A 139190-nucleotide genomic window follows, 5' to 3' on the forward strand; every position below is an offset into this window, starting at 1 on the left:
AGGAAATTGGCCATGGAGTGATGCCAATGATTTGGCATGTGAATTGAGACCGCTAAAACCAGATAGACCAGCTAATTACGTATACAAGCGCATGTTAGATTCTAGTTCATATAGGGTTGAATTAAAGGCAAGAGCACTTGGCTATTTAAGGTGCGCTTTAACGCCAAGGTAAGAATACAATGTCAAAATACAAAGATGGATGTAGTTAATTTGCCAGAAGAAGGAGTTTTATCATTAAGGTCGGATTGCACAGCCCGCACTGACGATAAAATATTAGTAGCGCAATATAATACAAAGTCCGAGAGGCAAGAGACATTATCATTAGCTTATATAGGTGACATTACGGACGTTCCGAATATCGTTTGGAGTTCATTTGAAAATCACACTAGAAACCATAGTGCCGAAATTGATAGACTGACAAAGGAATTAGCACATTTAAAAGGAATTCATATAGAATTAAAGGGGTTAAATGTACATCATATATCTGGTCATACCTCTTTGATTTTAAGTATCGTAATCATTATAATTATAATAATAGTTGCCATTCAAAAATGTAACTTAAGCAGGAAACGGCAAGCTATAACGTTTGGAGGCCGTTTGCAAGATGGTTAAAATATTAAACGTTAATACATATAAAAAATATATAAAAAATGTTAGCATATTATCAAATTGTATAGATTATAAGTCAAATTTAAAAACGTCACACCGAATCTTGCTGGCCCTTGGCAGAATGTTCAAACATTAACACGTTTTATAGATATATATGTAAGCCGTATTTTACAATGAGGTCATAAACTGTAACCCAAGAAGGGTCGAATATCTTAGGCACCTAAGCGATAACATATGTGCGCTATAAAAACCCAAAGATAAGCAGGTATGTCTCCGTAAGAGTAAAATACGATTCTCATGTTAGCTACGTAAGAAATAGTAACTCAACAAATGAAGACGTGCTCACTTCGGGTCGCTCTATTTAACGGGGTTAACAACATTGAAACCTACACAGATCATCAACCCCTTTCATTTTTAATTTCTCAAAAGAACCCTAATATCGAAAAGAAATGATGGTATTCTTTCATTAAAATTTATTCTCCAAAAATTATTTATAAGCCAGGAGCAACAAATGTTGCAGATGCTTTATCTAGGATATAAATTAATAACTTAACAGAAAGTATCGAGTCGGTCTCAGATCAAAACACTCAGCATTCAGCAGAAAGTAGTTTTGAGAATGTTATAAAAGAAACCTGAAAACCCTTATACCAGTTTAAGCAAAAATTGCTAATAGCAACGGGGAGGTATACAATACATGAGTCTATTAATGTGTTCGGAAATACTAGACATATAATAGAGTATTACAGTACGGAAAATTTTATAACTATCTTAAAGGAATATATTTCACCTAAAATAACAATCGGAATTCATTGTAGCTTAGAATACCTTTAAATAAATCAAAAGCCACTAAAAGATAATTTTATATATAAATTTTTATTTATCAGAATATTTGTCCAAGACGTAGAAAACGCTGAAGACAGATCGCTTATAATAACGAAACGCAGAAACGCATTGTAAACCACACAGAGGGCTTGATGAAAATCATAAACAAATTAACCGGCTATGTTATTGGCCTAAATTATATATATATAAAGTTATATAAAGTTTGCATATTGACATTTTTTACGCCCAAAATCTTATATTCATCACTTGTATAGATTCATATTCTAAATTTTTAGTCGTAAAAGAAATCCAAAATAAATTAAATATAGAAAACAAAGTTTCAGAGATTCGGCAACATTCAACGACCGTATGATATATTTATATCCCTGCAGAGGGTATATTGATTTCTGTCAGAAGTTTGCAACATTGTGAAGGAGACATTTCCGACCCCATAAAGTAGCCATGTCCGTCTGTCCGTCCGTCTGTCCGTCCGTTTCTACGCAAACTAGTCTCTCAGTTTCAAAGCTTTCGAGCTGAAACATTCCCAATAGTCTTCTTTCTATTGCAGGTGATATATAAGTCGGAACCAGCCGGATCGGACAACTATATCTTATAGCTCCCATAGGGACTATCGGGGAAAAAATTAAAAAATATATATATCTTCGGAGTTTTTTAACATATAACCTTCTAAGCTTGGAAATAACATTTTTTAATTAGTTCTGAATTTCGAATTAAATTTTATAAAATCGGACGACTATATCATATAGCTCCCATTGGAACTATCGGAAAATTAGTGGTAAAATAATATTGAAAAGTTATATCTTCGGTGTTTTTTTTACATATAACCTCCTACGCTTGGAAATAACATTTTTTATTTGGTTTTGAATTTTCAATTAAATTTTATTAAAATCGGAAGACTATATCATATAGCTCCCATAGGAACGATTGGAAAATTAATAGGAAAACATGAAATAAAAATTATATCCTTGGTGTTTTTTAACATATAACTTTATAAGCTTGAAAATAACATTTTTAAATAGTTATGAATTTCGAATTAAATTTTATTAAAATCGGATGACTATATCATATAGCTGTCATAGGAACGATCGGATAATGGGTGGGAAATATATGAAACGAATTATAGCTTTGGGGCTTTTTGACATATTATCCTTTAATATTGGGAATATACATTTTTTTATTTTTAAGAATTTCGAATTCAATTTAATAACATTATTGATTATTTTTTATAACTGCAAGGATATACAAACTTCGGTTTGCCGAAGTTAACTTCCTTTCTTGTTTTTAATAAAATCAAACACGATAAAATTTTTCAATTGTTAAAGCAAGCACAGATTAAAATGTTACATCTTCATAATAAAGACAGAAAAGAAAAGGACTATTCAGATGAATTAATTTACGAAAAGAAACACGGGGAAAGAAATAAGTTTAACTCTAGATATAAAAAACAGGTAGTTAAGGAAAATCGTCCTAATAAAGTTATTATTAATAACAGAAACATCACGATTCATAAACAAATTTACCTTCCTTGAATTCCAGATAATGAATTCAATGAACTCATTATTGCTGGTAGCTTCAACCAAATCCGAATTTATGGATTACACAAACCATGACTTCTTTCTTTACAAAGATACCAAAGAAGTCCTCATTTATGAATCATACGCGGATTTATTTCATATAACTAATTTAAGTTTTTATAAAGATATTATTACTCTTGAAACAGAATTTTTAAACAGTCATAACGTTCAGTATTCAAAATGGGAAATAACCAACGATTTAAAAATTGTAAAAATGCTTATTTCTCAAATTTTACCCACTAGGTCAAAAAGATGCATTAATAAATAACGCACAATCTGGAAATGGATAGCAAGAACGTTATTAGTTCCAAAACATTTAAAGAAATAAAAACTCTATCTGACAACTTTGAAATCGCCTTTAAAGATCAAGAAATTCTACTCAAAAATATCGCCTTCGTTTGCTGACTTACGATCTTATCAATTGAATGGACACAATTACATTAGCGAAAATAGATGTTTTCAACACAAAAATTCTAAACAATGATGACATACAGAAAATTTTTTAACATGAACAAAAACCTGTTTTATTACTGATTTATAAGATATATTTTAATTTAAAGTCGGTTTGCACCAAGATCTTATTATTATAAATATTAACTACCCAATAAGTATTGATCGTTGTAAAGTTTACAACTCAAGATTCATTTCGCACAGTGCTAGAAAATTGTTAATCAATAATCATGTCGCAAAATGTAAAAGTAAGTTTTATGTAATGTCTAATTTTAAGACGGAATTATTTAACAACTACCAAATTACTAAATGCAGAAAAATGTAGATGTAATCAAAGATGGAGCCATTTTTATAAACGAAGATAATACAGTTAATGACACTCATTTAGATGTGTCATATTTAATAGCCTTTAATGCCATCACTAAAATTAATAATAAATACTACACAATATACTGACTTCTTAATTTCCGAATATATTATATCAAATGATTCGGAACTCTCATTCGATAATATTAACATATTGAATCCTTTTATTAAAATTAAACAAACTCAAATGCCAATTACATTATTATTGATCATAATCGCATTGTTATATTAAATTACCAAGCTTTTAATTAAATACAAAAAATTTTTAATATTCAAACCACGGCAAATTCACATTGAAATACACCAGAAACTAGTATCCCCGCCAATGAAAATACTGTATAGGAAATATCATTGTCGAATTGACTAATCAGCTACATTCACTATACCCATCAGTTCCAATGAATCAGGACGATCCAATTTAGAATGCGGGAGTTATAAGACACATTACTTAGGAGCCCTTGCCCAATCTATGAACAACTTTGAGCCAAGAGCTTTTTTCCATTCTTTAAACAAAGCCTCCAATCGATTCCCACCCAGATCAGTTTCACACTTTCCGCTTCAAATGGATTCTGTAAACTTCCAAGACGATGTTGTAAACACCAGAGCTCCAAAAAGGGAGCCCCAAGTCCGCTAACGTAAACATCGATTTCCGCAGAATTTTAAATCTTCAAAATTTCAAATTTAATTGACAAATTTCATAATTCTATTTTTCGAATCTCTTGGATGATTCTCTTAATCAGATTTTTGAGATAAATCTCTTAAGCCGAGGTTTGATTATAAATTACTGAACAAAACTGTCGACAACTTGAATATCGCGAGCAGTGAAAATTATGTTCGGTACTTATAACAATTGTGTAAACTAATAAAAAAGAATTAAAAATAAAAAATATATTATTTTATAAAAATTCACTAAGCAATACTTTAAATTGCATGTGTTGTGCACATATTGCGGTCATGTTTGGCTAGATCGTGCTCGAATCCCTTTTATGATATTTTTATGACCCTGTTGTAGAAAGTTGTTCTGGGGCAGAAACAAAAAAAGGGGTTTTGTAAATATTCGACATCTCAAGGTTCTTTTGATTTCTAAATTAGTCTTAAATGTGAACCTTCGGACACTTTGGGTATGAGGCCTTTCTCACGTGCATAGCAACACCTGTGATAATTTAAGGTATTAATAAAAAGTTATAGGAGAAATCATGAATGTATAGATTGAACTCGTAAAGACTTAATGTGGCGCGGATTTAGTTTTAACGGAAAATATCAGTTAATAGATATGTATAAGAAATTAATAAATAAATAAAATAATAAAGTGCATAGAGCAAAAATATGAGTCCAAGTTATGTCATTTCTGCCAATGAAAAATAAATATTACAAACATACTGTAATTGACTTAAAAAAATTTTTGCAAGTAAATACCGTAAGGGAGACCACATTCGTATTAGTAAATATAAACATGTCTATTTAACTAAAATCTTTAATATTAGAAAGGTGATCAATACAATACATAGCCTGAAACATTCTTACTCAAAGATTTAGATTGTAACCCGATTCAAGGTGCAAAAAAAGTTATAAGGCGATAAGAAAATAAAGTTTTAGTTAAGTGGATGGTTCATTATTGTTCATTAATTAAGCGGGGTAGCAATGGACAGAAAAGAAAAAGGTGTACGATGTTGTACCGGTCGCTGAAGCTCGTGTTCTTTTCCTTTCTCAAGTTCTGTGAAGTTGTCTTGACCGTCGTTTTCAGCTGGCAGTGCTTTCAGTTGTGTGGATGAACCAAGTAACGTGATAATGCCCGTCGCCCTACAATGCGAAATCATGATACATGTGTTGCTTAGGATTTTGGATCTAAAATTCCTTTATACTCGTAGCGGCCAAGGCAAAGAGAAAGAGAAATGAATTACAGATGCAATTGATTATCAAGGGAGCAACCAGCTGGTTCATGTCAGCATGAGATCGGGAGGCGACAAAGCTTGGAGATGAAGGGCTTTTGGCTGCCTGATTTGGTTTTCAATGTTATAGCTCGAACGAGTGTTTGCACTTGTTAATAACTTATTGGCGCCAACGAAATCGTTCCGTTGTCGCCATACATGTGTTGAACTGGTCCTCTGCGACCAGTACAACGAGAAAATGATAGTAGAAAGTGTACCGATAGCCAAACAGACGAAAATAGCGATGTATCCCTTGTAGGTTCTTGTCCCACGGTGGCAATTAATGGGCAACTCGATGGGTTGACCCTATGTACCGACAGGGGACTCATCAATTAACTTCCGATGCGAGTTGACACGTGGAATGCATGCATTGAAGGATTGTTCGGACTGCTTGTCTTTCCATTTGACATCCAAAACTTGTACCTCGTGTGGGCCAGAGTAAGATGACCGCCCCCGTGCAAGGCAGCTTGATGTGAGTTTCAAATTACAAGCTCTGTAAAGAAAATTTCGCTGCGGTAAGATCGAAAGAGAGGTTGGAATATTTGAGTCAACCGCGAACGCGATTCCATAGAATGCTCTCAGGAGGCAGATGATTTTCTGCAAGGATTGCATTAATGTCGGAATGAAAGGTTTCGGAATGTACTATTTTTACGATGCAGCGAAGTGCAATGTCCACTTCCTCCGGCGATAGCTAATTATAAGATCTGGTTTTCTTTGATTCAACGAGTTTTTTGTAAGTCCAAGGCTGATCAATGATATTAATGTCTACCTTAGTGGGGTGCGAATGAACCCGTAGGAACTGCGGCCACTTACTGGAGTGTTGACTCATCAATGTTGGCCGGTAGTATAGTAATCTCGTAACTTCTTCTGCTAGATTATCCGCCGTAGGAACATGTTTCCATTGGTTTGGCCAAAAATTAAGGCAACTCGATTGGCGACGAACTTTTTCCATCTAGTGATATCTCCTTTGATTCAATGGTAAGTAGTGCGTCTGTGCAATATGTCACGAAGATTTGAGCATTTTTCCAACGATTGTTTCAGTGGAAAACTATAGTGGCGTGTTTCCGGCACGCCACGGATATTTGAGCGTTTTTCCAACGATTTGTTATTTACTACACTCTTAATTAGCATAGTTGCCAGTACAGCGCCGCAAAATTCGGATCTCGGGATCGTGAGAGGTTTCGTTGGAGAAGTTTCGGAATTTTCAGTGAGGAAAGTTGTGAAAAACTGCCGCTGCGTAGGCATGAGTGGACCCATCGCAGAAAGCGTGCAACTGGACTCCAGATTGACACAAAACATTTTTCATTTGTTAGCGAACTGGGCACTGGGCCGATACCGATGCTCAAAAAAAATTTCGCTTTAAGTTAAACCCGTGAGAATGCTCGCTTGCCATTTGTAGATGAAGAAGTCTTGGTTAGGTAATGTTTTGGCTGTATCAAAGCTGTCTCAGCTTCGTGAAGTTTGATTGCATCTTTTTCATGAAAAAATGCGGTCTAAGAGCTCTATGTCGTTGTTAGACCATTTTCGCAATTCCATATTTCCGGATTTAGGGTGTCCTGGATATGAAAGGTCTAGTTTTGTGCTGCTGAGATAGTGTGATCACCAGAAAGAATATAGTCGATGTAGATTTCGTGCTTTAAGACCTTATCCGCCAGTCTATAATTTTCGCATTGAGGTAAAATATAACAATGTCGTACCCATTCCTAAATACAGGTATTGATTACGCAGGACCCTATTATTTAAGAAAGGCAATACATTTAGAAGTAGTAAGCGATTTAACTTCTGACGCGTTTCTAGCTGCGCTCAGAAGGTTTATCGCAAGAAGAGAGAAGTGTGCGGCTATTTATTCCGATAATGGAACAAATTTTGTAGGCGCAGCACGAAATTAGGACGAAAAGTATGCGAAAGCAATTAAAGAAAATTCAGCGGTGGCAAATTAACTCGGAAAAGAAGGGATTGAGTGGCATTTTATCCCCCCGGCAGGACCTCACATTGGAGGTATTTGGGAGACCGGCGTAAATTCTGTGAAATATCACCTAAAACGGGTGATTGGTGACGGTAACTTGACATACGCAGAAATGTCAACACTTTTATGCCAAATAGAAGGAGTGTTGAATTCACGACCCCTATATTTATAGATATAGAGGAAAATGAAATACTTACACCTGGACACTTTTTGATAGGACGACTACCGTTGGATGTGATTGATAGGATAGGTGGAAACTAATCCAAAAAATTAAAAGCGATTTTTGGATAAAATGGAAAGATGACTACTTGCATACTTTACAGCAGAGGTATAAATGGAAAAGGAATAACCCCAATATAGAAAAGGCACAGGTAGTTCTAATAAAGGATGAAAATTGTCATCCATCAAGATAGCCGTTAGGAAAAGTCCAAGCAGTGCATAAGGGTAAAGACGAGAAAGTTGGGGTAGTAAGAGTAAGATGCAGGACGCATGCATTTCCCGACCGATTACCATAGTTCGCCCTCTTGTAGGAATCAAGGCTGTCGAAGATAATGAAGAAGAATCTCAACCCAAAAGGATAACTAGGGGTGGATCTAGGATATCCGAGCTGGGATTAATAATGAGAATGCTAATGTTATTGATGTTTTGTCAACTGTCAAATGCATGACTCACCGTTGAAAATACGCCTAAGTATAAAATTGAAAAAATAAATAAAACGTCAGCCATATATTTGGATCCAATGGGCGAAGTAGAAATTGTCTCGTCCTCTTGAAATTTGGTTGTTTTCTATAATATGGATGCTTATTTTGAAATGATGAGCAAAGGAAGCGTTCTAGTGAACAAGATGAGACGGGTGTGTGAAAAACTTCATAGTTTCGAAGATCAGTGTAACCTTGTTCTAGACAATGCTTTAAAACAACTAACTGAATTAGAAGAAAATAATAAATTATTCATGGCGCATAATAAGCAAAGAACAAAACGTGCTACGTTTGAATTTATCGGGTCCTTATATCACTTACTGTTTGGATGATAGGGTACAAATGGAGCAAAATATGAAAATCTTGTTAGATAACCAACACAGCCTAAACGATGTAGTCAAGAAGCAATTGTCTATCGTGGATTCGACAGCTAATATCCTTAAAAAGACAAATGAGGAAGTTAATAATTTTAAATATATGAATGAGCGTATAGAGAATATGACGGCTGTACTACAAGAAAGTTATTACGTTTATAAGGAGTCTATAAATTTCTTTATGGTTACAAAGCAGTTGACTAGTTTAATTGAAGATTGTGAAAAGACACAAGCAGGTATAATTAGTTTGTTAATTTATATAAATCATGGACGGCTGAACACGAATATTCTCAAGCCGAGGAAACTGAAAGGCGAGATATCAAAAATCAAGGAAAATCTACCTGAGACACTAGTATTACCAGGTAAAAGAAATGGAACAGAGTTAAAAGAGGTATACTCGTATACGCTTTTAGCAGCTAGAGGCTTGTTTGTAGACAAAAAATGGATAATAAATGCTAAGATACCATTATATAGCAGACACCCCTCGAAATTATATAAAGTAATACCAGTGCCAGTTTGGTCAGAGGAGAATTTTCTATAGCCAACTTAAATTCAGAGTATTTAGTGTACAATTTTGAAACCACTCTGAACAAGTGTCAAAAATTGGCAGGCTCAAAGAAGAGTTTGTGAAGGAAATTGGCCATGGAGTGATGCCAATGATTTGGCATGTGAATTGAGACCGCTAAAACCAGATAGACCAGCTAATTACGTATACAAGCGCATGTTAGATTCTAGTTCATATAGGGTTGAATTAAAGGCAAGAGCACTTGGCTATTTAAGGTGCGCTTTAACGCCAAGGTAAGAATACAATGTCAAAATACAAAGATGGATGTAGTTAATTTGCCAGAAGAAGGAGTTTTATCATTAAGGTCGGATTGCACAGCCCGCACTGACGATAAAATATTAGTAGCGCAATATAATACAAAGTCCGAGAGGCAAGAGACATTATCATTAGCTTATATAGGTGACATTACGGACGTTCCGAATATCGTTTGGAGTTCATTTGAAAATCACACTAGAAACCATAGTGCCGAAATTGATAGACTGACAAAGGAATTAGCACATTTAAAAGGAATTCATATAGAATTAAAGGGGTTAAATGTACATCATATATCTGGTCATACCTCTTTGATTTTAAGTATCGTAATCATTATAATTATAATAATAGTTGCCATTCAAAAATGTAACTTAAGCAGGAAACGGCAAGCTATAACGTTTGGAGGCCGTTTGCAAGATGGTTAAAATATTAAACGTTAATACATATAAAAAATATATAAAAAATGTTAGCATATTATCAAATTGTATAGATTATAAGTCAAATTTAAAAACGTCACACCGAATCTTGCTGGCCCTTGGCAGAATGTTCAAACATTAACACGTTTTATAGATATATATGTAAGCCGTATTTTACAATGAGGTCATAAACTGTAACCCAAGAAGGGTCGAATATCTTAGGCACCTAAGCGATAACATATGTGCGCTATAAAAACCCAAAGATAAGCAGGTATGTCTCCGTAAGAGTAAAATACGATTCTCATGTTAGCTACGTAAGAAATAGTAACTCAACAAATGAAGACGTGCTCACTTCGGGTCGCTCTATTTAACGGGGTTAACAACATTGAAATCTACACAGATCATCAATCCCTTTCATTTTTAATTTCTCAAAAGAACCCTAATATCGAAAAGAAATGATGGTATTCTTTCATTAAAATTTATTCTCCAAAAATTATTTATAAGTCAGGAGCAACAAATGTTGCAGATGCTTTATCTAGGATATAAATTAATAACTTAACAGAAAGTATCGAGTCGGTCTCAGATCAAAACACTCAGCATTCAGCAGAAAGTAGTTTTGAGAATGTTATAAAAGAAACCTGAAAACCCTTATACCAGTTTAAGCAAAAATTGCTAATAGCAACGGGGAGGTATACAATACATGAGTCTATTAATGTGTTCGGAAATACTAGACATATAATAGAGTATTACAGTACGGAAAATTTTATAACTATCTTAAAGGAATATATTTCACCTAAAATAACAATCGGAATTCATTGTAGCTTAGAATACCTTTAAATAAATCAAAAGCCACTAAAAGATAATTTTATATATAAATTTTTATTTATCAGAATATTTGTCCAAGACGTAGAAAACGCTGAAGACAGATCGCTTATAATAACGAAACGCAGAAACGCATTGTAAACCACACAGAGGGCTTGATGAAAATCATAAACAAATTAACCGGCTATTTTATTGGCCTAAATTATATATATATAAAGTTATATAAAGTTTGCATATTGATATTTATTACGCCCAAAATCTTATATTCATCACTTGTATAGATTCATATTCTAAATTTTTAGTCGTAAAAGAAATCCAAAATAAATTAAATATAGAAAACAAAGTTTCAGAGATTCGGCAACATTCAACGACCGTATGATATATTTATATCCCTGCAGAGGGTATATTGATTTCTGTCAGAAGTTTGCAACATTGTGAAGGAGACATTTCCGACCCCATAAAGTACATATATTCTTGATCAGCGTCACAAGACGAGTCGATCTAGCCATGTCCGTCTGTCCGTCCGTCTGTCCGTCCGTTTCTACGCAAACTAGTCTCTCAGTTTCAAAGCTTTCGAGCTGAAACATTCCCAATAGTCTTCTTTCTATTGCAGGTGGTATATAAGTCGGAACCAGCCGGATCGGACAACTATATCTTATAGCTCCCATAGGAACTATCGGGGAAAAAATTAAAAAATATATATATCTTCGGAGTTTTTTAACATATAACCTTCTAAGCTTGGAAATAACATTTTTTAATTAGTTCTGAATTTCGAATTAAATTTTATAAAATCGGACGACTATATCATATAGCTCCCATTGGAACTATCGGAAAATTAGTGGTAAAATAATATTGAAAAGTTATATCTTCGGTGTTTTTTTTACATATAACCTCCTACCCTTGGAAATAACATTTTTTATTTGGTTTTGAATTTTCAATTAAATTTTATTAAAATCGGAAGACTATATCATATAGCTCCCATAGGAACGATTGGAAAATTAATCGGAAAACATGAAATAAAAATTATATCCTTGGTGTTTTTTAACATATAACTTTATAAGCTTGAAAATAACATTTTTAAATAGTTATGAATTTTGAATTAAATTTTATTAAAATCGGATGACTATATCATATAGCTGTCATAGGAACGATCGGATAATAGGTGGGAAATATATGAAACGAATTATAGCTTTGGGGCTTTTTGACATATTATCCTTTAATATTGGGAATATACATTTTTTTTTTTTAAAATTTCGAATTCAATTTAATAACATTATTGATTATTTTTTATAACTGCAAGGATATACAAACTTCGGTTTGCCGAAGTTAACTTCCTTTCTTGTTTTTAATAAAATCAAACACGATAAAATTTTTCAATTGTTAAAGCAAGCACAGATTAAAATGTTACATCTTCATAATAAAGACAGAAAAGAAAAGGACTATTCAGATGAATTAATTTACGAAAAGAAACACGGGGAAAGAAATAAGTTTAACTCTAGATATAAAAAACAGGTAGTTAAGGAAAATCGTCCTAATAAAGTTATTATTAATAACAGAAACATCACGATTCATAAACAAATTTACCTTCCTTGAATTCCAGATAATGAATTCAATGAACTCATTATTGCTGGTAGCTTCAACCAAATCCGAATTTATGGATTACACAAACCATGACTTCTTTCTTTACAAAGATACCAAAGAAGTCCTCATTTATGAATCATACGCGGATTTATTTCATATAACTAATTTAAGTTTTTATAAAGATATTATTACTCTTGAAACAGAATTTTTAAACAGTCATAACGTTCAGTATTAAAAATGGGAAATAACCAACGATTTAAAAATTGTAAAAATGCTTATTTCTCAAATTTTACCCACTAGGTCAAAAAGATGCATTAATAAATAACGCACAATCTGGAAATGGATAGCAAGAACGTTATTAGTTCCAAAACATTTAAAGAAATAAAAACTCTATCTGACAACTTTGAAATCGCCTTTAAAGATCAAGAAATTCTACTCAAAAATATCGCCTTCGTTTGCTGACTTACGATCTTATCAATTGAATGGACACAATTACATTAGCGAAAATAGATGTTTTCAACACAAAAATTCTAAACAATGATGACATACAGAAAATTTTTTAACATGAACAAAAACCTGTTTTATTACTGATTTATAAGATATATTTTAATTTAAAGTCGGTTTGCACCAAGATCTTATTATTATAAATATTAACTACCCAATAAGTATTGATCGTTGTAAAGTTTACAACTCAAGATTCATTTCGCACAGTGCTAGAAAATTGTTAATCAATAATCATGTCGCAAAATGTAAAAGTAAGTTTTATGTAATGTCTAATTTTAAGACGGAATTATTTAACAACTACCAAATTACTAAATGCAGAAAAATGTAGATGTAATCAAAGATGGAGCCATTTTTATAAACGAAGATAATACAGTTAATGACACTCATTTAGATGTGTCATATTTAATAGCCTTTAATGCCATCACTAAAATTAATAATAAATACTACACAATATACTGACTTCTTAATTTCCGAATATATTATATCAAATGATTCGGAACTCTCATTCGATAATATTAACATATTGAATCCTTTTATTAAAATTAAACAAACTCAAATGCCAATTACATTATTATTGATCATAATCGCATTGTTATATTAAATTACCAAGCTTTTAATTAAATACAAAAAATTTTTAATATTCAAACCACGGCAAATTCACATTGAAATACACCAGAAACTAGTATCCCCGCCAATGAAAATACTGTATAGGAAATATCATTGTCGAATTGACTAATCAGCTACATTCACTATACCCATCAGTTCCAATGAATCAGGACGATCCAATTTAGAATGCGGGAGTTATAAGACACATTACTTAGGAGCCCTTGCCCAATCTATGAACAACTTTGAGCCAAGAGCTTTTTTCCATTCTTTAAACAAAGCCTCCAATCGATTCCCACCCAGATCAGTTTCACACTTTCCGCTTCAAATGGATTCTGTAAACTTCCAAGACGATGTTGTAAACACCAGAGCTCCAAAAAGGGAGCCCCAAGTCCGCTAACGTAAACATCGATTTCCGCAGAATTTTAAATCTTCAAAATTTCAAATTTAATTGACAAATTTCATAATTCTATTTTTCGAATCTCTTGGATGATTCTCTTAATCAGATTTTTGAGATAAATCTCTTAAGCCGAGGTTTGATTATAAATTACTGAACAAAACTGTCGACAACTTGAATATCGCGAGCAGTGAAAATTATGTTCGGTACTTATAACAATTGTGTAAACTAATAAAAAAGAATTAAAAATAAAAAATATATTATTTTATAAAAATTCACTAAGCAATACTTTAAATTGCATGTGTTGTGCACATATTGCGGTCATGTTTGGCTAGATCGTGCTCGAATCCCTTTTATGATATTTTTATGACCCAGTTGTAGAAAGTTGTTCTGGGGCAGAAACAAAAAAAGGGGTTTTGTAAATATTCGACATCTCAAGGTTCTTTTGATTTCTAAATTAGTCTTAAATGTGAACCTTCAGACACTTTGGGTATGAGGCCTTTCTCACGTGCATAGCAACACCTGTGATAATTTAAGGTATTAATAAAAAGTTATAGGAGAAATCATGAATGTATAGATTGAACTCGTAAAGACTTAATGTGGCGCGGATTTAGTTTTAACGGAAAATATCAGTTAATAGATATGTATAAGAAATTAATAAATAAATAAAATAATAAAGTGCATAGAGCAAAAATATGAGTCCAAGTTATGTCATTTCTGCCAATGAAAAATAAATATTACAAACATACTGTAATTGACTTAAAAAAATTTTTGCAAGTAAATACCGTAAGGGAGACCACATTCGTATTAGTAAATATAAACATGTCTATTTAACTAAAATCTTTAATATTAGAAAGGTGATCATTACAATACATAGCCTGAAACATTCTTACTCAAAAATTTAGATTGTAACCCGATTCAAGGTGCAAAAAAAGTTATAAGGCGATAAGAAAATAAAGTTTTAGTTAAGTGGATGGTTCATTATTGTTCATTAATTAAGCGGGGTAGCAATGGACAGAAAAGAAAAAGGTGTACGATGTTGTACCGGTCGCTGAAGCTCGTGTTCTTTTCCTTTCTCAAGTTCTGTGAAGTTGTCTTGACCGTCGTTTTCAGCTGGCAGTGCTTTCAGTTGTGTGGATGAACCAAGTAACGTGATAATGCCCGTCGCCCTACAATGCGAAATCATGATACATGTGTTGCTTAGGATTTTGGATCTAAAATTCCTTTATACTCGTAGCGGCCAAGGCAAAGAGAAAGAGAAATGAATTACAGATGCAATTGATTATCAAGGGAGCAACCAGCTGGTTCATGTCAGCATGAGATCGGGAGGCGACAAAGCTTGGAGATGAAGGGCTTTTGGCTGCCTGATTTGGTTTTCAATGTTATAGCTCGAACGAGTGTTTGCACTTGTTAATAACTTATTGGCGCCAACGAAATCGTTCCGTTGTCGCCATACATGTGTTGAACTGGTCCTCTGCGACCAGTACAACGAGAAAATGATAGTAGAAAGTGTACCGATAGCCAAACAGACGAAAATAGCGATGTATCCCTTGTAGGTTCTTGTCCCACGGTGGCAATTAATGGGCAACTCGATGGGTTGACCCTATGTACCGACAGGGGACTCATCAATTAACTTCCGATGCGAGTTGACACGTGGAATGCATGCATTGAAGGATTGTTCGGACTGCTTGTCTTTCCATTTGACATCCAAAACTTGTACCTCGTGTGGGCCAGAGTAAGATGACCGCCCCCGTGCAAGGCAGCTTGATGTGAGTTTCAAATTACAAGCTCTGTAAAGAAAATTTCGCTGCGGTAAGATCGAAAGAGAGGTTGGAATATTTGAGTCAACCGCGAACGCGATTCCATAGAATGCTCTCAGGAGGCAGATGATTTTCTGCAAGGATTGCATTAATGTCGGAATGAAAGGTTTCGGAATGTACTATTTTTACGATGCAGCGAAGTGCAATGTCCACTTCCTCCGGCGATAGCTAATTATAAGATCTGGTTTTCTTTGATTCAACGAGTTTTTTGTAAGTCCAAGGCTGATCAATGATATTAATGTCTACCTTAGTGGGGTGCGAATGAACCCGTAGGAACTGCGGCCACTTACTGGAGTGTTGACTCATCAATGTTGGCCGGTAGTATAGTAATCTCGTAACTTCTTCTGCTAGATTATCCGCCGTAGGAACATGTTTCCATTGGTTTGGCCAAAAATTGAGGCAACTCGATTGGCGACGAACTTTTTCCATCTAGTGATATCTCCTTTGATTCAATGGTAAGTAGTGCGTCTGTGCAATATGTCACGAAGATTTGAGCATTTTTCCAACGATTGTTTCAGTGGAAAACTATAGTGGCGTGTTTCCGGCACGCCACGGATATTTGAGCGTTTTTCCAACGATTTGTTATTTACTACACTCTTAATTAGCATAGTTGCCAGTACAGCGCCGCAAAATTCGGATCTCGGGATCGTGAGAGGTTTCGTTGGAGAAGTTTCGGAATTTTCAGTGAGGAAAGTTGTGAAAAACTGCGGCTGCGTAGGCATGAGTGGACCCATCGCAGAAAGCGTGCAACTGGACTCCAGATTGACACAAAACATTTTTCATTTGTTAGCGAACTGGGCACTGGGCCGATACCGATGCTCAAAAAAAATTTCGCTTTAAGTTAAACCCGTGAGAATGCTCGCTTGCCATTTGTAGATGAAGAAGTCTTGGTTAGGTAATGTTTTGGCTGTATCAAAGCTGTCTCAGCTTCGTGAAGTTTGATTGCATCTTTTTCATGAAAAAATGCGGTCTAAGAGCTCTATGTCGTTGTTAGACCATTTTCGCAATTCCATATTTCCGGATTTAGGGTGTCCTGGATATGAAAGGTCTAGTTTTGTGCTGCTGAGATAGTGTGATCACCAGAAAGAATATAGTCGATGTAGATTTCGTGCTTTAAGACCTTATCCGCCAGTCTATAATTTTCGCATTGAGGTAAAATATATACAAATTAGTTAGTTGCTTAAAAGAGACAAAACTTAATAAACGAATTTACATTTGCAATGTACATATATTGTCCATTTCCAAAGTCTTTCTTCCACCAAAAAAATATTGATATTAAGATGTGATTGACACAAAACATTTTTCATTTGTTAGCGAACTGGCCACTGGGCCGATACCGATGCTCAAAAAAAATTTCGCTTTAAGTTAAACCCGTGAGAATGCTCGCTTGCCATTTGTAGATGAAGAAGTCTTGGTTAGGTAATGTTTTGGCTGTATCAAAGCTGTCTCAGCTTCGTGAAGTTTGATTGCATCTTTTTCATGAAAAAATGCGGTCTAAGAGCTCTATGTTGTTGTTAGACCATTTTCGCAATTCCATATTTCCGGATTTAGGGTGTCCTGGATATGAAAGGTCTAGTTTTGTGCTGCTGAGATAGTGTGATCACCAGAAAGAATATAGTCGATGTAGATTTCGTGCTTTAAGACCTTATCCGCCAGTCTATAATTTTCGCATTGAGGTAAAATATATACAAATTAGTTAGTTGCTTAAAAGAGACAAAACTTAATAAACGAATTTACATTTGCAATGTACATATATTGTCCATTTCCAAAGTCTTTCTTCCACCAAAAACATATTGATATTAAGATGTTTTTCACTTCCGATTGAAAAAGTAGTCCAATTATTTCCTTTGTACCTTCCTTATGGCAATATTATAAGCTGGAATTTTATAAAAGGCAGAAATCAAGGCACATTTTAAACAATAGTGGTAATTTTCGTTGCATTCATTGACTATCGCTTTTTTCGTTATTAGGAAACGAGGTAGTGGTATGTCATATGAACCAGACATCGGTGTAAAATGATTTACATTTATTTCAAAGCGTATAAATTTGATAACTTTTATATAAGGCTCTTTTTGTTTACGTAAGCGGACTTCGGGGCTCGCTCTGGAGATCTTTTTGTTTACGTTAGCAAAGCTTAGTTCGATGCGAACTGAGGGAAACTGATCTGGGTGAAAATAATTCGGAGGCGTAGTTGACAGAATTAGCTGACCACAGATTTTTCTGCGGTCTGACAAATTTATTTGAAAATTAGCTCTTGGCTCAAAGTTTTTTATAAATTGGGTAAGAGCCCCTTAATAATGTGTCATATTACTTAATTGATAATATTAAAGATGAGAGGTGCATATTTATGATTTTGTAAATTGGAAAACAATGTAGGCTATTCTAGCAGGTTACATCGACTATTTATTGGTAAGAAGGAATGAGAAGTATTGATAACCAATAGCACAGCACACAATTCTAGCCGGTTACATCAACTATGAGATGCGAAGTATTGAATTTGAAACATATTTGGTGGAACCATATCATTTTTTAAACACACCGACATACTTAGGATAATAATAGAGAAAAGTTAAAAAAAAAAATGTCGACTTCGGGAATTGAGATATCAGACGCTTTCGCTTGACCGGTCTCTTACTATTTTTAGCTATTTACCAACAAAAATTAATAGATAATTAACCTTTTTATGCTTATATCTATTTATATAGAAAACTCATTAAGGATTTCAGCTTTGCTTACAACCTGCAAAATTGACACACCCTATTAAACATATAAGTACTAATCTCTAAATTTTTAATTAAAAACAAGATAAAATTTAAGGTATTGAAATACTATTTATTAAAAAACATAAAATATAAATTATTATAAAATGACTTAAAAATAAAAGAAAATAAACATTTGTAAAGTTGGGCGTACCAAGCGTTCAGTAGAACCCACTTCAAATGAGAAATGCTGATAGCATAATTATATTTAATGTCAACGGTTGACTCGACGAGCATTTGACTTACCGTGGGTCTCTACTCGTACTCTAGGTTATTCTATTAAGCTATCTCAATATCCCCAGCACAGTTCTCATAGTTTGATATCATAGTAAGTCTCGTTGAGTTGTGTTTACTTCGGTTTTAAAATTATAATTTATTTTTTTAAAACACCCATTTTTTTTGACAAGGTATATGTGGATGGCAGTTTAATTTTTAATTGTAATTAATTTTAACTGAAAAATTGTACAAAAAAAAATGTTAATTTTTAAAAATATTGAGTGTTTTTGGCGTATTTTTTATTTAATATATTTTATTTAAATGTTGCCATTTTGGCATTTTAAGGTTAGCATTCTACAACCTACATACGTCTAGCCCATTTATTATATTTTACTACATTATCTCGTCTTCGAACTTTTATGTATGTTGTCCAAGTGACAAAAAATTCCGAGCTAGAAATGGCTCTCCGTCAATATGGGGGGCATGTGGTTCCCGCATCGTGGGAAATTTGGTGGTACAGGAGGAAGATCATTAGGAGTACCTATTTGAAACACCAAATTCATGCCTATAACAATATGGTATTGAAAATGACAATGAAACAACCAAAATCCAGGATTATCTGCGCGAAAGCGTAAAATAGCATATCCATTGTTTGGTACAGCAACGGTATCCTTTAGAGAAGGGTTCAGATATTGCCTTTTAAGCAACCCGCGTTTGTCAAGGTCCAGGGCATGTTTTAAGTTCATTGGTTTGATGTGTATTTCCGGGGAGCGTCCAAGCCCTAGTACGTAAAAGGATGTACCGTGCAAATGAAATGGGTGGCTTATATTAATCTGTTGAACTTCATCCACAAGCACGACCTCGACTATTGCGTTTAGAGGTATGTCGATTTTATGTGTACACTGACAGTTTTCGCCACAATCTACTGGTCGTTTGTCTCCATTACAGTAGTATTCTTGAGGTATATCATTATACTGCGACAGCATCGGAGAAGGTGGAGAAATGTATGAAACCTCATCAATAAGTGATATGAGATGATCAGCGTCTGAAGCGACTATAAATTTAAAATTGATTTTGTAATTACAATACATATATTTAAAAAGTTTTATTGCTAATAAGCTTATGTTTGCAAAAACATTTTATTGTGCAGGAGCTAAATGGTAACAAAATAAAGTACTTTTTACATACATTTTTTAATTAGAAACACGTTTATCTAAACAACAGTAATAAAAAAGATACATTTAAATATTGCACTAGGGTTTACTTAACATCTAAGACAAAGGACTAGTACCAAGTAACTGGAGGCACATGGTCTCCACATCTTGGAAATCTTGGAGGAACTGGTGGAAGGTCAGTTGATGTTCCGACATGAAATATGAGATTCATTCCTATGATGATATGAAAAAGGAAGTGGCAATGAAAAAGCCAATAGCCAGGATTGTCTGCACGAAACCGCATAACAACATATCCATTGTTGGGTACGGCTATTGTGTCTTTAAGAGGTGGCTTTAAAAAATCTCGCTCGAGCATGCCCATTTGGTCCAACTCCAGAGCATGCTTGAGGTTAATTTTTTTGATTGACTTTACAGGCGAACGTCCTATTCCTACCACATAGAAGGCGGTACCATGCAAATGAAATGGATGACTGAGATTAACTTGCTGCACCTCATCGACCAAAACAACTTCAACAATAGCTCCAAGTGGTATGTCCACCATGTGTGTACATTCACAGTTTGGCCCACAGTTTTTCGGCCTTTTGTCACCGTTGCAGAAGTATTCGGGCGGAATATCGTCGATTTGTGAAAGGGGAGGTGCCGGTGGTGATATGTATGATATTTCATCGACCAGAGATGTCAGATGATCCCCACCAGGCACAACTATAAGTAAAGGAAAGGGTTAATGATGTCGTTTTGTGGTTAATACCCAATTCGAAATTAAATAATATTTATTGCATTTATAAGTCAATGTCTTACAAACTGAACTTTTCAAAAAAAAAAAAATAATTTATTAGAACTGCAAATTTTTATATTAACCTACTTATTACCAAATTGTGAAAAAATATTTAGATAAAAGTACGTTCAGTTTGTAAGAAAACAAAATATGTGTTATTATAATGAAAAACTGTTAAATTTTTAAGTACACGTACCCAAAAATCGGTTGTATGTATTCGGTATAAAAAGAGTTTTTGGTTCATACACATAAAATCTGAAAGGCAAAAATATTTTAACATCTGGGCGTTCTACCAAAACGCCCTTGTCGACTTTTTTTGCATTCTTTAAATTCGAAACGCAAACTGCATCTGGACGTTTACGATCACATTTGGCATCCAAAGGGTTTAGAATCTGTGAAAATAACACAAAAAAGCTTTTAAATTAGAAAAAAACATCTGTGCATAGTTGTCACTTTCTTAAAAAAAAACTGGTAGTGGAGCAAAAAACGTTTTGTACAATTACTTAAAAAATGCTGAATTATAATTATTTACATATTTAATTTATTTTTTATTTTTTAAATAACACATAAATAAAGTAATTGTTGTTGGTGCCGTTTTGTCTAAGACCTAACAATGGGCAACAACTTTAAAATTTAAAAAAAAAGTTTAATCCTTCTATATATTTATAAATCAGATAAAAATTTGAGGACCTTTTTTTAAATAACTAATAGATGGCTCTGGTAACAACAACTTTTGTTTTGGCTGACGCTGCACAATTTTATGTCAAAAGTATAAAACACATGGTTAAGCATAAAAAATAGCAAGTTTTTAAAAAAAAAATTATAGAAGTTTTTCTTTAATTTTTAACTGTTTGGTATGGAGATTTAAAAATTGTATCCGTTTTATACCCGTTACTCGTAGGGTGAAGGTATGTAACAGGAAGCGTTTCCGACCCTACGAGTATATGTTCTTGATCAAAATCACTAGACGAGTCGTTTGGACTGTCCGTATGAACGCTGAAACTATACGAACTACAATTTTGGAATTTGGCAAGCTTATTCTTGGGCTTCCTGCGCAGTCTTTGTTTGTTTCAGCAGGGTGCCACGCAAGCAAACGGCTAGAAGCAAAAGGTTGACTAAAATTTATTCTCCTACGTATTTCCCTATCAAAAACCATTAAAAATATAACGCCTACTCAACTGCCCACAAGCTTAAAAAAAATCGTAAATATAAACGCTGATATATCAGACATATGGACAGGGCTAGATCGACTCGGTTAAAGACCTTTATTAACAATGTTCTAACCCAGTTTGAAAAAATTAAAAACGAATGCCCCGTCAACTACGCACTAATCTACCCCCCATGTTGCCACAGGCGTCCGCTGCACAAAAAGCTGTCTCTGATTATGTCTGACCAAATTGCTCGGTAACCACTGCAACTCATATGTTTTGTTCTTTGAAACAAATACATTGTTAATTGTTAAAGCAAATTCACGTTTTTGTTAAAATTTCAAAACGTCGATCAGTGGCTCAAAAATAATATGTGTTCGAAGTAACATTAAAACAAAAAACAACTTATTGTCAGTTGACCACATTTAAAAATAAAATGTCATGGTATACTTATTGACACGCCGCCTATCGGATGGCGAAACCAGCTAAGGGTATTACTGATAAGCATTATCATTTATACCTATTAATTCATTTATTAAACAACATTTTTTTTTCTGTGACTTTTGGCATGTAGTTAGGTATGTACCAATAATACTTCCACTGAAAATATAATAAAAATGTCATTAATGCAGACGCAAGTGATTCTGATCAAGAATATAACAACTATTTATATCCCTTCCATATTATTACAATGTATGTATGTATGAAAATGCATAAATAAATTTTATCGTTTTCAGATTAAAAAATATTGAGTTTTTTACACAATGCAGCCAATGATACATTTTGTTTTTTTGCTGAAAGTTTAAATTTTATTAAAACTTTTGCTTTTCAATATTCAATAAAAACAAAAGTAGTATTATAAGGCTTAAAACATTTAAAATAAAATCGTTTTATATATCGAGTGTATTAAAAATAAACCAATTTCTACGCAAACCAGTCTCTCAGTTTTAAAGCTATCAAGCTGAAACTTTCTTTCTATTGCAGGTAGTATATAAGTCGCAACCAGCCGGATCGGACAACTATATCTTATAGCTCCCATAAGAACTATCGTGGAAAAAATTAAAAAAAAAATATAATCTTCGGAGTTTTTTAACATATCGGAAAACATGAAATAAAAATTATATCTTTGGTGTTTTTTAACATATAACTTTATAAGCTTGAAAATACAATTTTTAAATAGTTCTGAAATTTATTAAAATCGGACGACTTATTATATAGCTGTCATAGGAACGATCGGATAATTGGTGGGAAATAATATGAAACTAATTATAGCTTTGGGGATTTTTGAGATATCATCCCTTAATATTGGGAATATAAATTTTTATATTTTTTAGATTTCAAATTCAATTTAATAAAATAATTGATTATTTTTCATAACTGCAATGGTATACAAACTTCGGCTTTCCGAAGTTAACTTCCTTTTTTGTTTTTAAATGAAATTAAAGTTTATGTATTTTTCACTTAAATTTCTTTTACAAGAGAATATAAACATATTTATAAAATGTAAACCTTTTATTAAAAAATATCATTATTAATTATACATCTTTTATTTTGAACACAATACATGAAAGTATTTTAAAAACGGGTAAGCTACTATATAATGTTTAAAATATACTACAATTCATTTACAGAAAGGAAAACAAAAGGATGAGAATGGTCGCTTGCAGGCATTTTAAACATAACATAAAATTAAATAATTGTATTGCATTTTTAGTACCTACAAATACACACATGATTTTACCTATATACATTTGTCAATAAGCTTCTGGGTTAATAGTAAATATTCATTGGAATAATATTTCAATAATATGTTGACATTGGCAATGTTTTGATTAGTGGATAGAAAAGCTATGCTACGTGGTATTTCAATAAGAGTATATACAATTTTGTTAAACATAGTGTGATAGGGAAACTTTTTACAATCTGTTCAATCAGTATGTAGGTCTTTCCTTGCTTCTATAAAATTGTGTTGCTCGATTTTAAATGCTTTGCCACGTGTATTTGTTTAAGGTTTAGTCGTCACGATTTAGTCTTAGTTTATTGGAATAGGTGGAGTGTGGTCCCCACATGTTGGAAAACCTGGAGGCACCGGTGGCAGATCAGCGTTACTGCCGACCTGCAAAATCAAGTTCATACCAATGACAATGTGGAACAGAAAATGACAGTGGAAGAGCCAGAAGCCTAGAAAAGAAAGTTTGATGTTAATGTATATAGAATAAATGGGTAATTCTCGAAAAAACCAGCAACCTAAAAACAACTTTTTTTTTCAAGTTTTCCAAGATTGTTTAATATATGGAATATAATAAAAATATAATAAAATAATAATTAAATAAAAACAACGAATAACACTTTTATCAAATGCCTCGACTATCCGACACCAGTAACTCAGCTCAATCAGCAATTATAAGTTGCATGGCGCCACCTAACGGACATTTCCTTATTCGATCATTTCTTTTTAACGTGACCAACTTATTATTATTTTATTTGTTATTTATTTTTGTTTTTTTTTGCAATACCTTTCGATGGATGTATCACTTGTATTTTTATTTGTTCGTGTATATATAGTAGACGTCTCACAGTGACAAAAGATCACATTAACAGACGGACAAGGATAGATGGACCCCGCCAGTGATCCTGAACAAGAACATTCATATAAACTTAATAATATCCTACTTGTATACGTGTCCTACTCGTAGAGTAAAAGTTATACCAAATTCGTCGGAAAGTAAGTAACAGTAAGTAACCGCCCAAAACTGTGCGGCCACAGTTTTTATGCTAGAAAAAAAATTTTGGCTGAATTTAATTTGTATCGATTGAGATAAAAAAAGAATTCTACGCCCACAAGCGACCAAAACGCCTAAATCTGTCGGCCGGCCACATTACAATATATTGAAACAGCTGGACAAACTGCGATATTAGGAATGAAATCGATCCATTTTAACATATTATGAACCAATTTTTTAGTTATATTTAAACTTACCAGGGTTGTCAGCTCTAAAACGTAGAACAACGTAACCGTTGTTCGGTACTGCAATTGTATCCTTTGTTGGTGGCAAATTATATTGTCTGTGTAAAAGTCCCCGGCGGTCTAGGTCCAATGCGTGCTTTAAATTTATCTTCTTCACTGATGAATCCGGGGATCGGCCAATACCAATGACACTAAATCCGTATCCATGCAAATGGAAAGGATGTGACAAGTTGGGCTGTTGAACTGGATAAAGTAAAACTATTTAAGAAGTGTTTCTAACATTTTAACTTATTTAAATAAATATTGAATACCTAGTATTGTGTCGTTCTTTTAGAAAACCTTGCAAAGGGGATAAAGATTTCAGTCATAAGTTTGCAACGTAGTCAAGGAGACGTTTCCGACCTTATAAAGTATATATATTCTTGATCAGCGTCACTAGACGAGTCGATCTAACCATGTCCGTCCGTCCGTCTGGCCGTCTGTCCGTCCGTTTCTACGCAAACTAGTCTCTCAGTGAAAGCTAGCGGGCTGAAACTTCCCAAAAGCCTTCTTTCTATTGCTGGTAGTACATAAGTCGGAACCAGCCGGATCGGAAAACTATATTTTATAGCTTCCATAGGAACTATCAAAGAAAAGAATTTTTAAAAAATTGTATCTTCGGTGTTTTTTTTAACATATAACCTTCTAAGCTTGGAAATTATATTTTTTAATTGGCTTTGAATTTTGATATAAATTTTATCAAAATCTGACAACTATATCATATAGCTGCCATAGAAACAATCGGAAAATTAATGGTAAAATAATATGAAGAAATTATATATTCGGTGTTTTTAACATATAACATCGTAAACTTGAAAATAACATTTTTTACTTAGTTCTGAAATTCGAACTAAATTTTATCAAAATCGGTCTACTATATCATATAGCTGCCATAGAAACGATCGGAAAATTAGTCGGAAAATATGAAAAATTATATCTTTAATGTTTTTTTCACATATAACCTTCTAAAAACGGTCTGAAAAAAGATAAAATATTTTTTTTTTACTATCACTGAAGTCAGCAACAATCCATAAAAAATTTACATGGTGTTTCTTATAACTTCAAGGGTATACAACTTCGGAAGTCAACTTACTTCCTTTCTTGTTTTAAGTGTAGTATTGGTAAATAACTAAATTACTGCATTAGGATTTGTCCAAAAAACATTTTTTTTTCTATAAATTTTTTAAATTGCAAGAATTGCTAGCATAGCTAGTACAAGGCGTCCTGACTCTTTTTGGTTGTATAAGGGTCATCAAATTGTTCTGAACAGTGGACATTATGTGGAAGTCAAATTTAAGTTTTGGGTCCAGAAGAACACGTACATAGTTAATTTAATACATACGGTAGAGTGGCATATTTTGAGGAGAGTAACTATTTAACGTTGAAGTTGCCCAGTTCAAATAACTTGAAGTCCGAGTTAATAGATTACATGAAAAGCCAAGCTGATCCAATTTGAATAAAAGAAGAGAGTGGTTGACAGAGTCGAAGGCCTTACAGTTTAAAGTTATTAGCCTTTTATTTAGAAATAAACAAAAGTTAAACAAGGTTTACAGAGAAATTATGTTAAGTAATCGTAAATATTACTTTAAAATAATATATTCATCGAAAATTAGCCTATGTCTGTATCTTTAGGAGTTCCGAAATTTCACCTTTTGATTATAACCTTTCCCTTATAACCTTCCCTTCAGGTTTCCCAAAAGTAATAAATTTAAAGGTTCGTATTATAAGATATCCAAGCCATGAAACTAGGCTGCTTATGGCTTTTATAAGCAATATTTTCAAAATTTTGCATTTGCCTTTGAGTTCGAGATCCGAACCTGGTTCCTCAGCTAAGTTAAACATATCAAAATTACAGTAAACATCAGCTTTCGTTCGAAGCCCAATCGATTGCGCCTTCAAACAGAAATTAAAGTTCTAAAGTTCAAAAAGAAAAACTCCTGGTTGATGTTAATTGGATCAGATTAAGGAATGATGAAGTCAGTCCTACTTTGTCCAAAACCGCTATCGGTTCACAAGTATAAAAAGTGTCTTGTATTAATTGTGTATTAAGAATTAAGGTTTAACAACCGAGTTTAAAAATAACATTATTTTAATATCATCTTCAAATCACGAATTTAATTGGCGAGTAACGTGGGGCTCGGCATAAAAAAGTTCCTAAAATTGTTTAATGAGAAATAAGTTAAATATAAACGGAAATTGCGTGGCCAACAACTCAACTATTTTAGTGGAAAAATAAAAAAATCTATCAAACAACACAACGAGGTGGCAGTGACCGTTAACAACAATTAAATGGAAATTTAAAGGTTAATGTTCGCAACCAAGGTTGCTCAGCATGGGTAAAAAATGCACAGCACCCAACACGACAGAGTCGTAGGTTGGCGACCTACGAGCAGCGTACACTGCTTACGCGAAACAGCAACCAAACGCTCAGTGCACTGCTTACACGAAACAACGACCAGCCACAACAAGCACAGACATCACCAGTCCGGCCATTGCTGACACAGCAGCAGGTGCTAACATTCAGCACCACTGACACAGTAATCAAAAAGAAATGATGAAACTGTCTACGGTCGGTCAACCGAAGTAGATAGTTGCCCTCAACTTGAACGACGTTCAAAGCAGATATCTTTTACACCAACGTTAGGTCAAATAGTATTTAAGCCCTAATCAACATAATAAAGGCATTTACAAACTCAAGCTCACACGTCTCATAATTACTACTAAACAGTAACCCGTCATCACCCACTTGCACGCAGGTCCGATCCCGCCAGAACTCCAGCTTGAGAACTCCTATAGTTATCCGTGCCTCGATGAGATCGTCCTACCATATATCCGATCCCTGTGCCAGCGACAAGGTGCTCACTACATTACATGACACTGTTAAAAACTCGATGAGTACCTTAAACAACTTGGAAATCTGTACAAAAACATGGGATCCAATCATAGATTTTCTAGGGCGTCGGAAACTTGACCAGTATACTCTAGCGGCACACGAAGATTCAGCCAACTCAACGACAAAGGTCCCATTGCTGGAAAGGTTTTTAGCCTTTTTGGAACGACGCTTCGGCGGGCTCGAAACCTTGGACGCTCAACCAACGTCGTATGTCTAGGCAGCAATGTCACGAGACAGCAGCAGTAAAAACAGTAAAACAGTAAAATCTTTAACACAGGTTCACACCACCTAGTTTCGTGCAACATGTTTCGACGAATGTATCCTGACAACCGCCATCAGGTTATAACAAGGATTGCTGGGTGTGCCAACTGACTGTCAACTTACCATAAGACAAGCAGCTGCTCATCCCCACTAGCCTGCCGGTTTTGTCATCATTGGCACCATTCCCCGTTTCACAAACATATCAACTGCACACGCAGTGACCGTCGCTACCCAAGGGCAACCATTGCAAGAGATGAATATACCAGCCATGAACCAAAAGGGACCAAAGGTCAACAAGGTGTCTTGAACGTCGCTCCAGCAGCACCCGAAAAAGTACGTGTTCCTTGCTACAGCCAAGCCAATTACTTGCTACAGCCAAGGCAGTACAAGGACATAACGCACAACGGGAACCCTGCCGTATACTAATAGATTCTGGGTCCCAACTGAATCTCATGTTTAGAACAATGGCCAACTAGCACATTCTACTACCAGAGCATCACTAAGTATAAGTGGAGTGGGAAAACAAGTGCATCACAAGCACATGTAGTGTTGTCGTTCCTGACGTCAAGTTTTCAAATGGAAATCGAAATCTGTATTTTACCAGATTTGATGGAAAACTAGCCATCTGAATCCATGGACAACAAACTAAACATCACTAGCAATGTTGTCTTTACAGATCTAGACTTTGGGTAACCAGGGGGCATAGATTTATTTTTGGGTGCTGAGACTTATGCACGATCGATAAATCCTCAAACTATCGACTTGGGGTCCAACCCTCCAAGAAACTTTTGGGTTGATTGTTTTCGGCGCAGTCAGGCAACAAACACCAGCAGCCATCGTAGGAAGCATCACAACAGAAGCAAGGGAAGACAAGCCTTCAAGCCCTGGAAAGGTTCTGGAATCTCGACACATTAATCACCGAAGTATCTGTAATGACAGTCCAAAAGAGATTTGAAGATTTGGTGAAGTTACCATTCTCAGAAAGTCCCAGAGTGTTGGGATCAACACTGGCCCAGGCTCAACGTAGGTTCGCCAGTCTAGAAGTTCGACTACAACGAAATCCTGCACTCCTAGAAGGATACGTGACCTTCATGGATGAATATGAACGATTGAATCACATGACGGATGTACCACTATCCGGCATACCAAGGAATCATTATTTTATTTCTCACCATTGTGTGCTAAAGCCAGACAGCTCCACCACAAATTTGAAAGTGGTCTTTGATGATTAAGCTCTTAGTTCAACAGGGAAAAGTTTAAACACCATCCTAAGGGTGAGCTGCTGTCATTTCTGTTACGATTCCGAACTCACCAGGAAATGGTGTTCAAACCATCCAGAATTACTAGAGAATATGACCAGGCCTTGGATCTCGATTTCAGAAAGTTTTTAAATAAAACCATAAAAACACTAGGAATAATCTGGAATCCTAAGGAGGATAAACTCCAAGGGTCCACTAGACCTACTCTGTCCCACTAGAATAGCCGTTAGTCTACAGAATTGGACAAGGAAGACATAACCCACTGGCATATCTTTCGAAACGATCTGACTATTGGCTACCATTGAGTTTCCCAGATGTCCACTGTCACATGAAAACCCAACATCAATCCAACTTCATATATTTTCTGATGCATCAGTCACATTCTCACCGGAAAAATAGTGATTAGCCTGCTGTGTGCAAAATCTCGCGTGACGCCCTTAGCAAAACAAACGCTGCACGAATTAACAGAACGAATCCAAAAGGATCTAAGAAGAAGGATTGAAAGTGTGCAATACTCGATTGCTCGATTAATGATTGGAGTACGGAAAGCAATCACCACAGATTATTTGACACCTTTATAGGATTAACATCTTAGATTTAACAGTTTTCGCAACAATTGCCTGCCAGACTCCCTGAAACAATCACGACCATAAACGACCAAACAACGAACACGGGCATCACAACGAAAAATGCAACACAAACAAGGAATAGCATTTTAGCCTACTATTGCTCAACTTCTGTGTGGCAGTTTCAGATCCATACCGTTCGTTAAACCTATTTCTGGACGACAACAAGGTTGTGCGAGTGGGACGACGGTTACAAAACTCCAATCTAAGTTTTGATGAAAAACATCCGATATTGCTTCCAGCTTCTCATGAAATAACATCGGCAGCTTAGGCAATGCGGCTTAGGCAATTATCTGTTGTCGAGAACGACCAAGGGTGCTAGGTCAGTTTATGAATTCATTAACATCACTTGAGTAGCTTACTGCGCAACATTTTTTGTGCACTATAAGGTTCGAGGAAAGAAACCCCACAAGGTCTATTTGGCGATTTTTTGCTGCTTCGTCAGCAAGGGACTACATTGGATGTGGTGTCGGACCTAACAACTCAAGCGTTCTTGGTAGCGCTGAAAAGATTTATCGGACGAAGAGGAGTCGCAAAAAGCATTTACTGCAACAACGCTAAAAATTTTGTAGGGGCGAGAATCGAGTTAAGTGAGCTAAAACAAACCTTTCATTCGGGTGAGGCTCGAGAAACAATAACGAAAACATGCTCACTACTAGGAACGGAGTTTCATTTTATACCAATAAGGTCACCTCATTTTCAGGGTCTGTAGATGGCGGCATTGACGTCAGCAAAACACTTATTAATAAGCACGATATCAACGGCAGATTTGACACATGAAGAATAAGAAACAGTTGTTATCGACATAGAGACAATATTAAACTCACGGCGTCTCACTCCCATCTCTTCCAGCTGTCCTAACTCCAGGACATTTCCTGATCGGAGGACCTCTGACTGAGTCATCCGATATTCATATCAAGGAAGTACGATCGGGGCAGGTAACAATAAGGAAACAGGCATGGTTAGGCAGGAGAAGATGGAGCCACGAATATTTACAAGAATTGCAAAATCGGTCAAAATGGACAAAGAATCAAAGGGCAGTGGCCGTAGGAGACCTAGTGGTAATCAAGAAAGATGGCTAATAGGAAGAGTGATAACGGTACACACCGGGAGGGACGGGGAAGTCAGAGTCTTCTTATGTGCCGACTCATAATGCTATTGGTCCTGGCCAACACCACCCATGATGTGCCAATTATGGCTGGCCCTCCAGTAAGGGTGGAATTAAATAATGGAATAGCGCTGACGTCAGCAGATGTATAATTATATCATTCTTTGACCTGCGGTTATTGGCGCAGACTTGTCGACATGTTGCTTGCGGAGCGAATCCTACCCAACAGTAATAAATTTACTCGAACAATAGGCAAGCGAGTTATATGATGGTCAATAACTGTTCGATCATCATCGGCAACGGAGAGGAGCTCTAAATCTGGTGGGAAATCTCGCCAACGGACTATTTGGGGTGCTGGACTCTTAGTATGCGCAAAAAAGTACAAGCAAAGGAGTTGTACGTTGCACATTTACTGCAAAAATTAGAAGTCAATCCTAGATAGTACAATAAATGTGATGAAAACCACCAAGGATGAAATGGAACGTAGGATTAGACACATGGAAGGACAAGTCACTAATCTAGAGAACAAAAATGGCAAGAGTACCGGTATTGTGCAATGTAAGGCAATCAACATTAGGGCCAGCACGCGAACAATTACAATAAACAATAGCGGCAATTCAGGCTGGACAAAATATGGAAAACACTAACCTATGTGTGCGGTGAAGAACAAGGAAAAATACAAGTCCGGAATAGTGGAATCTTCACAATTAAGGCTGTACACACATTAGAAAATTCCGAATAGAACAAAATATATATTTAATAAAAGAAAGAAAGGAACATAGTCATTACTTCTGACCCGAGTCACTAAACGAATCGTAATACACATCCGGCGGATCAGAAACAGGCACTGCACGACCACGCAGGGTAAACGGCTTTGAGGAAGAAGGATAACCCAGCCAGGTTCCACCGTCACAGGCCAATCGGGAGGATAACGCAGACCATCTATAACAGCTCCACACGAAGAACGAATCAAAACCGTAAGATGTCATATATAAAACCCAGGAGTAATAGCCAACAAAAACCAAGAATTGGAGATACGGGCAGAATTCATCGAACCGTCGATATCCAGAACATAACGAGTCCCATTGCAAAAGAAAGAATGCAACGGGCAATGACACGGCATTTATAGATGATATAAGAAAATGCAGCGAAAAAAAAACAGAGGGGAAAGCTCCCCAAGGGGGGAAAGTTTAGCAGGGGGAAAACTCAGCCACTTTAAGTACATATAGAATCGGAACCATTTAAAACCAGAATCTGAATCAAAGCAAAATAGAGCTGGTACTTCGGTGAAGCGCCACTTCAGCACTTCGAAAAACCAAAACGGACCCATCATCCAGCAAAAGGAGGGACTTAGGATAGAAACGGACGGCACGATGAGCTGGGTAACGCAAGTCACGCCAGATGAAGTCGGTCGGACTACGGATCCACAATTAATCTCCCCGACGAAGCAGCTTGTGACCATTAGGGTAAAGGCGTGACAATCCTTGAGGCAGACGAATAGCCTTCCTCTCGCATGCGAGCTGGAACACTAGATCGGTATACAGAACGAGCAACATATGGACAACTGGTGAAAAAATGAAAGCTAATTCCCGTTTTTATTGACGAAACCCGTCAATGGCCAGCTCGGGTATTGCTGACACAGCAGCAGATGCTAACACTCAGCACCACTGATACAGTCATCAAAAAGAAATGATGAAACTATATACGGTCGGTCAACCAAAGTACCTCAACTTGAACGACGTTCAAAGCAGATATCTTTTACACCAACGTCAAATAGTATTTAAACCCTAATCAACATAATAATGAAGGCATATTCAAACTCAAGCTCACACGTCTCATAATTACTACTAAACAGTAACACGTCATCACCCACTTGCACGCAGGTCCGATCCCGCCAGAACTCTAGCACCAGAACTCTTATAATTATCCGTGCCTCAACGCGATCGTTCTGCCATACATCCGATACTCATGCCAGCAACAAGGTGCTCACTACCCCCCCTTGTCCCGCGAAACGATTTAACCGGCGTCCACCCCCTTGTCCCAAAGAGACATTCAACAGTCGCCTACCTCTGGTTAGCCACAAACAGTGAATTTAAAATAATGGTGGACCAAAATCTAAAGCCAAAAAATACAAGAACACAAAATAAGTAAAACGACACACAAAACAAATAAATTAAATTAATAACAACGCAAAAAAATTATTTAAAACCAGTGACGCATGAAACTAAAAATATATCAACAAGCAAGAACTAACTAACAACAAAAAAACACAACACGCTAATTCAAGAAAAGCTGAAGAAGGAAAGAAGGGCATTCTCTCGCCATTAACCTTCGCTGAATCTAGGAAGAAAGATCAACCCACAATTTCACAGAAGGACCCCATCGGGACATTCTCCTGAGGAATTAGTTTACAATAATAACAAATTAAAGAGTATAATTTAAGATCAGGGAATTCGAAAAAAATAATATAAGATTTAAACATTGATAAAAAAAGATAGATTCGCGATTTAATAAAAAATATCAAAAAGCAATCTGGAAGATTTGATAAATAGCTTTGAATGAAATTTAACAATGGAAGCCGGAGGTTTATCACCAAATTTTTCTGCAGGTTAAAAATTCAGGTTTTAAAATTCAACCAATCGACCCAACTAAAAAATGCTATACAACACTTGAAGTGGTAATATCTTTAACAAAATCACCGGCTAACCAACACAACATGTAGGTTGGAGGGAAGCTGTAATGAGTCTTTCTAAAATTCAAAATGAAAAATATTTTATCGCCTTAATAATTTTACGAAATAAAGTTATGGGAGCTGCCGATGATGCTCTTACCAATCTTGGTCCCGTTTTAAACTTTCGAGCAATCTAATCAAGATTGAATTTTATATAGCGACAAACGACCAATACATATTCTCAACTCAGAACTAAGAATCCTCGACAGGGACGGATGACTGTTACTGAATACTATAATGAAGTAAAAAACAAGAACGGAAGGTAACTTCGGCAAGCCGAAGTTTGTATACCCTTGCAGTTATAAAAAATAATCAATAATTTTATTAAATTGAATTTGAAATTCTAAAAAATATAAAAATTTATATTCCCAATATATAAGATAATACCACCAATTATCCGATCGTTCCTATGACAGTTATATGATATAGTCCAATTTTAATAAAATGTAATTCGAAATTCAGAACTAATTTAAAAATGTTATTTTCAAGCTTACAAGGTTATAAGTTAAAAAACACAAAAGATATAATTTTTATTTCATGTTTTCCTACTAATTTTCCGATCGTTCCTATGGCAGCTATATGATATAGTTGTCCGATTTTGATAAAATTTAATTCGAAATTCAAAACCAAATAAAAAATGTTATTTTCAAGCGTAGGAGGTTATATGTTAAAAAACACCGAAGATATAATTTTTCAATATTATTTTAACACTAATTTTCCGATTAATCCTATGTGGGCTATATAATATAGTCGTCCGATTTTGATAAAAATGAATTCGAAATTGAGAATTAATTTAAAAATGTTATATCCAAGCTTAGAAAGGTATATGATAAAAAACACGAAAGATATAATTTTTTTTACGTTTTTCCCCCGATAGTTCCTATGGGAGCTATAAGATATAGTTGTCCGATCCAGCTGGATCCGACTTATAAACTACCTGCAATAAAAAGAAGACTTTTGGGAAAGTTTCAGCCCGATATCTTTAAAACTGAGAGACTAGTTTGCGAAGAAACGGACGGACAGACGGACGGACAGACTGACGGACATGGCTAGATCGACTCGTCTTGCGACGCTGATCAAGAATACATATGCTTTATGGGGTCCTTTACTGCGTTTCAAACTTCTGACTGAAATCATTATACCCTCTGCAAGGGTATAAAAATGACTTTACTAATAAACAAAACCATGATGACACACAAATTTGTAAACAAGTTTAAAGGATTTAAAAATTAAAACTAATATAATGAAACAACTTACGATTTGATGAAATACGACAGAATATTAATACTAATAAATGAAATGGAGTAATAACCAAAATTATAATTGGCCACAAAGGGACATTTTTGCCAAAACAACAATCAAAATAACAATTTAAAGCAAAAAGCCATCGAGCCAATGGATGTTGATCCATCGATTCAACTCCAAAATAAACCCAATAACAATCAGCAGTCGAATAATATTGGCAGGCAAATAATAATCGAGAACGATATAAAAGTAATCATATCAAAATAATAATCGTTTCAATTACAATCGCACAAATAAAAATAGAGAGCAAACTCAAGCTCAAAACAGACCACCAGATGGAAGAGTTAATCAGCTAGCTAATAAAATAACCTGATTAAATATTATCAATTAAGATCATATTTTAGACCAGACTTCTACAGAGGTATGCGTTATTCAAATAGGATAGACAGAAAAACTAAAAAGCAGTTAAAGATTTTAATAAATACAGGAACCACTGCTTGTTATATAAAAAGGGAATTTTCGAAAACAAAAATGAAATAAAAAAAAACTACAGTTCATGGGTATTATTATATTTATATTATTATATTTATTACTATTAATATTATAAATATATTTAAAACAAGACAATTATTTTTTTTATCCCAAAGGATTAGAATATGATCATCTAATTGAATTTAATTTATTAAAAAAAAAATTGGAGATATATTAAATATATGGAGATATATAAATATATATATAGATATTAAAAAATATTTTGATGATGAAAGTAGCGAAAACACAGATTCATTATTTGTGGAAGATAGTGAGAAAAGCTTGGAATTCGAAAATTCTGATATCGCCGGCGTACAAATATCCGTCTATAAAAATACAAATATCTTGGGAATTAAAAATCCTGAGTGTGCCGACGTAGAAATATCCGTCAATACAAATACAAATATCTTGGGAATTAAAAATCCTAAGAGTCCAAACAAAATAAAAACCTTACAAAATCAAATAAATAAAAATGGTTTGAAATGTTAAAATAGTTGAGTTATCCGACAAACAACAGATAATTATTATAGGTACTGATTAGTGGGACTAATAGAAAAACTAGTTCACTATTTTAAAAAAGAGCACTCAAAGACATGTAAGATATTTTTCAACAATAGATTAAGAATCAGGTTCTTATCAGATATTAATGAAAGAACCCTATGTGGAAAAACCGTAGTATGCGCACATATCGGGTACACACTATAAATTAGTAACATTCAATTATAAAAATATACAAGTTCAAAGGCCACCACCACATTTTCAAGTGCATTTATAATATGAAAACCCGGCAGACAACTGTCGCTATGTTGGCATGTTTCCCACATAGCTCGACATACTTAAATACGATTTAAATGTCGCGTTCACTGTATATCCCTTTTTGCCTAAATAGCGAATATTAATATATTCGCTTAAAAGTAATGGGCAAGAAGTAGTCTATAAGAATGTTTGAATTTTAACTGTCTATTCAACACCCCCTTAAGGCGGCTGTTTATTTAGTTGATTGAACAACATTGTATAGACTTAAAAAAAATTAAAAATATATTATTAAGGGCAAACATGAAAATCTCTTTAGACAAATCAATAAAAAAAAACGCAAAACCAGTTTTCTAGGTTTTATCTTATCTTATAACATCATCAAGACAGACTCAGAAAAAATTTACACCATTATTTAATATCCGGTTCCAAAAAATATTCGGGAACTAAGCAGCTTCCTAGGCCTTACGGACTATTATAGAAAATTTGTTTTAAACTACGCCTTTAGAGCCAAACCACAAATAATCTTGGGGTTCATAATCGCAAAATTTCAAAAATAATGTCAACAAAAATGTTAATTTAGCTTTTAACGACAAAAAGAAAATCTTATTGCTAAAATAGAATTAGTTCAACCGTGCAGGTGCATTATTACCTCAAGAAGGTAAACCAATTACTTTTATTTGAAAAACTTGACTGAAACGGTTTATGCAACTAATAAGAAGGAACTCTTAGCCATATGGGCCGTATGGGCTCTTAAAAATCTAAGAAACTACTTATACGGAGTAATTGGAACTAAAATTCAAACCTATTATAAAATATTATCTTTCGCAGTCTCTGTTAAAAATTCGAAAGTAAAAGCGCTGGTACTCCCTCATAGAAGGTTTCACTCCAAAAGTCATATATAGTCAGGTACAACTAATGTAGTTGCAGTCGCCCTATCAAAGATTTAGATCAACAACTTAACTGACAGTAACAAACCATTAAACCAGTTTAACCAACAATTGCTATTAGCAACGGGGAGGTATACCATACATGAGTCGATTAATACATTCGAAAATACCAGACATACTCGTAAACAGAATTCGATAGTCCCGAAAATTTGATATCATTCTTAAGGTAATATATTCCTTTTAATTTAACGGTAGGTATTCATTGTACTTTAGAGGACTTTTATAGTATTTAAAAACAACTTAAATATAACTTTATAAATACATTTTTGTATACAAGAATATTTGTCTAAATTGGTAGATTGTATTATTGGCCAAACATACTTACAAAATTAAAAAAAAAAATAAAAAATTTTAAAATTTGCAATGAAAACAATAATAACAGACACCCAATTAAAATACCAATTAAAAAATTATATCATGTGGGACAGGTAGTTTATATATATGGACGTTGATGCACTTCGAACAGTACAAACAAGTGGCCCAACGACACCAAGCACGTGCTTGTTACGCGCGGGGCCCTTTTATCAATTTGGGCAAAAAATGCGACTTCGCGAGGATGATAAAACATAAAACAAATAGAGACGGGACACAAAAGAAAATAAAAGGCACAACTAAGAATTAAGCAAATGACTTAAAATATTAGATTTTATTACCGGGATAGATGTTGAAATGCAAATTAAATGATAAAGTTTATTATAGTTATTAAATAGAATGCGAAAGGGCTCGTGCAGACAAAAATTTGATGTACATCGTGCAAAATTTAGAGGATAATAATTTCGTGTTAGTCTAACAAAAACGTTGAATGTTAGGCGGTTTAAAAGATCTGCAGATCTGTACCAAGCATAGTTCTACGATGTACAAGTGTAGGTAAATTAAGCAATTGTAATCTACTCTCGTAGGAAGGTAGCCTTACGTTTTGATCCCAGTACAAACTACGCAGGGCAAATTAAAGCAATTGTTTTTGTACCGATTCAATACGGTCGATGTGCACTTGATATTGTGGACTCCAAAAATGGGCGGACAAAGGAGGTAAATAATAATTTGGTCGTATAAGGGTCATCAAATTCTTTTGACCGACGCTTTATAAGCCAAAGAACACTCATGGCTTTTTTAACAGTGGACATTATGTGGCAGTCAAACTTAAGATTATGGTCCAGAAGAACACCTTAATCGTTAACTGAATACATAGGGTCAAGTGTCGTATTTTTAAGAAAGTAACTGATACCCCCAAAAAATTCAAAACGTTGCATATAAGGCAGTTCAAATTTAAAAGATTGTACTCACACCATCCATGAAAACAATCAATATCCGACTGTAAGTCAAATCCCGACGCTATATCATTATATGATAAAAGAAAGCTTAACATCGTCAGCATACATTAGTACACGACAATGTGTTATGATTGAGGGAAGATCGTTAATAAACAAAGTAAACAGCAAAGGGCCCAAATGACTACCCTGGGGAACTCCAGATGTCACGTGGATCAATTTTGAAACAGCATTCTTGAATATAACCCTCTGAGTCCTACCATTCAAGTAACATGAAATCCAAGATAATAGATTACCAGGAAACCGAAGCTGATCTTATTTAAATAAAAGAAGTGAGTGGTTAACGGAGTCAAAGGCCTTACTAAAATCTGTATATACAATGTCAGTATGCATTTATTCCTTATACCCATTCATTACAGTATATGACAATTCAAGAAGGTTGGTGGTGGTCGATCTTCACTTAAAAAAACAATGCTGACACGGTGATATAAGCGAGGAACATAAATGTTGCAAATGAGAAGTGATAATACGTTCAAATGCTTTAGGAATTGGCGACAATTTAGAAATACCTCTGTAATTTTGGGTGCTTCGCACCTTTTTTATGGAGTGGAATAATAAAAGAGTCCTTCCAGATAGAAGGAAAAACTGATGATGAAATAGACAAATTAAAAAGTTTAAGAATCGGTTTATAAATGGTTGACGCACAAAACTTAAGCACACATCCAGGAAGTCCATCTGGACCGGGAGAACAAGTTGGAGTTGTTGTTGCTAAATCTCTTACGAGAGAGCTTTCGGTGATTACAGGGGAAAAAATACAATTTGCCCTATTTAAGGGATTAGGGTAGTTAGAATTTGACCAAGCTGTCGAACTATAAGTAGTTTGGAAAAACTCAGCAAATAAATCAGCAATTTTAGAATCCGTCGATGCCTCCATTGAGTTTAGACGTACCGATGAAGGCAATGCCGATGCCTTACACTTGCATTATATTTACATTAACAAAATTGTAAAACTGTTTCGGATCGTTTGAAAATTCAAATTTACATCGACTTAGATACAAAGAGTAGCAATGACTGTTAAGATCTGTTCTAGCCACAACATATTTCGAAAAATCTGCTGGTCTACCCGATTTTTTATACTTTTTAATAGTGTTAGGTTCAAGGTTTTTAAGTCTTTGAAGCGCATTCGTAAACCAAGGAGGCCTGTTTGGGTTTGAAAGAAACCCATCAGGTAAGCATTCATTAAAAAACGTATTTAAGACTGTATAGAATAGTTCAGTGGCACAGTTGTACAAGTCTGTCCAATTATAATGAGAAATCATATTGTTAAGTTTATTATAGTTTTCTCTCGTTTTAGTTGGAGAAACTGAAGGAGAGAGGGTATCAGAGCAGGGGAGGCAAATTGTCAGTTCCATAGTTGGATGATAACGGTCTTCAGGTACAACAAGAACGTCAATTCTACATACTGTGATTTCAGACGGGTCTGAAACAAGATGTAATTGTCTACCTAAGGAATTTTTTATAAAGCTTACTTGCTGTAACGATAATTCTAGAAGGCCATCCACAAAATCATGGACGGATAACGGCATAGCGACAAATGAGTCAGTAAGAGGAGACCAAGAAATATCAGGTAGATTAAAGTCACCTAAAACAATCAAAAGTTATCTGTTAGAAAGAAGGGATAAAACAGATTTTATTGCAGACAGATGGTGCTCATAAATTACTAGGTCAGAGCCAGGTGGAATATAAGAACATGTAACAAAAACAGATAAAGATCGCAAAGAAACTTTTACACTTAGAAATTCTATTTCATTGGGTATATGAATGAGAATTCTTTCAGATGTTAGGCTAGAGGTAACGGCAATCAGCACAATCAGAAAGTAGACAGTCCGGAGTGTACGATTCATCCACATCTTCCGCAGCCCTATGAATATTCTCTTCTAGCACGGTTAAACTACCTATATTCAATAGAGGAGTGATTGCATTTAAGGTTTGAGAATCATTCCAGGCTGCTGTTGGCTCAAAATTAGCTTTAAAATAAGAGGCAAAGAAATTTGCAGTTTCTGTATTTAAATTGGAAGATAAATTCCCTAGGAACATAGCAGATGGAACTGAAGAAGCACTTTTCTTTGAATTGATGAATCGCCAAAAAGAGTTGGGATTAGTGTCTATTCCAATCACCAGGATCCTGTGTAACTAAAAACCTTTTATAGAATTTATTTCGAAGATTTTTAAGCTTTTTTAAACCTTTCGTATACCATAGCAACTTAAACAAATTGTGGACCCTTTCTCGAGCATTGTTCTTAATGATGTTTAAAATAACAACTAAAAATGTGTCATAACACGACTCCAAACTGACATGTGATGAAACTGATTCCCAGTTAATGGCAGAGATCTCATTTCTGATGGCACAAAGGCTGGTTTCATTGAAAATAAATCTAATTGAATATTCAGCTGAAGGCGCAAAACTGTAAAAGTTTATACGTAGTAGCAATGGTCTATGATGGATAGCACAATTGCTTATAGGTGAACTACATTGGACTAAAGAAAAGTTAATATCAGCGCTAAGGAATACTAAGTCTAAAATTTTATGTAGGTTATTGAATATATTATTGACTTGTATTAAGCCCATACTGAAAATATCATCGATGAAAAGAATCTCGTGTGGTTGATGTATGTTGCTTGGCAGTGAAGAGTGATACTCCGGATCCTGAGACCAAACGAGGGATGATAGATTAAAGTCTCCAATCACACAGATATGTTGATGGTCCTGCAGATTATTGAAGATGTCGGTAATGCTTTCCAAATGAGCCTTGTAAAGTTTATATGAATCATTCGGTGGTATGTATGACACCACAATTTGCAGTGACTCCGATTCTCCAATTATCGACACTGCAACTTGATCAAGAAGGGTATCTTCAATGAGAAGTCTAATTGACACGCAGCGCAAATTGCAGCGAACAGCAACAATTTCACCACCTCCTCTAGCACAGTGGGTTTTCGTGCTATCTCTGTCTTTGCGGAACACATGGTACAAATTGGAGTCGAAGAATTCATTTTAGTAAAAGTTTATGTTGAGCAAGTTTCAACTAAAACTATAACATCAAACTCGCATTGCGATGTGGCAAGGTATACTTGCTCCGCCTTTGTCCGCATTCCGGAGATGTTTTGAAAATAAATTTTTAGTGGGGCCGTACTCACAATAGCTCGATCAACAATTTCCGGATTCGCATTTAAGCCATCATGGTCCAATGCCCTAGGAAGTATTTGTTCATGCGTTCAGAATGTTGTAGGCCCGCAGATCGCTTTCAGTAATGTAATGTTTTTAATATGAATTTTATCATGCAGACTAGGATCGATACATTCCCTAAGTTTGCAAGATAATTTTAGTAAAGAGCAACTAGTTCTTAAGAGCGATGGCAATGTCGCCGTTAACAGAGCATATCTATCCAAGTTGGGGACAGATGGACAAATTTGTTGTTTATGCAGCCATCGGGAAGAGCCACACAAGGCAGTCTCATGAGAAATTCAAGCAATTTCGTAGCGTCAGAGAGGAGCGCGGTAATAAGGAAATGATACTGTGATCACGAGTATCACTCAGAGCAAATTTTGAAAGCTCCAGCCGTTGGGTTTTTGTGAGCATAAGACGAACGTAACACAATTCAGACAACGACAACTCCAGCTGACGTTGTTGTTGGTTCAATTGTGATAAGCGCACAACTCCGACGAGCGCGCTTAGAGCAGGAATCTTGATGAAGTATGATAAGAGCAGCTCTCCAAAGAGCGTTTGACGATCGTCGTCCGAAACAGACAACGACAGCTCAAGCTGATGTTGTTGTTGCTTTGACAGTGATGCATGCACATCCCCAGAGAGCGCGCTTAGAGGGAGATGAGTGATTAAATATGATGAGAGCGCCTCATCGATCAACGTTTGACGAATGTCACGGAAAACAGACAACGACAACTCCAGCTGACGTTGTTGTTTGTTTGACGGTGATGAGTGCACAACTCCGAAGAGCGCGCTTAGAGCGGGAATCTTGATGAAATATGATGAGAGCAGCTCTCCAGAGAGCGTTTGACAAACGTCGCGCGAAATAGGCAACGACAAATCCAGCTGATGCCGATGTTGCGTTGATTGTGATAAGTGCACATCTCCAAAGAGAGCGCTTTGACCGGAAATCTTAACGGAATCTGGTGACAACGCCTCTCCAGTGAGCGTTTGATGAACGTTAGACAAACCAGGAAAGGAAAAATCCAGCTGATAATGTTTTTGATTTGTGAGTAACGGGCGCCCAATACTTAAGAGTGCACTGGGAGCGGCGTATGAGAGAGTAATGGTAGCAGTTAGCGATATCGAAACCAGCGGACGTTGACATTGCGAATAAGTAGCATGAAGATAAGGAAGAGGATCATAAAAATTTGCGGTAGTCAAATCGACACCAGAGGCGCCGATTATTGGGGGTTTTTTGATTCCGATGTATGATGATTGTGCAAATCCAGAACGTTCCCATCAACAATCGGCCTATCCCTGTGGATGAATCGACTGATCTTGATTGGATTGGGCCAGAACGCATCACTAAACTCAGTCTGAAAGTGCTGCTCAGGTATTCCTATTTTAAAATTGACGAATTCCAGTGTAGCAACATCTACACCATTTTTGACTAAAGGCTTGCAAATTATGGTGGCGGTATCCACACCTAGCTTATTTGCAACATATTCACACACAGAATCAGATTTTACGTGCGCTCTGAATCTACCAATATGAAGGAATTTATCGGCACAACTTCGAGAAGTTCACAATTAGGAGCTTGACCAACTATTTGCCTCTTGTTCCTGTTATTCTTTGCATGGTTCCTGGCGACAGTAGAAACTGGTGCGAGGGGTATCAGGCCTGCATGGTTGGCTTGACAACCAATTGAAGAAGGTGGAGGCAAAGGTTTCACCATTTTTTTACGCTGACTGACATTGCTATTGTCAGTGGTAGAATTGGGAAGACTTCAGAAACTTTGAATTTAAATCCATGTATAGACTCTTCAGGTCATGAAGTTCTTCCATTACTTCATCGATTTTGGAGTATGAATCATTACTCACAACACAGCGATCACACTGCCAGAGTAGATTCGGCATATTTGTTAATAATCTAATAGCATCCTCCGGGAGACAAACACATGCAGTGTGAAAAGTACGACGACAAAGCGATGAGCAACGAACCACCTCAAAGCCGCGAAGCTGCGCTGCTGTAACTTCAGCATTGCACTCGGAGCACGAATAAGAATTCATAGCGAAAAGAAAACACGTCTGACTACAACGAATGCTAATCAGAGACTGTTCAACTGCAATATCTTCGGATGGGAATTTTTCACGTATAAATTCCAGAACATCCTCAGATGTGGTATCTGAATCTAGAAACAAATAATTGCTTCCGATGTGGAACAACTGACTGAACAACCTATAGATACGATCGGCACCGATTTCTTTGACTTAGCCAGTACAGAAGCTTTTAGTCCGGAAACATGGACTTCACTCGAGCTAGCTGTATCCATACGCACAGTTGGTTCGCTTACCCCTGTGTCGACTGGAAGTGCTGCTACCAAGTTCGGATTTGGGTTGGAATCCATGGTGGTATTAACGGCGGTTAAGCTGGCTTTTCTGCGTTTAGGCGACTCGGTTAATAATTTTTTTATTATTAACCTGGGCACAGACGGTATTGAACCCCTCATTGAGTTGCCTAAAAGCACCCGAGATATTCAACAGGCTGTCTTGAGTCTGCTTCATAAAGCCGCTCATCTCAACCACCATTTCCTTGCAGGAACCACAAGACCACATAAGACCAGAGTTAAGATCAATAAAATCTTTTACTTTGCCGGTGAATCCTGCACATTTGAAGTGCATCATCGAACCGCAGAGCCAGCAAAAAATAAAGGCGTTTTTTGTTGAAGACGCAAGTGTGCAGTTTTTCTTGGAACACACAAGGGCCATTATAAGACAAACAATGAAAAAATAAATAAAATATAAAAAATACCTCAAAATAAATTTGGAACTGGGATCAAATTCTAATTCTATGTAAAGGAACACGGGGAAAAAATAAACTTAAAACTAGATATAAAAAACAAGGAGTTAAAGAAAATTACCTAACAAAATAATAATCGACAATAGATTAGATTAGATTTTACAACCTATAATCAGAAATAATTTATTATACAAGTCACGAGTACCTTTTATTCAAGAACAATAAAGGCGTACGATTCATACGCACATTTATTCCACGTAACTAACTTAAGTTTTTATAGAGAAAGAATAAAACTGAAATGAGAATATAACAAGAAAGAAAGTAAACTTCTGCAAGTCGAAGTTTGTATACCCTTGTAGTTATAAGAAATAATCAACTTTAGTAACACCATGTGAAATTTTTAAAGATTGTTGTAAAAAAAAAAGTACTTTTTTTCAGACCATTTCATTCATAATTAATTTAAAAATGTTAATTCCAAACTTAGAAGTTTATAGGTTTAAAAACACCAAAGATATATATTTCATATTTTCCGACTAATTTTCGGATCCTTATTATGGCATAGTCGTCTAATTTTTATAAAATGTAATTCCAAAATCAGAACTAAATAAAAAATGTTATTTCCAAGCTTAGAAGGTTTTATGTTAAAAAACATATTATTATATTATTCATATTATTTTTTCACTAATTTTCCGATTATTGCTATCGCAGCTATAGTTAAAAAGTAAGCTATAGTTGTAAGTTAAAAATACCAAAAATATTTTTCCCGATAGTTCCTATGGGAACTATAAGATATAGTTGTCCGATCCGGCTGGTTCCGACTTATATACTACCTGCAATAGAAATAAGTCTTTTGGGAAAGTTTCAGCCCGATATCTTTAAAACTAAGAGACTAGTTTGCGTAGAAACGGACATTCAGACGGACATGGCTAGATCGACTCGTCTAGTGACGCTGATTAAGAATATATATACTTTATGGGGTCGGAAACGTCTCCTTCACTGCGTTGCAAACTTCTGACTGGAATCATTATACCCTCTGCAAGGGTATAAAAAGGAATACTGAACAAAGGTCACAATGGTAAATTAAATATGACACAGAAGTAATTGAATTAATTTATCACAGTTAACATCAACTAGATCAAAAAGAAGCATAAATGAGTTAGGCACTGTGTGTAAATGGTTAGCTGGAACTCCATCATGATGATTTTATTAAAATTCAGAATACAATAATCAACTTATTATCAATTCTAAATTTTTCAAAGGAATAGAATATCTTTCTGAAGATTTAAAAAATGTTTTTATTGAAAAAGATTTACCACTGCAAATTTTATTTGACACACAAAATTTATTTGACACAATCACACTAGCAAAAATTGACGTTTTCAATACAAAACATTAAACAATAATGACATCATGGAAATATTGAAACATGAACAGAACCCATTTATTATTGCTGACTTAATGGACATCTCTGTTTTTAAAATGTCACTGCATTAAGAACTTATAATAATTTATATAAAATACCCAATAAAAATTAACAGATGCGAAATATATCACGATAGAGCGGTCTCCCGAATCGATGGGAAACTAGTATTAAGCAATCAAGTCTCAAAATGCTCAAATATGTTTTAAGAAAAGTATAACTTTAAGAACGAACTTTTAAATAATAATTGCACTTTAATTAAGGAAAAACTTGTTTTACCCGCTTAGCCAATGGTGACTTCCACTTGTAAAAAATAAGAAATAAAATTTAAAAATAAACATTATACAATAAGGTGCCATTCTTAAAAATGGTAAAAATATTGCTAACAACACCCACTTAAACGATTAATTTTTAGTAACATTTAATGGTACAATCGAAATTAATAATATTTTATATACCACTTCAAAAATTATGAAATATCCGATTACATATTGTCAAATAACTCAGAACTTTCTTTAGATAATATAAACATTCAAAATCCTTTCATTAAAATGATGTTTACATTTACCTTTATATTATTAATTTTAGTTATTAAATTTTTTTTTTTTACTTTTTATAAAATACAAAAATGCTACAGATTTAGGAGATCAATTAAATGAATTTCAAATTGGATTGGGCCGTTAACCCGTGAAACTAGACCGCATATGGCTTTTATTACCAATATTTTCAAGCTCAGCATTTGCCTTTGGCCTCGAGGTCCGAACTTGGTTCCCCTTCTAAGTTAAACAAATCAAAACTAAAGTAAACATCAGCTTCCGTCCGAAGACAAATCAATTGCGCCCTTTGAATCTGTGCATTTGCCTTTGTCTTTGCTTTTGGCTTTGAAGTCCCATCTTTGTTCCCATTTAAGTTAAACAAATCAAAATTAAAATAAACATCAGCTTCCCTTCAAAGCCACCAACCAACGGTTTCATATAAAGCTTTTAATTTAAACATAAATTAAAGTTAAAAAAGAATCAGATTAAGAAATAAAGAAGTCAGTCCTATTTTGTCCGAGACTGCGATCGGTTCGCAAGTATTAGAAGTGTCTTGTGTTAATTGTGTATTAAGAATAAAGGTTTAACACTCTAGTTTTAAAAATAAGAAATACAATAACGTTGCGTGGCTACAACCCACTCACAGTCCTAGTTATTACCCCGTGACCCAATAAGAATTCCGAAATGTAAATTTGTATATTAAGTTTTTGATAGTGACAATCGCTAAACGAATTCACATTGTTCTTAGATATAATCTTTTCAATACAATAAAAACTATTCTTGGTCCAGTTACAAGTAGGTCCGGCTACCATTATTCGATAGAAATTTTGTTTTCTCGACTCCTATTGCGGAGATTACATCTTCCGTCATTTTTCTAGTTTAGATAAATTTGAAAAAAAAAGTCGAAAACTTACATTTTCTTCTGAGACCATTTTATCTGGTTTTAAATTTTACCTAACCCCACAGTTTAAGATAGAACTTAAGAGCCTAGCTTCCCATGCATACTGGTACATAAGTCTTTATGTGTTAGACGGTTAAAATTTTTAGAATCCTAGCCCTAGTTTTTACCGAGTCTACGAAAAAGATAAAATTTTTGTAGAGTTTTAAATAATGTAAGAACTGTGAGGAGTTATCTTCGCACAAATAAAAGCGAAAATTAACTGTACGGAGGACTGCCAGTTGCTGAATACGCAGAACATTCGCTTTGTAAAAACACGGAAAATATAGTTTGGAGAATGTAGTAACTTAGACTGTGGAGAATACGAGAAAAGAGAGTCTGGAAAGTACTAGAAAAGAGAGTAAGTAGAGTGATAGTTTGGAGAGTACGAAGCAAGAGAGTTTGTAGAGAAGAAGCGGAGAGACGACAGAGAGACAAACAGTCTGAGGAGAAAAAGGGTGAGAGACGCGAGAGCGCCTGCGTGCTGTGAGCCAATGAATAAAAGTAGATCGCCGCGCAAGGTCGAATAGTAAAGCCGCGGTCTTTGTAGAGAAGTTCTGGATAGACACAGGTAATATGAGTTCCCAATGGCAAATACACAGCTAATTTTAGTAAAAACTCGGTCGACTGCTACAAGGACTGCTCTAGATACATCAAGCGGTTGCCCGAATAATTGAGTATGAATTGTGTGGACGTGTCTTGTCGACCGTAACGTGAATTAACTAATTTTTGCGCCCGAAAGCGCGGATGTAGTCCAATCTGGACGTCCAATTTTCGATGACTTTTCCCAACATTTGCGGCCGTATATCGGCAATAACACGGCGAATGTTGTCCTCCAAATGGTCAAGCGTTTGTGGCTTATCCGCATAGACCAATGACTTTACATAGCCCAACAGAAAGTAGTCTAGCGGTGTTAAATCACAAGATCTTGGAGGTCCAAAACGTGAAATTAGGTGGTCACCAAACGTGTCTTTCAATAAATCGGACTACATTCCGTGGCGGTCATATGCCAGAAATCATATATAAAATGTAATGCCAGAAGATTATCTTTCAAATAGAAAAAATTCATGTCAATCGAATAATCCATCGTTGTTTTATTGCAACTTAAAGTTCTATAGCTCTAAAAAAAAACACCCGTTATATGCAACGTTCACCGAGAAGCCAGGTCATGGCATTGAAGTGAAACCCTCAGAAGTGAAACACCGAATATAAGGCCTTTGTTTTGACAACATGCATCAGAAAGAACTATTGAAGGGAGCAAGCCGGGAAAGCAAGGTTTACCCAGATAAACGGTGCCCACAATAAAAATACAGCGGAAGCTCTATCCAGCCTGACTACGCCAAAATCGGGAACCAAGTCTTGGAAATGTTGATGATATGGGCAGACGAATACGAAGAGTTGGTCAAGAACCCAGAGACGTTCGCAACTTAATAAAACCAAAGTCGCAAATGGAGCGCAAGTCACACCACCCAACGGTCACAAGATTTCCCACCATAGCAACCAATCAAGCTCAAACCCACATATCCGAGCCGAAACTGAGCAAGAGGTTGTCGAAATTACCGATTGCTGTTGCCAAAGAGCGGGAAATGGTCAGCGATCATAGCCTCAGTGAGGCGAGCAACGGTCACAAGGTGTTACCTCTTCAATCTAACTGGCAAGCTAATTGAATAGGAGCAGCAGGCTTCCGGTGAAGATCGGGGAAAATTCAAGACCACACGACTGGGAATATAAGCTCGCGGATATTACCAGAGTTAGTAGACTCGTGGGTGCTGGGATAGAATGTCCTCATACCTGCTAGAAAAAAACACAGCTGATGGCAGGAGAAAAAGTTGTCAGTAGCAATAGTCAAAGAACATCGGTTTCCTAAGAAGGGTGGAAGAATTACTTAGGCAGATCTGAAAGTTTTCCGTACGATGAGCTGAATATCAAATGTGGCCGCGTTAATTTAAAATGAAGGAGAACAAACCTTTGAACCAAAATACTACCCATACCCACTACTAGCCAATGCGAGAACGGACGAACTCCTACAGAGGTTTTATCGAGCTCTGAAGAAAATGGTTGTTCGTGCAAACTAAAGAACCATTCTAACATCTTGAACCCAGCGTTGATCTCATTTGTTAAGAAATATTGTTCTGTCCTTTTGTCCTTCTAGACTAGACCACGTTTTTAAAGAAAAAACAATTAAAATGCGCATCCACAACCCAAAATAATAATTGGATATAGTCTAAGAATAATTCTTACCTTCATCAACTAGAACTACTTCCACAATTGCGTTGAGTGGAATATCAATCTTATGAGTGCACATGCAGTTTGGTCCACAGTCCGCGGGACGATTGTCTCCGTTGCAAAATTGTTCTGGGTTTATATCATTATATTGAGATGTCAGTGGCGCTGGTGCCGATAGGTATGAAATCTCATCGATAAGTGAAATTACATGGTCTCCGGTGGGTGCCACTAAAATATTATCATTAACGAATTTAGTTAAATAAAAACTTTATATTTGTACATACCCAAAAATCTGTTATATGTGTTCGGTTGGAAAAGATCTTCAGCTCGGTATACAAAAAAGCGAAACGGTAGAAAAATCTTTACGTCTGGCTTCTCTGCCAATATGCCACGATCAATCTCAAGAGCGTTTTTAAGTTGGCTTACGCATATGGCATCGTTTCGTTGCCGGTTGCATTGAGCGTCCAAGGGATTCATAACCTTTTTTAATATTTGGTTACGATTTTGCACGTCGTAAAACAATACATTATTTTGTGTTTTTTATGTACACGTTTGGTAATTAAAGTTTAAATGGTTTTCGGTGATAATGTACATATTAAAAATTAAAAAATATAGAGAAATATACATTATTTTTTTTGAGGTTTTTACAAAAGGTATTTTGTAGAATTTAAAGAAATATTTTTATATACAAAAATACAAACAACGCTGTTGCCCTTTAAAATTATTGTATTTACAACAAATTAGGTTTAAAAACTCAACACCATTCAATTTAGGTACATACATATAATACTGGAAATTTCTAAATACAATTATAACATGGTTGAGTTTTCAAGTAGCTTATTGTATTTCACCCAATATAATTCAAATTCAGTAATTTTTTGTGATACTTAACCTTGCACTTTCGAACTTTATGAATAATAAATTTAAAATGTTGAATTCAGCATCTTTTTATGGGATTTTATCATTTGGGGATTTAGGAATCAATCTTTGTGTATGTATCTTAATGAATTTACCTAACTACTTTACTTTACTATCCACACAGAAAGAGTCTTCCACAAGAAGCACACATGTTAGAAAGAGTTGGGACCGCACATGCAAAATTATTTACTTTTGCAATGTTTTTATGTTGTACTTTCTCCGAGTATTAATAAATTTTGAACTTAGGGTTTTGGTTTTGTTTGAGAAAGAAATGCATTTGGACTTCAATGGTCCGGTTTTAAGGAAATTTTTTTTGATACAGACCAACGATCATTTATTTCTTTTCTTTAACATTTTTACCCTTGCAAAGGGGAGTTATTATATCGGGTAGAAACTTGCAACGCAATGAAGGAAACTTTTCCGACATAAAAAGGTATATAAATTATTAAATTAATATTATGTCCATCTGTCCGTTTCTACGCAAAATTATTAAATTAAGATTATGTCCATCTGTCCGCTTCTACGCAAGTTAGTCTCAGTTTATATACTATCAGAATGAAGCCTTACCCAAAGCCGTACTTATTGCACGTGTTATATTCATAAGTTCGAACGAGCCGGCTCTTATATTTTAAATTTTTTAAATTTAAATCCTTAAAAAAATATAAATTTATTTATATTAAAATATTATAACTTAATTTTTTCCCGATAATTCCTGTAGGAGCTATAAGATATAGTTGTCCGATCCGGCTGGTTCCGACTTATATACTACCTGCAATAGAAAAAAGACTTTTGGGAAAGTTTCAGCCCGATAGCTTTAAAACTGGGAGACAAGTTTGCGTAGAAACGGACGGACAGACGGGCATGGCTAGATCGTCTCGTCTAGTGATGCTGATCAAGAATATATATACTTTGTGGGGTCGGAAACGTCTCCTTCACTGCTTTGCAAACTTCTGACTGAATTCAATACAGGGTATAAAAAATGTAAGAATAATTTTCACTTCTTTGTTTTTTAACATACCAACTTCCACTCTTGGGAATATCTTTTCAAATTTCAAAACTTGAAAGAATAAAACATTTTCAAAGCTTTTCGAGTTGTAGCTTATAATAAACTCAATCTAGGCTATTCATCTATTTGTGCAAAGGGTGACATTAAAGTTCTGAATAAAACAGATATCACGTTATTTTATTAAGCGCAACTCAAAGTACAATTAAAAGCAAGGAGCCCCAAAAAAATGTTCAAAAGATAATATTTTTTACTTCTATTTTTAGATTTAGGTGTTCAATTCCACCAAGAACTGCCATCATCTTTTTTGCAGCATTTTCAAATCTTATTTTGAAAATAAGTGTTATTTTTGGAAAAAAAATGAAATAAAAAAGAATGAAATACTTTTTTTTAACATCATTGAAGTCAGCAACAATCCTTAAAAATTTTACATTGTGTTGCAAAAGTTGATTATATCCTATAACTGCAAGGGTATACAAAATTCGATAAGCCGTAGTTAACTTCCTTTCTTGTTGCTGCTTGAATTTGAACATCATGATTAGTAAGAATTCTATCAGTGATCAGGTATCATGTGGTTCTGCAGAACGCAGTCAATAGTTATATCCGTTACTAGTAGAGTAAAAAGGTATGCTAGACTCATCGAAAAGTATGTAGTAGGTAGAAGGAAACGTTTTCGTTTGTTTGTTTCAGCTGGGTAACACAACCACAATTTGCGCAAAAAGCAGTGTGTGCAGTTTTTATGCTGAAAAACAATATACTAGTGTATTTGTGTCATCATTGTCCTAAAAAAGTTTGACACGCCCACAAACGGTCAAAACGATTAAATCTGTCTGCCGCCGAAATACTATATATTTATAGCGGGTAAGTAGCGCAAATATCGCCTATGCTTATACCTCCAATATATCTCAATTTACTTATTGCACCCTTAAGCTGAGTAACAGGTATCTGATAGTCGACGCACTCGACTATCCTTGACATTCCTTGTTATACCCTTGCAGAGGGTATAATAATTTTCGTTTCCGTCGTTTCCGTTTCCTATAAAGTATATATATTCTTGATCAGTGTCACAAGTCGAGTCGATCTAGCCATGTCCGTCTGTCCGGTCGTCTGTCCGTCCGTTTCTACGCAAGCTAGTCTCTCAGTTTTAAAGATATCGGGCTGAAACTTTCCCAAAAGTCTTCATGTCCGGATCGGACAACTATATCTTATAGCTCCCATAGGAACTATCAGGGGAAAAATGTAAAAAAAAAATTATATCTTTCGTGTTTTTTAACATATACCTTTCTAAGCTTGGATATAACATTTTTGAATTAGTTCTGAATTTCGAATTAAATTTTATCAAAATCGGACGAATATATTATATAGCTCCCATTGGAACTATCGGAAAATTAGTGGTAAAATAATATTGAAAAACTATATCTTCCGTGTTTTTTAACTTATAACCTCCTACGCTTGCAAATAACATTTTTTATTTGGTTTTGAATTTCGAGCTAAATTTTATCAAAAGTCGGAAGACTATATCATATAGCTGCCATAGGAACGATCGGAAAATTAATAGGAAAACATGAAATAAAAATTATATCTTTGTTTTTCTTTTTAACATATATCCTTATAAGCTTGAAAATAACATTTTTTAATTAGTTCTGAATTTCGAATTAAATTTTATTAAAATCGGACGACTATATTATATAGCTGTCATAGGAACGATCGGATAATTGGTGGGAAATAATGTGAAACAAATTATAGCTTTTGACATATTATATCTAATAATATTGGGAATATAAATTTTTATATTTTTAAGAATTTCGAATTCAATTTAATAACATTATTAATTATTTTTACTATATACTATATACTATACTATAACTCAACAAAAACGTAACGTATAAAAACATTTTATATTTCATTGTGGAGACCAACTTTCTTACAGTTTTTTTAACAAAAAAACAATGTTTAAAATTACATTAACATAAGGTATTTCTTCAAAAAAACAAAAAAAGTCAATATTTTACGCACAAAAATTATTCGAACACTTCATTGATATACCAAAAAAAACATATTAGTTTTTGTTAGGGTGGTCTTAGTACTTGGTTGGTCCTCCCTTAGCATCTATAACAGCTTGTAACGACCCATTCTTTTGACCAAGTTTTCGGTCTCATTCGCGCCAATTTGGTCCCATTCAGTCATCAATGCCGTTTTTAAGTACTTCTTCGACGAAATTACATGCTTCCTTATTCTTTTCTCCAAAATATCCCACACATGTTTTATCGGATTTAAATCCGGTGACTGGGGTGGTGTTTTTAGCTGTTTACAGTGATATACCAGCCACTCTTGCACCAAATATGACGAATGTTTCGAGTCATTGTCTTGCTGGAACAAGAATGAATTCGGATTGAGACCAAGTTTTAATGACCTGGGGATCAAATTTTGGCTTAAAATGTCCTTGTACATATTTTTGTTCATTTTTTCATCAATGAAGACCATTTGACCGATTCCACCTGCAGCTACACACCACCAAACCATTACATTGCCACCATGCTTAATAGTTGAAATCAAGTTCTTCTCTTTCAAGGCTTCATTTGGTTTCCTCCATACTTTCGAAGGGTCGTCGTGTCCGAAAATGTTAATTTTCGATTCGTCACTAAAAATAACGTTCTCCCAAACGAATCCGGCTGTAATGTAATGTAATCCGGCCTTGTGCAGGCAGTTTCGGATGGTTTGAGCGCAAACTTTTTTTTGCGTAGCTTCCTCTACATTCTTCCGAATTATTGTAGATGTTGTTCTTGGATTTTGCAAGACTGTAGACACAATTTTTCGTTCCTCGCGTGGTGTTAGAATCTTGGGCCTTCCAAAATTCCCATGATTTGCAAGTCATTCTCCAGTATTTAGGTATTTTTTGATCACACTATGTATTGTGGAAGGTGATTTGCCAATAATTCTACCGATAACTTTTATTTTCCAAATGTAATTTTAATATAAATATTCGCAAATCTAGCGATAAATCTTTACCTCTGCCCATTTTGTCTAATCTTATCAAGAGACGCACCGAAATTAACCGAAAATCAACTAATTCCAAGAAAAGTACCAAACAGAGACGGCGATTACCGTTGCATTCAAAAATATAAGTCGAAAAATAAGAAATGTCCGAATAATTTTTGTGCGGAATTTTGAGCAGTTTTTTCGCTTTCCTTTCCATATTTTCGTGTGTAATACAAAAAAAAAATTATTTAATATAAATGTATTAAGAAAATAACTGTTTCCATGATACGTTGAAAAAAAGTTGCTAAAATTACGAATGTTTAAACTTGCTCATAGAGAGTATCCGAATAAATGTTGTGCTGACTGTATGTATACGTATACATTTCTTATACGCTTGCAAACAGTTGCGTAGAACCGCTATTGCAATTTAAACGATATTCTTTTTCACGTAAAAATAGCTTAAGCAAACAGAGCTTCAGTGTTCCCTGATCATGGTTTTTCCCCCTACATTTACGGGGTTTTTGACGTTCCAGGGGAAATTTTAGGGGGATAGTTTAGGGTTTTTTTCGAAAGTGTATTACCCAAATGTCTTGAAAAAAACACAAGAATATGTGATATGTGAAAAATTGCCACGCATAAAAGCCACCTAAATATGGCAAAAATATCAAAAAATTCTGCTCACGAGTACAAGTGTTACCAGCTGATGCTGGCGGTTTCTTTAGGTTTTCTAACTGTGATTACCCAAAAATGTTGTTCCTGGTTATTAAGCGAATAATATTAACCTTACCATACAAATGCAATAGATTTGAACCATCCCCTCAAATGTATAAGCTATTCAATAGCGTGGACGCATACAAGACCTACATATTTCTCAAATGCAGTTCCTAAAATTCGATCTCGTTTTGTAGTATATAAGTATAAAGAATATTCATACTTTCAACATTTCTACAACGTTGTATTGAGATATTTCTTCTTTTATTGTATAAGTTCGAAATTAACTGATTTTTTGACATTGAGGGGAAAACTGGATTTTTAAAGGGGAAATATCTCCGGTTTGACATTTTTTAGGAGGAATTGTAAATTTTCATCTCGCAACACTGCACAGCTTATTGGTTTATGGACTGTATCCAAAGGAAGAATACGATTGAATACAAATGCAAACTTAATTAAATTTAAACGCTAGCATATAGAATGGTTTCATCGGGTAATGATTTCTTTATTGCTATTGCAATAATTCAATAATTTATACCACAACGATTTTCACATATGTATGTATTATAACCGTTTTGAAGTATTTTGTAACACCTTCATTGCAAACGATTCTTTGCCTATAAACTTTTTTCTTAAAAATGTAATCAAATCTTGTATTATGGGTTTCTTAAAATAAGTATTTGTATTTTGTATTGTTAACAAACAATAATACATATTAAAACAAGTACATAAGCGTGAGATTGCTTGGCACTGCTCGAAACAATAATGTTGTTTATGGTATATGCTTTCGCAGTAGTAGTAATCTGGCTGGCATTTAATATTATTTGGGTTAATATAAAACTAATGGAATAATCATTTTATTTTAACCGAAACAGGTTAAGAAATATATGTTCTGGTTTATTCATGGAATATCAAAAAAAAATTGAACCGGATTAGGACGGTTGAGACCCGAGTTTAAATTGTATTACACTCGTATTACACTCCCCCCAAAATCAATTTAAAAAATCCATTTAAAGTTTTTGAATTTTTAAGCCAGAATAAAGTAAGTTTTACGCACAATACTACCTATCCTAAAAAAATATAATATTAATATAATTAATTTAATAAACTAATTATAAAATCTTTAAACACCTATTTTGGCGATATATTTTGTTTGACAAGTTTTGAAAAAGGATTTAGAAATTTATTTGCTTATGGAGTCCAAAAAAAAATACTAATACTTACCACACCTTGCGGAATTCCAACGTCATATGTTGGCGGCGAAGAGACTGGCTGATAAGGTCCACGGGCGTACCGCAGGATAGCCAGTTGCTGTGCGCGGCGAATACCACACTCCCCAAGTCCTCGTAGCTGTATCCAATAAGCTCCAACAGGTTGATCCGCAGTTATTACGAAATCGTAGCGCTCACCTACAATGTAAGTTATTTAAGTAGTTTAAAAAAAGATGGTAATGATTTGATTGATTTAAGCTTGACTAACTATTGACTTATCTATTGACGTTTAAAAAATTGTTGATCAGAAATTATTTAAAAAACCTGAGTTGATATATAGGCTTTCAGGCAGTTCCTGGGGTCGCTGGTAAAACTAGTTTACAATGTGATACAAATTTTACTTTTAACGTCGTTAAAATGGACAATCAATAATATTTGCTAATCGGTAAATACTACTAAAGCATACGCATATTAAACAAGAAAGGAAGTTAACTTCGGCAAGCCGAAGTTTGTATACCCTTGCAGTTATAAAAAATAATCAATTATTTTATTAAATTGAATTCGAAATCTTAAAGTATAAAAATTTATATTCCCAATATTAAAGGATGATATGTCAAAAATCCCCAAATCTATAATTCGTTTCATATTATTTCCCACCAATTATCCGATCGTTCCTATGACAGCTATATAATATAGTCGTCCGATTTTAATAAAATTTAATTCGAAATTCAGAACTAATTAAAAAATGTTATTTTCAAGCTTATAAGGATATATGTTAAAAAGAAAAACAAAGATATAATTTTTATTTCATGTTTTCCTACTAATTTTCCGATCGTTCCTATGGCAGCTATATGATATAGTCTTCCGATTTTGCTCAAATTTAGTTCGAAATTCGAAACCAGGAAAGTAAGCTTCAGTTAAATTCTTCATAGTGTTAATATCGAACAGAAACACCTCTTAACCATGTAAAAATCTAGTAATAATTGCACTTACAGCAAACAATTTCTTGTTATGATTTCATTCGATTCTGATTTGAACTTTTGGGACACAAATGTATTATACGATCTATAAAAAAAAACAGTAGCACAAGCCCCATACCGAGTATGAAAATATTATTACATTATTAAACCAAAACACCTCTGAGCAATGTAAACATGTAGTGACGATCACACCTAAAGTAAGCAAAAGTTCTGATATCAACATTTGTGACGAAAATGTATTATACGATATACTAAGAGGCTGTCCATATCATCATGTTTTCGATAATTCGCAATCACAAAATAAATATACCATTTTCTTGTTTCAACAATCCAATCTCCAATCTGTAATATTGTTTATGATTGGTGTTTGGCATAACATATTCGGTTTGTCTACTACAACTCTTCGTCAAGTCATTTCTGGTCTTCGCGACCTTCGTGTGATTGAGCCACTAAACATTTTCTTATTGACAACAAACAGCTGGGCTTTAATATACAAATGGTACAAAATGTATATGGACCTATTTAAAGGGCTGAATTCGATACTTATTTTTGGAGTCATTGATAAGAAATGCATTTTTGAATAAATTGATTAAATACAAAAATGCATACGAAATAAATACGTAATCATTTTGCAAGCAAAGTTTAACGATAAAACGATAAGCCTACTATTAACATAGAAAAAACTAGAGCTCTTAATAAAATAATCACTCGCGCTTGCTGTCAGAAAGGAACCCCATATCAATGTGCTGTCCCTGCTCAACCGATAAGAAAGTTCAGAAAGTGCAGGAATTGAAAGCAGAAAAAGTTTATTTTAAGTTTTTAAAACTTTACATACATAAATGAAAATTTAAAAATTTAATTTTGTTTCCATTGATCTTAATGTGTTTTACATTCGGCACGCTACTATTTAATATGCCTATGTTTAGCTGTACAAATGCTCAGGCAGTGTTTGATCCTCTGAATTGTTAAATGTGTCCATTTCTGTTGATGATGTGTCGTATGTTAAACGTTCAGGAACCCAAGGGCTATACACCTTAAAATTTTATATAAATCTAATTTAAATAAAAAAAAAACTTTCGAACATAATTTTTAACCGGTGGTATTAAGACAAATCGTGCTTAAAAGTACATGGTATTTCTCAATACCTTTCTAACGACAGCACAAGTCTGTAGCTCTAGTAGTTCACAAGTCATGGGTATAAAAAATTTAGCTATTTATAGGTGTTTTCTCACCAAAATAGCTAGTTTTTCAAAAAGTGGTAGATCAATATTTCTTATATTAAGCTGTTTAACATCATTTAGAATTTTTAGGACTCTAAAATAATAAACTGACAAGCTGACAAACCAAATAAAATTTTCATTTTGATGGAACCCTGAAAATCTTGTTTTGTGTATTTCTTTTGAACGGAGCATCCGGTTTTGGACTGTTGAGGTTTCATTCATCGCATATTTTAAAAGAGAATACAGCTCGGTGAATAGCGGGGGCAATTTATCCCCACCGGCCCCAACAGATTAAGTTTCTAAATATTAATTTTTACCCTTTCACCTTTCAGTTTTTCCAATACCTTTTAATTGATTTATCATTCGAAACAATCGGACGATGACCGTAGATTTTTAATGCTTTGTGTGCTTCGTCATTAAATTCGTCTTATATTTCCCATCACGCCACCATGCGTGGCTTCTATTGGGAGGAACAAAGAAGGCCGCCCGATAAGGGATTTGGCAAGTTTCTGCAAAAACCACCTGCATGACAACCCCGTCCCCAATTCAACTTGCACCATTCCATTATTTTTGTGCCATTGCTCTATTTTTTCATTACTAAAGACGGAAGGTTGACAGAGCGTGGTGGTTCCAATTATACTTCCTACCTATAAGGGTGTTTTCCGAGTTCATTCGGTGTTTATTTTAGCTTTTAATTTGTTTTCTTAGTTTTAATTGAAAATGGAACATACCTGAGAATGAAATAATTGTGTTGACATCAACAGGGTGCACAGGCTCACCATCGGTTGCTATAACCGTCATGCCATGGCCTTCTATAGTTACTTGTGCTGGACAGACTGAAGCAAATGCGTTTATCATCCGGAATCGGTAACGACGGCCTGGTGTAATTGTATATATTTCCAAAGGTGTGTTTGTCATAAAACCAGTGTTAGGGTCACGAAACTGGCCTTTGCCATTGATCAACATGGACTCCGGGTCTTGTCCTGTGTTAACAGCTAAACGTCCCGGATACCGTTCTGCAGCATCTTCATGCAACCAGTCACTGATAAGCATTATATGGGTTGTTAAATCAAAGTCATATAAATGAGAGTTAGGGTCCCGAGAAGGTGGCTGGCGAACAACGACGCTACCATAAAGTCCATCTAGTTTCTGTAGACCAGTATGAGCATGCCAGAAGTGTGTACCGGCGTTCCCTGTCCACTGATATCGGAATGTATTACCCTGCTGAATAGGACACTGCGTGACGAACGGAACGCCATCGTAATACTGCGAACCTCGTTGCCATATCCCGTGCCAATGAATAGTTACTTCCATTCCTTCCATGTGGTTCTCTACGTCAATAACAACTTTATCGTTTTCGCATACTTGAATGCTAGGCCCGGGTATCATACGATTTGCAGTTAGAATTCCGCGTTCAACTCCGTCAGCTAAAACACACTGGCAATGGCTCCAAACTGTGTTTGTTGCATTTGGAGTGCATACCTGGCAAGCACTATATATATAGAAGTTAATATCCAATATTTCAGTAAAAAAGAATGATTATAAAATGTTAAAAAAAAGAAAAATCTGGCGCATAATTAACGATATTGGAATAAAATCAAACAAAATTACAAGTTTTTTCGGAACTTAAAAGTACCGATGAGTCATATTTCAATAACAGATAACAAAATTATTATTATCATAACAACGCTATGACGACTGCGTCGACTTTTAAATACCCGTTACTCAGCTAAGTAAATTAAAAAAAAAAAAACAGAAGAAAAGTTCTAAAATCAGGCCCTATTTACTTATTCTAGACCTCGACCTCATGTCATCAAGTTCCGGATTTAGACATTTTATTCATTTGTACTGGAATGAGAACGAAATATCGAAAATATGCATTTTGTATGCAAGGAAAAATGTTGATAAAATAATTGTTGAGAATATGGAAAATATGTTCAATATGTTTCTATGCCTTGCGGGCATTACGGTTTCGAACTTATTGGTTAAAATGTTGCAAATGTCTTCCTATAGTTGACAGAAAGGCAATATAATCAAACATCTACAATCGAACCATTTTAAGAAAATTGGTCCCTAAAACCTCATTTTAGTTTTTTGTACTTTTTGATTAAACACTTGCTTATTTCTTTGAGATAAAAATTAGGACCCACCAATATATTTTTGAAATCTGAAACCGCTTCACCATTAAACATAAAAGTTTTATATCGGTATATTTTGTGTTTTGTAATTTAGGTATGGACATTTTAGAAACTTTTAAAGTGTAATTTTGTTTCAAAAGGTAAACAACATGGGTTGTATGCTTTCCACTGTCAATTATGTTCTATTGGCGGTTATTAAAAGCTTAAGTTTGAAAAAGATTCTTTAAACATCGCACCACGTTAATGGCGCATATTTGTATTTGTAGACAATAACTATATAAAGTCATTAATTAAATGCATTTAATCTGTACTATTAATACAATCATTAAACTTCTCAATAGTTCTAAAGTCCGTTCTTTTTAGTAGGACAATCTTTAATTATATCTTTTCAGATTGTATAATGATTTCAGTCAGAACTTTTCAACGCAGTGAAGGAGACGTTTTCGACCCCAAATAGTATATATATATTCTTGATCGGCATCACTAGACGAGTCAAATTAGCCATGTCCGTCTGTCCGTCCGTTTTTACGTAAACTAGTCTCTCAGCTTTAAATCTATCGGGCTGAAACTTTCCCAAAAAACTTTCCTGATCGAACAACTATATCTTATAGCTCCCATAAGAATGATCGGAAACACATATTTTTAAAATTATATATATGGTGCTTTAATATATAACCTCCTACGTTTGGATATAACATTTTCGAATTACAAACGATCAGAAAGTTGTTGGGAAAAAAATATGAAACAAGAATGATTAACGTTAGTAACACCATGTGAAATTTTTGATGACTGTTGTTAGCTTCAGTGCCTCAACTACTGTAAGTCATACTACTACCCTCAGCAAACTTATTAGCTAATACACATTTTGCGTAATTGTTGGCAGGAAAAGTACACTCAACATTTTTAAGTTTTCTTGGCGGTACAGTGAGAGTTGGACCCATTAGAAACAAACTTTCCCCTGATAAAAAATACAGAATCTGCATGCAAAGTTCCAACTTACTAGGTTTCTACATTGATAGATAGATAAAAATAGACAGATGTGCGGAATTCCGGATATGACTAGATTAAAATTTGCGTATTAAACTTGTAATATAAAGTTTCGTGAAGAAAAATGGCATTAAAATCGTAGAAATGGTGCGTCTATTCGTATGTCTGTTTGTCCGTACGAATTTGGAAACTACAAGATCTAGGCATTTGGGATTTAACATGAAGATTCCTGTTGCGCAGCGCAATTTTGAAGTTACAAAAGTTACAAGAAATAGCGCTATAATCGGGTGACTCCACTATCGTATACTCAGTTAATGATAGCAAAAGGGACTGTAGGCGGTACAGTTTTTACCCGTTTGTGGGAGTTAGGGTGGGCGTGACGAAAAGATGCGACGGATATAATGCAGAACATTTTGATGAGTTTGATTCCTGGGCGTCGAGATGGAACCTTACTATATCTTTAGACAGGCGGCTAACGGTCCTGTGTCGGGGAAGTGTACTGTTATTTACGACAAAAACTATACTAAAAATAATACAACAAGCAATCGTATATGATTTTAAAATTGTAAAACATTAAAACATTTTATAAAAATCATAAAAAAGCTTTTTAGGAAAAACATACTGGTATTTTAGACCTAAAAATGCTATTCAGTGGTCATTTTTAAAGCCGCACAGAACCCAGTATGGTCCACTCTCTCCTCTCTCCAAGTACCCGCTCTGGATGTATGCGCCTTCAGGCTATCACGCTTTCCCGCTCCCGGAATTCGTCTCCACGGCGGTCTGAAGCGCAGCGCTCAACTAGGTTCAAGTCAGTTCAACATTGTACTCTAGGCGAATAAAACCGCCGTCGCTCCCCCGACTCCGTTTCATTTTCAAAGTCGTGTGTGTTATTTCCTTCGGTCACCGGACAACTCGCGAAACGAGGGTTTCTCACACAGCGCACCACACTCCAGACGCCACCACTACCAGTGACCGCTACCCCCTCGGCACTACCCATTCGATTCGGATTCTTCAACGACAAGATTAGTACGAAATTGTTAAACAATCAATTTTTAATGATGGTCAAAAGTCAGCCAGAGAATACTCCATTTCGTTTGACTTTCTGTTTGATTTACAACGGCAATTAAAACACAATTTTTCCGTTTCTTTAAAGGCCATTTTAATCAAATTTCCATTGTGTAGTTCAAGTACTTTTGGAATACATAAGTACATTTGGCCGTAAATCAAAGATAATTACATCCATACATCCGAACATACAAACATCTACGAAAGTGAACATACTTACATAAAATTCCGTGAAAAGTTTAAAGGGTTTCCCTAGCTAAAATATTTTTGCACACTTTTCCATTCCAAAACAGTCCACAAAAAATCGAAAATTACAACACATACCCTCCGGCCAGATTTACAGATTCATTTACCGCCATTTACAGATATATATTTTCGGCAAGATTTATACATAAATTTTTTGCCATTTACATATATAAATACATAATACATACATAAAATACTACATATATATATTTTTTCCTACATATATATATTGCATACATATATTTTCTAAATCCAAAAGCTAAAATATCCCATCCAAAAGATTTCTGTCAGTCAACCGTAATATAAAATAAATAAGATTCTAAGACCGACGGCCAACACTTTTTGCGTCCAGTGTGTTTCTTTGATTCAAGAAGTCGTTGCGTGAGCGAGAACTGCGCTAACGCACATACTTACATACATACATCCAAGCTCTCATGCACTTCTTCCCGTCTTCCAGCATACATAAAAATAGCCGAAAAGAAAAAAGGGCTTTGTGCACGACAGAACTTCTTGTCCAATTTCGCATGTTCCGTGTTTCCGATTAAATTTGGTCCTTAGACCGGATTTTCCAGCGACAAGATATGTACGAAGTTGTTAAGCTGTGTCACTGTGTTTCCCTAGCTAAAATAATCTTGCAAACCTTTTCCATTTCCAATGCAGTCCACAAAAAATCGAAAATTACAACACATACCCGACGGCTAGATTTTCACATTAATTTTACGCCATTTACACATATATATAACCGGCAGGATCTATACATAATTTTCCGCCATTTACATCTAATATATTACATATATATGTATATTGCCATCTACATATTATATATTATATACATATTTCTCCTACATATCATATACATTACATACATATATCTTCTCCTACATATCAAATATTTTACATACATATTCGTTTTCCTACATATATATATTTTCTAACTTCAACAGTGAAAATATCCCATCCAAAAGTTTTCCGTCGGCCAACCCAAACATAAAATAAATAAGATTCCCAGACCGACGGCGAACTTTTTGGGTCCAGTGTTTTTCTTTGATTCCAAAAGTCAATGCGTGAGCGCGAACTGCGCTAACGCACATACCCACATACACACATCCAAGCTCTCATGTACTTCTTCCCGTATTCCAGCATACATATACATAGCCGGAAAGAAAAAGCACCTTGTGCACGACAGAACCCCAAAAAATTTAATACCAACAATAATTCCGACGAATACAAACCCAAATTTAATGGGCATTTTCATATTCCTTTTTTGTTCAACTCATCTGAGTGTGAACATCAAATTATTTATTTATTGCCCGAATATTAAATACTTTGATATTTTTTTTCCTACACCAAACGAGAAAAAAATAATCCTGAACTTCAGCAAACTGATTCGGTATATTTTCGGTATTTTCAGTATTTTACTGGAATTTATTTCAGTTCCTTCATATTCATACCACTAGAGTAATTTCTTCCGAACTAAAGCGAATTAAATTCACGCATCCAAGTATTCCGCACATTCCAGTTCAAAACTGGGAGGGTGTCTGTTCTCTTTTTTTTTTGGCAAAACAAAGCGCTCTCTCAACTGAAATAAAGCAGTTCCGTCGGCGGTCTCCCCTACGCTATCCGCCTCAATATACGCTAAGACGAAATACAAGATGTATAGGTCCGTATCAAAAAAGAGTACGATGCATGTACCGCGTGCATTGTAGCAGCCAGAGAAAGTGCAGCTGAAAGTTTGCCAGTTCTCAGTTGGGCTAACCTAACTGAGCGTTTCGAAAACAAACGACTGTTAGTAAACAGTGAACTAAAAATATTGTTTAATGTGCAGTCAGTCACTCAGCAATCTGGGACAGCTTTACGAGAATTGCAAAGCACCTTCCAAGGGTGCCTCAAGGCGATAGAACTTTTCGGAACCAATATGGATAAACTCTTGAAGCTCACGCTTTCCTTATGGAAGCAGTCGCTACACGACAAGGTCAATATTCCTAATTGGGAACAACTTAATGGGTTCCTAACTGAGCATCACCGGACACTAGAAGCCATAGGTGACGTGCGACCATCAGGCTTTAACAAGTCCCAACCCAGAGCACCGACTTTTGATTCCGCGTCCCGCAGGTTAAATTCCTTAGGGGCAAGAGTAGCACCCAGATCTAGAGGGTACGACTTGTGAAATCGAGAAAACCATCCCATACGCATATGCCCTCGTTTTCTCCGAATGTCTGTCGATGAGCGGTCCAAGGACATCAGCTGCGTGATTACGAAAGCACTCAAAACTGCTTCACGTGCCGCGGCCGCCATCACACGCTAATGCACCGAGCAACTCACACCCAGCGCCGTCCACTCCGACTCCGACAACCAGATCAAGACCAAGTACACCCGTTCCCGCGGCCACCGGTGCTACGGAATCCACTGTGCAAAATTACTTTGCGACGGGGTGTAGATCAGTTTTACTGGGCACTGCCGTAATCGATATTTGTCACCTGAAATTCAATTTGAAAACTCGTGCGCTGATAGATTCAGGTTCTCAAGCTACCTATATCACTGAGCGGCTCTTCAACTTAATTCAATTGCGTCATTAAGTTATCCAAGCTCACATATCAGGCTTAAACCAGGCAGTATCCGCTGAATCCAAAAAGCTCTGTCAATTTACTATTCGTCCGCCAAATCGGCGTAGCTTGCAGTTGAGTACGTCTGCCTTCATTCTCCCGCAACTAGAGGGAAATCTTCTAATTTTTTATTAACTTCGTTACAGAATTCAGTAACTGTATTCGTCCCTACCTGAGAATACTTAGTTCTGACTGTAGAATATGTATTGGTAGTTCATCTTTATATATAAAATCCAATCTAGATAAGATTGCTTGAAAGTTTAAAACGGTTCCTTATTGGTAAGAGTATCATGGGCAGCTCCCATAATTTTATTTTGTAAAATTGATAAAGCGATAATGTACTGTTCACTTTGAATTTTATAAAGAAAAAAGTTTCTGCAGCTTCCGTCCATCCTACATATTGTATTGTTTCCCCGGTGAACTTTGGTAAAGATTTTACCACTTTAAGTGTTGTATCGCACTTTATAGTTGGGTCGATTGTTTGTATTTTATAATCCTCCACAACGTTTGCATCTGAGGCTAATCTTCCTTCTAAACCTTATATTTTCCTGCTCACTTCATTCAACTGAACATTTATTAATTTATTAATAAATTCCACTATTAGGCCGTCAGCTGTGGCTATACTACCTGCAGAGAACCTCCGGCTGCCATTTTCAATTTTAATTCACCAAAGCTATTTATTAAATCTTCCAGATTGTTTCTTGATGATATTTTTTGATTCGCGAATCTATCTTATTATTTTTTTAATAATATTATTTTTTATATTCCCTGAAAAAATAAATTAATAATTTTTTATTATTTTAAATTAACTCCTCACGAATCTGCCCCGTTGGGGTCTTCCTTCTGTTAGGTTGTGGGTTGATTTTCCTTCCTTAGTTTGTTTGATTGTTGTCGTGCTGATTTTGGCGAGGGAACGACCTTCAGCCTTAATTTTTGAACAACGATCACTGTCACAATGTTATTTGTCGTCGAACGGTGAAGGATTTTTTAATTTTTCAACTAAAAAATGTGCGGTTATTGGCAGCGCAAGCTCCGTTTATTTTTAATTTGTTTTACATTAAATATTTATTAGGAACTTTTTATAACGCGGGCCCTTGTTGGGCGCCAATTAATTTTCTTCCGGAAATTTTAAACAAAAAATTATATTTTTTATTTTGAGATATTTTATAATTTGAAACCTTTGTTGAAAATATTATTAACACAAAACATTTTGTTTGTTTTACTAAAACATAACTGATATCGCTCGAGTTAAAATAAGACTGCTTTCTTCCATCTTAAATAAAATCCAAGAAACCTGGTGCAGAAGCTTTTCTTTTTAAACTTTTAAAACTTTAGATTAAAAGCTTAAGATGAAACTGTCGCATCTCATTGGGAAATTCAAATATGCTGACCGATGCACTTTGGGGGACGCTTGGAACGCAAAAGGCGCAATTGATTTGGCTTCGAACGGAAGCTGATGCTTACATTAATTTTGATTTGTTTAACTTAGCTGGGGACCCAAGATTGAACCTCGGACCTCAAAGCCAAAGGCAAAGACAAAGGTGAATGCAGAGTTTAAAATTTTGTTTATAAAAGCCATAAACGACCTGGTTTCACGGGTTGGATAGACAGAACCAAAAAAATTAAATGCCAACAATAATTCCGACACATACCAACCCAAACTTAATTGGCATTTCTATATTCCTTTTTTGTTCAACTTATCTGAGTGTGAACATCACTTTATTTATTTATTGCCCGAACATTAAATACCGTGATATTTTTTTCCCTAGACACTGAACAACAAGAAAAAAACTCCTTAGTTCAAGCAAACTAATTCGGTATTTTATTGAAATGGTTAGGGGATTGTTTTTTCATACCAAAGAATTCGCACCAATGCGATTTATATCCGCGCATCCAAATATTCCGCACATATCAGTTCAAAACGCGAGCCAGCACAGACAAAATCCGAGTCCGTATCAAAAAAGAGTACAATGCATATACCGCGTGCATTGTAGCACCCGGAGAAAGTGCAGCTGAGAGCTTGCCAGTTCTCCAGACTAAGTACACCTACTGCTAAAGCGCGTACGAAAGGTGCGGCGCCCAGATAGCAGATATGGCCACTCAGGAATCTGGAACAGCTTTACGAGAATTGCAAAACACCATCCAAGGGTGCCTCGAGGCACTAGAAATGTGCGGAATGAATATCGATAATTGGGATTGTATTCTGGTTTATATGTTCTCCGCTAAACTCCCGAGGCTAATGCTTTCCTTATGAGAGCAGTCGCAACACGACAAGGCCAATATTCCTGCATGGCAATGGGTTCCTAACTGAGCATCATCGGAGACTAGAAGCCATAGATCACGTGCGACCATCAGGCTCTAATCAGTCCCAGCCCAGAGCATCGACTTCTAATTCTGCGTCCCAGAGGGTAAATTCCTTCGAGGCCTGTCGATGAGCGGTCCGATTACATAAAAGATAACAGGATGCGTCTGAACTGTTTCGCACGAGGACAACAGCTGCGTGGTTGCGAAAGCACTCACAACTGCTTCACATGCCAATTTGACTTCGTCACCCAGATCAAGACCAAATACATCCGTTCCCTCGGCTACTCGTGCTACGGACACACTGTGCTAAATAACTATGCGACGGGGTACGGCACCGCCATAATCGATTTTTGTCACCTGGGTTCCAATTTTAAAGCTCGTGCGCTGATAGATTTATGGTTTGAGGCAACCTTTATCACTGTGCAGCTCTTCAACTTATTTAAATTGCCTCATCAAGTTATCCAAGCTCAGGTATCAGGCAAAAACCATACAGTCTCCGCTAGATCCAAAAAACTCTGTTAATTTACTATTTGTTCGCCAAATCGGCCTAGCTTGACGTTAAGTACGAGTGCCTACGTTCTTCCGCAACTAGCGGGAAATCTTCTATCAGGTCCGATTCCGCATCATTTTCTTCGGGAGTTTCCCGAACTTTCACTAGCGGATCCAAAGTTTTACGAAAGCGCGCAAATAGATCTTCTGATCGGGGCCGATATACTCCCATCCATTCTCCTAAGCGGTACCCGACCGATTATCTGTGGCTCTCTTCTCTATCAAGAAACAATTTTCGGCTGGATCCTAACAGGACCAGTGCCTGCGTCAAAATACGATTTCTGTCTTTTCCCACGCGGCTGACACCTCCCTCGGTAAACTTCTCATCAAATTTTGGGAGGGGAAGGATCTGCCAGTAAAAGTGGCAAAAGCATCGATTGTGACCTGTGAAGAATATTTCCTTCACACGACTACAAGAGACAATAGCGGCAGGTATGTTGTAAGCCTCCCGTTCCGAGATTCCGAAAACGTCAAGTCCGCCCTTGGATATTCCAGATCCTTCGCGTTAGCCCAATTTTTAAGAAATGAGCAACGCCTAAAAAGTGATAGTGAACATAAATCTAAGTGTGACTCCGTGATACAAGAATATCTCGATCTCAACCATATGAGATAGGTATATCACACTGACGATGCTGCCAGCTATTACCTTCCGCATCATGCCGTGCTTAAGCCGGAAGGTACAACCACCAAGCTTCGGGTGTTTCCATCCCTTCAGAAAATTGGGTCAGCTAAATGACATCCTTCATAATGGCCCAGTCTTACAGTCCGACTTAACTATCTAAATTTTAAAATGGCATTATTTCCGATGTTTATAGTGCCGATATCGAGAAGATGTATCGAAATATCTGGGTAGACCCAAAACACATCCTGTTCCAACGCATTTTATTCCTAAAAGCAAGGGATATGTCCAAGATTTCGAGCTCAAGACAGTAACAGGCAGAGAACGCTCAGCTCATTGTTGCCCTTGACTCCGCGGGGTACCCATTAGGAAAATGGTCCTCCAATCACAAGGAAATCTTAGCTGATATCCAAAGCGAGCATCTTCTAAACACAGACTTCCTCGAGATCGACACTGAAAGTACAGCCAAAACTTTGGCTTCAGGAGCTAGGGTGGGACGATGAACTTCCACTTGAGCTGTGCGAAAAGTGGCGCGATTTTTTCCAAAGTTACTCGGTCCTAGATCAAGTCCGAATTCCCAAATACGTTTCCTTCCGCCCAGAATTCCGTGTAGAACATTATGGATTCTGTGCCGCCTCTCAAAAGGTGTGCGGTACTGCGATATATGTGTATGTATTTCCAAGACGTGCGTGGCACCAGTCAAAACTGTCGCTTCCCAGGCTAGAACTGTGTGGAGCTCTATTGCAACCCGAGATGACCGAATCCATTCTCTTCAATTGAAGATGCTGTCCTCGAAACTCCATTTACGATTGTGCTTGGATGGTTAGCCCTGCCAGCAAGCCAGTGGACAACATTCGTTGCCAATCGGGTAACAAAGATTACCCAGTCTGTAGATGCAGCCAATTGGTCGCATGTTTAATCCGAACATAATCCAGATGTCTTGACTAGTCGGGGAGTGCCCCTTCAAGAACTGATAGATAACCCTATTTAGTGGCATGACCCAACTTGGTTACAACAGACACGAGATCAGTGGCCTAGCCAAAGCACCGACTTACGGATGACCGAGGTAGAAAAGCGTCCTGTCAAGGCCCATGTGGCGTCCATTCCGTCAAAAGATATCCTAGATCGCTTTTCCAAGTTGGATATAACTTTGCGATTCCAGAAGTCCGTCTGGAGGCCCAAGAACTTGTCGCCGCTGAACGGCTCATGGTCCTTTGCACTCAGCGCAGGAATTTTGCGAATAAATATCGCTGCTTGAGTCAAAAGCCTCGGGTGTCCGCGTCAAGTTCAATCCTCACCTTGAAACCCTTTCTAGACCAGAAAGAGCTTATAAGGGCGTGCGGTCGCATAACTGCCTCCAAAGATTTTCGATATGATGAACGGCATTCTATTATTATCCCGTACGAATGTGCATTATCGCGACTACTGGTGATCTTTACGCTTCTGATAACGTTACACGGAGGTACTGGGTTCCGAAGATAAAGAACTTGGTAAAGGCAGTTATTAACTTAAAAGTCCAGATGATAGGGAATTTTCCAAAAGAGCTAGTTTTCTTTTCCCGGCCACTCACCTACACAGGGGTGGACTACTCCGGTCCTTTTTAAATTAAGAATTACACTAGAAGAGCTTGTCTCATTAAAAAAGGGTATGTGCTAGTTTTTGTGTTTTTCTACAAAGGCCATCAATTTAGAGCCTACATCCGATCTGACGACCGAGAAGTTTCTGGCCGCTTTCGCTCGTTTTGTTTCCAGAAGAGGTTTTCCTCGTCAAGTTCAGCCGTCAATGGAAAAACCTTTTTCGGCGCTGCCACCCTGCTCTCTGGGGATTTTTTACAAGTCGAAAGACTGTCTGTGACTGATGCGTATAGTCATCAGCAGCTCAACTGGCAACTCATTCCTCCTGGGGCACCCCATATGGGAGGCCTCTGAGAAGCTGGTGTCAAGACCTTCAAGACCTGGCTTTAAAAGTCCACCGCTAAGCGATGATACACGTTTTAGGAGCTTTCCACCCTCCTAGCGAAAATCAAAGCTTGTCTGAATTCTAGACCGCTATCTCCCATGTCCGAGGATCCAACTGATCTCTTCGCGTCGATGACATAGTCGTGACTAGGTGACTAGGTAGAATCGGTTCCGTCTTTCCAGGAGCCGATGGTAACGTCCGCTTAGTCGACATCCGTACGGCACGCGGCGTTGTCCAGCGTCTGGTGACCAAGATTGTTCTCTTACCGGGGGCGCCTTCCACATATTCTACCTAGTATTCTTCTTTTTGCAATCCATAGTCCATAAGCACTAGCCATTACAGCATAAAACATCACCTCTTGATTTTCTTTTCCCATGATTCACCGTCAGATCCATTAACAATGGCTCCACGTCAACGCATCGATGCCTAGTCTGCCGAGGAATTCACTCTTTGAAAATGCGTCAGAGGTTCTAGAAGCTGAGCGCGAAGAAGCGTCTCCGAGCGGTGAGCATTCGCAAGAGCATTCGCAAGAGAGCTGTCGAAGCGATAAGCGGTGCAGGATTTACAACCGGAGTCACCACACGCTGCCCCATATGACAGAGCCTCCCAGTACCCACCGCCGTTCCGCTTTTCAGCAGCGTTTGCGCCGGCAAGAACCGCCAACCCGCCAAGCCCCTCCAAATCGGTCGGCATCGTCCGCTTCTGAGGAGCACTCGCGCCGGTAAAATCCGTCAACTCGCAAAGCGCTCGCCTCTCCGCCGCGCAGCCTCCGCAACACCGGGTCCAACGCTCTCCTCCCTCCCCCGACGGCACAGCGTCAACGTCCTGCCGACGGCCATGGTCATTCTGGAGACCGGGCTGAAAACCTTCGACACGGCCTCTCTCATCGACTCGTGCACCCCGATGAGCTGCATCGACGCGACCCTGGCGTCCTCCTTTCAGTTGCCGGCAACCACTGTCGGCGACGAGAAGGTTTGCACGGCGACGGTTCGGTGGAAGGTCAACGAAGGAACCAAGTTGGAGGTAATCCTTAAGGTTGAGCCGATCGTCTGCATCCGCACCCCGATCCGAGTGATCGGTCGTCGAGAAATGTAAGGATCTCCCGTTGGCCGACAAGCGTTTTTACCTGCCGGCGACGATTTCCCTGATCCTGGGTGCGGATATGTATTCCCAGGTCATCCAGCCCGGCTTCCATCTGGTCGACGAGGGACTGCCCGTGGTCCGCTCTCCCCTCTCTCCAAGTGCCCGGTCTCCTGCGCTGGATGCTTGCGCTTCCAGGCTTTCGCACTTTCCCGCTCCCGGAATTTGTCGTCACGGCGCTCTGAAGCGCAGCGCTCAACTAGGCAGTTAAACATTGTTCTCCAAGCGTACTCCACACCCCGCCGTCACCCCGGAAGTGGAACGCAGCAGCCAACCACGATGCCGCCGCCTCCAGACGCCACCACTAACAGCGACCGCATCAGCCCCCCGCTACCCCCTCGGCCTATAGTCATCTATGGCTAAATAAATCATTTTTCTCAAAACCGGCCTTGTACGCCCGAATCCACCTGCTTTTGGCCCATGCAAATTATGTCTTTTATTCGCTATCACATGGCCAGCACAAAACAAATCGAGCAGTAGCCACGTTGCGAACACTACCAGGCGCACAGTGACACAGTAAGAGTAATGTCAACGTCTCACTAATTCGACGGCAAACTGTTGCACATTAGCTTAACCTCACCGCAGTGCCCAATCGCCTCTCCGACCATCGTCGAGATCGTCCTTCCATCATAGCCTTCCAGTGCCAGCGCGTGACCTAGAAGTGTCTACTTCGGTAAGGCACAAACAAAAGTTTAAGAGTAAGCTACCTTTCTTTGATACTCGACGAAATATAGGTAATATTACCTAAATATATATGAGAATACATTTGGGATACAAAGTTCTTTGATCTTAAAATATAATTGTGCATTAAAAAAAAAAAATGGGACATTATTTTAACGGAGGTCTGGTTGTCTTTGAGTTTTGGGAAATTCTACCTTTATTGGCAGAAGTTATTGTATGGTTAAACAGGGGGCTAGCGGGAGTTAGAAGGCTCCGGTGCAGAAGACTGAATATCCATACTATAATATTTTAATATTTTAAACAAATGTTCCGTTTGACGTAGAAAGATATGTGTAGCTAAGGAATGAACAGTAGTTATCTTTTGAGAGCTACCAGAAATGCCTTAATCAACAAATCAGAGACAATTTTGAAAAGAATGAGCCTGAAGCGAAAGCAATCCTTTCTGGACTAAACGATTTAATCTCTGGCGACCACAATTCAATAATGATAGAACAAAAGTCTTGCGCGCAGCATGACCATTTCAGAGATGTAAGCGACGAATGTAAATCGGACTTCGGCTTGCCGACATGTTTAAGATGGATCCAATCTTGATGAGTAAGTACCACCTTGAACCACCTTGAAGAAGGATTTAGGAACTTTAATCTGTTAGTTAATAGTTTTGTTTTCTAGATTGAGCGAAAAACTTAATGAATGATTGTTGTTTAATATTTTAAATGAGGCTCTACCTTCTTTACCAAGTCTTTGTAGCTTAGCGCTGTACCTTGACTTTTGGATTTCCTTCTTCGATAAATTTAAATATTGGTCATGATGGTGACGTCTGCCTCAAGAACGACGAACCAAGAACTAACATAAATGTCTCAAGTTCAGCTGTTGTAGCCCCTCATGACACTATTTTAGCCGGATTTTCTTCACTAGGCACTAGAGTAGACAGCCCAGAGTAAACTCGAACAAGCCTATTATGCAAGATGGTCAAGTGGCAGCCTCTGAACTGTATATATTCTCAGGGACAGCATAATATAAAAGAATGTACTGAAATCAAAGCACTAGATGCAAAAGCTAAGCATCCAATGCACAATGGTTTATTTCATAAGCATAAAAAAAGTCTGAAATTGGTGATTTTTTGTTTTAAAAATTACGCTACGAAAAGCGAGAGGAGTGCGACAAAAAAACAGGCGCACCTTACAGCAAACGACGCTTAAATATTAGCTGCCATAAACAAATTGATTTCACCCATAAAATCTCGTCCAATTGTCGTAAAATATAATGAATATTGAAAATAAAGGTATCTACTACGAACTGAGTTATTTTTATGTCGATATGTGTTGTGTTATTGTTTTAAAAAAGGTGTTTTATCGGTGACTTGTGAACCTCGTCATACCCTTTGATTAAACAAATTTATTAATACTTGTGAATGTTTTCTTAGTCTGTTTTAAATTTTAGCTGCAACTTTTTGCAACTTTCTGAATTTTACCCCTTTTTGTGTTCTTGCATATTGAGAATTTTGTTGTTTTCGTCATATTCGTTTGTGATTTGAAAGTTCAATTGGTCAATGGAGGTTTAGAAAACGCGTCCAATTGTCGTAAAATATAATGAATATTGAAAATAAAGGTATCTACTACGAACTGAGTAATTTTTATGTCGATATGTGTTGTGTTATTGTTTTAAAAAAGGTGTTTTATCGGTGACTTGTGAACCTCGTCATACCCTTTGATTAAACAAATTTATTAATACTTGTGAATGTTTTCTTAGTCTATGTTTTAAATTTTAGCTGCAACTTTCTGAATTATACCCCTTTTTGTGTTCTTGCATATTGAGAATTTTGTTGTTTTCGTCATATTCGTTTGTGATTTGAAAGTTTAATTGGTCAATGGAGGTTTAGAAAACATCGCTTTTCCGACGAGCAAACATCGATGTTAAATCGAAAAACATCTCCATTGCTCAATTGAGAATTTTAAAATAATTATTTTCTAAGATTTCCTTACCCCAAAAGTATGCATTGAATTTATGTATTAAAAAGTTTTTTCTAATATTTTCGGGTTTTTACGAATGTTGTATTTCTTTTTTTATTATACCCTTGCAGATGGAATAATAATTTCAGTCAGAAATTTGCATCGCAGTGAATATATTCTTGGTCAGCGTCACTAGACGAGTCGATCTAGCCATGTCCGTCCGTTTCTACGCAAACTAGTTTCTCAGTTTTAAAGCTATCCATCTGAAACTTTCTAACAGTCTTCTTTCTATTCCAGGTAGTACATAAGTCAGAACCAACCGTATCGGACAACTATATCTTATAGCTCCCATAGGAATGGAACTGAAATCGGACGACTATATAATATAGCTGCCATAGAAAAAATTATATCTTTGGTGTTTTTTAACATATAACCTTCCAAGCTTGTAAATAAAATTTTTAATTAGTTTTGAATTTCGAATCACATTTTATCGAAATCGGACGACTATTCATAAAGCTGTCATAGAAACGATTGGTAAATTGGTGGGAAAATAATAACAAATAATGACAAATAAGCTTCTAACCTTGGAAATAACAATTTTTCATTAGTTCTGAATTTTGAATATAGCTATATTTTATCATATAGCTGTCATAGAAACGATCGCAAAATTGGTGAGAAAATAATATGAAAGAAATTATAGCTTTGGGGCTTTTTGACATATTATTCATAATATAATTTTTTATATTTTTAAGAATTTCGAATTCAATTTAATAAAAATCGGACTACTCCAACATATAGATGTCAAGAAAATGGTCTGAAAAAAGAATGAAATCATTTTTTTTTAATATCACTAAAGTCATCAACAATCGTTAAAAATTTCAAATGGTGTTACTAAAGTTGAATATTTCTTATAACTGCAAGGATATACAAACTTAAGCTTGCCGAAGTTAACTTCATTTCTTGTTATTTTATTCATCTTATAGATGTAGATATATTACAGCTCAATATTCCAACTGAAAGTATTTTTGGTCGCCTCTCTCACTAGATCAACCAGTGTGCAATTCAAGGGTTCTGGTGGCTTCCGCACAGTTTTCTTCGCCGAAAATAGACAATGTGCCCGTTTGCAGCCATCTGTCTGTGGGGAGGGCGATTAATCAACCACTTCTGCGATATATTCTTGCCAATTTTGTAAACACATGTCAGTACAAAATCACATGCACATTATTGCATAAGACTGGATTAATAACCATGGTAGCAGAACCATGGTAGCAGAATAAATAATTCAAAAGATCTGAGTACAATGCACTCATGTTCGCATATCAGTAGTTGGTTAAGGTGCTAAGTCTGGCTCCCGTGAACTACATACGTATCCCGTATAAGACTTCTAAATCATGGGATACACGGGTCGTGGAAGCTACAATATGCACGGTATATTATATTCGCATTTAGTGAATGGGAGTTTTTCAACATGGAATACATTAGTTAATCACCGGACGCCGATGTCACCCAAATCCAAGATAACCGCTATACCCTCTTTGAAGACGACGATAGATTTGTGTTGGTGACTGCATCGACAATTCTCAAGTAGCTACCTTATTAGCTCGATATCAAAATGTTGCATCACATTCGACAAAGGTGTCAGAAAAATAGTCGACAATACCGTATTTTAGGAGCTCTGCTGTAATTACGTATGTATGTGTTTAACTCCCTTTAAAAAATTACTACACTTTGGTTGATTATGGGGTCGAATGATAAGAAACACTTTTTAAATATTTTGAGGACTAGTATACCAAGAAGGCTTTGGCTAATTTGTTATTAACGGGTATCTAAAAGTCTAATAAATCGACTATAGTGTTTTCTAATTCATTCAGATACTTCAATTCGTAAAAATCAGATGATTAAACACTTACGCGCCAAGAACTGTGTAATACTCCAATGTAAAATGGTAATAACAAATTCGTGGAGGCTCGCCTTCGCGGCATGCACGGGCACATTCATCGGGAGCAGATAAAGCCGGATTGCGTCGCAGCTCGGCAGTTGCACTTGTAGAGAAATCTAAGTGTCGGAATGGAGACTTCGGGTTTGGTTCGACCACGGTGCCTGTAATCTTATTAGTTGGATATCGAGCAGAGTTCGGTAGACTTCCGCGTGAATTAAGATATCCGCTTCCCACTGTCAGGGATGGCTTGCTAGCAATTACGCTTGCGGGGGGTAAGCCGTTACCAATGCTATTGCCATTTAGTGGAATGGGGCCTGGCTGGCTTGTGGAAGGGTGAGTCTGCACAAGACCATGTGCTGCCGAATAAAATGGTGAATTAAATGGAGCTGAATTACTAGAAGCCACATGTTGCTGCCAGAAGGACCCCAATGGTGTAAGATCCGCTTGATGATCTGTAATAAATAAAAAAAATAGAAAAGGAATATTTATTAGAATAATGCTGAATACATTATAAAACAAGAAAGAACGCTATAGTCGAGTGCCTCGACTATCAGATACCCTTTACTCAAAAATGACGATATATAAGCAGCAAAGCGACATTTTAGAGCGCCACCTATTGACTTTTTTTAGTAAATTCCAAAACTCAGCGTTCATACGGAGAGACGGACATGGCTAGGTCGACTCGGCTAGAGATCCTGATCAAGAATATATATACTTTACGCGGTCGGAAACGTCCTTCTATCTGTTACATACTTTTCGACGAATCTAGTATACCCTTTTTTTCTACGAGTAACGGGTATAAAAACGCTGTAGTGTCATTGGGCTTGTCTACACTAGTCGGCATACGAATTTGGACATTGCCATCAATGGAAAAAAAGTTTAAATGCCGCTTGAATGATACAATACTTTTCTTAACTCATTCGATATTTATTTATTGTCCTGAAAATCATTTTCCTAGTATTTTTTAAAGCTTATTGTATCAATTTGCGACACCAAACATTTTATTACAAATTTTTTTGATTAATTTTATTTTATATTTTATATAATGTAAAAAATTATATTTTTATTTTTATGTTTCTTATATTTTATGCTTAGACTTAACACTTCAAGAGCTATAATGTGGTTTACAATCTGCATTTTTGAAAAAGCTTTCCAATCTAGGCTGGTAAATAAATTGGTAAATTTTTTCTTCTTAAACCATATGTCATTTTATATGTTTATTTATATTTTAAGGCCGATATTTAAAAAAGGGTGACCGAAAGTGTGTTATTTTTATTAAAAACACAACAAAAAATGCAATCAATGTATTGAATACGAAAACGGTGGTCGATTTTAGAGTACGATATTTTTCGAATTACACTGTTTTAGCGTATAATGTAATAAACAAACATATCATATAGCTGCCATAGAAACGATTAAAAATTGATGGGAAAATACTATGAAAAAATATATCTTTAGTGTTTTTTAACATACGAGTACAACCTCCTACGCTTGGAAACAACATTTTGTAATGAGTTATGAATTTCGAATTTAATTTTATCAAAATCCGACGACTGTATAATATAGCTGCCATAGGAATGATCGAAAATTGGTGGGAAAATACTATGAAAACCAAAGTAAGTTCAGATTGCAAGCCACATGCAGCAAATCAGTTTTAATAAATATAGTACGCCAAAAAGCTGCTAGAGCACTCGCACTCCTTGTTTTTTTCATCCATGTTTTATGTTGCATTTTTAATATGTTTGTTTTCTACATTAGATATAATTTTTAAACATTTATTTTTCCGATTATTTCTAAGAGAGTTTTAAGATATACATAACTGTCCGACCCGGCTGGTTCCGACTTATATACTACCTGCATATGAAATAAGACTTCTGGGAAAGTTTCAGCCCGATAAACCCGATTTTAAACTGAGAGACTAGTATGCGAAGAATCGGACGCATAGACGGACGGACGGACAGACGGACCACCCATAGACGGCTGCCATAGGAACGATCGGAAAATTGGTGGGAAAATAATATGAAACAAACGGCATCTGTGTTTTTTGACATATTATCTTAGACTATTGGAAAAATCGAATTAAATTTAATAAAAATCGGACGACTCTAACATATAGCTGTCGAAAAATCAGTCATAAAAATATATTTTTTTAATATTACTAAAGCGAGCAACAATCCTTAAAAATTAAAAATGATGAATTAAAATTGATAACTTCAAGGGTATACAAACTTCGGCTTGTCGCAGTTAACTTCCTTTTTTGTATAGGATAAAACCCAGAAGCAACTTAAAAATGACGTACTTAAAACTTAGATCAACGCACAACATTGTAAACTCAAGGTTGCACTTACCTTATTTTCGGAAAATATAAATTTAATGAATTAAATAAATACAAACAGCTTCTCTTTTAACAACTCAAACAGAATGCACCATGTCTTTTTATAATTCCTCTTCCCTGTTGGCATGTACCACTGCAGCATTACCCTTACATATATATTTATGAGTATACATAATAAATTTCCGCCTATATATGTTACTGGTTCTCCTGGAGAACAAAATTCAAGTAAAGTTTTTCAAATTTTTATATTAAAATGTTTTAAATATTTAAATAAATTGTATCGGACTCAATTTCTATAAACTAAAACAATATATGTGTGCGAAAGCGACTTCTACATATATAGACACGAAGAAATGAAAACCTACAGTAATCGTCCGATCTAAAGGAATTGCAAAAAATAAAAGTATTGCATACCACGGACTTTAAGAAAATCAATTGGTTTGGGTAAAAGTAAAAATTTAGAAAATTTAATCTGTTGGGGCTGGTGGAGGAGAAATCCCCCCTGCTTTTTAACTAGTTGTATTCTTAGTTAAAACGAACGAAGCATCGCATCGTTCAAAAGTAATATGCAAAACAAGATATTGGGAGACTTCTCAAAAATAATATTCTAGGATCCTCGAAATTTTAGACGATGTAAAACAGCTTAATATAATAAACATTAATTTTACTACTTTGGGAAAACTAGCTTGTTTGACGAGAAAACAGCTATCAAAATTATTTTAGACCCCTAACTTGTGAACTACTGAAGCTACAGGCTATATAGTTATGTCGATGCTAGGGCCCGGTTTAGTAGAGGTCCCAGATACGCCAAATCTTCTTCGATATCCGTGTCTTTCAGGATTAGGGGCTATTTCAGCTGAATCCGATTGTAAAAGAGTTGATTCCATGTCTAGGCTTTTTAAGCTGGCTGACCATTCGAGGAAACTAACAGTTCGCCATAATTCCGAATGCTACAATACAATTGGGAGTAAATCGGATGTAAGCAAAGAAGAAGGCTATAATTGAGTGTCTCGACTATCAGATACCCGTTACTCAGCTTAAAAGGAAAACAAAAATAGGGATATCATCACGTCACCAACCTGCTATCTCAAAATATGGTAATGTGGGCGGCAGACAGATTTGTTGGCCGTTTGTGGGCGTTAGAGTGGTATTAATAAAACTAACACATTTCAGAAAAGACAAATTTTTCTAGGATGAAAGCTGTAACCGGCACAGTTTTGGGCGGTTTGTCTTGTCAGTCTTTTGCAAATTGCATGCGCTGCGCAAGAAACTCAGGAATCTGCATGCCAGGTCTGACTCTTCTTTTTTAATAGTTTCTCATACGGATGGAAAAAGGGACATGTCAAAAACCACTCAATTGCTAAGTGAGTTTCACGTTTTAGACAAAAAGAAGGTTGCTAGATTCTCAGTATGACCTTATTGTTATGTCTGAACTCTTGTACGGTCTAAACTCAACTGCCTCTAGCAGCGATCAGAAAGTGGATCTTATCTCTAATCTTTTGTGTATATGTAGGTTACAGTTAAGCGCATTAGAATAGTTATAATTTTAGTTATAGTTATAGTTATATGTTACTATATGTCGTTACAAAGATATTTCGACATACTATTTATGTCTTTTAACACACAAATACCACCGTTCACGATTTGGTTCTGGAAATGTTAGATGCTGTTAAACAGCTAATTATAAAAAACTTAAGTTTTCCCACATTTGGAAAAACTCGCAAGTTTGGCGGGAAATTGGCTATAAATTACTAAAGTTCATACACCCTGGCGAAATAATAAAGCTTCCGGATTGTGTTAAATGTCGTTAGAAAGGTAGTTTGAAATACTTTGTACGCTTTCCTAGCATAATTGGTCTAAATGCGATCTTTTAAAAAGTATGGCTATTTTTTTTATTTCTCTAAAGAGGCAATAAGGATTTCGGGCATACACGTTGACATTCTTGAACGTTTTAAGCGCAACACGTTGTTGTATAAAGTTTCGTTTTAAATTTTTTATTCAACAAAAATCACCACATGTACTAGTCTATGATGATACGTTACAGTTTTTCGTGGATTGTGGGCTTTATAGTGGGCTAGACCCCTGTTGAAACAAGCTTACGCTGCGCAAGAAGCTCAGGAATTTAAAAGACGAATTCCAACTTTTAAGCTTTTGTAGTTTCCTTGAACTCAGCGTTCATACTAGATCGATTCGGCTTAGGATCCTGATAATGGGGTCGGAACCGCTTCTTTCTATCTGTTACGGAAGAATCTAGTATACCCTTATGCTCTACGAGTAACGGGTATAAAAATATGGTAAAAGAAAACTACTTGGCCCAATAACCTGAAACTTTGACATAAATGAATTTTTTATTGTATTATAAAAAGGGCTCGACCAGTCTGTACTGCAACTAAAGTAAGGTGTTTGACTCTGTAAATCATCCGCTTTTAGTTCTGAAACTGGACCAATTAGGTCTCCCGTGTGTTCTTTTTAAGTGTATTTTAAGTTTTTTGAAAGACATTACACAAAGAGTCATGTTTAAAAACTCTGTTTCATTCCTAATCCAAGTTACTTCAGGTGAAACACAAGAAAGTCAACTTGGTCGGCTCCTTTTTACATGATTCCTTAATGATCTTCGATAACCTTGTTTACTTCATTAGTCTTTCCAATTATTGAACACTGCGCTTCCATCTGCACACTCCAATACGGGGTACATAAGACCGGTTCGGGTCTAATACTCCAGTATTATATTAAATAATTTTTTTTTTGTATTACACGCGAAAATATGGAAAGAAAAGCGAAAAAACTGCTCAAAATGCTGCACAAAAATTATTCGGACATTTCTTATTTTTCGACTTATATTTCTGAATGCAACGGTAATCGCCGACTCTGTTTGGTACTTTTCTTGGAATTAGTTGAGATCTGGCTTCGTTGTGCTTTTTCTTCTGTTTTACGGTTAATTTCGGCGCGTCTCTTGATAAGATTAGACAAAATGTGCAGAGGTCAAGATTTATCGCTAGATTTGCGAAAATCTATATTAAAATTACATTTGGAGAATAAAAGTTATCGTGAAATCGGTAGAATTATTGGCAAATCACCTTCCACAGTACATAGTATGATCAAAAAATACCTAAATACTGGAGAATGACTTGCAAATCATGGGAATTTTGGAAGGCCCAAGATTCTAACACCACGCGAGGAACGAAAAATTGTGTCTACAGTCTTGCAAAATCCAAGAACAACATCTACAATAATTCGGAAGAATGTAGAGGAATAAAAAAAAAAAAATTTGGTATATCAATGAAGTGTTCGAATAATTTTTGTGCGTAAAATATTGACTTTTTTTTGTTTTTTTGAAGAAATACCTTATGTTAATGTAAAAAATTTCTTCTTTTTTTGTTAAAATAGACTGTAAGAAAGTTGGTCTCCACAATGAAATATAAAATGTTTTTTTACGTTACGTTTTTGTTGAGTTATTAATGAATCAAGTTGAAAATCAGGGGTGTCCGAATAAATGTTGTGCTGACTGTATATACTTTATGGGGCGGAAACACCTGTTACATACTTTCCGACAAATCTAGTATACCCTACTAGTATATACTCTACGAGTAACGGGTATAATTAATTCGTTATTGCTCTGACCGTTTCTTTGACAGCTATATAAAAGAGCCGTCCGATTTTTATTGTGTGAAGTGAATTAAGCTGGGCTCACTTTGTTGTTTTTTTTAAGCTTTAGATTTCTAATTAAACAAGAAAGGAAGTTAACTTCGGCAAGCCGAAGTTTGTATACCCTTGCATTTATAAAAAGTAATCAAATTGGGCTTGCCGAAGTTTGTATACCCTTGCAGTTATAAAAAATAATAAATTTTAGTAACACCATGCAATATTTTAAAGGATTCTTGCTGAATTCAGTTATATTAAAAATAAAAATTATATCATTTTTTTTAAATTTATATGTTAGAGTAGTCCGATTTTTATTAAATTGTATTCGAAATTCTTAAAAAAAATATTAAAAGTTATATTCCCAACAAATGTTAAAAAGCCCCAAAGCTATAATTTGTTTCATATTATTTTCCCACCATAGTCGTCCGATATTGATCAAATTAAATTCGAAATTCAAAACCAATTAAAAAATGTTATTTTTTTAAAATTGTTTCCCCGATATTTTCTATGGGAGCTATAAGATATAGTTGCCCGATCCGGCTGGTTCCGATTTATATACTACCTGAAATGGAAAGAAGATTTTAAGGAAAGTTTCAGCCCGATAGCTATAAAACTGTGAAACAAGTTTGCGTAGAAACGGATGGGCAGACGGACGGGCAGACGGACGGGCAGGCGGACGGGCTGACGGACGGACAGACAGACATGGCTAGATCGACTCATCTAGTGACGCTGATCAAGAATATATGTACTTTATGGGGTCGGGAACGTCTCCTTCACTGCGTTTCAAACTTCTGACTGCAATCATTATACCCTCTGCAAGGGTATAAAAATGTTATTTTCAACCGTATGCCAAGAAACACCAAAGATATAATTTTTTTCATAATATTTTACCACTAATTTTCCGATTATTCCTATGACAGCTATATGATATGGTCCTCCGATTTTGATAACATTTAATTCGAAATTCAAAACTTATTAAAAAATGTTATTTCCAAGGTTAGAAGATTATATGTTAAAAAACACCGAATGTATAATTTTTTCATATTATTTTACCACTAATTTTTCGATCGTTCCTATTGCAGTCACATGATATAGTCGTCCGATTTTGATAAAATTTATTTCGAAATTCAGAACCAAGCTTAGAAGGTTGTATGTTAAAAAAAAGTGAAGATATACTTTTTTTTTAATTTTTTCCTCGATAGTTCCTATGGGAGCTATAAGATATAGTTGTCCGATTGGGCTGGTTCCGACTTATATACTACCTGCAATCGAAAGAAGACTTTTGGGAAAGCTTTAGGCCGATAGCTTTATAACTGAGAGACCAGTTTGGGTAGAAAGGGACGGACAGACATGGCTAGATCGACTCGTCTAGTGTCGCTGATGAAGAATATATATACTTTATGTCGGAAACGTTTCCTTCAATGCGTCGCGAACTTCTGACTGAAATCTTTACACGCTTTACAAGGGTTTAAAAAACCCTTTATTTGATCTTTCCGATAATTTCCTTGGAATCACGTAGCTAGCTCAAATGTACATTCATGAAAAAAAAAATTTTACAATATATTCCACTATTTTATATAGAAATTATAATTAAATTTAATAACTTTTTAGTGAAATAATTTTTTTAAATTTATAATTTAAAATTGCTATCTGTTATACAAAAATAAAGAATCGAAGTGTAGCAAAATTATGTATAGGGAATATAAACGCATGTGAAGACTGTATATACACATATGTATAATAGGAATAAAAGAATAAACTACTGCTTATCATTTTTATTTTAAAATATTTAAGCTTACATTATTTACTATATTTGAATAAGTTCTTGGTCTTGAGTACTGTATTGTATAAAGAAAACATAAAAAAATCTGCTATTTTGGCGGGAAATCCAAAGCAACAACTACTTTTTACTGTCAATTCGTTAAAATGGTTTCTTAAGGTAATACTCTACTAATCAATTTTCATTACATACTTTTCTAGTATAAGGAACACATTTATATACTTGTCAATGATAACTATGTTATAAATACATACATACGTACGGAAAAAGTACCAAGTGGACTAGGCTTCCCCAACGGAAATATATTGTGGAACAGCAAAAGTCAATACGACTCCCATTCTATAAATGATGGTCGTGACGTTTAATCTTCAACATAAAAAGTCTAAAATCAAAATCTAAGTAGATTTTAACTCTGCATGCGATAAGCTTAAATATTTTTTAGAAGCGGACAGAAAAAAAATGGAAGAAGAAACGAGACTGTGCTCTAAGCTAGGTACCATGTACCAGTAATGTTGGCAATTCATAAATTAGTGCAAGTAGTCGCATGGAAACTGTGATCTTCTCATATTTATCACACTTTTAACTAATGTAATTTTAATTTGCTTAAATATTTGAACTTTGCCGAGCAGCACGCAGTCTTACATATGTTATTTTTAACAAAACGAATATGATTTTCGTTAGTTAGCATATACTAAATTAGAAAGCTTTGCCATAGAAATGGTAAAAGCCTTATTAATCCAGGCTTTCTAGTTTTGTGTAAGATTAATATCTATTCGATTCTTCTTTTAGCTTTATAGTTTGATTTGGGCTTACCTTTTATATTTTGTTTTGGCAGCGAGTTAGCAACACGTAATGCATACGTTTCAGAAATCTCATAAAATATGATTATATGGAGGAGAAAAATAATAGTCTTTAAAATTCCTTTGCTCTTCATGGCTTCTAGGTAACTTTCAATTTACAATTGTTGAAATTCACTGAGCTTCGTTCCGACGTGAAAACTTTGTGGTGTTTAAAAGTATATTTAAAGTAGGCTGACTAAAGTATACAAAATTTTTTTTTTCTTATTAGTATGTATACTAAGCGGTAGCTGCACCAGCTCAATTTATTATTGAAGTACACGCAACGCGTTTAAGCACCAAACTGAAGCAGTACCTACATATGTAAGACTATATAAAATGTTTGAAGCAGAAAAGTCACTGCAAAACGAGCTTACAAACGAGTCAGGGAAAGGAATGGCTAAGTGAATCATGACATGGCTCAGAGAGCGCAAGAAATTGCAGCAGCCAACTTGATCACGATCTCTGAGCAAGTTCGCCGAGTAAAACACCCCAGCTCACATAAGCTTTACAAAGCACGAATGGTAAAAATATGCATAAACGAAATAAATCGTAAATGTACCAATTTTTTGTTACTGCAAATTAAAAAAGTTTTTTTTAAGGTTTGTCCAGTGAATCTGGAAAAAACGTACAGAAGCGCTCTGGAACCACTTATTATTATTATACCCGTTACTTCTTTAGACCCCATATGTATATTTTTTGATCAGGATCGCAAGCCGATTCGACGTAACCAAACTATTAGAGAAGAGAATTAAGAGGTTAATATTTCAGATACAGATTCCTAATCTTCGTGTGCAGTTTTCATTTTGTAAAAAATTATAATTGAAATGTATTGGTCTTGTGAGCGCCTCGAACTAAAAAAAAGATAGCCACACTCACTCTTACGCTGATAACGCTTCAAAGTCGCAGGTAAGCAGCGCTTTACAATTTGGCTTTTCTGCTTGTATATTTCGTTCTTTCTTTTCTTCTTCTTTCTTCTTTGTTATACCCGTTACTCGTAGAGTAAATGGGCATACTAGAATCGGAAAGGAAACGATTCCTACCCCAAAAAGTGTATATTTTCTCGATCAAGCCATTGCAGTCTATTTGTCTATAAATGCTGAAAAATAAGCTATAAGAGTTACATTTTTGGAGTTGACACATAGATTATATGGTTGCTGCGTATCGGACCATTCTTTAAAATTTTATATACAATTAATATTCAACATTTTGTTATTTTTGTAAGAGTGGGCAGGGAGAACTTCTTTAAGGCAGGCCAACATTGAGTTACAATATACTTGCATTAATATAAAGTCACAGACAGATTGTATAGAATGGAACAACATATGAAGGTCAATAAATAAAATAAAGCATAAATTCGATAAATCGTTGCTTCAACGAAGCATGAACAAAAAAAAATCATCAGCTTTGAACGAACTTGATAATAGTTAAACAAAATTTGCAGAACGATTCCAACGATATTAAACACCCATTTGACTGTCAAAAGAGGCGATAACCCTGAGTCGACAGACAGTAACTTCTCAGAACAAGATACAAATTTTATCAAAACAGAAAAGCTGATTATGAATTGCAAGAATATTTTGCATAAGAATAAGAAAAACAAGTTAGATTAGAATGTATATACGAGTATTTCCATTTTATGTTAACTTTTTCATTCTCATTGTGTTTATATTTTGCTTTGTGATTTAGCCAATTTGTCATTAATATCTTGGTTACTGTTGTCTAACTGTTTTTTGTTACCTAGTGTTGCTTTTTTATTGAAGCCTGTACATTTTGATATTATAACTTCAGTACGCTGTAGTGGTTTGATTTAAGAGCTTCAGTTTTTGTTTCCCATAGCTTTCTGTAAACTGTCTCTGGTTTCTTGCCGTTTAAACTGTTGTCGTGTATAGTTTGTTTCGTCAAAATACTTTTGTGTTTTTACGAGTGAAGAGTTTAAATTTCCTCCAAGGGAGAACCTGTGTCAACAAAATGAGAAGTTTATTTTTGGCTGTCAAAATGTTAGGGGACTTAATATGAAGCTACTTAATCTTTATGCTAACTCAACAGCTTTTTCTAAAGAATCTGGCCCTAAAATTCATTCATTTTAGGGTTTAAATCATTTAAATTAACATTTTCACATAAAAAACCTAAATTCCACGATTTTTGTGAAAAAAGATGAAATTATGATTGATTTTAAAAACAACAAGAAAGGAAGTTATAGTAATTTACTTTTGCAGTTAGAAGAAATAATCAGTGATATTATAAAAGACATTTCGATATTTCTCTGACAATTTCTTCAATTTAAATTTCTGTGTCAGAATCGTCCGATTTTTATTAAATTTAATTTGAAATTTTTAAAAATGTATAAAATGATATTCCCAGCTATTAAATTAAAAAACCCAAAAGATATAAATTTTTCATATTATTTTCACAACAATTTTCCGATCGTTCTTATGGCAGCTATATGATATAGTCGCCCGATTTCAATTAAATTCAGAATTCACAACTAATTAAAAAATGTTAATTCCAAGCGTAGGAGGTTATGTTAAACAACATCAAAGATAAACCTAAAAACAATTTTTTTTCGATAATTCCTATGGAAGCTATAAGATATAGTTGTCCGATCCGATTGGTTTCGATTTATATACTACTGTAATGATCCGCCAATGAAGAAGATACTGTGTTTTCTTGTTCTCGTTCTTTATTTAAATTTATCATTTATTTTATATTTGGTTTTGTACAAATTTATTGATTATTTCGTTGTTGCCGCTCTTAGCTTGAAGGAGGTTCTTGTTAAGCCCCAAGCTAAAGAGGTCAACAGCGGCAGCGGAGAGACGGCCTATGTATTCTTAAGTATATAACTATGCTCACTTAGTCTGGAGCGCGGAGGTATATGCACATACATAAGGTCCACTCGTGTTGCAATTATGCTGACACTGCACTTTCAGCGTGCGGGCCAAGGCACAGCGAGCAGTTCGTATTTCGGGAACTTAGGTTGATGACCGAGACCCTGAATTGTATAAACACTGCGACATAGTGTTACAGAGCGTGCCCCTTTTAGTACTCTCGGTACAGTGGGTGGTCGATACATATATTTTATTGTGTGCATACTACATTTCCCTCCTTTTGAAAAATAACTTAATATAATGGAGTTGTTTTCTAGTATTAATTTTACGAACTTTGGGAAAAAATTATATTCTTTACAGCAATAATATTAAATTAAAAAAAAAAATATTTTTTCTATTTTTTTTATGTGCATTCTCATTTTAGGGATGGTTATCCTGAACTAGTTTTGTCGTAACTAATTTCTAGCATTAGTCTAGCTCTCTTAAATGCCTGTTCTATCTAAATGTGGATTCCTTAGCATAATCTTCTATATTATAAAGGGGTTTTATTTTATCTGTTTGGTATGTTGTTTTGGTAGATTTGAAACAAAAACTAGCTCATATGGACAATAGTCATGTGCCATAGATGGGGTTGTATTTTAACAATACACGAAGTATCGCAGCCATACATCCCAATCTGTTTTGTCAACTGAGATGTATGAGCGAATGAACTCATTGAGTGTTCTGTGGCCTTGCTCCAAGGTACCTAGTGTCTGGTGGTGGTGTGCAGTTGAAGTTATGTTTTTAATATGTAAATATTTACATAGATCTTCAATAATTTAATTTTTATATTCTGTTCCCATGTCCGTAATGAACGTCTTTATTGGACCGTAGTTTAGGTATAGCTACTAGGTATTTAGTTAAATCGAAGATGAGTGTTACTGCGTATTCGTTTCAATTATTAGAAGTGGACCAATAGTATCTACAATTACTATATCGCAAGCTCTTTGTGGATTTTCGGTTATAGTTAGGCATTTAAGACATTTCTTTATGTACTCTTTTATGTCTTTGGACATATTTTTCCAGTAATTGTATCTCTGGACCTTGGCCAAGGTTTTTGTAATGCCTGTATGACCACCGTGTTTTGGATCATTATGGAATATAGGCAATATAGCTTCTTTTTCTTTATTATTTTTTATTACGGTCACCGGGTTGAGTAGCGATACTCTCAATGATTTCAATATATTATTGTCCATAATTTTAAAATTATCAATTGAAACATGTTCAAAGATATTTTCCCACTGTGTCACTTTGAGTTGGCTAACTTTGTGAATACCGGCCAGCTTTTCAAGCCTTTGAAAGAATTGACCTAAGTCAATGGTTCCATTAGTATACAAATAGCTAACATCATATCTTGCTGTAATTTTCTTTCCATGCTTAAATAAACACATTTTATTAGTTAAATGCAGGGTCACTGCCTTACGTACTTCATCATTGTTAATGACTTCATATACGTTGGGCTTTGAAGCTTTTGCTTATGCAATTTGATTTGTTCTTTTCCTGCGCAGGATTTTTGTCTACTTTGTTTTCTGGTAGTGACTTTCAGAATTGTATTGTTTGTTTGTATATTTTTTAAGTATGTGATGGTTATTCTAGAGAGCACACTGGCTACTTAGTTATCTTTACCCTTTAGATACTCTACCGTAAAATTATATTCCTCCAACCCCAGTCTCATTCGTGTCAGTTTGGAACTGGAATTCACCATTTAAAATAAGTAGGTAAGTGCTCTATGATCTGTTTTGACAGTGAAGTGTCTACCATAAATATATGGTCTGAAGTGTGTTATTGCCCAATGCATAGCTTCTAATTCTTGTTCTGCAGTGCTCTTGTTGCTTTCACCTTTCGTAAAGGATCTTGATTCGTATGCAACTGAAAGCTGCAGTTCATTTTAGTTTTGAGTTAGGACTGCTCCACAAGCGTATTTGCTAGCATCTGTGATTATGCTAAATTCTTTGCTAAAATCTGGGTATTGCAACAGAGTAGGGTTTATTAATGCTGACTTAAGATGTTCGAAGGCGTTTTGACATTCTGTTGTCCATTCGAATTTTACATCTTTCTTATATAATCTTGTTGTGTGACGGAAGTATTCAGCAAAATTCTTTAAAAAGCGTCTGTAATAATTGCAAAATGCAATGAATCTTCTAGCGCTGTCCGCATCGTCCCATATGATGTATAATTTTGAATGTTGTCGTATTTTTTGTCGTCGGGCAAGATTCCTTTATCTGTGCATTTATGTCCTAAGAAAATGACTTCATGCATAAAAAATGAACATTTTTCAGGGTGTAACTTTAGGTTGTGTTGCCTACATTTCTCGAAAACATCAGTTAAGTTCTTGAGCATATGTGTTTCGGAACAACCAATGACTATTAAGTCATCTAAAGAAATGCTTGCGAAGGTTCTAATACAGAGAAAGCTATAGCCAACATTGTCTGAAAAGAGTTTGACGCTATTTTTAAACCGAGTGCTAATCGTGCGAAGCGATACGAACCATTGTTTGTTGAAAAGGATTTTATATCCCGTGAACTTTCTTCGAGTTCAATTTGATAAAATCGTGACATTAAGGCAAGGCAGTTGATCTAAAATATCATCGATTCTAGGGAGTGGAAATTTTTCAGACAAGGGTTTTTTATTAATTTGACGATAGTCAATTACTAATCGCCATTTTTTTATTTTTGAATTATTGATTTTTTTGATACTAACAAAAGTTGGCTATTATAAGGTTATCACCAGACGGTTCCACTATTTTATAATTGATGAGTTTTTGGACTTGTTTCTGAATTTCTTTTTGTTAACTATGAGGATTTCTATAATTTTTTATATATTTGGGTTCGGCATCAGTTAATCTCAGCTTTTGTTTATAAAAATTATTGGTAGTGATTGATTCGGTTTCTAGTCCGAATACATCACTATACTGGGTGCATAATGCTGTAAGTTGTTCATTGAATTGAGGCGGGAAGTTTTGTGCAAGTTGGGACAATAAAATTTTTTGTCTGGTTTCTAAGTCCGTTACTACTTCGTAGTTTGAAAGTGGTTCATGATGAATATTTTTTATATAAACTACTTGATCTGTGTTTGTGGTATTTAGTAATCATATATATGCATTTTGGACTGTTCGTATGGTAGTTACAATATAAATACCATGCTGAATTTCTTGATTCTGAGTTAATACACTGTCTTCTTCTGAATTTATTTCGATTTTTCGGATGACTTGTGATCTTGTTGGCGGAATTAGGGAGTTGTTGCCAGAACTGTATGCTATTGGAATTGGATATTTGAGGTTATTTGGTCTTATTATAAGCCAGTCTTCGGACGACTTGAAGTCAATTGACGGTTGTATCTGTTGATAAAACCGATTCCTAGTATTCCATCACATGGAATAGTGAATTGCACATTTACGATATGGAAATCATGTGGAATTATGTACTTAGAAGTTTGAGTTTCAATAGAAGTTAAGCATTTTGATTTGGTAAGTTTCTGACTGATACGCTGTATGTTTATGATGTAATTATTTTGAATGTTTATGAAAATTATCGAAATTTTCCTTCAATATGGATATTTCCGCACCTGTATCTAGTAGAAAAACTAATTCTTTTCCTGTTGCTACGTTCATGATTTAAAGTGTGAATTTTAATGTTGTTTACTGTCGTGTATCTAAAGGTGGTTGGGAGTTTCCCGAATTTGTTTTTGGGATACCCTAACGTTGTTATTGTGGCTGTTGTTGTAACCACCATTACCGTTGTTGTTTTCCCCACGGCTGTTTCCACCACGGTTGTTGTTTCTGTAATAATTGCTATTTTGGTTACTGTTATTTCTGTTGTTACCATTGTTTTGATTATATCCGTTATTCTGATAATATCTAGCGCGATAATTGTTTTTATAATTATTACCGCGATAATTATTTCCACGTTGTGTGTACAATATGAAATTGGCATTGCCTGTCATTTCAGTACTACATTGTATGTTCTTCGCGACAGCTTCATTCATGGTTGCAAAATTGCCTGCTTCCAATACCGTTTTAGGGCAGCCATGCTCACAATTTGACTATTGTGGTGATGGCTTCCTTGATGCTGAATTTGTAATCGTGTTCGGCCGATAGGCCTTCGTCAACATACGAAGCTTCTAAGAGCTTTCGTAGGTTGTCAATTTCTGTGTTGAATTTTTCTGCAGTTTTACCTTTTTGGCTTGTTTTGCCATTTTGGCTTTAGCTACGTCGGATGTTTCTCCGACTATGGTATTTTGCAGTTTTTTAATTAAGGCTTCTATTGTTGTTTCGTTTTAGACTCTGTATAATGTCGATCCAATTATTTTGGATTTTATGACATCTGCAGAGATAGGGTCGTTAGCCTCAGCTTGTACAGGTAGATCTGATGATTCTGACTCTTCTCCAGCTTCTATCTTCAACGGTGTGTTTAGGATAGTTGGTACTGAAATTGTTAAGTCGTACCTTTTCTTTATAGCTATTAGGTTATCCCGTAATTTGTTTAAATATTTTGATACCTGTCTCTCTGATAGTGTATTAGTATCCGCGCTGTATTGAAGGGGTTTACTAATATTTCGGCATGCTTTTTCACAGTGCTTTGCTGTGCTGGCCGGGGTTTTGATTATGACTTATAAGATCTGTCAAAATCAATTTATATATTATTTAGTTCTTTTATTCGTCCCATTCCATTATTTAATGTAATATTTTCTAGATTTTTGAAACCATCAATAAAAGATGTCTTCCAAGTATCTTGTTATTGTTAAAAACGGATTTAATTTTTAGGGTCGGCACGGTGCTCAATACTATCGCCTTCGGGAAAAGCCTAAGTTGTACCTATTCAAGTAGTAAAATTCGATTTTATTGATTAGTAGTAGTAGCTCCTTTTTCGATTATTGATAATACCCTGTTCTGAAAGTTCGGTTCCTTATCAAGAGTGACACACTCAGTAGTATTCATATTTTATATATTTTTTTTTATTTATTTATTTTCATGGTACATTAGATAAGATTATTGGATAAAATAACATCTATATTCAATATATCAATATATGGCTATACATACATCTTTATATTAGATGGTTGGTGGGTTTTTATTATTTCTTCTTTTATTTTGAAAATTATTTTATAATTATTGTTTGCGCTTTATATATTTTATATTTTGTCCAGATCATCAGCCTGGCTTTTACGTATGGCTCTCTTTGATATACATTTATTATGAAAGATATATGCCTTGTACAAAAAAAATGCGCTCATAATAAAGACAATGATTGATAATAGGATTGATTGATTTAGGATTTTTTATGTTAAAAGTGTAATTCAGTTTATAATTTATTTTGCCATTTAAATAAAATTTGCCTTATTGGGCCGTAGGTATTGTGAGAAAAAAAAAGTTTTTTAACAATGGAAAAACCTGCCTAGTTGTGTATGGTTTTCAGGCCACACGCTAGTTGGGCAACTTTAATGTCGCTCAATTTTACATTAGTTTTTATATAATATAATAAAAATATGCATCGCAGTGCAATGAAAAAATTATGATAAAACTATGAAGCGTTGTCGGCTCACTTCTTCTTGGTCTCGCTTGACTGGCAAGACGTGGCCGGTGCTGGCTGCACAGGCTGGACTTCCTCGATGCTCTTCTATGCTGGGGCACCGGTGCTGGCTGCACAGGTGTACTCGCAATGGGGCGAGCACAGTGGTCCCTCGCAGTCGTTTGGACACTTTTTCACTATTTTGGGTACTGTCTTCCTCTGTGGCGGACGTAATTTGATATTAGCTTTAGCGAGACTTTTAACTGCAGAGTATTTTAGTAGCTTCAGTAATTCAGCCCTCCTGGCTTTTAATCTTTTTACCACACCACTGCGTTTAGCACACATCACACTCTACTCACTGCAATTTTTTATTTTTCGTTATCTGCTGCTAATAATTTTTGTGTTTCCGTCCTTCTTTTGTTTTTTTTTATCTTGAGGTTTTTTTTATCTCGGTCGCCATATGCAGGAGGTATATGCATATACATGAGGTCCGCTCGTGTTGCAATTATGCTGACACTTGCACTTTCAGCGTGCGGGACAAGGCACAGCGAGCGGTTCGTATTTCGGACACTTAGGTTGATGACCGAAACAAATTCAAAGTACCTAAGCACAAGGATCTTCGTTTTCGATCTGTTTTGAAATTGTTTGCCAGCACTTAAATAGATCAAACTAACACTGAGACAAAGTGTTACAGTGCGTGCCCCTTTTAGTACTCTTGGTACAGTGGGTGGTCGATATATATATTTTATATATGTGAATACTACAGGCTAGTTTTGATGCATTACCAATTATTTTCTTGTATAGCATATCACGAATGATTCCAACAGCAACGAAAGATTGTGATTGTAGCTTCAAGTGGGGCACGCGCTAATTCCGGCTCTTGTTTCGTCGGTAAAGGGAATGGGTTTCCATTTAAATTCACAGTGCTACCTGCTAGCATATGTATATACAATATACCTATTTTATTTAGAGTGCGAACTGACTTTGAGTTAATTGTTGGGGAACAGAACTAAGATGAGGGTTAAGAGGGAGAGAATACCTGACAAGAAGAATGCTGAATTCAAAAGGAGCAAGTACCCACCACTTACCCACCATACCCAACGTTGAAAGCGGTTTCAATAGTATTGACTGTTATTAGGATTATAAATCAGGAAAAAACACTTAAACACTTGCTTCCATGACGAGATTTTCCTATGGCATAATGGTTATATACTAGAATTTGGATAGCTTACGTTAAATTCTTATTAAAGTGTTATATTTTTAATATAATATAATATATATTTATATAATTAAATTTTAATTAGATATATAAATAAAGTTGACAAGATACTTGAATTAGTTAGGTAGTATTTTTTTTTGTGTTGCTTTTCTCGGAATCACAAATTAAAGCCGGGTGTTGCCGGTTTGGGCCTGACCACTTTCGCACTTTTAAAAACGGGTGTACTGGGTTGCGCGAGTTTATGTATGTATGTAAAGGAGGTGCACTGTGAATTTCACAAGAATTGAAGTTCTCGGCGTGGACGCAAAAGTGGCCACTCTGAATAAAACTTTCACTGACTAAAATGTACTTTCTAAATGTTATGGATGTTTTGTTTACCTTTGGGTGTATATTGAAAAGCTGATAAAACTTCTGGCGCTGAGCTGGGCAGAAATTTCTCCAATTTATGGGTTGGGCCGTAAGCCATGTGACGGAGACCACTTGACTTCCAAGAACTTACCTATAAAGCGCACTATTTTATGAAAACCTGTTTTTATCACGAAGTTAAAGTTACTTTAAACTTACTTTCTTTTATCAATAGCATACTAATGGAGCCAAAAACCTTAGCAAAGGCCAAGGATGAGTAGAATTTTTTGCAGATTTAGTATGGGAAGATTGAGTTTAAGTTTTTATTACTGAAGAAAATTTGTTCAAAAGAGCACGATCCTTCCACGGCTCCCACAAAAAACACTGGGTAGTGGAAATTCGGTTTATAAAACGTCAGTTCTAAGATTTTTGGAATATTAGTGGACCTCCTTTAACTTACAATACTTCTGATGTACAATTTTTAGCAGAGAAATTAATTTACAATTCTGCAAAATAATTGCACAAGGAAAAATGCATTTTTCTTTGAGAATTTTAGATATTCTGATGATGAAAAAAATGAATATTTTGATGATAAAAAATTAAAAGTTTAAAAATAAAATATTTTTAATGATATTAAATAAAACATGAACATAATAATATTAGGCAAAAAATGAAAATGTATTTTATGTTAAAATAATAATTCAGTTAAAAGTCCTTTTTATTGGTAGATTTCTGATTCCTACGAAAATAACCAGATATAAAAACGCTGCCATGGGAAATGTGACACTTTTTCTGGCCAAAATTAGTATCTCCCTAATTTATATCAAAGTAAAACATATCAAAGTAAAACATTGACAATTATACATAATAGTCATGCTGATCGGACAGATATAAGTTAGAGATAATTGCAAAAAGCTTTAAAAGTACTGCTTTAATAGGATATAAAAACAGTTTCGGCAAGACGAAGTTTGTATACCCTTGCAGTTATAAGAAATAATCAACCCTAATAACTCCATGTGAAATTTTTAAGGATTTTTGCTGGCTTGAGTGATATTAAAAAAAATATTTCATTATTTCTTTGACTATTTTCTATGTTCTATGTTAGATTCGTCCGATTTTAATTAATTTTAATAAGAAATTCTAAAAAAAATAAAAAATTATATCCCCAATATTATAGAATAATATGTCAAAAAGCACCGAAACTATAATTTGTATCATATTATTTTCCCACCCATTTTCGGATCTTTCCTATAACAGCTAGATGATATAGTCGTCCGATTTTGATAAAATTAAATTCGAAATTCAGAACTAATTAAAAAATGTTATTTCCAAGCGTAGGAGGTCGTATTTTAAAAAGCACTAAAGAACTATTTTTTATATTATTTTCCCACCAATGTTCCGATTGTTCCCATGGCACCTTCATTATGAAGTCGTCCGATCAAAACTAAGATGGTCATATGTTAAGACACCCTCTCCAAGGGTATAAAGATATTGTAACGGTCTGCTCGCTACAAGATTCGTGCGGCTAGTTCAGTAAATAGTGTGTGCTTGTACCACCAAATGACTCTCTGTGTCATCGACGGTTCTGGTTGCACTCACCTATGTGCTCCTGTAGCCCCCTGGACATCCTTGCTCGCTGCTCGTTCATGACGAGTTGACTCGGCGACTGCTTGACGACTACTCGGACTAGCAAAGGAATCAGCCGCGCGGGCTAAGGGAAGCGTCACCATCCTCAGACTATGGTGAACAGAATGCCGCGCTCTCCAAGATTACGCTTTATGGCACACGACCGCCTGTCCCTAGCCTCACCCTTTTGCTTACTGTCCGTGCCTTTTCCGCGGGGCTCGATCTGTCTTGCGTAGCTATCGCGATGTGGTGGCTGGCTTGCTGACTGAATTTAGGTACTCGTGGCTTCGGGCACACGCCAATCCTGGACTTTACGAGTCGAAACAGTAGGCTCTCCTTGAAAACTCCTCTCGGGACCGTACCGATCGACTGCTATCCCTTCTGGCTGATTGGGCCGGGACCTGGTCCTTTTCCGCTTGACGAAATGGGCTTACGCCGAGACATGCCAAAATTGAACTTGGGGCGAAGTACACTGGGTTTAGACAGGCTTCTCCCCGAGTTCAAGATTTCTTGTCGCGGCATTCACCGCCAGGATTTTGTTGACAGGAAAAAACAGATCGCCTTGAACTAACCAAAGTTGTGCGTAATGCTGTCGTCCCGCTGGTTCCCGTAATGCTTGTGCCACGCCTGTGTGCCGCTCCGCATCTGAGATGCGCTACTTCCTCTCCAGGTCTAAAGTTCACGCCGAAGTCCAATGTCCGGCGGAGTCCCGTTAATCTTTTTTGCACACGGCAATCTCGCTCTTCCCTCTTTCACAATCCTTGGTCTCCAATCTCTCTCATTCTTCATAATTTATCTCCAAAAAATCGCGTTCTCCATCGTTGGTCTCCATACTCTCACGTTCTCCATCGATTGTCTTTAAACTCTCTTCCTCACCAACCGCTTTTATCCGCACCGTCATTACGTGAGTTTTCCGCGTACCTGGTATCGTCCGGCCATCTGCTGTTATTGCTTCTGGGATTTGTGTGGAGTTATTCAACTCCTCACATTCCCCCCTTACTTCAGAAAATATTAAAAATAAACCCTTGCTCCAACTCTCCGGCATTTCCCTGCATACTCTAGCCTCCTTCTGATTCCCTTGCCGCTTTCTTGTTGCTTCCTCGTACTTTTAATTCCGTGCCACATAACACATTTTTTTAAACACATGCCGTTATTTTTTTCAGGAGCTTTGGAATTCTTAGGATTTTAACGGAACTATAAACTAACGTAGTGTTATCAAAGTATTCAGTAATCAAGCACAGTTTTTCAAATATTGAAAGCACGTATGATTACCAAATACTATTTACAAAATTATATAATTACATTTTTAAACTCTTTAAGTATAGACCGCATACAAAAACAAAATTTAGATAGTCATTTAAGAAAAAGCAAATATAAGTTAACACGGTCACCCAGCGACAGAAAAGTTCCCAGGCTGATCTCGTATAACCAGACGGGAATAATGCAAGGCCAGCGTCACCTGCGGATATTGCACAACGACAGTGCTATGGTCAGCCCAACTCAATGCACGAGGCGCCTGGTCAACAGTTTCAGAGCATATGTATTTAGCTGATAGTCGAATATTGGAAATAAATAGTGACGCTCATCGCCTCTCGAAAACAATGTCGTCTCAAATAATTAACTGGCACCTAACGCGTTCGTCAGATTCTCGATCCGTATTTCAGTTAAAAACTTCAAAAACAACAACAACGAAAACGTTCGAGCTGGTTTGAAGAAAATTAAAAACGCCAACGTCGTCATACCAGGAACTGGCAGCAACAACATAAGAAAGATCAAGAAGAAGAAAACTACAACGAGCAACAGCAGCGGCAGAAACATTTTTATTTAAAAAAAATAAAATTAAGACCTTGTAAGTCGAGTGCTCATTGTTATTTTTCCCCGACTTATCAAACTTGAATAAAAAAAGTTATTTATAAATTATTTTTATTTATTTTTTTTATATTATTTTATTTATTTAGTTATAATTTGTTTGATATTATTTTCGCACCCATTTTCGGATCTTTCCTATAACAGCTAGATAATATAGTCGTCCGATTTTGATAAAATTTAATTTGAAATTCAGAACTAATTAAAAAATGTTATTCCAAGCGTAGGAGGTCGTATTTTAAAAAACACTAAAGAAATATTTTTTTTATTATTTTCCCACCAATGTTCCGATTGTTCCCATGGCAGCTTTATTATGAAGTCGTCCGATCAAAACTAAGATGGTCTTATGTTAAGACACCCTCTGCAAGGGTATAAAAATATTGTAACGGTCTGCTCGCTACAAGATTCGTGCGGCTAGTTCAGTAAATAGTGTGTGTTTGTACCACCAAATTTATATAAACGTGACCACCCATCAGCTCAGTAAGAAAGCACAGAACTCACCGGTTCGTAGTGGGTTTATTGCGGCCTTAATATCGCCACTTATGACTTTCTGTGTCATCGACGGTTCTGGTTGCACTCACCTATGTGCTCCTGTAGCCCCCTGGACATCCTTGCTCGCTGCTCGTTCATGACGAGTTGACTCGGCGACTGCTTGACGACTACTCGGACTAGCAAAGGAATTAGCCGCGCGGGCTAAGGGAAGCGTCACCATCCTCAGACTATGGTGAACAGAATGCCGCGCTCTCCAAGATTACGCTTTATGGCACACGACCGCCTGTCCCTAGCCTCACCTTTTGCTTACTGTCCGTGCTTTTTCCGCGGGGCTCGATCTGTCTTGCGTAGCTATCGCGATGTGGTGGCTGGCTTGCTGACTGAATTTAGGTACTCGTGGCTTCGGGCACACGCCAATCCTGGACTTTACGAGTCGAAACAGTAGGCTCTCCTTGAAAACTCCTCTCGGGACCGTACCGATCGACTGCTATCCCTTCTGGCTGATTGGGCCGGGACCTGGTCCTTTTCCGCTTGACGAAATGGGCTTACGCCGAGACATGCCAAAATTGAACTTGGGGCGAAGTACACTGGGTTTAGACAGGCTTCTCCCCGAGTTCAAGATTTCTTGTCGCGGCATTCACCGCCAGGATTTTGTTGACAGGAAAAAACAGATCGCCTTGAACAAACCAAAGTTGTGCCTAATGCTGTCGTCCCGCTGGTTCCCGTAATGCTTGTGCCACGCCTGTGTGCCGCTCCGCATCTGAGAAGCGCTACTTCCTCTCCAGGTCTAAAGTTCACGCCGAAGTCCAATGTCCGGCGGAGTCCCGTTAATCTTTTTTGCACACGGCAATCTCGCTCTTCCCTCTTACACAATCCTTGGTCTCCAATCTCTATCATTCTCCATAATTTATCTCCAAAATATCGCGTTCTCCATCGTTGGTCTCCATACTCTCACGTTCTCCATCGATTGTCTTTAAACTCTCTTCCTCACTAACCGCTTTTATCCGCACCGTCATTACGTGAGTTTTCCGCGTACCTGGTAGCGTCCGGCCATCTGCTGTTATTGCTTCTGGGATTTGTGTGGAGTTATTCAACTCCTCACTTTCCCCCCTTACTTCGAAAAATATTAAAAAAAACCCTTGCTCCTACTCTCCGGCATTTCCCTGCATACTCAAGCCTTTGAGTTTTTGCGATGCTCCTTCTGATTCCCTTGGCGCTTCCTTGTTGCTTCCTCGTACTTTTAATTCCGTGCCACATAACACATTGTTTTAAACACATGCCGTTATTTTTTTCAGGAGCTTTGGAATTCTTAGGATTTTAACGGAACTATAAACTAACGTAGTGTTATCAAAGTATTGCGTAATCAATCTGAGGTTTTTCAAATATCGAAAGCACGTATGATTACCAAATACTATTTACAAAATTATATAATTACATTTTTAAACTCTTTAAGTATAGACCGCATACAAAAACAAAATTTAGATAGACATTTAAGAAAAAGCAAATATAAGTTAACACGGTCACCCAGCCACAGAAAAGTTCCCAGGCTGATCTCGTATAACCAGACGGGAATAACGCAAGGCCAGCGTCACCTGCGGATATTGCACAACAACAGTGCTATGGTCAGCCCAACTCAATGCACGAGGCGCCTGGTCAACAGTTTCAGAGCATAGGGCTAGAATTCAATCGAAAAATGTATGTATTTAGCCAATATTGGAAATAAATAGTGACGCTCATCGCCTCTCGAAAACAAAGTCGTCTCAAATAATTAACTGGCACCCAACGCGTTTGTCAGAGTCTCGATCCGTATTTCTGTTAAAAACTTCAAAAACAAAAACGTTCGAGCAGTTTTGAAGAAAAGAAAAACGCCAACGTCGTCATACCAGGAACTGGCAGCAACAACATAAGAAAGATCAAGAAGAAGAAAACTACAACGAGCAACAGCAGCGGCAGAAACATTTTTATTTAAAAAAAATAAAATTAAGACCTTGTAAGTCGAGTGTTCATTGATATTTTTCCCCGACTTATCAAACTTGAATAAAAAAAGTTATTTAGAAATTATTTTTATTTATTTTTTATATTATTTTATTTATTTAGTTATAATTTGTTTCATATTATTTTCGCACCCATTTTCGGATATTTCCTATAACAGCTAGATAATATAGTCGTCAGGTTTTGAGAAAATTTAATTCGAAATTCAGAACTAATTAAAAAATGTTATTCCAAGCGTAGGAGGTCGTATTTTAAAAAAACACTAAAGAAATATTTTTTATATTATTTTCCCACCAATGTTCCGATTGTTCCCATGGCAGCTTTATTATGCAGTCGTCCGATCAAAACTAAGATGGTCTTATGTTAAGACACCCTCTGCAAGGGTATAAAAATATTGTAACGGTCTGCTCGATACAAGATTCGTGCGGCTAGTTCAGTAAATAGTGTGTGTTTGTACCACCAAATTTATATAAACGTGACCACCCATCAGCTCAGTAAGAAAGCACAGAACTCACCGGTTCGTAGTGGGTTTATTGCGGCCTTAATATCGCCACTTATGACTCTCTGTGTCATCGACGGTTCTGGTTGCACTCACCTATGTGCTCCTGTAGCCCCCTGGACATCCTTGCTCGCTGCTCGTTCATGACGAGTTGACTCGGCGACTGCTTGACGGCTACTCGGACTAGCAAAGGAATCAGCCGCGCGGGCTAAGGGAAGCGTCACCATCCTCAGACTATGGTGAACAGAATGCCGCGCTCTCCAAGATTACGCTTTTTGGCACACGACCGCCTGTCCCTAGCCTCACCCTTTTGCTTACTGTCCGTGCTTTTTCCGCGGGGCTCGATCTGTCTTGCGTAGCTATCGCGATGTGGTGGCTGGCTTGCTGACTGAATTTTGGTACTCGTGGCTTCGGGCACACGCCAATCCTGGACTTTACGAGTCGAAACAGTAGGCTCTCCTTGAAAACTCCTCTCGGGACCGTACCGATCGACTGCTATGCCTTCTGGCTGATTGGGCCGGGACCTGGTCCTTTTCCGCTTGACGAAATGGGCTTACGCCGAGACATGCCAAAATTGAACTTGGGGCGAAGTACAATGGGTTTAGACAGGCTTCTCCCCGAGTTCAAGATTTCTTGTCGCGGCATTCACCGCCAGGATTTTGTTGACAGGAAAAAACAGATCGCCTTGAACTAACCAAAGTTGTGCCTAATGCTGTCGTCCCGCTGGTTCCCGTAATGCTTGTGCCACGCCTGTGTGCCGCTCCGCATCTGAGATGCGCTACTTCCTCTCCAGGTCTAAAGTTCACGCCGAAGTCCAATGTCCGGCGGAGTACCGTTAATCTTTTTTGCACACGGCAATCTCGCTCTTCCCTCTTTCACAATCCTTGGTCTCCAATCTCTCTCATTCTCCATAATTTATCTCCAAAATATCGCGTTCTCCATCGTTGGTCTCCATACTCTCACGTTCTCCATCGATTGTCTTTAAACTCTCTTCCTCACCAACCGCTTTTATCCGCACCGTCATTACGTGAGTTTTCCGCGTACCTGGTAGCGTCCGGCCATCTGCTGTTATTGCTTCTGGGATTTGTGTGGAGTTATTCAACTCCTCACATTCCCCCCTTACTTCGGAAAATATTAAAAAAAAACCTTGCTCCTACTCTCCGGCATTTCCCTGCATACTCTAGCCTTTGAGTTTTTGCGATGCTCCTTCTGATTCCCTTGGCGCTTCCTCGTAGCTTCCTCGTACTTTTAATTCCGTGCCACATAACACATTTTTTTAAACACATGCCGTTATTTTTTTCAGGAGCTCTGGAATTCTTAGGATTTTAACGGAACTATAAACTAACGTAGTGTTATCAAAGTATTGAGTAATCAAGCACAGTTTTTCAAATATTGAAAGCACGTATGATTACCAAATACTATTTACAAAATTATATAATTACATTTTTAAACTCTTTAAGTATAGACCGCATACAAAAACAAAATTTAGATAGACATTTAAGAAAAAGCAAATATAAGTTAACACGGTCACCCAGCCACAGAAAAGTTCCCAGGCTGATCTCGTATAACCAGACGGGAATAATGCAAGGCCAGCGTCACCTGCGGATATTGCACAACGACAGTGCTATGGTCAGCCCAACTCAATGCACGAGGCGCCTTGTCAACAGTTTCAGAGCATAGGGCTAGCATTCATTTGAAAAATGTATGCATTTAGCTGTTAGTCGAATATTGGAAATAAATAGTGACGCTCATGGCCTCTCGAAAACAAAGTCGTCTCAAATAATTAACTGGCACCTAACGCGTTCGTCAGATTCTCGATCCGTATTTCAGTTAAAAACTTCAAAAACAACAACAACGAAAACGTTTGAGTAGTTTTGAAGAAAATTAAAAACGCCAACGTCGTCATACCAGGAACTGGCAGCAACAACATAAGAAAGATCAAGAAGAAGAAAACTACAACGAGCAACAGCAGCGGCAGAAACATTTTTATTTAAAAAAAATAAAATTAAGACCTTGTAAGTCGAGTGTTCATTGATATTTTTCCCCGACTTATCAAACTTGAATAAAAAAAGTTATTTAGAAATTATTTTTATTTATTTTTTTTATATTATTTTATTTATTTAGTTATAATTTGTTTCATATTATTTTCGCACCCATTTTCGGATCTTTCCTATAACAGCTAGATAATATAGTCGTCCGATTTTGATAAAATTTGATTCGAAATTCAGAACTAATTAAAAAATGTTATTTCAAGCGTAGGAGGTCGTATTTTAAAAAACACTAAAGAAATATTTTTTATATTATTTTCCCACCAATGTTCCGATTGTTCCCATGGCAGCTTTATTATGAAGTCGTCCGATCAAAACTAAGATGGTCTTATGTTAAGACACCCTCTGCAAGGGTATACAAATATTGTAACGGTCTGCTCGCTACAAGATTCGTGCGGCTAGTTCAGTAAATAGTGTGTGTTTGTACCACCAAATTTATATAAACGTGACCACCCATCAGCTCAGTAAGAAAGCACAGAACTCACCGGTTCGTAGTGGGTTTATTGCGGCCTTAATATCGCCACTTATGACTCTCTGTGTCATCGACGGTTCTGGTTGCACTCACCTATGTGCTCCTGTAGCCCCCTGGACATCCTTGCTCGCTGCTCGTTCATGACGAGTTGACTCGGCGACTGCTTGACGACTACTCGGACTAGCAAAGGAATCAGCCGCGCGGGCTAAGGGAAGCGTCACCATCCTCAGACTATGGTGAACAGAATGCCGCGCTCTCCAAGATTACGCTTTTTGGCACACGACCGCCTGTCCCTAGCCTCACCCTTTTGCTTACTGTCCGTGCTTTTTCCGCGGGGCTCGATCTGTCTTGCGTAGCTATCGCGATGTGGTGGCTGGCTTGCTGACTGAATTTTGGTACTCGTGGCTTCGGGCACACGCCAATCCTGGACTTTACGAGTCGAAACAGTAGGCTCTCCTTGAAAACTCCACTCGGGACCGTACCGATCGACTGCTATGCCTTCTGGCTGATTGGGCCGGGACCTGGTCCTTTTCCGCTTGACGAAATGGGCTTACGCCGAGACATGCCAAAATTGAACTTGGGGCGAAGTACAATGGGTTTAGACAGGCTTCTCCCCGAGTTCAAGATTTCTTGTCGCGGCATTCACCGCCAGGATTTTGTTGACAAGAAAAAACAGATCGCCTTGAACTAACCAAAGTTGTGCCTAATGCTGTCGTCCCGCTGGTTCCCGTAATGCTTGTGCCACGCCTGTGTGCCGCTCCGCATCTGAGATGCGCTACTTCCTCTCCAGGTCTAAAGTTCACGCCGAAGTCCAATGTCCGGCGGAGTCCCGTTAATCTGTTTTGCACACGGCAATCTCGCTCTTCCCTCTTTCACAATCCTTGGTCTCCAATCTCTCTCATTCTCCATAATTTATCTCCAAAATATCGCGTTCTCCATCGTTGGTCTCCATACTCTCACGTTCTCCATCGATTGTCTTTAAACTCTCTTCCTCACCAACCGCTTTTATCCGCACCGTCATTACGTGAGTTTTCCGCGTACCTGGTAGCGTCCGGCCATCTGCTGTTATTGCTTCTGGGATTTGTGTGGAGTTATTCAACTCCTCACATTCCCCCCTTACTTCGGAAAATATTAAAAAAAAACCTTGCTCCTACTCTCCGGCATTTCCCTGCATACTCTAGCCTTTGAGTTTTTGCGATGCTCCTTCTGATTCCCTTGGCGCTTCCTCGTAGCTTCCTCGTACTTTTAATTCCGTGCCACATAACACATTTTTTTAAACACATGCCGTTATTTTTTTCAGGAGCTTTGGAATTCTTAGGATTTTAACGGAACTATAAACTAACGTAGTGTTATCAAAGTATTGAGTAATCAAGCACAGTTTTTCAAATATTGAAAGCACGTATGATTACCAAATACTATTTACAAAATTATATAATTACATTTTTAAACTCTTTAAGTATAGACCGCATACAAAAACAAAATTTAGATAGACATTTAAGAAAAAGCAAATATAAGTTAACACGGTCACCCAGCCACAGAAAAGTTCCCAGGCTGATCTCGTATAACCAGACGGGAATAACGCAAGGCCAGAGTCACCTGCGGATATTGCACAACGACAGTGCTATGGTCAGCCCAACTCAATGCACGAGGCGCCTGATCAACAGTTTCAGAGCATAGGGCTAGCATTCATTCGAAAAATGTATGTATTTAGCTGTTAGTCGAATATTGGAAATAAATAGTGACGCTCATCGCCTCTCGAAAACAAAGTCGTCTCAAATAATTAACTGGCAGCTAACGCGTTCGTCAGATTCTCGATCCGAATTTCAGTTAAAAACTTCAAAAACAACAACAACGAAAACGTTTGAGCAGTTTTGAAGAAAATTAAAAACGCCAACGTCGTCATACCAGGAACTGGCAGCAACAACATAAGAAAGATCAAGAAGAAGAAAACTACAACGAGCAACAGCAGCGGCAGAAACATTTTTATTTAAAAAAAATAAAATTAAGACCTTGTAAGTCGAGTGTTCATTGATATTTTTCCCCGACTTATCAAACTTGAATAAAAAAAGTAATTTAGAAATTATTTTTATTTATTTTTTTATATCATTTTATTTATTTAGTTATAATTTGTTTCATATTATTTTCGCACCCATTTTCGGATCTTTCCTATAACAGCTGTATAATATAGTCGTCCGATTTTGATAAAATTTGATTCGAAATTCAGAACTAATTAAAAAATGTTATTCCAAGCGTAGGAGGTCGTATTTTAAAAAAACACTAAAGAAATATTTTTTATATTATTTTCCCACCAATGTTCCGATTGTTCCCATGGCAGCTTTATTATGAAGTCGTCCGATCAAAACTAAGATGGTCTTATGTTAAGACACCCTCTGCAAGGGTATAAAAATATTGTAACGGCCACCAAATTTATATAAACGTGACCACCCATCAGCTCAGTAAGAAAGCACAGAACTCACCGGTTCGTAGTGGGTTTATTGCGGCCTTAATATCGCCACTTATGACTCTCTGTGTCATCGATGGTTCTGGTTGCACTCACCTATGTGCTCCTGTAGCCCTCTGGACATCCTTGCTCGCTGCTCGTTCATGACGAGTTGACTCGGCGACTGCTTGACGACTACTCGGACTAGCAAAGGAATCAGCCGCGCGGGCTAAGGGAAGCGTCACCATCCTCAGACTATGGTGAACAGAATGCCGCGCTCTCCAAGATTACGCTTTTTGGCACACGACCGCCTGTCCCTAGCCTCACCCTTTTGCTTACTGTCCGTGATTTTTCCGCGGGGCTCGATCTGTCTTGCGTAGCTATCGCGATGTGGTGGCTGGCTTGCTGACTGAATTTTGGTACTCGTGGCTTCGGGCACACGCCAATCCTGGACTTTACGAGTCGAAACAGTAGGCTCTCCTTGAAAACTCCACTTGGGACCGTACCGATCGACTGCTATCCCTTCTGGCTGATTGGGCCGGGACCTGGTCCTTTTCCGCTTGACGAAATGGGCTTACGCCGAGACATGCCAAAATTGAACTTGGGGCGAAGTACAATGGGTTTAGACAGGCTTCTCCCCGAGTTCAAGATTTCTTGTCGCGGCATTCACCGCCAGGATTTTGTTGACAGGAAAAAACAGATCGCCTTGAACTAACCAAAGTTGTGCGTAATGCTGTCGTCCCGCTGGTTCCCGTAATGCTTGTGCCACGCCTGTGTGCCGCTCCGCATCTGAGATGCGCTACTTCCTCTCCAGGTCTAAAGTTCACGCCGAAGTCCAATGTCCGGCGGAGTCCCGTTAATCTGTTTTGCACACGGCAATCTCGCTCTTCCCTCTTTCACAATCCTTGGTCTCCAATCTCTCTCATTCTCCATAATTTATCTCCAAAATATCGCGTTCTCCATCGTTGGTCTCCATACTCTCACGTTCTCCATCGATTGTCTTTAAACTCTCTTCCTCACCAACCGCTTTTATCCGCACCGTCATTACGTGAGTTTTCCGCGTACCTGGTAGTGCGGCCATCTGCTGTTATTGCTTCTGGGATTTGTGTGGAGTTATTCAACTCCTCACATTCCCCCCTTACTTCGGAAAATATTAAAAAAAAACCTTGCTCCTACTCTCCGGCATTTCCCTGCATACTCTAGCCTTTGAGTTTTTGCGATGCTCCTTCTGATTCCCTTGGCGCTTCCTCGTAGCTTCCTCGTACTTTTAATTCCGTGCCACATAACACATTTTTTTAAACACATGCCGTTATTTTTTTCAGGAGCTTTGGAATTCTTAGGATTTTAACGGAACTATAAACTAACGTAGTGTTATCAAAGTATTGAGTAATCAAGCACAGTTTTTCAAATATTGAAAGCATGTATGATTACCAAATACTATTTACAAAATTATATAATTACATTTTTAAACTCTTTAAGTATAGACCGCATACAAAAACAAAATTTAGATAGACATTTAAGAAAAAGCAAATATAAGTTAACACGGTCACCCAGCCACAGAAAAGTTCCCAGGCTGATCTCGTATAACCAGACGGGAATAATGCAAGGCCAGCGTCACCTGCGGATATTGCACAACGACAGTGCTATGGTCAGCCCAAATCAATGCACGAGGCGCCTGGTCAACAGTTTCAGAGCATATGGCTAGCATTAATTCGAAAAATGTATGTATTTAGCTGTTAGTCGAATATTGGAAATAAATAGTGTAGCAGGATTGCTACGTCGTAGTATGTATGTATGTGTATGTTATTGTATTCTTTCTAGATTAGTCGTGTAAGTTCTAAGAATAAGTTGTTGTTGTTGTTGTTGTACGATGCCGCTCACTGTTCTCTAACTCTCTCTCTCAATCTCATCGCTCTCACACTCTCTCAGTGAATCGGGGGTTGATGCGGATCGTGAGCTGAGAGCGAGAGTAGTTGAACGCCGACCGTGATCCTGAACAGACCAAATTAAATTAAATAAAAGAAAAGACTAGAAGTCATATTTGTGTTGGTGTTTAACTTCAGGGGAATACGTTATACCCCTACAAAATCAGAAGTGGGCCGATCACGAGCCAATTAATTACAAAAAGTAAATAAAATGGAATTAAATAACGCTTCGATCGAACAATTAAAAAGGTGGTTGAGTGTGTTGAAGCTATCAACAACCGGAACGAAAAAGGAATTGATCTTACGGTTAAATAAAGTACCAAAGGAAGTTCGTGGAAAAGTTGATGAAATGGCGAAACAAAAAGGAGATGAAGACGGCGATAAAAGTAAGGGCAATGATAGCAGCGACGAAATTTTCGAAGACGGCGGCGGAATTTTCCAGAAAGAAGGCGGCGGCAGAAGTAATGGCAAAGACGGAGAGAAAAGTAATGGCAAAGACGGCGGCATTGAGAATTACAGCGAAGAAGACGGCGAAACTAACGGCGAAGATGACGAAGCCAGTGACGAAGTGGCTGGCAGCATTCTTAGAATTAGAGGCAAACGGAGCAACGGAAAAGGCGGCGAACAAAACGAAGACGGTGGAAGGAACGACAATTATGCAGAAGGCGACATGCACAACCAGGCTGGAGACCAGTCTAGAAACGCAAGAAGCAGCGAACGTAAAGCGGCGGTGGAAAATTTTAACGAGAGCATCGACGTCTCGTTGGGCATGGCAACACAGGTGTTGAGCGAGTTTTCTGGCGAGTCGTGTGCCCGCAAATGGACTACTCAATTGCAAAATATCGCGACCATTTACGGAATAAAAGGAAAATTTGTAAAGATGCTAATGTTGAGCAAAATAAAGGGAAAAGCTTATGAGTGGCTGCACGCAGATGCAGACCGCGTGTTGCTACCGTTGGATGACCTAATGGCAGAGCTGATCTCAACGTTTAGGGGAAAATCATCGAAGTTGGAGATACGACGCAAATTCGAAGGGCGCAAATGGAAAAATAGCGAAAGTTTCGGGAGTTATGTCGACGATAAGATAATGCTTGCTCAGGGCATTAATATTGATGCAGATGAAATGTTGAGCTGCATCATTGAAGGTATCCCCAATCAAGGGCTACGCAATCAGGCGCATATTCAATGCTTTGTGGATGTTGGGCACATAAAGAGGGCGTTTGCGGATGTAAGCTTGCCAAAGCTATATGGAGTTGGCAGGCCGACTACATCAACGGATCCCAAGGACAGCAAGGAGACTCGTTGTTTCAATTGCAATGCCAAAGGGCATTGGGCGTATGAGTGCAGGAAGTCGAAACGGGAGAAAGGATCATGCTATGCGTGCGGAGAGATGGGACACTTTGTTGCGAGATGCTTGAAAAACAAAAACAAGAACGAGGGCGAAAACAAATATGTAAGATATGTTGAAATTAATTTTGTTAACGATTCTGATACCAGGTTAATTGCAGAATGCCTCATAGATACAGGAAGCCCAATTTCATTTATTAAAATATCCAAAGTGCCAGAAGACATTTCAAAATTACCAGTTTTAAGTTCCTATTATGGTTTAAACAAAAGTTACCTAAAAACTTATGGAAAAATACTATGTTATGTTTTGAAAAATTTAAATAAAGTACATTTTAATTTAGTTGTTGTGGCAAATGAATCTATGAGTCATGATGTAATCTTGGGACGAGATTTTATGGATGCTTGTAATCTAAATTTGAACCTTGACACTTTGAAAATGGTTACGGTTGAGAATATTGAAAATCCTTCTGATGTTAGTGATGAAAAGCAGATAGTTAGCGACAATGTTAGTGATGAAAAGCAGATAGTTAGCGATGATGTTAGTGATGAAAAGCAGATAGTTAGCGATGATGTTAGTGATGAAAAGCAGATAGTTAGCGATGATGTTAGTGATGAAAAGCAAATAATTGGTGATGTTGTTAGTAATGTTAGGAATAAAAATACAAATTTTAGCGATGTTAATTATGGAACTAGGGACAGCAGGGAAACAAATAAAGAAAATTTTAGTAAAATCAGAGATGAAGAAGAAGCTATGAATAAAAATTATATTGAGCCTGAAATAAACCTAGTGGAAAAGGAATTATTTAATATAAATTTAACGGATGAAAGTGTAGAATATAAAGTTGGTGATAATGTGAATTATAATGTTAGGTGTCAGTTTGTTAGGATGGTAGAGAGTTGTTATGTAAATAAAGAAAGGCCAAAGGAACCGGAGGTTAGATGCGAAATGAAATTGAGATTAGAGGATTCAAAACCATTCAGTTGTTCGCCCAGACGTTTAGCTTACACAGAGAAAGAAAAATTACAGGTGATATTAGACGAATACTTAAGGGAAGGAATTATAAGGCCGAGTGAGTCTGAGTATGCATCTCCAATAGTGTTAGTTAAAAAGAAGTCAGGCGACTTACGACTATGTGTAGACTACCGAAAGCTTAACAAGACTATGGTGAAAGATAATTATCCGTTACCTTTGATTGACGATTTATTAGATACATTAGTAAATAAAACAATATTTTCGAAATTGGATTTAAAACATGGCTACTTTCATGTATTTGTGGATAGTGAATCGATAAAATATACCTCATTTATGACGCCTTTAGGACAATTTGAGTTTATGCGGATGCCAATGGGGCTAAAGAATGCACCAGCGGTGTTTCAACGATTTATCAATAAGATTTTTGCAGATATGATAAGGGATGGTAAGGTAGTTATATACATGGACGATATCATGATTGCGAGTAAAGAAATGCAAGAACATTTAAGTGTTCTTAGAGAAGTTTTTGATCGATTAGCAAGGAACAAACTAGAATTAAGAATGGACAAGTGTGAGTTTCTACAAGCAAGTGTACAATACTTAGGATTTTTGGTAACTAGCAAGGGAATACAGGCTAACGACAAAGGAATAGAAGCTGTTAGAGATTTTCCCGTTCCAGACAAAGTACACAATGTTAGAAGCTTTCTAGGCTTGTGTTCGTATTTTAGAAGGTTCATTAAAGATTTTTCGATAATCGCTAAACCTCTATATGAATTGTTGAAAAAGGATAAAGAATTTGTATTTGAAGAAAAGGAATTGCAATGTTTTGAAATGCTTAAGAAAAAATTAGTGGAAGCTCCAGTGTTGGGATTATATTATTACAAGGACGAGGTAGAATTGCATACAGACGCCAGCGCACAAGGTTTTGGGGCAGTTTTGCTGCAAAGGAAAGAGGATAAAAAGCTTCATCCTATATTTTATTTTTCAAAAGCAACAACAAAAGACGAAGCAAAGTATCATAGTTTTGAACTGGAAACGTTAGCAATAATTTACGCTCTTAGAAGATTTAGAATTTATGTGCAGGGCAGACGATTTAGAATAGTCACAGACTGTAACTCACTGACGTTGACGTTAAACAGAATTGAGTTAAACCCTCGTATTGCACGGTGGGCATTAGAATTGCTAGAGTATGACTTTGAATTAGTCCATAAATCGGGAAAACTTATGCAACACGTTGACGCTTTAAGTAGAAATACACACATAATGGTGGTTGAAACGAATAGCTTTGAAGATAATTTAATTATTTGTCAAGCGAAAGATGAAAAATTAAAAGATGTTAGAAAAAGGTTAGAAAATGAGGAAGATAAAATGTTTGAGATGAGGAATGGAGTTATATATAGAAAGTCGAATAATGGAAAGCTGTTATTTTGTGTTCCAGAAGAAATGGAGGAAAAGATATTATACAAATATCACAATGAATTAGGTCATTTAGGAAGAGATAAAGTTATGGACGCAATTCTTAGATCATATTGGTTTTCGAATATGAAAGAAAAAGTGGTTAGACATATTGAAAATTGTATAAGATGTGTAGCATATTCGCCAAAGTCAGGGAAAGGGGAAGGACTGTTGCACAGTATACCAAAAGGAAATATGCCATTTGAAATTATACATATTGATCATTATGGACCGGTTGATAATGGAAGAGCAAAGAAACATCTCTTTGTGGTTATAGACGGATTTACTAAATATGTTAGGTTATATGCAACAAAAACGACGAACACAAAGGAAGTTATTATAGCATTGAAAGACTACTTTAGGTCTTACAGCAGGCCAACTTGTATAGTTTCGGATAGGGGAAGCTGTTTTACGTCAGAAGATTTTGAAAAATTTATGGAAGAATGTCATATTAAACATGTCAAAATTGCGACTGGGTCACCTCAAGCCAATGGACAAGTAGAAAGGATTAATAGAATTGTGGGACCAATGATAGCTAAGTTAGCAGATCCAGAAGAGAAAATTCATTGGGACACAGTTGTGGAAGATGTTGAGTTTTCATTGAACAACACGAAGCAAAGAAGCATAGCACAAATGCCAAGTAAAATGTTGTTTGGAATCGAGCAGAAAGGAAAAGTTATTGATGAATTGAGACAAAAGTTAGAAGAATTAGATAATGTTAGTGATGTTAGAGATTTAGACAAAATTAGAAAAGATGGTTCAGAAGCGCAAAGAAAATTACAAAAAGACAACGAACAGAGATATAATGAAAGAAGAACAAAGAGTTCGAAGTACAAAGTAGGAGACTATATCATGGTAAAAAATTTTGATAGCTCAGTAGGAGTCGCAAGAAAGCTAATACCTAAACACAAGGGCCCTTATGTTATAGATAAAGTTTTGAGGAATGATAGATACTTAATAAAAGATGTTGAAGGTTTTCAATTATCGCGTTGCCCTTATCAAGGTGTCAGGAGTAGCCAAAATATTAAGCATTGGATTGGAAAACGAAAATAAAGTTGTGAATATATCTAAGAATTTGTAAATACAAAACTAAATTATAGAAACTAAGATAAATGTAAAAAAAAAAAAAAAAAAAAAAAACAAAAAAAAAAATCAATTGTAAATTAACACAAGATCAGGGGATCTTAAAATGTCAGGACGGCCGAATTGTAGCAGGATTGCTACGTCGTAGTATGTATGTATGTGTATGTTATTGTATTCTTTCTAGATTAGTCGTGTAAGTTCTAAGAATAAGTTGTTGTTGTTGTTGTTGTACGATGCCGCTCACTGTTCTCTAACTCTCTCTCTCAATCTCATCGCTCTCACACTCTCTCAGTGAATCGGGGGTTGATGCGGATCGTGAGCTGAGAGCGAGAGTAGTTGAACGCCGACCGTGATCCTGAACAGACCAAATTAAATTAAATAAAAGAAAAGACTAGAAGTCATATTTGTGTTGGTGTTTAACTTCAGGGGAATACGTTATACCCCTACAATAGTGACGCTCATCGCCTCTCGAAAACAAAGTCGTCTCAAATAATTAACTGGCAGCTAACGCGTTCGTCAGATTCTCGATCCGAATTTCAGTTAAAAACTTCAAAAACAACAACAACGAAAACGTTCGAGCAGTTTTGAAGAAAATTAAAAACGCCAACGTCGTCATACCAGGAACTGGCAGCAACAACATAAGAAAGATCAAGAAGAAGAAAACTACAACGAGCAACAGCAGCGGCAGAAACATTTTTATTTAAAAAAATAAAATTAAGACCTTGTAAGTCGAGTGTTCATTGATATTTTTCCCCGACTTATCAAACTTGAATAAAAAAAGTAATTTAGAAATTATTTTTATTTATTTTTTTATATCATTTTATTTATTTAGTTATAATTTGTTTCATATTATTTTTGCACCCATTTTCGGATCTTTCCTATAACAGCTGTATAATATAGTCGTCCGATTTTGATAAAATTTGATTCGAAATTCAGAACTAATTAAAAAATGTTATTCCAAGCGTAGGAGGTCGTATTTTAAAAAAACACTAAAGAAATATTTTTTATATTATTTTCCCACCAATGTTTCGATTGTTCCCATGGCAGCTTTATTATGCAGTCGTCCGATCAAAACTAAGATGGTCTTATGTTAAGACACCCTCTGCAAGGGTATACAAATATTGTAACGGTCTGCTCGCTACAAGATTCGTGCGGCTAGTTCAGTAAATAGTGTGTGCTTGTACCACCAAATTTATATAAACGTGACCACCCATCAGCTCAGTAAGAAAGCACAGAACTCACCGGTTCGTAGTGGGTTTATTGCGGCCTTAATATCGCCACTTATGACTCTCTGTGTCATCGACGGTTCTGGTTGCACTCACCTATGTGCTCCTGTAGCCCCCTGGACATCCTTGCTCGCTGCTCGTTCATGACGAGTTGACTCGGCGACTGCTTGACGACTACTCGGACTAGCAAAGGAATCAGCCGCGCGGGCTAAGAGAAGCGTCACCATCCCCAGACTATGGTGAACAGAATGCCGCGCTCTCCAAGATTACGCTTTTTGGCACACGACCGCCTGTCCCTAGCCTCACCCTTTTGCTTACTGTCCGTGCTTTTTCCGCGGGGCTCGATCTGTCTTGCGTAGCTATCGCGATGTGGTGGCTGGCTTGCTGACTGAATTTTGGTACTCGTGGCTTCGGGCACACGCCAATCCTGGACTTTACGAGTCGAAACAGTAGGCTCTCCTTGAAAACTCCTCTCGGGACCGTACCGATCGACTGCTATGCCTTCTGGCTGATTGGGCCGGGACCTGGTCCTTTTCCGCTTGACGAAATGGGCTTACGCCGAGACATGCCAAAATTGAACTTGGGGCGAAGTACAATGGGTTTAGACAGGCTTCTCCCCGAGTTCAAGATTTCTTGTCGCGGCATTCACCGCCAGGATTTTGTTGACAGGAAAAAACAGATCGCCTTGAACTAACCAAAGTTGTGCCTAATGCTGTCGTCCCGCTGGTTCCCGTAATGCTTGTGCCACGCCTGTGTGCCGCTCCGCATCTGAGATGCGCTACTTCCTCTCCAGGTCTAAAGTTCACGCCGAAGTCCAATGTCCGGCGGAGTACCGTTAATCTTTTTTGCACACGGCAATCTCGCTCTTCCCTCTTTCACAATCCTTGGTCTCCAATCTCTCTCATTCTCCATAATTTATCTCCAAAATATCGCGTTCTCCATCGTTGGTCTCCATACTCTCACGTTCTCCATCGATTGTCTTTAAAATCTCTTCCTCACCAACCGCTTTTATCCGCACCGTCATTACATGAGTTTTCCGCGTACCTGGTAGCGTCCGGCCATCTGCTGTTATTGCTTCTGGGATTTGTGTGGAGTTATTCAACCCTCACTTTCCCCCCTTACTTCGGAAAATATTAAAAAAAACTCTTGCTCCTACTCTCCGGCATTTCCCTGCATACTCAAACCTTTGAGTTTTTGCGATGCTCCTTCTGATTCCCTTGGCGCTTCCTTGTTGCTTCCTCGTACTTTTAATTCCGTGCCACATAACACATTGTTTTAAACACATGCCGTTATCTTTTTCAGGAGCTTTGGAATTCTTAGGATTTTAACGGAACTATAAACTAACGTAGTGTTATCAAAGTATTGCGTAATCAAGCTGAGGTTTTTCAAATATCGAAAGCACGTATGATTACCAAATACTATTTACAAAATTATATAATTACATTTTAAACTCTTTAAGTATAGACCGCATACAAAAACAAAATTTAGATAGACATTTAAGAAAAAGCAAATATAAGTTAACACGGTCACCCAGCCACAGAAAAGTTCCCAGGCTGATCTCGTATAACCAGACGGGAATAACGCAAGGCCAGCGTCACCTGCGGATATTGCACAACGACAGTGCTATGGTCAGCCCAACTCAATGCACGACGCGCCTGGTCAACAGTTTCAGAGCATAGGGCTAGCATTCATTCGAAAAATGTATGTATTTAGCTGTTAGTCCAATATTGGAAATAAATAGTGACGTTCATCGCCTCTCGAAAACAAAGTCGTCTCAAATAATTAACTGGCACCCAACGCGTTCGTAATATTCTCGATCCGTATTTCAGTTAAAAACTTCAAAAACAACAACAACGAAAACGTTCGAGCAGTTTTGAAGAAAATTAAAAACGCCAACGTCGTCATACCAGGAACTGGCAGCAACAACATAAGAAAGATCAAGAAGAAGAAAACTACAACGAGCAACAGCAGCGGCAGAAACATTTTTATTTAAAAAAAATAAAATTAAGACCTTGTAAGTCGAGTGTTCATTGATATTTTTCCCCGACTTATCAAACTTGAATAAAAAAAGTTATTTAGAAATTATTTTTATTTATTTTTTATATTATTTTATTTATTTAGTTATAATTTGTTTCATATTATTTTCGCACCCATTTTCGGATATTTCCTATAACAGCTAGATAATATAGTCGTCAGATTTTGAGAAAATTTAATTCGAAATTCAGAACTAATTAAAAAATGTTATTTCCAAGCGTAGGAGGTCGTATTTTAAAAAACACTAAAGAAATATTTTTTATATTATTTTCCCACCAATGTTCCGATTGTTCCCATGGCAGCTTTATTATGAAGTCGTCCGATCAAAACTAAGATGGTCTTATGTTAAGACACCCTCTGCAAGGGTATAAAAATATTGTAACGGTCTGCTCGCTTCAAGATTCGTGCGGCTAGCTCAGTAAATAGTGTGTGTTTGTTCCAACAAATTTATATAAACGTGACCACCCATCAGCTCAGTAAGAAAGCACAGAACTCACGGGTTCGTAGTGGGTTTATTGCGGGTATAATATTACAATCGGCTTGATAGCTCGAATGGCCTTAATATCGCTACTTATGACTCTTTGTTTCATCGACGGTTCTGGTTGCACTCACCTATGTGCTCCTGTAGCCCTCTGGACATCCTTGCTCGCTGCTCGTTCATGACGAGTTGACTCGGCGACTGCTTGACGACTACTCGGACTAGCAAAGGAATCAGCCGCGCGGGCTAAGGGAAGCGTCACCATCCTCAGACTATGGTGAACAGAATGCCGCGCTCTCCAAGATTACGCTTTTTGGCACACGACCGCCTGTCCCTAGCCTCCCCCTTTTGCTTACTGTCCGTGCTTTTTCCGCGGGGCTCGATCTGTCTTGCGTAGCTGTCGCGATGTGGTGGGGCTGGCTTGCTGACTGACTTTTGGTACTCGTGGTTTCGGGCACACGCCAATCCCGGACTTTACGAGTCGAAACAGTAGGCTCTCCTTGAAAACTCCACTCGGGACCGTACCGATCGACTGCTATCCCTTCTGGATGATTGGGCCGGGACCTCCTCCTTTTCCGCTTGACGAAATGGGCTTACGCCGAGACATGCCAAAATTGTACGAGGGGCGAAGTACACTGGGCTTAGACAGGCTTCTCCCCGAGTTCAAGATTTCTTGTCGCGGCATTCACCGCCAGGATTTTGTTGACAGGAAAAAACAGATCGCCTTGAACAAACCAAAGTTGTGCCTAATGCTGTCGTCCCGCTGGTTCCCGTAATGCTTGTGCCACGCCTGTGTGCCGCTCCGCATCTGAGATGCGGTACTTCCTCTCCAGGTCCAAAGTTCACGCCGAAGTACAAAGTCCGGCGGAGTCCCCTTAATCTTTTTTGCTCACGGCCAAGTCGCCACTCTCTCTTTCACCATCCTTGGTCTCCAACCTCTCTCATTCTCCATAATTTATCTCCAAAATATCGCGTTCTCCATCGTTGGTCTCCAAACTCTCACGTTCTCCATCGATTGTCTTCAAACTCTCTTCCTCACCAACCGCTTTTATCCGCGCCGTCATTACGTGAGTTTTCCGCGTACCTGGTAGCGTCCGGCCATCTGCTGTTATTGCTTCTGGGATTTGTGTGGAGTTATTCAACTCCTCACATTCCCCCCTTACTTCGGAAAATATTAAAAAAAAACCTTGCTCCTACTCTCCGGCATTTCCCTGCATACTCTAGCCTTTGAGTTTTTGCGATGCTCCTTCTGATTCCCTTGGCGCTTCCTCGTAGCTTCCTCGTACTTTTAATTCCGTGCCACATAACACATTTTTTTAAACACATGCCGTTATTTTTTTCAGGAGCTCTGGAATTCTTAGGATTTTAACGGAACTATAAACTAACGTAGTGTTATCAAAGTATTGAGTAATCAAGCACAGTTTTTCAAATATTGAAAGCACGTATGATTACCAAATACTATTTACAAAATTATATAATTACATTTTTAAACTCTTTAAGTATAGACCGCATACAAAAACAAAATTTAGATAGACATTTAAGAAAAAGCAAATATAAGTTAACACGGTCACCCAGCCACAGAAAAGTTCCCAGGCTGATCTCGTATAACCAGACGGGAATAATGCAAGGCCAGCGTCACCTGCGGATATTGCACAACGACAGTGCTATGGTCAGCCCAACTCAATGCACGAGGCGCCTTGTCAACAGTTTCAGAGCATAGGGCTAGCATTCATTTGAAAAATGTATGTATTAAGCTGTTAGTCGAATATTGCAAATAAATAGTGACGCTCATCGCCTCTCGAAAACAAAGTCGTCTCAAATAATTAACTGGCACCTAACGCGTTCGTCAGATTCTCGATCCGTATTTCAGTTAAAAACTTCAAAAACAACAACAACGAAAACGTTCGAGCTGGTTTAAAGAAAATTAAAAACTCCAACGTCGTCATACCAGGAACTGGCAGCAACAACATAAGAAAGAACAAGAAGAAGAAAACTACAACGAGCAACAGCAGCGGCAGAAACATTTTTATTTAAAAAAAATAAAATTAAGACCTTGTAAGTCGAGTGTTCATTGATATTTTTCCCCGACTTATCAAACTTGAATAGAAAAAGTTATTTAGAAATTATTTTTATTTATTTTTTTATATTATTTTATTTCTTTAGTTATAATTTGTTTCATATTATTTTCGCACCCATTTTCGCATATTTCCTATAACAGCTAGATAATATAGTCGTCAGATTTTGAGAAAATTTGATTTGAAATTCAGAACTAATTAAAAAATGTTATTTCCAAGCGTAGGAGGTCGTATTTTAAAAATCACTAAAGAAAAATTTTTTTATTATTTTCCCACCAATGTTCCGATTGTTCCCATGGCAGCTTTATTATGAAGTCGTCCGATCAAAACTAAGATGGTCTTATGTTAAGACACCCTCTGCAAGGGTATAAAAATATTGTAACGGTCTGCTCGCTTCAAGATTCGTGCGGCTAGCTCAGTAAATAGTGTGTGTTTGTACCAACAAATTTATATAAACGTGACCACCCATCAGCTCAGTAAGAAAGCACAGAACTCACCGGTTCGTAGTGGGTTTATTGCGGGTATAATATTACAATCGGCTTGATAGCTCGAATGGCCTTAATATCGCTACTTATGACTCTTTGTTTCATCGACGGTTCTGGTTGCACTCACCTATGTGCTCCTGTAGCCCTCTGGACATCCTTGCTCGCTGCTCGTTCATGACGAGTTGACTCGGCGACTGCTTGACGACTACTCGGACTAGCAAAGGAATCAGCCGCGCGGGCTAAGGGAAGCGTCACCATCCTCAGACTATGGTGAACAGAATGCCGCGCTCTCCAAGATTACGCTTTTTGGCACACGACCGCCTGTCCCTAGCCTCCCCCTTTTGCTTACTGTCCGTGCTTTTTCCGCGGGGCTCGATCTGTCTTGCGTAGCTGTCGCGATGTGGTGGGGCTGGCTTGCTGAATGACTTTTGGTACTCGTGGTTTCGGGCACACGCCAATCCCGGACTTTACGAGTCGAAACAGTAGGCTCTCCTTGAAAACTCCACTCGGGACCGTACCGATCGACTGCTATCCCTTCTGGATGATTGGGCCGGGACCTCCTCCTTTTCCGCTTGACGAAATGGGCTTACGCCGAGACATGCCAAAATTGTACGAGGGGCGACGTACACTGGGCTTAGAGAGGCTTCTCCCCGAGTTCAAGATTTCTTGTCGCGGCATTCACCGCCAGGATTGGATTGGAACCCGCTGGTTCCCGTAATGCTTGTGCCACGCCTGGGTGCCGCTCCGCATCTGAGATGCGGTACTTCCTCTCCAGGTCCAAAGTTCACGCGGAAATCCAAAGTCCGGCGGAGTCCCCTTAATCTTTTTTGCTCACGGCCAAGTCGCCACTCTCTCTTTCACCATCCTTGGTCTCCAACCTCTCTCATTCTCCATAATTTATCTCCAAAATATCGCGTTCTCCATCGTTGGTCTCCAAACTCTCACGTTCTCCATTGATTGTCTTCAAACTCTCTTCCTCACCAACCGCTTTTATCCGCGCCGTCATTACGTGAGTTCTCCGCGTACCTGGTAGCGTCCGGACATCTGCTGTTATTGCTTCTGGGATTTGTGTGGAGTTATTCAACTCCTCACATTCCTTCCTTACATCGGGAAATATTAAAAAAAACCCTTGCTCCTACTCTCCGGCATTTCCCTGCATACTCTAGCCTTTGAGTTTTTGCGATGCTCCTTCTGATTCCCTTGGCGCTTTCTCGTTGCTTCCTCGTACTTTTAATTCCGTGCCACATAACACATTTTTTTAAACACATGCCGTTATTTTTTTCAGGAGCTTTAAATTCTTAGGATTTCAACGGAACTATAAACCAACGGAGTGTTATCAAAGTATTGAGTAACCAAGCACAGGTTTTTCAAATATTGAAAGCACGTATGATTACCAAATACTATTTACAAAATTATATAATTACATTTTTAAACTCTTTAAGTATAGACCGCATACAAAAACAAAATTTAGATAGACATTTAAGAAAAAGCAAATATAAGTTAACACGGTCACCCAGCCACAGAAAAGTTCCCAGGCTGATCTCGTATAACCAGACGGGAATAACGCAAGGCCAGCGTCACCTGCGGATATTGCACAACGACAGTGCTATGGTCAGCCCAACTCAATGCACGAGGCGCCTGGTCAACAGTTTCAGAGCATAGGGCTAGCATTCATTCGAAAAATGTATGTATTTAGCTGTTAGTCGAATATTGGAAATAAATAGTGACGCTCATCGCCTCTCGAAAACAAAGTCGTCTCAAATAATTAACTGGCACCTAACGCGTTCGTCAGATTCTCGATCCGAATTTCAGTTAAAAACTTCAAAAACAACAACAACGAAAGCGTTCGAGCAGTTTTGAAGAAAATTAAAAACGCCAAAGTCGTCATACCAGGAACTGGCAGCAACAACATAAGAAAGATCAAGAAGAAGAAAACTACAACGAGCAACAGCAGCGGCAGAAACATTTTTATTTAAAAAAAATAAAATTAAGACCTTGTAAGTCGAGTGTTCATTGATATTTTTCCCCGACTTATCAAACTTGAATAAAAAAAGTTATTTAGAAATTATTTTTATTTATTTCTTTTTAAATTATTTTATTTATTTAGTTATAATTTGTTTCATATTATTTTCGCACCCATTTTCGGATCTTTCCTATAACAGCTAGATAATATAGTCGTCAGATTTTGAGAAAATTTAATTTGAAATTCAGAACTAATTAAAAAATGTTATTTCCAAGCGTAGGAGGTCGTATTTTAAAAAACACTAAAGAAAAATTTTTTTTATTATTTTCCCACCAATGTTCCGATTGTTCCTGGCAGCTTTATTATGAAGTCGTCCGATCAAAACTAAGATGGTCTTATGTTAAGACACCCTCTGCAAGGGTATAAAAATATTGTAACGGTCTGCTCGCTTCAAGATTCGTGCGGCTAGCTCAGTAAATAGTGTGTGTTTGTACCAACAAATTTATATAAACGTGACCACCCATCAGCTCAGTAAGAAAGCACAGAACTCACCGGTTCGTAGTGGGTTTATTGCGGGTATAATATTACAATCGGCTTGATAGCTCGAATGGCCTTAATATCGCTACTTATGACTCTTTGTTTCATCGACGGTTCTGGTTGCACTCACCTATGTGCTCCTGTAGCCCTCTGGACATCCTTGCTCGCTGCTCGTTCATGACGAGTTGACTCGGCGACTGCTTGACGACTACTCGGACTAGCAAAGGAATCAGCCGCGCGGGCTAAGCGTCACCATCCTCAGACTATGGTGAACAGAATGCCGCGCTCTCCAAGATTACGCTTTTTGGCACACGACCGTCTGTCCCTAGCCTCCCCCTTTTGCTTACTGTCCGTGCTTTTTCCGCGGGGCTCGATCTGTCTTGCGTAGCTGTCGCGATGTGGTGGGGCTGGCTTGCTGACTGACTTTTGGTACTCGTGGTTTCGGGCACACGCCAATCCCGGACTTTACGAGTCGAAACAGTAGGCTCTCCTTGAAAACTCCACTCGGGACCGTACCGATCGACTGCTATCCCTTCTGGATGATTGGGCCGGGACCTCCTCCTTTTCCGCTTGACGAAATGGGCTTACGCCGAGACATGCCAAAATTGTACGAGGGGCGAAGTACACTGGGCTTAGACAGGCTTCTCCCCGAGTTCAAGATTTCTTGTCGCGGCATTCACCGCCAGGATTTTGTTGACAGGAAAAAACAGATCGCCTTGAACAAACCAAAGTTGTGCCTAATGCTGTCGTCCCGCTGGTTCCCGTAATGCTTGTGCCACGCCTGTGTGCCGCTCCGCATCTGAGATGCGGTACTTCCTCTCCAGGTCCAAAGTTCACGCCGAAGTACAAAGTCCGGCGGAGTCCCCTTAATCTTTTTTGCTCACGGCCAAGTCGCCACTCTCTCTTTCACCATCCTTGGTCTCCAACCTCTCTCATTCTCCATAATTTATCTCCAAAATATCGCGTTCTCCATCGTTGGTCTCCATACTCTTACGTTCTCCATCGATTGTCTTCAAACTCTCTTCCTCACCAACCGCTTTTATCCGCGCCGTCATTACGTGAGTTCTCCGCGTACCTGGTAGCGTCCGGACATCTGCTGTTATTGCTTCTGGGATTTGTGTGGAGTTATTCAACTCCTCACATTCCTTCCTTACTTCGGGAAATATTAAAAATAAACCCTTGCTCCTACTCTCCGGCATTTCCCTGCATACTCTAGCCTTTGAGTTTTTGCGATGCTCCTTCTGATTCCCTTGGCGCTTCCTTGTTGCTTCCTCGTACTGTTAATTCGGTGCCACATAACACATTTTTTTAAACACATGCCGTTATTTTTTTCAGGAGCTTTGGAATTCTTAGGATTTTAACGGAACTATAAACTAACGTAGTGTTATCAAAGTATTCAGTAATCAAGCACAGTTTTTCAAATATTAAAAGCACGTATGATTACCAAATACTATTTACAAAATTATATAATTACATTTTTAAACTCTTTAAGTATAGACCGCATACAAAAACAAAATTTAGATAGACATTTAAGAAAAAGCAAATATAAGTTAACACGGTCACCCAGCCACAGAAAAGTTCCCAGGCTGATCTCGTATAACCAGACGGGAATAACGCAAGGCCAGCGTCACCTGCGGATATTGCACAACGACAGTGCTATGGTCAGCCCAACTCAATGCACGAGGCGCCTGGTCAACAGTTTCAGAGCATAGGGCTAGCATTCATTCGAAAAATGTATGTATTTAGCTGTTAGTCGAATATTGGAAATAAATAGTGACGCTCATCGCCTCTCGAAAACAAAGTCGTCTCAAATAATTAACTGGCACCTAACGCGTTCGTCAGATTCTCGATCCGAATTTCAGTTAAAAACTTCAAAAACAACAACAACGAAAGCGTTCGAGCAGTTTTGAAGAAAATTAAAAACGCCAAAGTCGTCATACCAGGAACTGGCAGCAACAACATAAGAAAGATCAAGAAGAAGAAAACTACAACGAGCAACAGCAGCGGCAGAAACATTTTTATTTAAAAAAAATAAAATTAAGACCTTGTAAGTCGAGTGTTCATTGATATTTTTCCCCGACTTATCAAACTTGAATAAAAAAAGTTATTTAGAAATTATTTTTATTTATTTTTTTTTATATTATTTTATTTATTTAGTTATAATTTGTTTCATATTATTTTCGCACCCATTTTCGGATCTTTCCTATAACAGCTAGATAATATAGTCGTCAGATTTTGAGAAAATTTAATTTGAAATTCAGAACTAATTAAAAAATGTTATTTCCAAGCGTAGGAGGTCGTATTTTAAAAAACACTAAAGAAAAATTTTTTTTATTATTTTCCCACCAATGTTCCGATTGTTCCTGGCAGCTTTATTATGAAGTCGTCCGATCAAAACTAAGATGGTCTTATGTTAAGACACCCTCTGCAAGGGTATAAAAATATTGTAACGGTCTGCTCGCTTCAAGATTCGTGCGGCTAGCTCAGTAAATAGTGTGTGTTTGTACCAACAAATTTATATAAACGTGACCACCCATCAGCTCAGTAAGAAAGCACAGAACTCACCGGTTCGTAGTGGGTTTATTGCGGGTATAATATTACAATCGGCTTGATAGCTCGAATGGCCTTAATATCGCTACTTATGACTCTTTGTTTCATCGACGGTTCTGGTTGCACTCACCTATGTGCTCCTGTAGCCCTCTGGACATCCTTGCTCGCTGCTCGTTCATGACGAGTTGACTCGGCGACTGCTTGACGACTACTCGGACTAGCAAAGGAATCAGCCGCGCGGGCTAAGCGTCACCATCCTCAGACTATGGTGAACAGAATGCCGCGCTCTCCAAGATTACGCTTTTTGGCACACGACCGTCTGTCCCTAGCCTCCCCCTTTTGCTTACTGTCCGTGCTTTTTCCGCGGGGCTCGATCTGTCTTGCGTAGCTGTCGCGATGTGGTGGGGCTGGCTTGCTGACTGACTTTTGGTACTCGTGGTTTCGGGCACACGCCAATCCCGGACTTTACGAGTCGAAACAGTAGGCTCTCCTTTAAAACTCCACTCGGGACCGTACCGATCGACTGCTATCCCTTCTGGATGATTGGGCCGGGACCTCCTCCTTTTCCGCTTGACGAAATGGGCTTACGCCGAGACATGCCAAAATTGTACGAGGGGCGAAGTACAATGGGTTTAGACAGGCTTCTCCCCGAGTTCAAGATTTCTTGTCGCGGCATTCACCGCCAGGATTTTGTTGACAGGAAAAAACAGATCGCCTTGAACAAACCAAAGTTGTGCCTAATGCTGTCGTCCCGCTGGTTCCCGTAATGCTTGTGCCACGCCTGTGTGCCGCTCCGCATCTGAGATGCGGTACTTCCTCTCCAGGTCCAAAGTTCACGCCGAAGTACAAAGTCCGGCGGAGTCCCCTTAATCTTTTTTGCTCACGGCCAAGTCGCCACTCTCTCTTTCACCATCCTTGGTCTCCAACCTCTCTCATTCTCCATAATTTATCTCCAAAATATCGCGTTCTCCATCGTTGGTCTCCATACTCTTACGTTCTCCATCGATTGTCTTCAAACTCTCTTCCTCACCAACCGCTTTTATCCGCGCCGTCATTACGTGAGTTCTCCGCGTACCTGGTAGCGTCCGGACATCTGCTGTTATTGCTTCTGGGATTTGTGTGGAGTTATTCAACTCCTCACATTCCTTCCTTACTTCGGGAAATATTAAAAATAAACGCTTGCTCCTACTCTCCGGCATTTCCCTGCATACTCTAGCCTTTGAGTTTTTGCGATGCTCCTTCTGATTCCCTTGGCGCTTCCTTGTTGCTTCCTCGTACTGTTAATTCGGTGCCACATAACACATTTTTTTAAACACATGCCGTTATTTTTTTCAGGAGCTTTGGAATTCTTAGGATTTTAACGGAACTATAAACTAACGTAGTGTTATCAAAGTATTCAGTAATCAAGCACAGTTTTTCAAATATTAAAAGCACGTATGATTACCAAATACTATTTACAAAATTATATAATTACATTTTTAAACTCTTTAAGTATAGACCGCATACAAAAACAAAATTTAGATAGACATTTAAGAAAAAGCAAATATAAGTTAACACGGTCACCCAGCCACAGAAAAGTTCCCAGGCTGATCTCGTATAACCAGACGGGAATAATGCAAGGCCAGCGTCACCTGCGGATATTGCACAACGACAGTGCTATGGTCAGCCCAACTCAATGCACGAGGCGCCTTGTCAACAGTTTCAGAGCATAGGGCTAGCATTCATTCGAAAAATGTATGTATTTAGCTGTTAGTCGAGTATTGGAAATAAATAGTGACGCCCATCGCCTCTCGAAAACAAAGTCGTCTCAAATAGTTAACTGGCACCCAACGCCTTCGTAAGATTCTCGATCCGTATTTCTGTTAAAAACTTCAAAAACAAAAAACATCGAGCAGTTTTGAAGAAAATTAAAAACGCCAAAGTCGTCATACCAGGAACTGGCAGCAACAACATACGAAAGATCAAGAAGAAGAAAACTACAACGAGCAACAGCAGCGGCAGAAACATTTTTATTTAAAAAAAATAAAATTAAGACCTTGTAAGTCGAGTGTTCATTGATATTTTTCCCCGACTTATCAAACTTGAATAAAAAAACTTATTTAGAAATTATTTTTATTTATTTATTTATATTATTTTATTTATTTACTAGTAGAGAAAAAACTCACACTGTTAATAACCAAGACCATTATGATCTATTACAATACTTTAGCAGCGTCAATAAAAGAAAAATACAGAGCAGATGCGCTTCGCGTACATCAACATCAAATGGTAAACCATTTGGCGGTAGACAATAAGCAGTCTAACGAAAACAATGACGAATACCGTACAGTAGCCAGGAAGAAGTAGAAGACATAGATGATGACCTCGTAGAATATGACGAAACAAATTTTTTAGGCATAACTCCCTGCTCCCGTTCAAAGAAAGGGATATCGCATGGAAAAAGTCTCGGGAGCTTCCAAAACTTATATTAAACCTATGAATGAATTAAAACACGTTATTTTCGTAATTAAGCCATTTTCTGTAAAACACTGTATACAAAAAATGCACCTTAAACCTATTCAACACAACTACAACATTCTACTTATTACCGAATTTGTTAAAAAAAAAACTTGTCCTAAACTATAGAAAGCTTATAATCAACAGCAATTCGGACAAAATTAAATTTTTGAAATTTGAAAACGTTAATTTTACAAAAGTTGAAGATATCAAGGTACCCCACGAAGATATGGAAAATTTTCAGTCAATGTCAGAAAACCGCGCGGGTGTATTTGCAGACCCAAATGAGGCGCTGCCTTACAATACTAATATCATTGGTACTATCCGGACGAAGAATGAAGACCCAATATATTCGAAATTGTACCCATACCCATAGATAAGAAATAGACTGTTGAACAGGGAAACACAAAAAACGTCTTGTAATAGAGTTTAGAAAACTTAATATAAAGACGGTAGACGACAAATATCCTATTCCGAATTTTCCTTCTGCCCAATTAGGCAAGGCAAAGTTCTTTACCACTTTGGATTTGAAGTCTGGTTTTCACCGGATATTACTCGCTGAAGATGACAGGGAGAAAAAGGCCTTCACAATAGGAAATGCGAAATACGAATTCTGTACACTTCCCTTTGGATTGAAAAATGCACCCAGAATTTTTCAGAGAGCTAACTTTGTCTAACTATGCTGAGAGTCAGCGCCAGGCTTTTGAGAAGCTTAAGAATGTTGTCGCATCTGAAAATGTAATGTTATAATACCCAAATTACAATTACATTAGGGATAAAGACTTAAATGCACAGAATATTCAGCTAGAAAGGTTAAACATAATAAGACAAGACAGAAATTTTCAGGTATGAGACAGCGTCCTTGTAAAATCAAACAAGAGATTAGGGAACAAACTTTCAAATTTGTATTCTGAAGAAATTATAGGGGAAGACTTGGAGACCGCAGTTTTAATAAAAGGAAAGGTGGGTCATAAGGATAATTTGAGGTAAATTATTTCGTGGCAAATATCGAAAGGTTTTAAAGAGACAAATACATTTTAGCAAAAAAAATTTCTTGCATGACAACTGCGGCCACCACAGTTTTTGGCGGTTTGTGGGCGTAAGGGTGGGCGTGGCAAATTTTTTTTTGGTCTATCGATGGTTACTGATGAGACAAATACGTTTTAGCAAAAAATTGTATCTAGCATGATAATTGTAGCCACCATAGTTTTGGACTGTTGATGGGCGTGGCACTTTTTTTTTGAGTCAATCGATAGGTATTGATGAGGCAATTACATTTTATTTTGTTTCTATCATAAAAACTGTAGGCGCTAGAGAATTTCGAACCACAGGAATCTGCATGCCAAGTCTGCCTGCCCTAGCTACTATAGTTTCCGAGATCTCAGCGTTCATACGGACAGACAGACACACGGACAGACGGACATGGCTAGATCGACTCGGTTAGTGATCCTGATCAAGAATATATATACTTTATGGGGTCGGAAACGCTTTCTTCTGTTACATATTTTCCGACGAATCTAGTATACCCTTTTACTCTACGAGTAACTGTAATTACTGACTACGCGACTTCAAATTACATACCGATTATGGACGGAGATGTCACTATTTGGAAAGACTTCCAATACTTTAAGCACTCAAGTAACCTAATACTGTTCTTTGAATTAGTAAAAGAAGCTGAAGAAATGAGAAACCATTTCTTTCTGTCACATATGAAACAAATCAGATTCAGATATACGACACATTAAGACTCTCATAGGTACAGTAAATATTCATCATAGACACGCAAGAAGAATTCATTTATTAGGTTCTGCATTAAAACCTGGTACTTCGATGACTTCGAGAACACACCAAGAAAGAACTCATAGAAAACAGAGAAATAAATACTAATGCAAAGACCCATGAACAAATAAACAGCATGACAAACGCGGTAAGCATTTTGATAGAAAATGAAAAAACAAAACAGATAAATACAGAAAGTTAATATGAAAACGTACTATCAATGAATTGAATAATTATTTCCGAACTTGAAGTTTGATGGTGTCAGTTACTCTTGGGAAAACTGGAATAATTAACCCCGTGATTGTAGACTCAAATATAATTATACTATAGTTGTTACTGTCCTAATGGAAGTCGCTCAAATAAAAAATCTATTAAATCGTCAAGAATTATTGAGCTTACCATACTTTCAAAAATTAAATATGGAAAACCTACGATACATTGGTGAAATGGAAAAGGGGCTGGCCTATAGTATCTGGATCGGCCGCGATCGCTCTTTTGGCCATCTGCTTCACTATTTCCAAGCTCTACCAAAGACGCAAGCGTGTTCGTCGCCAATATGACCTTCAAGTTACTATTGACGGTTTCAAAAAGTCCGAGCATGTCCTTCATCTAGACAAAAGAGGAGTAGAAAAGTTCCCAGGCTGGTCTCGTATAACCAGACGGGAATAATGCAAGGCTAGAGTCCCTTGCGGATATTGCTCATCGACGGTGCTATAATCAGCATAATCAGATGGCAATGCATTGTGATGAGAGCAGCCGCTGCCCAACACAATGCACGAGGGGCCGTGTCAGCTGTTTCAGAACATGGGGCTAGCTTTCATTTTAAGAATTTATGTACTAAGCAGTTAGTCGAATTTTGGAAATAAATTGTGATTTAATTTATATGCGTTTTTGTTTTAGTATAACAAAATGATGTTTTGTTCACAGATACCAAGGACACCATACTCTTCCATGTCATTCATTTCGTTCTCACCCCTACCAAGAGAGGAAAAGAGGATCTTCGGGGTCTTGAAGTTAAAGTATACCATTCCGGACTCACTCTTTGTCTACCTAAACGAATTGCATATTAAAAAGCGTTGTGTTTTGCTTCCAAATATTTATTGTTCTCAATTTAAAATACCCAGATGAGTGCTGTCTTGTGTGGGCATTTATCAAACTGTATTTATTTGATGTAACATTAAAATCTGACTTAAAAGTAGAATACGATACTTTCCGAGCTAGTGAATGACTTGAAATGTACCCCCATAAGTAATTTAGGTTAATATCTTCTTTTTTAGAAGAGACAATATAGTCAATTTCTTTAGTTTTGAAGTCGAGGGCGAGTAATCACCTAATCTTATCAGTTTGAAAAAAGTTAAATATAAAGACTTTGAAACTATTCTTTAAGCATGTGCAATTGCCTCCTATTTAATGTCATTTAATTTATAATAAACATTGTTTACAACCAAAATGTTATTTTTAAGTAAGCTTAAGTTTTTGCTAAATCAAAAATGTTATACCAACTTTCGAAAAAGATAATATTTTTATACCCTTGCAGAGGGTATATAGATTTCAGTGAACGCAGTGAAGGAGACCGACACCATAAGTATATATATTCTTGAGCAGCATCTCTAGACGAGTCGATCTAGCCATGTCCGACCGTCTGTCCGTCCGTTTCTATGCAAACTAGTCTCTCAGATTTACGGCTATCGGGCTGAAAATTTTCCCAAAAGTCTTCTTTCTATTGCAGGTAGTATACAAGTCGGAACCAGCCGGATTGGACAACTATATCTTATAGCTCCCATAGGAACTAGGGGAAAAAATTAATAAAAATATATATCTTTCGTGTTTTTTAAAATATATCTTTCTAAGCTTCTGAATTTCGAATTAAATTTTATGTGAGGTTTTTATTATTTAAGAATATATAAATTTAAGTGTTTATTTAAATGAAAATGATTTCGCAATAGTAGAGTTAAGATCGTCGTCGCGTCGTTTTGCTCTACACACAAGCACTTCTTCTCTCAACTAGATCTCGTCAAAAACTGCTTCTTTTCTCGTCATTATCATCGTATCGTCGTCGTTCTCGTCTTTTACTCCTTTTGGCTCGTCTTCCTCTGGAATGTATGCTACTGCTCGTCGTTCTCTTAGGGATAGGTAGGGTTATTCTAGTAATATCACTCCCTCAGTAATATCACTCCCACATTCGGCCATTCTGATTAAACATTCGCCTCGAATGTTTCATCGTTGTTATCGTGGGTGGGCCATGGCTTGAGATATTCGGCACAAGTCGAAGAAATTTTTGGACCGTCTGAGTTGCCAACTTTCTGGACATCGTAGGCGTTGTTGTGCTTGACTTTCGTGATTTGGTAAGGACCCAAATACTTCGGCTTTAATTTGAGGCCTCCACCAAATTGAGTGCGCTTTATGGCTACCATGTCGCCAACGTTGTAAAGCCTTGCTGGTTTGCGTCGCAGATTATAAGTTCTTTTGTTTTCCGATTGAAGCTTTAAGATTTGTGATTTTACCTTAAGCCTTAAATCGTTACGAGAGTCCTGAAACAGAGCTAAGGTTTCGTTGTTGATTAGCTCACGAAGCTGCTGGTCATCTTTGTTCCTCATTTTGACTCCGATTAAAAGCTCAAAAGGTGTAGCGTTGATGCTTATCGAGAAAGTAGAGTTAATGGCTTGTTGAACTCGATCAACGTGTCTGTACCATTTTGTAGGATCATCCACACTGAGTTTTGACAAAACTGGGATAATTATGGCATTCAGTCTCTCCACTTGTCCATTTACACGTGGTAGACCTGTCGTAGACTTGACAACCTTTATATTTTCCTCGTCGCAATATTGATGAAAATCTTGGGCTGTAAAAGCTGAACCTCGATCCGAAATGATACAAGCTGGGTTGCCAAACACATTACTTTGTTCTCGTAGTTTTGTGATGACTTCGCTTGCAGTTTGTGGACTTTGTAGGATAAAGCCAGCAAAACTTCGTAAAGAAATCGATGACGGCGAGTATGTGCTTGTAATTCTTGCTTGTAGATTCTAATGGACCCAAGTGATCGATGTGGTACGTATGTAATGGAAAATCTTCTTTGTGCAATGGATGTAGCCAGCCCTGTTGCTTGCCACGCTTGCGGTTGCTTAAAATGCATGGAATACAGCAGTCGATGAATTTCTGTATTTTTTCGTCAAGGTTTTGGATGAAATATTCGTTGCAAATCATCTCCTTCGTCTTTTTGACGGCAAAATGTCCTCTGTCGTGTGCTTTGCCAATGATCTGTCTTTCCATATCCCTGGGCACAACAAGAAGTTCTGTGTCGTTAACTATCTTGTATAAGATTCCGGACTTTAGGAAATAATCGTCGTAGGGTGAGTTGGAGTCTTTAATAATTTTGCAGATCGCCTTCAAGAGTTCGTCCTTTTCTTGAGCTTGTTTAAAGCCAAGTGCTACGGAGTCGTCTACGATTGTCATTATTGGGTACCTGGAGAGAGCGTCAACGTGCTTCATACGTGTACCTGAACGGTGTTCCACTTTGTAATCGTACTTTTGAAGCAATAGTACCCAACGTGCCACTCTGGTGCAGAGGCTTTGCTTGTCCAGCGTCTTCGTGAATGCATTGCAATCAGTGACAATCTTAAAAGGGATGCCAAGTAGATAGACTCTGAATTTGGTTATAGCTTCGATTATCGCTAGCACCTCTAACTCGTAGCTTGAGTATTTACGCTGAGCATCTATGGTTTTCCTACTCATAAAGTAGACTGGGTGACAAGGCGCCAAACCCGTCTATGGAGGCGTCGGTGTGTACCTCGGTGTCGTACTTCGGGTTGTGAATTGCTAGAACAGGGGTGGAAGTCAGATATTTCTTTAGGGATTCAATAGCATTCTCTTCATAAGGGCCAATAACAAATTCAGCTTTATTTTTGGTAAGGTCAGTCAAGGGTTTCGAAATCAGAGCATAATTCTGGATGAACTTCCTAAAGTATCCTGTGAGTCCTAGAAAACTTTCTAACTGCCTTAGGTTTTGTGGCGTCTTAAACTTCGAAACTGCGTCGATCTTCTGAGGAGTTGGAGAAATGGTTTTGTTCTCGATAATGTGACCTAAGAACTGGATACGGGTCTGCAGAAAATGACACTTTTTTATGTTAAGCTCAAGACCATATTCGCTGCAAGTTGATATAACTTCGTTGAGATTCGAAATTGCCTCCTCTTCGTCCTTCGCTGGTATAATTATGTCGTATACATAAGGTAAAGCGATTCCTCTACGGGACAGACCTCTGAAAATCGCATTTATGTGTCTCTGAAACAAACCAGGTGAGTTGGACAAACCAAAAGGCACCTTTAGGAATTGGTATTGCCCACTCTGCGTCACGAATGAAGTGTACTTCCTGCTAGATTCAGCCACTGGCACATGGAAAAAGCCATTACGCAAATCGATCGTGCTGAATATCAACGCTTCTTGCAAGCGGTCGAGCTGGTCGTCAATCAGGGGCAACGGAATCAAATCAATGCAAAGTCGTTGCGAACCGTCGTTTTTCTTCACCGGGCTTGTAAATTCGGATGTAGCCAGCCCTCTTGCTTGCCACGCTTGCGGTTGCTTAAAATGCAGTCGATGAATTTCTGTATTTTTTCGTCAAGGTTTTAGATGAAATATTCGTTGCAAATCATCTCCTTCGTCTTTTTGACGGCGAAATGTCTTCTGTCGTGTGCTTTGCCAATGATCTGTCTTTCCATATCCCCGGGAACAACAAGAAGTTCCGTGTCGTTAACTATCTTGTATAAGATTCCGGACTTTAGGAAATAATGGTCGTAGGGTGAGTTGGAGTCTTTAATAATTTTGCAGATCGCCTTCAAGTGTTCGTCCTTTCCTTGAGCTGGTTTAAAGCCAAGTGCTACGGAGTCGTCTACGATTGTCATTATTGGGTACCTGGAGAGAGCGTCAACGTGCTTCATACGTGTACCTGAACGGTGTTTCACTTTGTAATCATACTCTTGAAGCCATAGTACCCAACGTGCCACTCTGGTGCAGAGGCTTTGCTTGTCCAGCTTCTTCGTGAATGCATTGCAATCAGTGACAATCTTAAAAGGGATGTAGTAGTAGTAGATAGTAGATAGACTCTGAACTTGGTTATAGCTTCGATTATCGCTAGCACCTCTAACTCGTAGCTTGAGTATTTACGCTGAGCATCTGTGGTTTTCCTACTCATAAAGTAGACTGGGTGAAATTGGCCGTCGTCAGCTGATTTCTGTAATAGCACGGCGCCAAACTCGTCTATGGAGGCGTCGGTGTGTACCTCGGTGTCGTACTTCGGGTTGTAAATTGCTAGAACAGGGTGGAAGTCAGATATTTCTTTAGGGATTCAATAGCATTCTCTTCATAAGGGCCAATAACAAATTCAGCTTTATTTTTGGTAAGGTCAGTCAAGGGTTTCGAAATCAGAGCATAATTCTGGATGAACTTCCTGTGAGTCCTAGAAAACTTTCTAACTGCCTTAGGTTTTGTGGCGTCTTAAACTTCGAAACTGCGTCGTTCTTCTGAGGAGTTGGAGAAATGGTTTTGTTCTCGATAATGTGACCTAAGAAGTGGATACGGGTCTGCAGAAAATGACACTTTTTTATGTTAGGCTCAAGACCATATTCGCTGCAAGTTTATATAACTTCGTTGAGATTCGAAATTGCCTCCTCTTCGTCTTTCGCTGGTATAATTATGTTGTCTACATAAGGTAGAGCGATTCCTCTACGGGACAGACCTCTGAAAATCGTATTTATGTGTCTCTGAAACACACCAGGTGAGTTGGACAAACCAAAAGGCACCTTTAGGAATTGGTATTGCCCACTCTGCGTCACGAATGAAGTGTACTTCCTGCTAGATTCAGCCACTGGCACATGGAAAAAGCCATTACGCAAATCGATCGTGCTGAATATCAACGCTTCTTGCAAGCGGTCGAGCTGGTCGTCAATCAGGGGCAACGGAAAATGATCTTTTACGATTACCTTGTTTATACGCCTGAAATCAATGCAAAGTCGTTGCGAACCGTCGTTTTTCTTCGCAAGCACTACAGGGCTTGTAAATTTGGAATCAGACTCCTCGATTATGCCGTTGTCCAACCACTGCTCAATTAGTTCGTCGGTTACATTCGTTTCAGCGAAAGCGAATCTGCGCGGACGCGAGAAAATTGGAGATTCGTGGTTTAAGAGGATTTTCATTTCAATGTTGGTCGACTTCGATTTTAGCGGCTTGTAATTCGTAATCAGTTTACGCACTTCTTCTTTCGCACACGCACTGGCTAATTCATTTATATCGAGTTCATCGTTGTTAATAACCGTGTCAATTTTCAGCAAGTTAGATGGGATGATCCTTGGCAAAGATTATTTATATTTCGCACACGCAAACCACTTGGACCGAACGATATCTCTGCTTGCAAACACAATTCCTCGCCAATGATCATTCGAGTGTCCATACAATCAAGCGGAACTATGTAGAAATTCAAATCGTAGGGACTGTTGTCGATCCACACTGCTTGCTTACACTGTCCAATTGGCTTGATCTTATTGGCATTGCAATTTTTTCCAAATCCAATTAGGTATACTGCAATCTTTTAGCTTCGGCAAAGCTAGCTCATCATATAAATTTTCGCGCAAAATATTAAATTTGCTGCCTGTGTCAAACAGTGCAATACAATTTTGTGTTATAATTGAAACCACTTTGCACGTCATGTTGTTATGCTCACTTAAAACTCGCGCGTTTGGCTTGCATTCTTCGACTGTTTCGACACGTTGGGGACAGTTTTTGGAGATGTGACCGAATTTGTTGCATTTAAAACATTTTCTGCCTTTCTCTTTGTTGTTGCATCCACTAGACAGATGTCCCTTCTCGCCACAATTGTAGCAAATGATTTCCTTCCGATTTCCTTCCGATTTATAATCACCAGTTATAATCACAAGCAGTGCACCTTGAGCTTTCGACGAAATGGGATTTTGCACTGATTGTTTGGTAGTCCTTTAATTTGTATTTGAATTCGGTCATGTTTCTGGCTCCATAAAGCATCGTTTTGTTGACTGAGAGTTTATCAATACCGTCGATCACGTATTGGATAAGAGCGTCTTCTTCAACATTTCCCCGTGAGGCAATATCTTTCATACGGTAAAAATATTCCTGTACACTTTCGTTCGCCCGACGCTTGTTCTCTCCAAGTTGCATGTGTATTTGTTTGCTGCTTACTCTTGATCTGAACTCGCTCAACAAAGACTCTTTTAAAACACTCCACGAATTTATTCCTTTCTCGCTCAACACGAACAATTTCGCGACACCTTTAAGCGACTTTTTGGCAAAGATCAGCTTTTGCATTTCGTTCCAACCCATAAATACAGCTTGGTCCTCAAAATCACTTATCCAGACCTCGACTGTCTATCTATATCTATATCTATATCTATATCTATATCGCGAAAACTTAAAGCGAAACGCGGCATTTCGTTGCATTGAATTGGCACTGGTTGTGAATTCTTCTTTCGTTCTCTTTCACTCCTTAGATTTGTTCCTGCGGAATTTGCAATGATACTCTCGATTTCGTCGTTGCTTTGGTATTCTTCTTCGTCTTCCCTTTCTTCATCAGATTCCTCTGGATCTTCCACTTCGTTGCCAGTGAGAAGTTGGCCAAATCGAAGATTGCGAAAAATATGCAATTGCATATTTTCGACGTCGTGGCTTATGTTTAAAACTAGGCATATTGAAATTAAATCCCTTTCAGTTAGTTTTGCCTGCACGTATACACTTTTGGCTTTATACACTGCGTCATTTTCGTCGTATTGGAAGCCAGCAAATTCGCGAAGCCGTTTGCGATTATTCCGGTGTCCCTCTTTTTCAAACACGAATTTGTGCAGAGCCCAAATGCTTCCTTTTGATGCAGTTTTTAAGTTATTTGAAATTAAATCGTTTAGACACGCCATAACTGAAAAAAATGTATGTTTCACAAAGGGTTTATGTGTCTCGTTCACGTCGTACAACTTTCACGCATCACTTCCAACCTTATCGAATACTTCCCGGATGAGCTCCCAAATGTGGGGTTTTTATTATTTTAGAATATATAAATTTAAGTGTTTATTTAAATAAAAATGATTTCGCAATAGTAGAGTTAAGATCGTCGTCGCGTCGTTTTGCTCTTCACACAAGCACGTCTTCTCTCAACTAGATCTCGTCAAAAACTGCTTCTTTTCTCGTCATTATCATCGTATCGTCGTCGTTCTCGTCTTTTACTCCTTTTGGCTCGTCTTCCTCTAGGGATAGGTAGGGTTATTCTAGTAATATCACTCCCTCAGTATTATCACTCCCACATTTTATCAAAATCGGACTATATCATATAGCTGCCATAGGAACGATCGGAAAATTAATGGTGAAGTAATATGAAAATATTATATCTTCGGAGTTTTTTTAACATATAACCTTCTAAGCTTGGAAATAAAACACACCCAAAATATATTTTTTATTTCATGTTTTCCGACTAATTTTCCGATCGTTCCTATGGCAGCTATATGATATAGTCCGATTTTGATAAAATTTAATTCGAAATTCAGATCTAAAGCAAAAATGTTATTTCCAAGCTGAGAAGGTTGTATGTCAAAAAGCACCAAAGCTATAATTTATTAGTTATTATTTTCCTACCAATTTTCAGATCGTTCCTATGACAGCTATATGATATAGTCTTCCGATTTTGATAAAAATTAATTAAAAATTCAGAAGTAATTTTAAAATGTTATTTCCAAGCTAAGAAGGTTATTTGTTAAAAAACATCGAAGATATAATTTTTTCATATTACTTACCATTAAATTTTTGATCGTTCATATGGCAGCTATATGATATAGTCTTCCGATTTTAATAAAATTTAATTCGAAATTCAGAACAAATTAAAAAATGTTATTTCCAAGCTTAGAAGGTTATATGTTAAAAAAAACCGATAGATCCTATGGGAGATATAAGATATAGTTCTCCGATCCAGCTGGTTCCGACTTATATACTACCTGCAATAGAAAGAAGACTTTTGGGAAAGTTTCAGCCCGATAGCTTTAAAACTAAGAGACTAGTTTGCGTAGAAACGGACAGACAGACGGACATGGCTAGATCGACTCGTCTTGTGACGCTGATCAGGAATATATATACTTTATGGGGTCGGAAACGTCTACTTCACTGTGTTACAAACTTCTGACTGCCCCGTCTGCAAGGTTATAAAAATGAATACCAAAATTATTCTTATCCTTATTTCTATCAAAAATAAAAAATGTTGCTATAAACTATAAATATAAATATATAATTATATATACATATAATATAATTTTCTAGAAAATAATGTTCAGGTCGCAAAGCACATGGTATGGTCCGCGCTCCCCTCAGTCCCATTGCCCGCTCTCCCGCGCTGGATGCTTGCGCTTCCAGGCTTTTCCGCTCCCCTTTTTTCTTTTCCTTAATCCGGGCGGCCATTTTAATCCAATTTCTTTTTGTGCAAATAAAGTACTCTTGAAGTACATATGTACATAAGTACATTTTGCCGTGCATCAAAGTTAATTATATCCATACATCCGAACATTTCCAATGTAGTCCATACAAAATTGAAAAACACATACCCGCCGGCACACATATATATAACCGGCAAGATTTATACTCGTACATACATTTTCCGCCATTTACATCTAATATATTACATACATATATTGTCATCTTCATATTAAATATTACATACATATTTGTTCTACTAAATATATATTTTACATACATATATTTTTTAAATTCAAGAGCGAAGTATCCCATCCAAAAGCTTTCCGTCGGCCTACCCAAACATAAAATAAATAAGTTTCCAAGACCGACGGCGAACGCTTCTTGTCTCCAGTGTTTTTCTATGATTCCAAAAGTCATTGCGTAAGCGTGAACTGTGCTAACGCACATACCTCATGCTCTCATGCACTTCTTTCCGTATTCCAGCATACAAATTAATTTTCTTTTTAAGAAAAAAATATAAGCTTTACTAAAACATTACTGATCTCGGATCGG

General features: G+C 37.1%; 3 protein-coding genes and 1 long non-coding RNA gene across 7 annotated transcripts; 2 read left to right on the top strand and 2 right to left on the bottom strand.

Moving 5' to 3' along the window:
- Positions 1–19863: 19863 nt before the first annotated feature.
- Positions 19864–85702, bottom strand: LOC108034376 (uncharacterized). 4 transcript variants are annotated; one of them, XM_044094633.2, is made up of 8 exons: positions 85371–85693; positions 76772–77252; positions 59353–60113; positions 56435–56619; positions 49884–50079; positions 49615–49827; positions 24822–25052; positions 23335–24022 (listed from the first exon to the last, which is right to left on the bottom strand). In XM_044094633.2, exons 1-8 carry the CDS (start codon positions 85489–85491, stop codon positions 23874–23876), a joined length of 2337 nt encoding a protein of 778 aa, XP_043950568.1. In that variant the 5' UTR covers positions 85492–85693; the 3' UTR covers positions 23335–23873. The 4 variants fall into 4 exon arrangements, with proteins under 4 accessions (XP_043950569.1, XP_043950568.1, XP_050745678.1 ...); XM_044094634.2 differs by lacking the exons at positions 23335–24022; positions 24822–25052; positions 49615–49827; positions 49884–50079 and adding exons at positions 19864–20620; positions 20890–21085 and having other exon boundaries at positions 85371–85702; XM_050889721.1 differs by lacking the exons at positions 59353–60113; positions 85371–85693 and having other exon boundaries at positions 76772–76993.
- LOC122818954 (uncharacterized) lies at positions 62578–73072 on the top strand. Its single transcript, XM_050889722.1, has 2 exons — positions 62578–62772; positions 71481–73072. Exon 2 carries the CDS (start codon positions 71929–71931, stop codon positions 72184–72186), a length of 258 nt encoding a protein of 85 aa, XP_050745679.1. The 5' UTR covers positions 62578–62772; positions 71481–71928; the 3' UTR covers positions 72187–73072.
- On the bottom strand, positions 65934–66662 carry LOC108034374 (uncharacterized). The gene is made up of 3 exons (XR_001768721.2): positions 66478–66662; positions 66288–66428; positions 65934–66225 (listed from the first exon to the last, which is right to left on the bottom strand). It is a non-coding gene; the product is annotated as an uncharacterized LOC108034374 (long non-coding RNA).
- Positions 85703–109487: 23785 nt separating the features above from the next.
- LOC122818953 (uncharacterized) lies at positions 109488–110294 on the top strand. Its single transcript, XM_044094631.2, has 2 exons — positions 109488–110144; positions 110200–110294. Exons 1-2 carry the CDS (start codon positions 109572–109574, stop codon positions 110209–110211), a joined length of 585 nt encoding a protein of 194 aa, XP_043950566.1. The 5' UTR covers positions 109488–109571; the 3' UTR covers positions 110212–110294.
- The last annotated feature ends 28896 nt before the right edge of the window (positions 110295–139190 follow it).

This window comes from Drosophila biarmipes, unplaced genomic scaffold, assembly GCF_025231255.1.
Source record: "Drosophila biarmipes strain raj3 unplaced genomic scaffold, RU_DBia_V1.1 ptg000005l, whole genome shotgun sequence".
Classification (NCBI taxonomy): domain Eukaryota; kingdom Metazoa; phylum Arthropoda; class Insecta; order Diptera; family Drosophilidae; genus Drosophila; species Drosophila biarmipes.

What these genes read in the sequence shown, in the direction of transcription:
- LOC122818953 (XM_044094631.2), top strand. Translation starts at nt 109,572, where the DNA reads ATGCTAATGTTGAGCAAAATAAAGGGAAAAGCTTATGAGTGGCTGCAC.
- LOC122818954 (XM_050889722.1), top strand. Translation starts at nt 71,929, where the DNA reads ATGGTCATTCTGGAGACCGGGCTGAAAACCTTCGACACGGCCTCTCTC.
- LOC108034376 (XM_044094634.2), bottom strand. Translation starts at nt 85,491, where the DNA reads ATGAAGAGCAAAGGAATTTTAAAGACTATTATTTTTCTCCTCCATATA. An exon ending in TATTACACAGTTCTTGGCGC is followed by an intron (nt 60,114 to 76,771) that starts GTAAGTGTTTAA and finishes CTATATATATAG; the next exon opens with TGCTTGCCAGGTATGCACTC. An exon ending in CACAATTATTTCATTCTCAG is followed by an intron (nt 56,620 to 59,352) that starts GTATGTTCCATT and finishes CTTACATTGTAG; the next exon opens with GTGAGCGCTACGATTTCGTA.